Here is a 144,179-nt window from a genome sequence, read left to right as displayed (position 1 = left end):
AGGGCAAGGGGGCCTGCGTTTTTGGCTGTATTTTATTGTGGAGGAAGACACACCTGCCTGGACAAAAAATATCCTCATGAGTTGTTGCTAAGTGTACCACGTAATGTAGCCCACTTTGAAAGAGGACACAGCAAGAGGTTTTGGGCATATATGTCCTCATATGCCCTCCCCTGGGAGGTGCAGCATTGTTACAGGTTACCTGGTCTGCCACTTATGCAAAATGTTTGTGTTTGCGAATGATTTAATGTGTTGATGTGCAAATACACTAACACTCAACATGTGACACCTCTCTGGGGCATAACAACATAAATCTGCCATTTTGGGCTATGTTGCATTTCTCAAAATTTATCATGACACACAGGGCCATGCAAGGTGCCTATGCATGTCTCAGTAACTGTCATTTAAGGTATTGTGTTACCCTTGTGTATCCTTGTGTATCACAAGTACAATGAAATCCATGAGGAATATGGAGAGGAGTCTCTGGCTAGTATTGGTACAATGATACAGAGTAATGTACTGTTGATAAACTTTTTTGTGATCAGTGAGGTATTCAGATTATTTAATGATGTTGGCATATTTACTTAGCAGCAATTATAAGGGATCAGTGTGACAGTGTTTTGGGGTCAAATATGTCCCCCATCCCATTTATAGGTGGTAAGTACTTGTGTAATTTGCAACAATCTCACTGTGTGCCAATTAAGAAGACGTGGCTTGTTGATTCACTCTGACGTTCCATAGGGATACTACATACTGCTCATCACGCCATTGCAATGGATGTCATTGTTGTAGTTGCGCATATAAAGACAGCATATGCAATTAACTTTAGGTACCTATTCTTCAGGTTAAAGAAAGACTTTTTAAGTTTTTGTTTTACATTATGTATGAAGATATTTGAGATTTGACCGTACAAATCTGGTAATGGGTTTTTGTATTTTTTATTATTGACCATGTTTATATCATCACATTACATTATGTGAGAAATATACTTTTTAACAATCAACAAATAGTTCCAAATAACAATGTTTAGTGCGTTCAAATACATGGAAGTGGAAATATAACTTTACATTTACATGTGTTACATAAGAAAAATGTGGAGGAACAAATTGCCATTGGGAAATGTTAAAGATTTTTGATGAAAACAGGTGGACAAGATCACTGCACAAATATAGAGCACAATAGTGGGTTCTAAATAGGGTGCCATGGTGTCCTACACAGGACAGATCATAAAACTGGCAGGGTGCATTCACAAATGCTTATCGGGAAGTTCTGGTTCGGAAACTCCGGAACTGTACATCTTCCTCCTCTGATAAGTATTCTGCTTTCCCTGAAAGTTGTGGTGATGAAATGGGAGACAGATGAGTGAGGTTGCACTGATGCTACTGCCCAGGACCACAGTCTCCAGGCACCACTGCGGCATCACGCCACCAATGCGACGCACCAGGAGGCACTTTTAGACCGGTCAGGGCTCCTGCAACAGGGGAGGGGAGGGCGTGCCCGGGGGAAGCCTGGTCCAAGGGCAGGTCCGTCTGTGCCCGGACAAGCCTGGAGTAGGCTGGGCTGGACCTATCCTCTTGTTCTCTCTTTTTCTGACTTTGGACTCTTGTTGTTTCAGTGCTGTGATCCAGACTTGTGAAGTCGCCTGAAGGTAAACATATTAATTACCCCCAATTGCATATTTAAGGGAAATTTCATTATGTGGAAACGGAAACCTGTGGCCGTTTCAAAAACCACTGGCACTACCCTGGATGGTTTCCTTAAAAAGGCAGTAGGGGCAGTTAGCAAGGAAATTGAACTGGCGGAACGAAAACTTTCATTAGTTCCACTTCCTGATTCACTTGTTGATGTTAACTCTGACTCTCACACAGCTATGGCCGAAACAGACTTTGACTATAGGCCACAAGGTCCACTTTCGCCCACTGTCATAATTTTGAATCAGGGCGACCTATGTGCTACACATGTTGGAATTGAGCCTACTCTTCACCCTTCTACGGAGAAGATTGGTGATCAGCCCGTAACAGGGGGGAAGAGGAAACATACTGATTTGGCAAGAGTTGGCCACAAGTTAAAGGGCCACTCACCAAGAGTCAAAAGAACTAAACAAACCCACCTAACAGGCAATGCAGACCTCGCACAGGAGGAGGAAGAAGAGCTGTATATGAAGGCTTGGACACCTCTATTGAAAAGATCAGTAAAATAGTACAAGAAGCTTTGGTACCCATCTTATCTCCTTTAGTCTGTATAGAAGAGCGACTGCAGGACATAGGAAAGAATTTGGCAGCCAGCAAACAGACTGAAAGGGCCCCTAAACTTATTAATACAGATCAAAATGTAAATTATGTTTTTAGTAGAGTCCCTCTGGATAGGTTGGCCCCTTTAAGTGTATCATCTATTTCTAGTACTTTAATTAAGAGGGTCCCATAACAAACCCCCTGGTGTAGATAATGTGGGAGCCTGTGCCCCATGGGAATACCCATGGGAATAACTGAAATGTGGGACAAGGGGTTACCAATCGCCTAAGAACAGGTCTGTTGCATGGGGATAGTTCTCAAAGAGGAAATACAAATACTAATGGCCCAGTGCATGGTTCCCTAGGTGGGGGGGGTGCACAACACATACTAAATCTACCTCTAGACTGTACAACATATGCACTGATCCTGACAGGGACTCCCTATCTCTCCCCTAGTCACCAAGAAAGCTGAATAAGTCAGCTCATTGTTCTTTAAGAAAATGCAGTCCAAGATACATTGGTTTGAACATATCACCATGGCAAGGCAGGTGAGTTGGGTAGGTTTCACGGCTAAGTCTGTAGAAGGGGATTGTGTGGTGCTTAATTTTAATGTTGCCAGGTGTGTATATTTTGCCTTAAAGCACTTTAGAGACACCCCTGTCGAACTCATAATGGCTCGTCCACTGGGTTTCTTCTGTCCTCCCCATCAGAGGACTCTTTTGAGACAACACTCTTCACGGTTAGGCTTGAATATATATTCCTCTTCACAGCCCTCTCCTTTTATTCACTCAAACTGTTTTGATGCTCTCTAAGGACTTACTGATGTTGACTGACTGCTCACACAATCAGGACAGCCAGTCGAGAAGAGGAGAATGGGCTCACAACACATCCACCAAGAGAGAAATTTATATGAAGTGATTCTGTTAGCAAAGGGTTTGTAGATTCAACCAACACTATCACATATATATACATAGCATTATTAATATGAATCTAGATGCCCATGAAAACCCTTCCCTTCCACCTAATTCAATCATTGAGGGTAACCCTGTAGGGGAGGGGCCTGGCTTAGTAGCGCTTACCACTATGCCCGCTATTAATAGTGTACCAGTGGGTTTGATGAACCAGGGACATACCACCTTTCCCCTCAAAATCATTTCCTGGAATATTGCAGGTATTCGCCATAAACTGACCAATGAAGTATGGCTAGAGTACATCAGGTAGTTCGACATCATCTGTCTCCAAGAAACTTGGTATAAAGATGACATTGTGTTGGATGGTTACTGCTCTTTTACTGTCCCTGCAATTCCTTCTCCGGCAGGGAGGGCTAAAGGAGGGCTAGTGTTGTTGATATCGGTAAAGTATGGGTCTGTAAAAACCCTTGAATTAGGTTCCTCACCTTGGTATCAATTAAGTATGAATTCCAATTTGACGCAGGTTAAGATACTAGTGGTGAATAAAGACTGTTTAATAATAGTGGTGAATTGGTATTATAACATCTTTGATCAAAATTCCCGTCATGGTATTAAAGCCCTATAGGCTGAAATTTCTAAAATCTCTGGGAAGTGGAAGCCTTTATGTACCTTATGGGTGGGAGATTTTAATTGCGCTACCTGCGGGTTTAGTGCCCAACGAGCCTGTGGGCTGCTGGATACAGAGGGTCAGCCCCAGCTGCACTACCCCGTTACATCGCAGGGCGAGGCCTTAAATTCCATAATTATTGAGAATGACCTAGACCTTATTAATAACTTGGTTTCTAGCTCCTCAACCCCATGGCATATGTTGGTGGTGGCAGGGAAAGTTTTATCGATTTTATGCTTATTTCAAGGTAGTTTTTGTCGCTTGTCAGTGAATTTGAGGTGGAACCCAATAATGCTAGTGATCGGACAGATGCGTCAGGTTGACCTAATAGAGAACATGGCGGCGGTCGGCTGACCCGCTGCAGCGCTCTGTGATCAAGCTCCCGATGCACTCTGCCTAGACGTCTGAGATATGAGAAAACGCGTTTAAAATGTTTCCCATAATCCGGCGTGACAGATTTCTTGGCTAAGCTAAGCTTCGGCTGTTTTAGATAGAAAAGACTTGTGTAAGACTCGTGTAAGAATACGGAGTGTTTGTTCCGATCCCTTAACGATCTTCTATCGTACCTGGTCTCCAGCACGGCTCGGCGTAGGCGGGCTGCTTTCCCTCTCTATGACCGGAGGTAGCGAGCTCAGCGGTGGAGGTAGCGGCGGTGCAGCGGGTGCTACTCGCCCTAATCAAATCGTAATACCGGCTGATTTAAGGTTAAGATTGTGGTCCGTGGCCGCCCTGGAGCTGCGTCGGGGGAGGAAGGCGCGCTGTCTGGCTCTCACTGCATGTAGTATTTCCACTAAGACCCAGGCTCAGAAGCTCGTGTATAATTCTCGAGGAGCGGTGGAGGGTGAAGGAGGTGTTGAGTGCCCTGAGGGCACGAAGAACGCGGAAAGCGGTGAGGAGGGGATCTTGGAGGAGTTAGCTAAGAAGTGTCCACAGTTACACCAGCAGTCATCCAAAAGTAGAACCTCACGCAGAAGAGGCAAGGTGTCCATAAAGGCACAGTGGAAGAAGCCTGTTCCTACCCCACAGGTAAATCTGGCCGATTTGGTACACAGCGGACCCACACCCCCTGAAGGTAAGAAAGCCTCATCCTATTTGTCTGCGGAAGTAAAATCGAAGTGTACAAGATCAAACGGGGTCAGGGGTAAAGCTAAACATAAAAGGGACTCAAGCGTGGCACCTGATTTGAGTTCTAAGATAACCCCGTCCCTGCGCTCATACTTTAAAGTTGTACCACAGGTGCCCCGTTTGACAGAGGCTCAGGGCATGTCTTCCCCCTTGACAGAAATGCTCACTGGCGCTAATGATTTGCCCGTCTCGGGTGCCCTAGATGTCCTGGAAGTCCCAGCCGCAGATTCTGTCCCTGCCTCTTGTGGCCCCTCCAGTGGATACTCTGGTCCTATGCTCACTTCTGAGTGTGTTTTGTCTGAGGTGGATTCGGTTCAGCCTGGTTTACTGAATCTACTTGGGGGCGATTTAGTGACCAGTGGTTCGGTCAGGGCTTTGGAGCCTGAGCTTCCGGGGGAGGGAATTCATGTTAATGCAAGAGAAGGAGGGGGGGCAGGGGATTCTGTTACTCTTGATCTGGTAACCCCAGTGGATCCAGATACGGGGGGCATAATCTCTGCGGCTTCTATACTGGCAATGTTTTCAACCCTATCCCGGGACATTAAAAAAGGGTTTGAAGAGTCTTCTGCTAATCAAGCGGACATTCGGAGCTATTGCGAGTCTTTAGATAAAAAGATTGGTGGGTTAACCTCTAGGACGGGGGAGCTAGAAGAGACGGTCGCTGTGATGTCTATCCATATGGACAAAGCCAAGGAGGACATTGTTAAACTGCGAAAGGAGGATCAGGCCCTACTTGATAGGATGGAGTTGCTGGAAAACAATGCCAGAAGATCCAATATACGTATACTTAATGTACCAGAAGGTTCCGAAGGTTCTGACGTTAAAAATGTTGTGGTGCAATTGCTAAAGGAGTCGTTATGTCTCGATAAATCTCTAGAGGAATTGACCATCGATATTCAGAGGGTCCATAGAGATCCGTTCAGGAGAAATCAACAAAGATCTAAACCTCGCAAAATCTTGGTTACTTTCCATACCTATGCCCTCAAAGAGCAGATCCTCAACTTAGCCCTGAAACAAAAATCCCTCCTTGGAAAGGGATTTACTTTCCTCATTAGATCTGACCTTTCTAGGGTTACGTTAGAGAAGCAGTGGGAGTTTGGTAGGCGGCTTGAGGCATTTAGAAAATTAGGGGCAACGGCCCAGCTGGTGTTCCCTGCTGCCCTGAAGGTGATGTTCAACAATAAGATGTTTAACATCAGGTCAGTGCAAGCCGCTGACGAGCTCCTTTTGGAATTGGGCAATAAGGCAGCTGGCTGATATGTACCCTTTGTAAATTTTCAGACCAAAAAAAAAAAAAATGGGCTCCTGAGTGTTAAAATATATTAGTAGATTTGCACCCCCACAGTCCTTTGTCATTGAGAATTGGGGTTCTAAGAGGACCGTATAGGCATTGTACCTTTGCTCTTATGGGCAAAAATGTGGTTGTCTGATACATTAACGTTCTCTAGGGATGTGATTAAAGACTGTACTAAACTAGATAGTGCCCCATCGATCCCTTGGCTTCAATTTGTGAGAGATACATTTCGTGAGATAGGCTTGGGGCACCTCTACGAGAATCTTGATAGTATCCTCACAAATGAGAAAGCCATTATCAAAGGGGCATATTATTCTTGCTCAAATATGCGCCACACACAATCAGAGGCAACTGGTTTCTTATGCTTGCTCCCTGCCCAACAGCAATTTTATCTAACCTTTACCACCAATGTACAGATACGATTTCTTTTAACTAGATTTCGTCTATGCACTCTGCACTTTTTAGTAGCATGCCCGAGACAATCAGGGTGGGCCGACAAACTTATGCCCTGCCCGTGTGACAATTTGGCAGCTCAGAGCACCTTGCACTTTATTTTATTTTGCCCCCTTTATAAAGAGCCAAGGGGAAAGTTTTTAGCTCCGCTTTTAAGAGAGATTCGGCCTTGCACATACATTGATGGTTTTAATCTGCTGTATTCATTGGCCACTCCTACTATTTGCATTGCGGTCCCTAATTATATAAAAGTTGCAATGGCCATTAGAAAGCGCTATGAGCTATAGAAGTTGATTAGGAATGTTGTAATTTTTAATGCACAAGTTTTTACACATTTGGAATTTTATGATCAGTGATATATCTTGCCGTGCTAGGTCATTTGTATTATGGATTATATGTTTTTACCTGCCAGATTCTTATGAACTCCTCTTTTATTGATTTTAACTACACTAGTATTTTAAAAATATGCTATGAAATCTTAGAATTGTGATGTTTTGTTTGTTAAACTTGATATGGTCTTTGAAAATGAATAAAGTTGATTTGATGATGAGTGATGTTACTTGCCCCTGAAACACAAACATCAGAGGCAGAAGATGTAATTCCCATGCTCCCAATTACATTTGTGGATGCCAGAAGGCAGTATGGTAGTTCATGGCAAGGGTTTGCTGGTTGGACAACAAAGCAGCAATATTATTACTGATGCCATGAAAGAATCCATCTTGGCCTCCAAATAATGACCTAAGGTCTCCAGTCCTCTTTCCAAGGACTGGATGGATGCATTGATGGTACCCAGCTGCACTGATGTCAGATGTTGAAGGCTTGTGTTGTTTTTCCTTCTGCATCATGACACCTGTGATGGCACTTAGTGAATCATCAACCCCATGGAGACAATAAATAGGTGTCTATGATTGCCTTTGTCAGCCCCTTATTGGGGCTAAGACACATACGGACTCCTTCAAGAGTGCCCACTATAGTCTCAATCCCCAACCTTACTATATCAGATATTCGCTACTGGACTCCTACCAATCACTGTTGAATTTTAACTTGGGGGTCCTTAGTGTACTCAGTTGTTATATGATAGGTTGATGTTCCATGTCCAGTCTGGGCTGGGTTGGTTCATCTGGATACCGAACTTCATCTTCCCTTGCCCAAAACTAGAGGATATGCTTCGAAGTGTGCTGGAGCTGTTGGAAGGTGTCTTCATCCACGGGGACAGGATAACGCCATCAACAGGTTCTACATCACCGACAGGTTGATCTCCAAGAGATGTTGTTTGTCCGTGTGGAAAGAAATAGGGATATGTTATAAAGATTCTGTGGTTGGATATGAGTTTGAGTGATTTCTCTTACATTAGGACAGTATTTTTCTTTACTTTCAAGTCAACAGGGATAGGCAGAACATATGTTTCTACAAGTGAATATGCGCATGTGGAACTATTGTTAATTTTCACATAGCAATACATGTTCATTGATTGCACAAACTCATTGTTCACTAAGGGACCTATTTCTGCTATTTTCACACAACGCATCACAGCCAGGCAGCTTGCTGTGTTGCCCTGCGCTGCCTGAATGAGAGAGAGGGCAGGAATGGGCCACATTTAACATTGTAAGGTGCATCTCTGCTCTGTGCCTGCCCTGATGGAAAATGTGCTGCACAGCACCACCACAGGAACAATTGCACCATGTAGCAAGGGTGTCTGCATTTGCTCTAGGCATCAGTTTATGCCCCAGCGCTAGCCCAGAGATATGGGTCGCCATATATTGTTATACATAACATAACATGTGTATTTGTAAAGCGCAGGTTCACCCGGAGGTATTTTGGTGCTGGATAACAGATGTTTATTGTTACCCAACTCAATGGTACTCATTGCAAGATGGCGGATGAAGAGGAGCTCGAGGAATGAGCTCCGCTGGTGAGGGATCGAAATTTACTACATTATCCCTGTTAGCCTTCGCCACCTCAAGACAATTCTATAAGGCAATTCAACAAAGGAACTAAGGAACTTCACGAACACAAAAGGAAGGGTCATTTTCGGCAGAGACAACGACTTCGTAGGGTCACTTACCCGCGGCCGTGCTGGTCAAGTTTTCGGTGGTCTAGTGGGTAGACGAGGCTCAAGAACGAGGTCGATGCCATTGTAGAGATATTCAACCTCGGCACTACCCAGTATTTTCTGCATTGAAGAAAGCGGACCGTGGGTCCCCTGGAGTCCACCCCAGCAGGGATGTGGTCATCGTAGGTGGTGATCTACCCTCAACCCAGGATCAAACACATCGCTGGAGGAGGTGTGCAGGTCCTCTGGTGTGCACCGCTGCAGAGACGTGGTCATCGGAGGTGGCGATCGGCCCTCAGTCCAAGCTCAGCCACATCGCTGGAGGAGGTGTGCAGGTCCCGGGAGTGATCCGCTGCAGGGGCTGTGTCAGTGGCGAGTAGAGACCCTCCTTCCCTACCTCCTTCGTGAACTACCGGGAGTCAGAGTGCACGGCTGGATGCGCCCGTCGCTCGGAGGAGGAGTGCAAATCCCTGGGAAGTCACCTCTGCAAGGGATCTGTTTGTGGTGGGGGCTACTCTCACTCTCTATTTCCCTCGTGCACGAACACTAGGTGCAACAGAGCTTGCGGCTGGATGAGGCCTTCGCTTGGTGGAGGAGTGCAGTTCCCCGGGTGAACATCGCCGCTGCAGGGGCACTTGGCTCAGGGAGCGCTCACGAGCTCTCAGGAGACAGAGTTCATGGTAGGAAGAACCCATTGTTTGGAGCAGTCGCTGGGTTCATAGACCCTTATTCCAGTCTGTCGGTGGTATTTACTATTAGTAATCAGCAAGATAGTGAACACAGGAGAGGATCGCTGGTCTTCAGGAGGCTACCCCGATTGGCAGGTGAGGAGCTAGACCTTCGGATCTGACATTGCTATTGGTCATTAAGGTAGCCCCTTTCTACAGTCATATTTATTATTTCTCTTACACAATTGATCCCTTTTGTTGGCCCGACGGGCAGGGTAAGGTCCCTATTTTAGGTTTGCTCGAAAAACATCACCAGTACCCTACCCCAAAATGGCCGGCTTCACAACTTAATTAGAGATAGGACTACTCATTCATCACCAAATCAGGGAAAAGACATAGGACTATAATTCAAGGCTCATTAAAAAAAAACCTACATCTAAAACATGTTCAGGGAAAGTGACAGAGGACTACGTCCCTGAGAAGCCGGGTTCAGTGAAAGAGTTATAGGACTACTCCCTTGATCGGAGCTATCATGGCAGCCATCTTAGAGTGGTATACAGGAATACAGTTGAGCTCAAAGTAGTGCTCCACACAGAGCTTTAGGCACCTCTGGAAGATTGAAACCTCGTCACTGTACTCTCAATAACCAAGAAAGCAAACAAGCTAAGATACCCCTATTTTTATCCGCCTGCTACTAGGGTGACATAACAATAGAGGATTATTAATAATAATAAGATACAAAATTATTATTCATAATCATGACATGATGCCATCTGAAACCTAAAGGAAGGAATTCCCATTCAATCTCGTACCCCCCTAATCTTTCTAAAAATGCTTCCAAAGCTTTTAAGCATAACCTACTTAGAAGAAACCCTGAAACCTTAATCTTAGACCCCTCCTTCAACACAAAATAAGAACGATTATTAACGACCTTATATTTTTTACTTCTAAAATGTCTAAATGGCGCAATACCCTAAATAACCTGCAGAAAGTACAGGAATTGAGAAACATTCCTTATGGTACTAAGATGCTAATAAACCCTCTCGAAATCTAAGAGCAACTCTAAGTATAACATGCTACAAAAATGGCACAATTCTCGTTCAGGCTGCCAACAAAGATCTGGAACGATTCAATGAATATTTCTTAACCTTAAAAGAACACGTCCTAAACAGCCCTCATTCTAGAATCCGACCAAATAACAACTCGCAAGCCATCTCCCCACACAGGAATCAATCTGCTTTGATAGTAAACATCATCGCTAATGAGCCCCAACAGTCGAATCAATCTGATTTGATAGAAAAAACATCGCTAATCAGCCCCAACAGTTGAAACAGGATTCTAGTAGCTCCATAACTATAAGTAACAGCCCACATCTGTCCAATTCAACATCATCCCCAATGAACCACAGAGCCTCTCGCTCCGAATTAAGCCCCAACACTGATCCCAACCCTATACTGGAAACAGTCATTAGATTGGAGTCAACAGTCTTAGACCAGGACAGCTGGAGATGTATTAATAGGACCGACACTAAGAAACGCGAAAGAGCAACAATATACAAGGAAATGGGCACAGTAAAGCTGAACAGTATCCCCAATCCTCCAGAGTCAATTTATGCTAGCATACCATACAACTTCCTATCACTCCTCAACCTAGAACGGACTCTGAGAATTTCAGTGACCCCACCCTAATATGGAGCTCGATAATCTCAGCTTGCAATCCATCAAGAGATATAAAGCCATGCAACTCGCTATCAGAGACATGAAGAACCTTCTACGCTTATCAGAAAAATGTCTATCTAAATTGGAGCTCATACAGAAATCCACTCACGAAACCCAGGAGAAACTAAAATCTATCCCAATGGTAGCGACAAACAGATTACCCGTCCGTGCAATCAACTTAGTTATCCGACAGACAACGAGTTACAAACACTTTTGTAATCCTATGAACCAGCCCCTATTCCTCCTACTAAGTCAGATGAACACAGTATTCAGTCAGTCCCAACTAACGCATACAGAATTGCAAAGACTAGCAATAGATTACTGAATTTTAACAACCTAAAAAATGTGATAATAATTCCCTAAAAGATAGACTCCTCAATGATCGAACCACAGAAACACATTAGGTGTATTCTACTCAACTGTCGGTCAGCAAAGAGACACGCTGCAGACATAGCCAACCTCATATTAAGCCATGAAATCGATATAACTATACTAACAGAATAATGGCTATCTGACTCTTCTTCCCCATGCCTAGATATATTAGTTCCCCCAAACTATTGCATTATGAGACTAGACAGGCCAATCAAAAAGGGAGGAGGCATCGCCTGTATACATAGATCTGATATTGCCATTACAAAAATACAATCTGACCCCCTTGAGTCTTGTGAGTATCTCGGTATGTCCTTAAGATCCTATGATAATCAAATTTGCAAATGTCATACATTCTACCAACCCCCAGGCAAAACACCAGGTTCATAGACCAGCTGATAGAAATCATCACAGCAAACTCTACCACTCATTCCAATTATATTTTCTTAGGAGACTTCAATCTTCATTGGGAGGATCATTCTGACAACCAGATCAATTTACTCAAAGCCTTCCTTGAAGATCAATCGCTGTTCCAAGAATGTCATTTACCAACCCACTCCAAAGGCTCTACCTTAGACTGGATCATAGCTAAAGAAAAAGCTATAGATAAAATTGAAATCACCCCTTGTGATTGGCCTGATCATTACATCATTACCTTCCAAATACCCTTCACAAAATCAAAAGCTTCCTCACAATTAAAAAAACCAGAAAATGGATTTGTGACACTGGAGGGCTCAATATGGATAGTGTCGCAGTGTGCTGTGAGATAGAATTGCAACCTCCTAAATATATGGTTGACGTCAGTGACCTCACGGAGTATTACAATAATACAATGTCGAGTAATATAGAATGCATAGCCCCGCTAAAATTCAAACGGATCCCTGACAAAGATAAAAATCTTTGGTTTAACGGTGCCCTCAATGAAGAAAGACGGTCACAGAGCGGAAATGGCGACACCCTTCCTCACCCCATTTAATACAACTGAGACTGGCCAGGAAAGCCTACAATAAAAGCATTCTAAACTCAAAAAAAGACTTCTTCAGGAAAGAATGGGACAATGCAAAAAACAGACTGAGAAATCCTAGTGGTAGCTGTGGAGAGCAGCCTTCAGGCTAAGTCTTTAAAGGAATGTAAAGCAGCTTGTTTTACCTTATAATCTCTTGAATTACCAAATGAAAGGACACCACACAGGTATATATATAAAATATATATGTATTTATTTCTAACACACTCTACTAATCTCTTTATGAGATTAGAAGTCAAGGACATATGCAAAAATCAACAGTTCACAACAAGTTAAGCACAAATATGGCTGGGGCCCGGGGGGCGTACCAGACCATATACTAAAAAAGAGACTTAGGAAGATTGACTTGCAATGGGACAAGACCTAGGGCCTGTAGAAGCGCTGGGGCTTCACTAATCCACCCAAGGCAGGTAAGTAAAGGACCCACGGGCGACGCATGCAGTGTAAGAACACAGCCGCGGATCCCAATAGACTTCAATGGAGCAAGTCGCGGTTGGAATTTTAAAGTTTTAGGATACTTCGGGAGAGTCCACAAGCAAGTCACTTACAGGGTAAGTAGTTCTAGAGCCAAAACCCACAGGAGCAACGTAATGCTGGAGTTACCTCACCCAGGGAAGCCGGGTGCATAGGTGTCTTTTGGTGTTGGGTTGCGGCGTCTTTTTCAATGGGAGCCAAAGAAGACTTGCTGCTTGTGAAGAAGTGTCCGGTGGAATCCAAGGCTGGATTCAGAAGAAAGAATACGGGACCATGTTCAAAGTCACTTGACAGTGACCCGGGGCAAGGAAGCTGGATGCCCACAGTCGTTGGGTGATTTCAGGCGATCACGGGTGTCTTGACTCCTCAGCGACGAGGTCCTGGAGGCATCGATGACACCAGGAGCTGGATTCGGCTTGTCCGACAAAGTCTGCCGCTTACGGAGGTGTCAGCAACCGGATTGGAGACAAAAAGCCTTGGCAACAGCAAGTCTTGTGGAAAGTGGAAAAAGTCAGCGGTGCAGACCAGCAAGGTCTGAGGGACTCACCCAGCGAGGGTAAGTCAGGGCAGGCCTGGAGCAACCAGGGTAGCCCTTTGGTTCTGTAGAAAAGTCTTCTGGGGACCCAAAAGCCAACCAGCAAGGGATCGCGAAGACACCTCAGGAGGATTCACTCACCAGGAGCCCACGGTCACTTGGGATGAGGCAGGCCTCTGATCTTCAGAGGAAACCACACTTGGTCCAATGCACAAGTTCGTAGAACGTCGTGAAGGGGTTGCACTTGACAATAGTGCACGGTACCCGGGTATTGCTGTTCCTCATCACTCATGAGGTCCACTTGCCTCAGCGTCGCTGGGGACTCACAATGCCTGTAGAGAAGTCAGGAAATCTACTTCTGAGGCTGCAGGGACTTTGGACTCCGGCAGGAGCGGGAAAGTTTGCGACTGTTGATGCAAAGTTTTGGTGCCTGCCAAGCCGGGGAGTCACTCCTTGACTCCAAGGGAGATTCTTCAGTCTTCCAAAGGTAGTGGAACATTGAAGGTCCAGGATTCTTCTTCAGAGTGTTGTCCAGGGATATCTCTCTTGCAATGGCAAGGGTTCCCTAACTTATACTACAAGGAAGGGAGGGACTAGATCTATGACCACTCCTATGGGATGGTCAGGGGAGTGGGTGGCTACACCCACTTCCCTTTGTCCAGTTTCGTGCCAGAGCAGGGGCTGGTAGCCCCTGAACCGGTTTGAGCTGGCATATGCACAGAGGAGCCTACTGCTCCCCCAGTGCAGGACTTCAAAGCACTCTAGGAGTGCACCCACCAAGCCCCAATACACTAAATCCTGTCTGGAAGGTGGTTACACCTCCCTGTGACAGGATGCCTATTGTTGGGCCTCCTCCACTGTGAGATTCGGTCAGCAGCTGGAGGGCAGCCCAGTGTCTGTGCTGGTGGCATCCCTTTTGTGATGCCAGGGCTCTTCAGGATTCTACCGTGTTTCCATAGTGGGTACATGTCTATTCCTCTAGAAGGGTGGGATCATACTCCCACACCAGTTACTGGTGTGGAGGTATGATTCCAAAACGTTTGACACCAAACACAACATGTTTTGATGCAGCCATCCCAAAGTTAGCATTTACCGCTAGGTTCTAATGCACTTAAGAGTATATGGTTTAATCGCATCCACAAACAGCTACAGAGAATGGACTCTGAGAGCTGCAGAGGGGCCCTGCTCAGGCAGAGGCACCCTCTCACCCTGCTCTCAGGATTGATAGGGCCTGCCTTAGGGGTGACTGATAGGTTTATATGTGTGTGTAAGGTGAGATATAGGGAAACTATATCTCTGTGAGGAGTGCTAACACTACCTCACCCAGACTGCAGTAGCAGGCCTGTGGTGTCAGATTTAGTTTGCGTCCCAGGGGTGGCATAATACATGCTTCAGCCCCTGGTAGGCCTGTGAAGTACCTATGCCCTTGGTACCTAAGGTACCATATACTAGGGGCTCATAAGGTACCACAGTATCCAATCACTAGTGCATCTAATATGCACTCCAAGTTGCTTAGTGAGAACAGAGAGGCTGGGACCCTGATTAGCAGGGACCCAGCCAGACTTTAGCCAGAAACCAGTGTAAACATCAGAAAAAAAGTGGGGGCAACATAAGTGCAGATCCTACTCTCCTACACAACCCCCCCCCCCCCTTCAAAACGCAGGGACACTAAACTAACCTTGACCAGTTGAGTCTTCGTGTTCTAAGTGGAAATACCTTGAGAGTCCATCTGCATTGGCATGTTGGGTCCCAGGTCTATGTTCCACAGTATAGTCCATCCCCTGTAGGGAAATGGACCACCTTAAAAGTTTTGGGTTTTCACCTTTCATCTGTTTAAGCCACAGGAGGGGCCTGTGGTCAGTCTGAACTATGAAGTGAGTGCCAAACAAGTATGGCCTCAGCTTCTTCAGGGCCCACACCACAGCAAAGGCCTCCCTCTATATAGCTGACCAACCTTTCTCTCTAGGGGTCAGCCTTCTGCTTATAAAAGCTACTGGCTGGTCTTGACCTTCATCATTCAGTTGAGACAGTACAGCTCCCACACCCAGCACAGAAGCATCTGTTTGGACAATTAACTTTTTGGTGTAGTCTGGACTCTGTAAGATGGGGGCAGTGCACACGGCCTGCTTTAGGTCTTCAAATGCCTTCTGACAGCTAGCTGTCCACTGAACCTTTTTTGGCATTTTCTTTGACTTAAGATCATTTAAGGGGGTCACTATAGATCCATGTCCCTTAACAAACCTCCTATAGTACCCAGTCAGGCCTAAGAAGGCTCTCACCTGTGTCTGGGTGGTTGGAGCAACCCATTCCATGATGGTTTGGATTTTACTCTGTAAAGGCTGAACCTGGCCTCCACCTATAAGGTGGCCCAGGTACACAACCTGACTCTGCCCTATCTGGCACTTAGTGGCCTTGATAGTGAGGCCTGTTTTTTGCAGGGCCTCCAAAACATTTCTGAGGTGGACCAGGTGATCCTGCCAGGAGGAACTAAAGACAGCAATATCATCAAGATAAGCTGAGCAATAGGTTTCGATCCCTGTCAGAACTTTGTTCACCAACCACTGAAAAGTGGCAGGTGCATTCTTCAAGCCAAAGGGCATCACCACAAAGTTGTAGTGCCCACCAGGGGTTGAAAATGCTGTTTTGGCTTTGGCATCTTCAGCTAACCTGATCTGCCAGTAGCCAGCTGTTAGGTCAAATGTACTCAGATACTTGGCTGAGGCCAAAGTATCAATCAGTTCATCTGCCCTGGGAATTGGATAGGCATCAGTCCTGGTGACTGTATTGAGGCCTCTGTAGTCTACACAAAATCTAATTTCTTTCTTACCACCCTGGGTATGAGGTTTGGGTACCAGGACTACTGGACTAGTCCAAGGGCTATCTGAAGGCTCAATCACACCTAGCTCCAACATTTTCTGGACTTCAGTCCTGATACAGTCCCTGACATGGTCAGGTTGCCTGTATATTTTACTCTTGACAGACAGACTGTCTCCAGTGTCCACCTCATGGGTGCACCAGGAAGTCTGACTAGGGGTCAGGCTAAACATATGTCTAAACTGTTGCAAAACTTGTCTGTACTCAGTTTGCTGATGAGCAGTGAGGCGTCTTGCCAAAGCAACACCATCTACTGACCCATCATCAGGGTTCTGTGAGAGCAGGTCAGGGAGAGGGTCACTCTCCTCCTCCTTTTCCTTATCAGTTGCCATGAGCAAGCCCATGTCAGCCCTGTCAACATATGGTTTCAATCTGTTGACATGGAGCACCCTAAGGGGGCTCCTGGGAGTTCCAAGATTCACCAGATAGGCGACTTCTCCCTTTTGCACAACAATGGTATGGGGGCCACTCCACTTGTCTTGGAGAGCTGCTGGGGCCACAGGCTCCAACACCCACACTTTCTGTCCTGGCTGGTACACAGTCAGCACAGCCGTTTGGTCATGCCAAGTGTTTTGTAGTTCTTGGCTGGCCTCCAGGTTTTTAGTTGCCTTCTTCATGTATTCGGCCATCCTGGAGCGGAGACCAAGTACATAGTCCATCACATCCTGTTTGGGAGGTTTGAGAGGTAACTCCCAGCCCTCCTTCACCAAACATAATGGACCTCTTACAGGATGCCCAAATAGAAGTTCAAATGGGCTGTAACCAACCCCCTCCTGTGGAACCTCTCTGTATGCAAACAGAAGGTAGGGAAGTAAAAGGTCCCATTTTCGCCTAAGCTTTTCTGGGGGACCTTTAATCATTCCCTTTAGGGTTTTGTTGAAGCGTTCAACTAACCCATTGCATTGTGGGTTGATAGGGAGTAGTGAATTTAAAAGTTACACCACACTCCTTCCACATTGCTTTTAGATACCCTGACATGAAGTTGGTATCTCTGTCAGATATGACCTACTTTGGCAAACCCACTCTGGAGAAAACTCCAGTGAGGGCTCTTGCCACCACAGGGGCTGTGGTGGTGGTCCTCAGGGGAATTGCTTCTGGGTACCTGGTGGCATGATCCACTACCACCAGGATAAACCTGTGCCCAGGTGCTGTTGGAGGTTCAAGGGGACCAACAATGTCAATCCCTATCCTTTCAAAGGGTACCCCCACTACTGGTAGTGGTATCAGGGGGGCCTTTGTTGTGCCACCTGACTTGCCACTGGCTTGGCAAGTGACACAGGAGCGACAAAACTTATTGGTGTCCTCTGACATATGTGGCCAATGAAAATGTGGAAAAAGCCTGTCCCAGGTCTTGTTTTGGCTCAAGTGACCTGCTAAAGGGATGTCATGTGCTAGGGTCAAGAGGAACCCCCTAAACGTCTGAGGTATTACCAACCTCCTGGTGGCTCCAGGGGTTGGATCTCTAGCTTCAGAATATAGGAGTCCCTCATCCCAATAAACTTTATGGGACCCACTAGCACTCCCAGCAGCCTCAGCAGCAGCCTGCTGTCTGAGGGGTTCAAGAGAAAGGCAGCACTGTTGCTCCGTACTCAGATCTTCCCTAGAAGGGCCACCTGCACCAAATAACTCAACCTGATTAAGCTCAAGTCCCTCTGGGGCAGTTCCTTCTTCAGGATCTGCTTCTCCTCCCTCAAGAGGTGAATCTGTGATCTGAAAAAGAGGGGAAGGCACTGCCTTAACCCTACTGCTCCTCTTCTTGGGTAGCACCTGGTCCGTAGTTTCAGGATCCAGAGCTGGTTCAGTTTGATGCATTTTGGCCTGTGACCTGGTCACAGCAAATACCTCTGCAGGTATGCCCAACATCTCAGCATGAGTCCATAACTCAACTTCAGACCAGGCTGAAGTCTCTAGATCATTGCCCAATAGGCATTCGACAGGGAGGTCTGCACTGACTACTACTTTCTTGAGGCCAGTTACCCCTCCCCAGGAGAAATTCACAACTGCCAGACTATGGTTGGTCCTGACATTGCTTGCATTGGTAACCTGGTACATTTCACCCAGGATGATCTGTCCAGGGTCCACAAGATCCTCTGCCACCATGGTGACACTAGCACCTGTGTCCCTGAATGCCAAAGCCTGTTTGCCATTTATTACAGGCTGCTGTTTGTATTTGCCCAGATTACTGGGGCTCAATAGGAAGGACATATCAATGTCTCCATCACAAATCAGCAATGCCTGAGTGGGTACTCTGACTAGGCCAGAGCCCACTTCAGAACCCAGGTCAACCCTACTACACCCTTATTCTGATTACCACCTCCACCAGTAGCTGTACTAGGGGGAACAGTTGCCTTAGGGGCAGGAGTGGTGGTGGTTTGGTCTTTGGACTTGATACAATCAGAAGTCCAGTGCCCTTTCTGTTTATAGAATTTGCACCAGGGCTTCTTTTGGCCTTTCCCTTTGTTAGACTATGAATCCCCACCAGATGCATATTTTTGGGGCCCTTGTAAAGACTTCTGGTCTTTTGACTTATCCCCACCTTTCTCAGAGCCCTTAGAATCCTGATTCTTAGTGTCACCCCCTTGGTTCTGGGTTTTCTGCCTCACCCTGGTTCTGACCCATTTGTCTGCCTTCTTTCCCAATTCTTGGGGAGAGGTCAGATCAGAGTCCACCAGGTACTGATGCAACAACTGGTTCTGGCAATTATTAAGGATCTGTTCTCTCATCATCAGATTATACAATCCCTTAAAATCAGTAACTCTACTTCCAGCCAGCCAACCCTCCAGAGCCTTGGTTGCACAAGCTACAAAGTCAGTCCAGTCCTGAGACTGTGCTTTCTGGGTGTCTCTGAACTTCAAACTGTACTGCTCAGTGGTTAAGCCAAACCCATCTATCAGTGCACTCTTCGGGACTTCATAGTCATCAGCATCCTCTTCTGTAACAGTGAGGAGCTTGTCTCTGCCTTTGTCTGAAAAAGAGAGCCACAAGATTGCTGCCCACTGCTTCTGGGGGACCTGTTGTACTCTACAAGCCCTCTCCATAGCAGTTCTCCATTTGTGGATACCATCCCCCCTCTGGTAGGGTGGAGCAACCTTGGACAGGTTCCTATGGTCTGGAATATATTCTCTAACTCTAGGGACACTGTTGCTGCCACCAGGCGGTTCTAACCCCTCTCTTCTAGAAGCTCTCTGGAGCTCAAAGGCTTCTCTGTCTAATGCCAACTGCTTGGCCTTGAGGGTAAATCTTGCTTCCTCATACTGCAGCAGTTTGTACATTCTGTCAGAGGAGGTCTCCCTTCTAGGAAGGTATGAGTTCCTCTGCTGGACAGATTCCCTGCCAGAGTGATAGGAGTGGTCAGAGTCCCTAGAAAGGGACCTAGGCTTCTCCTCCACTCTGTCAGTTCTCTCAGGGAGAATTCCTCTGTCCTTTTCAGACCCTTGTGGGTCTGGCCCTTCAACCACAGAGTCCAGGTCATCTTGATTTTCATCATCTGACCCAGGGACTATAGCAGACCCACCCCCTGATTCAGACCCCTTAGCTCCTAGAGCTAATCTAAGATCATCTGCTGTCAGCAGATCTAGTAGGTGAAGTGTGGAGGGACTCAGTTCTATCCTCAGGTGCCTTGCAGCACACATGGCTTTCAGGTCAAAGAAAGTCATGTACTTATACTGAGGTTGGGTGGGCCCACTGGCTCCAGCCCTTAAGGACATTCTAGTGTTGTGCAGTGTTGTACTACCTACACTAGTTTGTGGCCTACTGATCCTAGCTTGAGCTGTAGAACGGGTGTGCTATCCCTTCACACACAGCTCTAAGCTCAGTAGAACTTATTGATTCTAAGCTTGACTTTATATGTACCTTGAGTACCTATAGTGGTTTTCAGTTAGTAATTCAAATAGAGATTTTCTGGTAAAACAATGGCAAGCTGTAATCCCACACGCTGCCCACCAATGTGATATGTTGGCCTGGTATATGCTGGTCACTAGTTAAAGTGGCCACCTTGCACCACTACAATTCGACTCTTATGGTAGATAGGTTTAAGACAACCTTTTAAAGAAAGCTATCCTAGTGGTAGCTGTGGAGAGCAGCCTTCAGGCTAAGTCTTTAGAGGAATGTAAAACAGCTTGTTTTACCTTATAATCTCTTGAATTACCAAATGAAAGGACACCACACAGGTATATATATAAAATATATATGTATTTATTTCTAACACACTCTACTAATCTCTTTATGAGATTAGAAATCAAAGACAGATGCAAAAATCAACAGTTCACAACATGTTAAGCATAAATATGGCTGGGGCCCTAGGGGCTTACCAGACCATATACTAAAAAAGAGACTTAGGAAGATAGATTTGCGAGGGGACAAGGCCTAGGGCCTGTAGAAGCGCTGGGGCTTCACTAATCCACCTAAGGCAGGTAAGTAAAGGACCCACGGGAGACGCATGTAGTGTGAGAAAACAGCCGCGGATCCCAATAGACTTCAATGGAGCAAGTCGCGGTTGGAATTTTAAAGTTTTAGGATACTTCGGGAGAGTCTACAAGCAAGTCACTTACAGGGTAAGTAGTTCTAGAGCCAAAACCCACAGGAGCACCGTAATTCTGGAGTTACCTCACCCAGGGAAGCCGGGTGCATAGGTGTCTTTTGGTGTCGGGTTGCGGCGTCTTTTTCAATGGGAGCCAAAGAAGACTTGCTGCTTGTGAAGACAGGAGAAGTGTCCGGTGGAATCCAAGGCTGGATTCAGAAGAAAGAAGACCTCAAAGCAGAAGGGACAGTGTTCAAAGTCACTTGACAGTGACCCGGGGCAAGGAAGCTGGATGCCCACAGTCGTCGGGTGATTTCAGGCAATCACGGGTGTCTTGACTCTTCAGCTACGAGGTCCAGGAGGTATCGATGATGACCAGGAGCTGGATTCGGTGTGTCCCACAAAGTCTGCAGCTTACTGAGGTGTTGGCAACCGGATTGGAGCCAACAAGCCTTGGCAATAGCAAGTCTCATGGAAAGTGGAAAAAGTCAACCAGCAAGATCTGAGGGACTCACACAGCGAGGGTAAGTCAGGGCAGGCCTGGAGCAACCAGGGGAGTCCTTTGGTTCTGTAGAAAAGTCTTCTGGAGACCCACAAGCCAACCGGCAAGGGATCGCAAAGATGCCTCTGGAGGATTCACTTACCAGGAGCCCACGGTCACTCAGGATGAGGTAGGCCTCTGATCTTTGGAGGAAATCCTGCTGAAAGCTTGGACCACACGTGGTCCAATGCACAAGTTCATAGAACGTCGTGAAGGGGTTGCACTTGACAATAGTGCATGGTACCCGGGTATTGCTGTTCCTCATCACTCGTGGGGTCCACTTGCCTCAGCATCGCGGGGGACTCACGAGGGCCGTAGAGAAGTCAGGAAATCTACTTCCAGGGCTGCAGGGACTTCGGACTCCGGCGAAAGTTGGAAAGTTTGCGACCGTTGATGCAAAGTTTTGGTGGCTGCCAAGCAGGGGAGTCACTCCTTGACTCCAAAGGAGATTCTTCAGTCTTCCAAAGGTAGTGGAACGTCGAAGGTTCAAGATTCTTCTTCAGAGCGTCGTCCAGGGATGTCTCTCTTGCAATGGCAAGGGTTCCCTAACTTATACTGCAAGGAAGGGAGGGACTAGCTCTGTGACGACTCCTATGGGAGGGTCAGGGGAGTGGGTGGCTACACCCACTTCCCTTTGTACAGTTTCGCACCAGAGCAGGGGCTGGTAGCCCCTGAACTGGTTTGAGCTGGCATATGCACAGAGGAGCCTACTGCTCCCCCACTGCAGGACTTCAAAGCACTCTAGGAGTGCATCCACCCAGCCCCAATACACTAAATCCTGTCTGGAAGGTGGTTACACCTCCCTGTGACAGGATGCCTATTGTTCGGCCTCCTCCATTGTGAGTTTCGGTCAGCAGCTGGAGGGCAGCCCTGTGTCTGTGCTGGTGGCATCCATTTTGTGATGCCAGGGCTCCTTAGGATTCTACCGTGTTTCCACAGTGGGTACATGTCTATCCCTCTAGAAGGGTGGGATCATACTTCCACACCAGTTACTGGTGTGGGGGTATGATTCCAAAGCGTTTGACACCAAACACGACATGTTTTGATGCAGCCATCCCAAAGTTAGCATTTACCGCTAGGTTATAATGCACTTAAGAGTATATGGGTTAACCGCATCCACAAACAGCTACAGAGAATGGACTCTGAGCGATGCAGAGGGGCCCTGCTCAGGCAGAGGCACCCCCTCACACAGAAACCAAGCACCCTGCCCTCAGGATTGATAGGGCCTGCCTTAGGGGTGACTGATAGGTTTATATGTGTGTGTAAGGTGAGATATAGGGAACCTATATCTCTGTGAGGAGTGCTAACACTACCTCACCCATGCTGCAGTAGCAGGCCTGTGGTGTCAGATTTAGTCTGCTTCCCAGGGGTGGCATAATACATGCTTCAGCCCCTGGAAGGCCTATGAAGTACCTATGCCCTTGGTACCTAAGGTACCATATACAAGGGGCTCATAAGGTACCACAGTATCCAATCACTAGTGCATCTAATATACACTCCAAGTTGTTTTGAGAGAACAGAGAGGCTGGGGCCCTGATTAGCCAGGACCCAGCCAGACTTTAGCCAGAAACCATTGTAAACATCAGAAAAAAAGTGGGGGCAGCATAAGTGCAGATCCTACTCTCCTACAGGGACCTAGACATTGCAAAGATCATCTCGACCATTAAACCAAACAATCACTACAATGATCCTTTACCTGCAAAGTGCTGGTCTACAATAAACCACCTGCTCATCCCCTCATGGACAAAGATCATTAACACTTCGCTGGCACAAGGCTCAATACTGGACTGCCTAAAAACAGGGCAAGTCACCCCAATCTTAAAAAAAACAACAGAGAACCCTTCTGACCCTATCAATTTCAGACCAGTAATAAACATTCCTATGCTAGCCAAAGTCCTAGAAAAATGCGTACAACAATTGAGCGAACATATCTCTGAATTCAATCTGTTGAAGGACTTCCAATCAGGATTTAGACCAAACCATAGTACTGAAACAGCGATTCTGCACATCGTGGATGACACTCTACTTGCCCTCGACTGCAATGAAACCTGTCTCCTAATCCTGCTCAAACTCTCTTCGGCATTCGACACAGTAAACCATGCCAAAATACTAGATCACATGAAAAATAGAATGGGATTAGAGGGTACAGTCCTAAAATGGTTTAGATCATTCTTAGAGAACAAAACGCTAAAATTCACAGTCAACCAAATATTATCAGCTTCTTCCAGAAATGCGATCGGAGTTCCTCAGGGCTCAACACTATCCCCGGCACTATTCAATCTGTATGTAGAGCCACTCACAGAAACCTTACAACGAGCAAACATCTCTTTCCACATGTAAGCAGATGACACACAGCTGTACATCAAGATTACATCGACAGAAGAGATAGGTATCATGAACCAAGCACTAAAGAGAACCATCCATTGGCTAACCAGTAATCACTTGAAGCTTAACCCTCTTAAAACCGAATTCCTGCTGGTTTTCCCCCAGAAAAGTGCTACAAACATCTTAGAGTGGACCAATCTGATCATGGCACTAAACTTTACTCCCAGGATTGTTGACTATACCAAATCCCTGGGAATTAAACTAGACAAAAACCTGAACATGCTATCTCATATCAACACAATGGCAAAAATGCCAGGTTCCACTTAAGCTACCTCAGAAAACTGAAACCTTTCTTAAATAAGTCAGACCTTAAAACAGCAGTCCAGGCACTAGTAATTTCAAGGATCGAGTACGGTTGCACCAGTCTAGCTGGTCTCCCCAAGATTTCAACAGCCCCACTGAAAGCCTGTCTCAATGCGGCCACAAGACTTATAACTGGCTCCAGGAAATTCGACCACATCACCCCTCATCTGAAAGCGCTTAATTGGCTGCCTTACAAAGCCAGAATACAACTAAAAATGGCATTTATCACTCACAAAGCAATACACTACAAAACACCAGTGTACCTAGCCCAGAAAATCACACTTTCAGGAGGATGCTATGTCTCCCAGAGTCATGGAGATCTATTACTGAGACCGGCCTGATTCCGTAAGAAAAGAACTTATGACCGAGCTTTCTATGGTGCAGCGCCTAGAATTTGGAATGCTCTCCCCCGAACATTAGAAGAATTTTGCCAATCTCTGTATTAAAAAATGAAGCCAAATCTTTCTACATGAGTAAATATCTCCCATAATCGCAGCAGACTCGCCATCATCACTGATCCACCATGATCATACGCATGCTACATCTAATCGAACATTAACCTCTTTGAGGTATTGTATATATATATATTAAGCGTTAATGTTTTTCTCAAAACCATTGTACAACTACTGATGACTTGGCAACAAAACTGTTTATTGATATGCAAATGTAAAGCACTCTGATACCCTACTCAGGGTCAGGTTTGCGCTATATAAAACACCAAATAAATAAATAAATAAAGATTTTATTGACCTCAGATGGATGAAAGGCTGAGTGGATCCACCAGGATTTGAACCTGTGACCCTGAGATTGATCACAGTCTTCTGCAATGGATGCATTAGTCCACTGAGCCACCAGACCCAACTTCACTCAACCCCACTCTCTTTCAGACTCAGGGACTCTATATCATCTCTTAAACAGATGACATCTAGAGCATCCTAAACCTCTCAGGAGACACCAACACCACCAAAAGTTAAGAAAATATATTAATGGCCAACATGACTAACTCAATGTGAGATAACTAGTGAATATTCAACCTGACAAGGCAGACGTGATGATATTCTGCAACATTTACTCACCCTGGTATTCCACGTGGTTGCCCATATAACTAGACTCCCTCACCCTCCATCCACCCCAGAAACTAATATAAGACATCAAATCACCTCTGTCAACGCCACCTGCTTGCGCATATTTTGCATGTTCAGAAATGTCTTCATAGGGCTCCCTCCTGACACTTGTAAGACCGTCACCTAGGTCCTCATTTCATGGAGAATAGACTACAGCAATGTCCTCTACTACAGCATATCTGCACACCTGCTATGCAAGATACACAAGATGCAAAATATCCAAAACACGGACGCAAGACTAGCACTCAATCACACCTTCCCTCTGAAAAATACATTCAGAAACACTGCCAGTTCGAGATGCTCACCCACGCCTACAAGGCACTACACTACCAGCATCCCAACTAGCTCATCCACAATCTACACTTTGACCAACCAATCATGAACCTCCACTCTGCATCACTTGTGCTCACCAACACCCCCATATCCATAGAAGCAAGACAGGAGGTAGGATGTTCTCTTACATAGAAGACTACACCTGGAACAAACATCCCCGGGATAGCTGTGTCACTTATGGATTTGTGTAAGAAACTGTAGACCTTCAACTGATTCTACTTGTAGAGCACGCACTCTTGGGCGACAAGTTAACTCTCTACAGAGCCACATTACATTACACTTTTGACTGCCTAGCCCCAACACAAGCATACTTTCGTCATGGTTCAAAGGGGCCTGCATTGGCATTGGTCTGCAAAAATGTCTACTGCCTAAGGAAAGGAAGTTATCTGAAGGATAAGGTTACATGTGGAGCATGCCTGCCCTTTCACGCTATGCACGTCTTGCTGCCTTGCACTGCATTAAAGTTTAAAAAATATGGGCCCTTATTTTCACTCACCCTGTACTTCTTGCTGTTCCTCTACATCAGCACTGTCCTGACTAACCCTGGGCGTAGTTCGCGTAGTAGCGCTACGCATAGCAACGCGAAGTGCACTTCGCACTACGCGAGATACATGTAGCGCTACGTGGACTGCGTAGTACGCTGTTCGCGATGATTGCACAGTGCTGGATGCTTGTCCTCACTGTGCAATCATTGCAAACGATAACTTGCACAGTGCAAGCGGTCGTTTTCTGCTGCTCGAGTAGATTTTTACTCGAGCGGCAGCTTTCTCAACGTGGACTGGTAGTTGTTCATCGCGAGCGGTCACGAGCATACGCGACCACTCGCAATGAGAAACCTGACCTCCCTGTGTTGGGAATCTTGACGGAAGGTTTATTTTCCACACTTGGGATCGGCAACTTGATGTTGCTGATCGCAAACGAGGAAAAAGTCTTGCTGGGATGTCATTTTGCTCGCTCGCGGTCGCCAACTTGACGTTGAGGACCACGAGCGAGCAAAAAATGCCAACTACGCTACGCTACGCGGTTTTGCACTGTGCTACGTGCAATTTGCGTAGCGCAAAGTAGCACAAACTATGCAAACTACGCGAGCGTAGCGTAGTTGTCCACCCAGGGATAGTCCTGACCTTCCACTCCAGATACCAACTCTATTGGAATGAGGGGCACCATTTGCTCCTCCAATGGGTCCAACTCCTCCTATACATCAGGTCCTCTTCCTACCATGAAGGCTGCATTTAGGTTCCTGGCCAGTTTTTCTTTAGTCCTGCGTTTGTAGTTGTGCTACCTCTTCTTATACGCCAGTACTATCCTTTTTGTTTGCACAATGCAATTTATTTTGCACATTATGGATTTCCAGATTGCATTCATCTTTGCTAATGGCAATTTGGATGTGGTAAATAATAGGTGCTCATTCTTTGTCATCCCACTGATATGTATGCGGTTCTCCTTCTGATTAAAGTTTGATATTTGATATTTTGATATTTTGAGGGGTATTTCTAAAGCGCAACGTACGCTCCGGAGGGAGCATCTTGGCGCTGAGGATCCTGAAAGACCCAGACCATGAGAATTTATAAGGAAGCTTTGGAGTAATCATCCGAGAGATTAAAGATCCATGTCTTTAGGAGCTTTCTAAAGGGTTTTTCCTGGGTTTGTTGTCTGAGTGTTTTGGGCAGTTTGTTCCAGGCTTTGGCTGCAAGGAAACTGAGAGTCTTCTCACCCTTTGTTTTCAGATTGTATTTAGGGGGAAGGATGAGGTTGTCGTGGGTCGAACGAAGGTGACGGTTGGGCAAATAGTGGGGAAAGCGCTTGGTGAGATATTTAGGGCCTGTTTGGTTGTAGGCACGAAAGGCTATAATCAGGATTTTGAAAAGAATCCTCTTGTGAAGGGGGAGCCAGTGAAGTGAACGAAGCGCTGCAGAGATAGAGGATCGGCGGGGTAGGCCCAAGACAAGACGGGCAGCTGTATGCAGAACGCTCTGCAGTTTTTGGGTGGTGCTCTTTTTGACTCCTGCAAGCAGGCCGTTGCAGTAGTCCAGTCGTGAGATTATGAGTGCTACTGCTACTGTTTTTCTGGCATCGACGGGGAGGAAGTCGAAGAACTTTCTCAGGGATCTGATCGTTCCGAAGCATTTGCCTGCGACGGTTCTGGCATGCTGCTCAAAGGAGAGTTCGGAGTCAAAGATTACGCCGAGATTCCGGGCTGACGATACTGTCTGGGGGGGGGGGGGCAGCAGAATTATCCGGCCACCAAAGTGCTGGAGAGAAGGAGCTGTTGATACCAATCGGGAGGATCTCCGTTTTACTCGAGTTGCATTTCAAGTTTGAATTCCTCTTCCTTTTCCCCTGGGATTTTGGCAGGTCTTCAGGGTTAGGGCTGTTGCTCTCCTAGCTTCCTGAGGCTCGTTCAATGCTTCTATATGATGGGGGTAATGATTGTGTTCAATGCGTTACTCTCTTTGTGTTTCAAGCATTCCCACGACACAATGCACTCCTGCATGGGGCAATGCTGATTTGCGGCACGTGATGGAGTTTTACAACACACAAATCAGCTTTGGGTCATGTAGGTAGTAGTTGCATTTGGCACTTTGCTCCATTAACAACAAATTTGCACCACAATGTGTGAGGCATCTCGGGACCCTCCGCCTTGGTGCGTTATATCATAAATGTGATATGTCCATGGTACCAGAAAAAAGTGGCAACACAGTGAAAATCATTCAATGCAGTGTTGCATTAAGAGTGATAAATGTGCCTTCAATCCTCCTGAAAAAACTAGTAAGCAGTTATCAAACAGTGCTTGTGCAGTGAGGGTCAAGGTAACTACAGCCATGAGACAACAGTGTGGAGAGATCAGTGAAGGTTATCCTTATTCTCTTGTGTCCCTGGGAAACACCACATTATGGAATACAAAACCCCTGCAAAAAATCTAGGGAAATATCTATGGTAAATGGAAACATAGCAGCAGTTGCACAGCCATTGCTCTAGTTCTGAGCTTTCATCTCTACCACAAAGCAACAGTGAGGTTTCAATAGAAATTAGACCAATGGAAGTAAGGTAAAATCAGCAAAATCTTGTTCCTAGAAAAGTTTATATGCATAAGAAATTATGTGAAGCAATGTAGGTAGTCTTATGAAGGGACTAGTAGAAATAATTTTTTAATGAATCTAGATGATGTGTTTCTTATGACATTCTTCATTGGATGGGACGGGCATGCTTGCTGCTCTGTTTCTTTAGTCATACTCAGAGCTTGTATTTCATAACAACAATTTAAACCACAAGTAAAGGTTTCTCATTAATTTCAAACATTGTTTCATATGTAATATCATCATTTGCAGTCAGGGAACTGAATTCGGAATAACCAAAACTTATCTTTGCATTTCACGTTTTTTTATTTTTAAACTGGATCGCAAACCTTTTAATGGACTGATTGCTTATGCATAGCCTTCAATACTCTTGATCCATCTCGATCTAGTCCCAGTCATTGCTTTAAAACAAAACATAAATGCTCATGGACATAATGAAACTTGAGTGGGGGGGGCCTGCAAAGTACATGGAACCCTTCCAACCCAGTCAGGAGCTCTCAGGCCAGGGGCTGCTTCCTGTGCACAGTGCCAGAGGGGGCCCCTTGGAGCTTTGGCCCCCCTCACAATGGGGGCTGCAGAGGCTAATGTTACGCCGCTGAGAATGCTTTAATTAATTCCACACGCCCTTAGCAGAGAGATAAAAATATTCTAACATTCAGCAGCACTGCCTGTAATACGAAGCTGTATCAAAGGCTTGGAATAGAGAGGGTGGGCAGGATGTAATGAAGGGAATGAGCACAAGGATTAGATAGACTAAACATGATGAAGGCTACAATCTCTACATGCCTTGTCCTTACTACACTTATTATTAAATAAGCTATTGCCAAGTCATAAGTATTTGACACCATTCCCATAATAAGAAGACATATAGAGCACACAGTAGCGGTTGCCACTGTGTAGTCATAGTTAGGATGCAGTTAAGATAGGAAATACATTTTTTGTAATGTTTTAAAACTTTGGCACAGTTTACTGATTCTTCACAAAACATTCCTAAAAAATATTCCACCTCAGCTTCTTCATGGAAATATTGGGTTGATGCATCAAGCAGTGTTAAGAAAAGGAGTGGGTCCTAAAACGCAAATGTTCAATGAAATTTCTGTAGGGATTTTTGAGCAGCACTGCAGTCAAAACAGCTGAACGGAATTACAACAAATTTGGGAGAAAGCTAGATCTTTACCCCAAAAGTGTGTGTTTTGGTTTATATTTATTCAGTAGTTTTTGAGAAATTAAGGTAAACAATTTTTAGTTATCGGGACTCCAGTGGGTATGCATCAAATAGAGCAATCTGATGAGACAATGGGCCTTTTTTTCCCTTTGGCCATCTCACTCTTGTGGGTCATTTGAAATTGGTCCCCGTGTCCAGAATTTGTAAACAAAATACAGTAGGAGGCCAAAGTGTAATAGAATTTTTTAAAGTATTTGTTAATCCCGCTGAAGTCTCACAAATATATGCAGGGGCCACGCAGGCTTTTGTGAGACTTCTATGGGATTGTATAAAAACTAAAAGTCTAATACTTAATCGGATCTATTACTAGAGAGACCAGTGCTTAACTGCACCCTACTAATGGAGAAGCGAGTCCCCTCATCACACTCTTCTATGCACACCTGGCACTCTGGTGAGCGGTCTGATTGTAGAGGCCAGTCCCTCTCATTTCCTAATACATACACCCGTCACTGAGGTAAAAGGGCTAAACGGCGAGGCCACTCCCTCATCACACTCTACTATGCAAGCCTGTCCCCCTGGGAAGAGGTCTGAGCGAAGAGGCCTGACCCTTGCCACATCTTACTATGCACGCCCATCGCCATGGAAAGCAGACTGACCGGAAAGGCCCCTGTATTGTCACACCCTACTAAACATTCCTGTTGCCCAGGAATGTGGTCTGAACAGATAGTACATTCCCTTGCCACACCCTACCATGTATTTCTGTTGACCTGGGAAGATGTTTCTGTAGAGAGACTAGTCTGGTGAACTCCCTAGTACTTCATTGGGAAGTAGGGAGACTCTGAGCAAAGCTACTGTGCAAATTGTGTATTGAGGAAACTTAGATATAGAACTGGATTTGTTCCTTGATGTTATTAACAAAGATCCTGTATCCTTCTACTATGAAATGCATTCATTCTTGACAGCACTGACCTGGCATGTCAAAACAGATGTTGCTATTATGGTATATAGAGCCCATTCCATGGTCACGTAAAAATGTCAAAAAGTTGGGTTTGTTGATATATTTTCAGGGTTTCTATATCTTTGAACAAAAATTGATTTGACCACTGCCATTTCTACCTTTGATCTACAATGGGATATAAGGGATATACAAAGACATCGTGAGGGAAGGGATGCCATGGCACCAAGGTGTCTTTCATTTGAATTGAAAGTACATCTCTTGTGATGATGCTCAAATCATTGCCACCACAGTGAACAATCAGGTCTGGGTGCTCACAATTTGAAATGGTTTTAACCATTGGTAACAGTTGATGCCATTTAATACCTCTGTGCTAATTCAAGGTAATGTCCACTTGTGGAAATCCCAGATTCTTGTCAATTCCACAATATCTGGCATACTCTCCAGCCCAGAAGATAAAGCTGTGGCCCACAATCCATAAATGAACCATGATGTACTGTACTGGTGCCACTCACGAGAGGAGTAAGCAGCACAATGAGTAATGATCTGGAAGAGCATGCAGTTAGTAGTCAAATAATTGTGTGAGTGCGTTGGCTTCTAATTTTTTGATTGTACCGAGTTTAATCAGTAGGTTCGGTTGTCAGTAAGTGATATTTGTGCTGTAAATACTTATTCAACAAAAGAGAGTGTCAACTGTAGAGGTTCCTGCTATTACTTTGTATCCAATAAGAGAACACGTGTTAGCAATAGAACTAGCCTTTGGTTTGTGAACTTTTGACCTGGTTCTTTTTTGCATGTTGCTTTAGTTAGTTGCCTAAGAAACTATTCTGCAGCAGTAGGAGAGGTGGGAGGGTTGTATGCTACTTATTTGTAAGAAAGTGGAGAAAGTTCAGAATGTTTTTATCCAGAATATAACATTTTAGAAACAGAGCATGCTTTAGAGTGAAAAATCTAATATATCTAAAATATCTGAAATCTTTTTTTTAAACATCCCTTCTCTGTAAGAATTATTTATATTCTTATAGAGTTTGTATTTTGTTTTTGTTTTATATTTTGTATCTTGTTTTTGGGTTCCCCTACATTCCTGCTGGATACTCGTGAGAGTCCGCTGCAAGCTTCACTGAATGAAGTGTGACTTGCAGTCTTGAGAGACTTCTGTGAGACCCTTGCATGATCGGCCAGGTAGACAAAAAAATGAACTCTTAAAAGGGGGTGTTGTGGTGTCAGTAGGTTCTCCCCACACATAACAGGTAGTAAGGGTATTGTTGTTTTGATCCTGTTTAACAATACTTTTGAAATACTGCTTAGGTCATACATGTAGGAAAGTAGGATCTGCTTCTTTATTTTCCTCCGCTTTTTGCTTGATGTAATGCTGTTTATGACTGGTCTGACTGGGGTCCTGCTAACCAAGACCCCAGTCTCTCTGCTTTCTGCCCTAAATTGTCATGGTAAGTACATAGGTACATCCCAGATTGGATACTGGGGTACCCTTATCAGTCCCTAGTATATGGTACTAAGGTACCCAGGGCATAGGTACCACAGAGGTCCTCCATAGGCTAAAGCATGTATTATGCCACCAATGGGAAACCATTCAATCTATCTCTACAGGCCTCCCACTGCAGCGAGTAGAAGCTGGTGCAAGCACCACTTACGAAAGTTATAGGTTTCCCTATATCTAAGGTCACTGCACTTAAAACCTTTATGTCACCCCTACAACAGGCCTTTTCCATGCTGAAGGTAGGGTGCTTGGTTCTAATTTTGAGGGTGCCACTGCATGGGCAGGACACCCCTATAGCCTTCGGAGTCCATTTTACTGGTATGAAAGTGAGACACCTATATAACATATAGAGGGGCACCGTGTTATTACGCAATGACCATCTCAAAACTGGCTGTAACAAACCTTGTTGTGTTTGGTATCAAACATGTTGGAATCATACCCCCACACCATAAACGGTATGGGGGTAGGATTCCAAGCACTGTAAAGGCCCTCAGTTAGGCCCTCAGTGCTACTGGTACCAGTCTTCCAGACCCGGACAGCACAACATGGCTGCTGTCGACCAGAGACATGATTCTGCCCTCCTGCTGCTGAGCCAAGCTCGAGCAGGGAAAGGCAGAACAATAGGCATCCTGTCACATGGAGGTGTGACCACCTCCCAGACAGGATTTAGTGTATTGGGGTAGGGTGCTTTACTTAGGGTACTTAAGGGCTTACCTGTGGGTGGGTCCCTAGATTCGTCATGGGACAAGATACAATTCAGACACCACTTCTACTTCGACCATCTGGGCACTCTGGACTTCACTGGACTTCACTCTGGGCATCAAGGCTGAAACCGGGAAGACTTCTGCTGTTCCTGATCTCTTCGTCCTGCTCATCTGCTGCAACATCCATGTCTGTGCTCCACACAGGAAACCTTCCAAGGCCTGTGGGCATCCAAGAAACCTGAAGGAATCTTCCTTGAAGTGAGAAGTCACTTCCCTGCATCTGCAGGCACCGCAACTAAGCTGACCGGTCTGCTGATCCTGGGTTCCCATGAACTCCGAAAGGCTCAGCAACAGAGGTGGTAGTTCTTATTATCCCCTGAGGCCTCCCCTGTCCTCTTACCACGTTTGAGGCGAATATCCCTCGTCAAAGCCGCAGGAACCAAACCCCTCTGCAATGCGTCGACTTGCAGTTGCAAAGTTTTTTTGGCTTTCTTCCATCAAGATCTCCGGCTCCAAGTAGCCCCACCTCAAGCATCTCCAGTGACCAGAATCTCCGATACCACATTGCTTGCACGGTGGGCCTGCTTGTTTTGTAGCCGCTCGAGGTCCTATTTTGACTCCAGTGCCTCTGGCTTGTGGGTCCTGTCGAGGGTCATCTTTTGAATTCTCTGGGCTCCCCAGATTGCTCGGGGTCTGCTCTGACTCCTCTGCTTGTGGTGAGTCACATGGACCTTGCTGGTCCTGACAGTGCATCTTCTTGTTGGTTACGGTTGCCAAGGCTTGTGGGTGCTCCCGCCGGACACCAACCCTCAACTCTCGACATCTGACATGGAACAGCTCGTGTATGGCTCTGGGTCTTCCACAGCTTCGTCTGGTCCACACAGCTGCAGTTTCAAGGTCACCATCAGCTCTCCTCCAACACCTGACAAAGGTGGGCATTCATCTTGGGTGCCTCCTGCTCACTCCTGAGTGGCATACACTCTCTTCCCTCTGCTTGCATGTTCTTCACATCTTGAATCCACCTTTGGGTTCAACCGGACACTTTTGCCTTCTCCAGCAGCAGCATCTTCCTGAAGTTCTCTGTTGGGTTCGACTGCTGCTTCCGACTCCACTTCACACCTATGCACCCGGCTTCCCTGGTGTAGGTATCCTGGTTCATATGGTATCCACGGGTGCAGTGGCTCTCCAACCTTCTGTCTTCCACGGGGTTTCTTCAGGGTCCACTGGGAAGCGTCCTTCTTCTTTAAAATTTCAACAACGACTTACCCATTGACTTGCATTGATTCCATGGTCGTGTTCCCACTCTGCACACAGCCTCCATGTGGTTTCTGGTTACTTACCTTGGTTGGCTCCTTGGGTCCCCAACACTTCTAAATCTTCTGGGTATAGTCTCGACTTGAGTTGTGGTTCGCATACCACTATTTTAGTGTATGGTTTGGTCTCCCCCTGGTGACCACTGTGTATTCTGTGCTCCTCACCTGTTTCTATCGTAAAGTATTGTGTGCATTGTGTATATCTCTGGCTAGCAGATATTTGTATGTGTTAGTGAGTGTCTTATAAAAATACATATTGTTATAAATACACTGTGTGGTTCATTTTCACTTAATCTATACCTATAAGATTATGTTCTGGTAAAAACAAACTGCTTTACACTCCTTCTGGACTAAGCCTGAAGGTTGCTCTCCACTACTACCACTTAGAGAGTGTTCTAAGGTTGTCTAAGGCCACTAAAATCACCATAAGGGTTGTCTGGATCAGTGCAAGTTGTCCACATAAGTGTACATCATATACTGAGCCAGCCTCTCAAAATACATTAAAGGGTATTTTGGTATATGGACTCAATGTACTGTAGGTCACTGGTAATTGATGTGTCTAGAGTACTACACAGAGACAGTAAGGCTAACCAATAGCTGACATTCCTATTACAATGTAAAAACAAAAACGCTGCAATCTGATTGGCTATAAGGTTTGAAGCTTAAGATAATTACATATGTTACATACAAATTGCTAGCTGACATTCTCTGGTCCTGTGAAGGTGTAAGAGAGTCTGTTCTGCTTCTGCTCCTCAGAGGTGATTACTTTTCAGTGTGCCACCACAGAAGATCTTTTACGGGTAAAAAAGCTACAGTGGTATGAAGTTCTATAGTGTGTGAATGAGGAAATTATCATTATTTGGCGCTAGCATTATAGACGTTATACGTAACTCTGTAAAGTATATCAGTTGTTTCAGTAGAACAGAGTGATTTACTTTATAATTTAATAATAGTGTTATTTGTGGTATGATAATTTATATTACAGTTTGCTGAGATAGATGGTGTCCAATATGGCTTGATCCTTTTACAGGGTAATCTGTAGTGTGCTGCTGAATTGTTCCCTGCAGTGAGGTTTTCAGAGAGAGGCCAGGTCCTCACCAGATTCTACTATGCTGAGCCTTCACGCTGAACTGTAGTTTCTGCAGAAAGGCCAGTCCCTCAATAAACCCTATTATACACAGCTTTCACCTTATTGAAGGATGCTTACAGAGGTACCAGTCTCTCACTACACCCTTCTATCAACAGCCTTCTCACTGTATAGAGGTGTTAGCAGAAAGGCCAGTCCCTCATCATACTCTACTGCACACAGACGTCATACTGTACAGAAGACTTCATGAAGATACCATTCCCTCACCAACAGTGCCATACACTGTTTTCACTATGGACAGAGGCCTCTTCCACAGAGCCAATGCTTCACTAAAGTTTACTTTGCAAATCTTTCACAATGTACAGAGGTCTCAGTAAAGAGGCTTCTTCCTCAATAAATCCTACTATTCATAACCTTCACTTTGTTCAAATGTCTTTTCAGAGGGGTCAGTCCCTCAACAAACCATTAAATGCACAGCCTTCTGTCAGTACAGAGTCTTAGCAGAGAGGCCCATTCCTCTACAAACCCTATTACGCACAGCTTTCTGTTGAAAGGTGTTTGCAGGGGGGCCAGTCTCTCTGGCTGAAATGAATAATTAGTGAGACATCTAAAACCAAGTCTCATCAACCACCTTAAACTTAGTTGCCAAAGTCCATCATTCATGTGTCGTTTGCTCTCTCACCCTAAATGCTTAAGGTATGCCCAGACGTGAACCCCAGGCTCACTGTGCCACTGGATTCAGCCAGCCTGTCTGATGAGGGGCAATACCCCAAGCCGGATATGCCTAGATGTGGGTCCCGGGCTCACTGTGCCATTGGATTCAGATAGCCTGGCTGATATGGGGTGATACCCCGAGCTGGATATGCCCAGACGTGGGTCTCAGATTCACTGTGCCACTGGATTCAGCTAGCCTGGTTGATGAGGGGTGATACCTCAAAACCGGTCCCAGGATGCGTGATTCTAGTCCAGAGAGGACCTGTTTGGCATTTCGGGCTGGACTGTTCACATGAGGAGCAGGGTCAAGACTGATTTGCATATGGCTGGATGTAAACTGGGGTTGCATAGTGAGAAAAAGAATGATGGATTTAACCCAGATCTCTTGACTGGGGGTGAATGTTTGATTTGTTCCGCATTTCCTCCATCATTTGTGTGCCTTTTGCTTTCTCACCATAAGTGTGCCGGGTATGTCCAGATGAGGGTCTCGGGCTCTCTGTGCTACTGGATTCAAGCTAGCCTGGCTGATGAGAGGTGATACTCCGAAACCAGTCCCAAAATGCTTGTTTCTGGTCCAGGGAGGCCCTGGCTTAGCAGTTTGGGCTGGACTGTTCCCATGAGGAGCAGGGTCAAGACTGATTTGCACATGGCTGGGTCTAAACTGGGGTGGCATGGTGTGCAAAAGAATTATGGATTTAAACCTGATCTCTTTACTGGTGTGAATGTTTGATTTGTTCTGCATTCTGTCCTTCATTTGTGTGTCTTTTGCTTTCTTGAACAAAACATTGAGGCAGGCAAATTTGCTGTCTCTGGCTGAAATGAATGTTTAGTGAGACATTCAAAACCAAGTGCAAAAAAAGAGAGTTATTTTACTTGGCTCTTTTGCAACTTTTTAAAAATGGAATTGTTAGGTCAACATGAATGCTATGAATATTTTTTTAATGCAGTTAAAGACCAAATGTAATGTTGAGTGGTCCCTACATATCTGATCATGCTGAATGATGACATTCATCAAGAGGAAACTATAGCAGCTGTGGTTGCAAAAGACTGTTCACAAGGCAATTTGAGTTCAGGCACTCATAATAAAAATCAACTTGGGCAGCCTATTATTGAAAATGAGGCAGCTATGGCTTTGAATGAGGTGGAAAATGCTATGATTCAAGTGAGCAATTGGATTTTTGACTTAAAAGATATGTAACTCAACTTAATGAATAACAGCCACTCATTTTTGTACAAATAATTGAATCAGTTGAGCATGAAATACTACATAAAATGTCTGAATGTGCATGTACCACATCCAAGTCTACACTTTTGTATATTAGTAGTCACGCAGACACTGGCAAAAGTATTGTGATAAAAGTGCTTACTGCATATGTTCACAAAATACAAATTGTAAGCTTTCTTGTGTTGTGATAGCACCCACTGGACTCACTGTACACAACATAAAAGGTATTACTATGCATCACCTTCTCTTGTTGCCAGTGGAGCATGACAGCAAACTGGAGTAACTCAAATTATCTGGTGATGCTTGCCATGAGGTCTCAAGGGTTATAAAGAAATTGAAGGTTCTAATTATGGATGAGGTTAGCATGGTGTCAAATGTAATGCTAGCTTTCATTCAACTGAGAATATCGGTGAGTCCCTGAACTGCCTATGATGTTCTTTTTGGTGGTAAATACATTAACTGGCACAAGCATCAAAATAAGATTTAGCGATTCCTAAGGAGCGATTTTTAAGGAATCGCTATCTAGAAATCGCTATCTGCAATGCATGAACCCCCTTGCGAATATTTACAGAATTGGTCAAATTTGTAATTATCGATTTGACAATGAAGACGTGCAATAACCGATAAAGCCCTTATGCAATTTTGCTTTTAGGGAAATTGCGAATTGCGAAATCGCAAATAGCGCATCGCATTGGAAGCATGCTGCTGACATTACAACCAGGAAGTCATCCAGACCATGCTTCATTCAGTGCCCAGAAAAAGTGAGAGGAGGAAGCAGAGTGCTGGAGCTGAGCAGAATAATCTTCCAACTTGGGTTGCAGGAACTTTCAGTGCACCAAAATGGATCAAGCTACATCAGGGGAGAGTGCAACGCCCAGGAAGCTCAAATTGAAATTTACTGGAAGGGAACTAGAGACCCTCATAGAGGAGGTGGCCAAGATCCATGACAAGCTCTTTGGTAATCTCTCTCTCAAAGTGCCAGAGGCTGAAAAAACATAAAATATGGCTCCGGATCAAGAGCAAGGTCAATGCTGTGAGGGTCACACACCGCAGTATAGATGACCTCAAGAAGCGATGGCACGACCTGCGTAGCCATGCCATGGAGCGAATAGCAGACAGGCTGAAGGAGGCCAGGAGTACTCAAGGGGGCCCATCAACAGTTCCTGACAATTCAGCCCTGGAGGACCTAGTTGAATCCACAATCCAGCCGGAAGCAGTGGTGGGAGTGACCCAGCTGGACACATCTGGAGATGCCAGTACCTCCCAAGGTAAGATGCATCCAACTATGCATCCAACTATACACATCAAAGTACTGTCCAATTGTGCACATCCCCTCAGTCCAACCCCAGTGTACAGATCAAACTCCAGTCCATGTTTTCCCTCAAAAGCCAAATGCATTATGGGAGTTGTAGGCATGTCAGGTAAGTGGGTAGTCAAACACAACAATGGCAAGTAAAACACGTCAACACTGCATGGCAGTCAGTGATTGGTGTCAGTGATTTAATGAGAGCCAAGTATGCTTAATGTCACACAACAGTAGCCTTAACACAAATTAACATTGCACTGTTTCACATCACAGGTGCAGCAGAAGGAGACACTGACGACAGTGAATGTCTACACATCACGGAGACTCCTGCAGAGGCTGACGTGGAGACACCTGTTGCCCCAGCAAGCACAACCCCCGCACCCACTAAACGCAGGGCCCCAGTTCCATCACTGCAGCCCATGGAATCTGAGCTGGCTCCTGAACCCGCTCCTGTGACTAGCCAGCCTCGTGTGAGCCCCACAACTACACCCCAGGCACAGATTCAACAAAGACGGAGGCGCAGCTCAATGGCCCGCATTGCTGCACAGAATGACCAGGCTTCAAATGTGTGGGGTGACGTGGAGTCCCAGAGGTTGAGGGTGCAGCACGTGCAAACAAGACAAATGGGGTCAATCCAGCTGCAGATCACAAAATTGGCCAGGAACATCACAGTCATGACTGATTGTGTGTGCGAACTAACTACAGCGATGGTGGAGGGAAACAGGTAGACCAACACAAGCATGCAGGAGCTGACCAGGGAGATGCAGGAGGGCCACGACACACAGAGGAGAAGGCATCAGCAGTTCATGATGCACATGACTGGCTATACAAGGTCAAATAATAATCTTTGTAACACCACTGCACTGCTGTCACATCGGTCTGTGACCATGCAAATTGAAATGGGCCATTGTTGTGGGGATGTGGCCAGGGCCCTTAGCCAAGTAGCCACTGCCGTGGAACAGGTTCAGGCTGCTACTGTTGGTGACAGAAATATAACGGGGAAGGAGGGGAGTGAGGAGGCATCCAGGATTAGCAGCCTGTCGGTGCCAGTGACCACTGCCAGGGGGCGCAGTAGCCGCAGCACAACACCTTCCGGTGCACACATGGGGGATGTTGCAGATGCAGGCGAGAGTCGTTTGGGGGTGCGTGGCAGGAAGCGCTAGACTGATTTGCCCTTTTTCATTTGCCCATGGTGACGTAAACATGGACAAAACCATGATATTGATTGAGTCCCAGGTCCTGGAAAAGTTTAATTTGCTATTTTTTGCATGCAATCACTGTACACTTAGCACCTTCTATGTGTGGCTACACAATACTACATGGGCTCATGGTAGTAAATACTTTTCTGTTCAAAATGTAAGTGTCATGTCCAATGTTCCCTCTAATTTTTTTCCTCTGTGTGCGGCAGTAGAAGGTCTATGTGCGCTGCAACTGAGGCTATGTGCGCCAGTAACCAAACGCACATGTGGGTGCAGCGCCAAATATCACTCCAAACTTTTGCTTAAAAAAGTTAAAAGACGGTGCCTTTCCTCATGTACACATCCACGTGATCGGTGTTAAGGCAGGTTTGAACCCGTCCCACATAGCAATTTGAAACCTTGGAAGCTATGTTGCTGCATTTCTTTTCTTAATAGAGCTGGGCTGCGGGTGATTGTGTGCATTTGTTCAAGTTTTCATGTTAATTACAGCTCATGATGGGCGCTGCGATTAACATGAAAACTTTAACAAATGAAATGCTCTCTTTGATCAGGAAAAATAAAATTATAATAACGTTATTATAATTTTACTTTTTGCAGTTTCAGGGCTGGGTTAGGGTTGGGCCGCATCAGACTTTCGACTAACGCATTTTAATGCTAGTGTCCGTATCACCACATTAAAATGCATTAGTCACGTATTCTAGCGCCCTTCTGACAATACTGCAATTGAGGCACACTGCCAATGAGGCAGCACCAGCACACTAAAATTGTGTAACATATATGAGCGTGCAACTGCGCCTTCAAATTAAAAATGCTATGCGTCAGAGATAGAATATTCATGAACAGCTCTGAGCAGAGAGGCCAGAATTTAACAGATCAATTAACTTTGCCCCAACCAGCCTTCCTGTGAGTCTACTGTGGGGGTACCACCCATTACATGGGTGATCCATGAAGCGAGTCTTGCCTGCTGTTTTCCCACAATCACACCACCCTTTCGGTGACCAGATGCACACACATGCTTCGAAGATTGGACACAATGGCGGGTGGTAGCCTTCTTTTTCCTTCCTGCATCCCCCAGCAGAGAAGTCACATTACCTGAGCCTCTTGCGCAGGATGTTATAGTTTTACAGCCTGCTGGGCCCGTTCCCTCCTATGCCCCCCAATCAGCCTGGCCAGAGATTGTTGACAAACAGTCAACTTCTCAGCGCCTGCCGTGCCCTCTGAACATGTGTGCTTTCTTGAACCAGAGGCACAGTATTGGTCTTGTCACTTGATCCCGGGACCTGATTGTCGTCAGAGGGGCACACAAGTGTTTAAATGCGACCAGAAGAGGTAGGAGGCATTTAAAAAAAGAAAAGTTTATAATCCATATTTTCAGACATTCTGTTTGTATAATCTGGGTTAAAAGCAATAATCGCTTATATACTTCAAAACAATTTGTTTTGGAAATAATCTGCTTTGCCACACTTTTCGAATCATCGTCGTTTAACTAGTCTCACCATCAATGAACCTTGCTTTACCTCTCAAAAAGACAAAAAAATCCTTGAAAAATGGACTTCGGGAGATTCAGGTCGTTACCCAACCCTTACCTCAGCTACCACCTTCTCCACAAGGATGGGGCGCCACAGTCTTACTGCTTTGTCACACGGTAGCTGCTGCTGAGGGCACATCATTTCAGGGATCAAGATTTAGGTTTTCAGGGAAAGGGAATGGGATTGGTAATTCCAAGTGTACATGATTCAGGAACCCAAGATTGAAAAGTAGAGCTTTCATTAGAAAACTCTGCATGCTGCATAGAGAAGGGAATTAAACACCTTTCAGCAATAGAATGAAAATGCAGCTCTGCCGGGGTTTTCTACCCTCACTGCCAAACACACAATGTCCATCAGATTTCCTTCCTTTTCCGACTCCAATCACAACATTTTTTTTGGAGTGACTGTGTCCAATCATGTTGATTCAACTCATGCACTCTAGCTCAGCCATTCTAGTAGCAAGACAATCATTAACCCTCAAAGTAGTCTGCTTACTTCCTAAAAGCACCACACATGCAGTGGTCGAAGGGGGGGATCGGCAGGGCACGGGCCCCATCTTCTTTCATTTGATAGATTCCATTCCCCTGCTTTTTTTATTTTAAACATGCGTCCCAGGATGGCAGAAATATCCAAGGCCCACAGATAAGGCTCAGCGTTCGTGGCAGTTCGAGGCGGGCGGCTAGAGAAGCAAATGGACTCTGTCTCTTCCTTCTTGCCCAGAGAAGACAAGGACAGGGTTTACTTCCGCTCTGCCACTGGCAAAAGCACTCACTGATTTCTGAATTATTAATGCAAAAGCGTTAAGGTAACCATGTTGTTCCTGCTTACATTTCACATGCTTTACTTAAACTTGCATTCCCTATGAGTGTTTGTTTTTTCCATGATTTTGTAACTTTTTTTTTAGACAGCATATTACTCTCATCTATTGCGTAATTTGAATTTTGTCGCATTCAGGAGTTTATAGCGGGGCACAATTGGGTTGTAGCTGAAGGCAGTGCAAGTTTCTCTCAATAGGGCAGTATGGGGTTCAGTGGAGGAGAGGATGTGGCACTATGGTCAGAGCTGCCGAATTTGGAGCTAGGGAACCAGGGTCAGCCTTCATGATCAGTCCACTAGACCACTCTCCTGAGGGAGCACATTCCTTTGCGAGACCTTAGAAGCGCTGGTGTCTTAGCACCAGCATGTGAACCCTAACGGTGGCAATTGTGGGTTAACCTTGAAGGCCTGTCAACCACAATCCATACTGAAGTTCACCTCCAGCCTTGCGGGCAGGCCTATGAAGCAGCACACCCTAGCACGACAGTCACTGAGGTCACAGGCCCCTTGAACAAGGTGGCTCTAGGGTGGTGCTATTGCACCGGGCGCTGACTTCGGGTGGGGTGATATGCTTGCAAGTATATTATGTTTCGGCAATGCAGGATTTGCAAGCACACCAAACTAAGTTCACAAACTTCACAATCTCTGCTTCATGCACAAGCACTTTTAACATGTGCTGCCTGATTTGGGGCCACTGGAATTATGCAGCAATGAAGGACAAAATTATGCCGCAGTGTTGACTAAATTGTGCAGCAAAAAAAAGGCTGCAGCGTAATGCAGGATAATGTCTGATACTTTATTATTCTTACATTTTTACAGATGCCAACAGTCTCTGGAAATTTTTTGCCGTATTAGTACTAGTGTAACATACACATCCAGCAGTGACAAAGGTGATCAGTCAACCTTTGCAAAGGGCCATCCACTTCGCAGAAACACTAATCACATTTTTTAGTAACATTTGATCCGTTTTAGCTGCAAACAATTTTTTAGCTAAAATTGTGAAATTATGCAGCAGATGATGCATTATGCGGTAAATATTGCAGAACCAGAATTATATAAAAACATTTGAAAACTAGGATATTTTGCCATTCATGCTTGAACTGCTCTTGTTGATAAAGAGAGGAGAAGTGCTGATGACAGAAGCTGCATGGCTCGGAGACAAATGGTTTGTGCTTCCATTTTTAGGTTGAGCCTGAGTCAGCGTGCATGCACTGCTCTGCGAGACTTCTTGTTGTGGAGTACGAAAGAGAAGCCCCGCCCACTCTCTGGCGATATCTGTCATTGGCTTGTGTCATTGTCTTTCCTAAATGCTGCCTTCTGATTCTTTAGTAGGCTTGTTAGTCCCTCCTTGGTACTGCCTTGTCTTCAATTGTACCCTCCCATGGTGACTGGCCCCTTTACTTGTGTTCTTAGGTTTGTGAGCACTCTTTTTTTTAAGGAGTTTCTCATTGAGCAGGCATGACGTGCGCTGCTTCAGCTGGTTATAACTTTCTTTCTGGTGCGTGAGGTACATAGGGGGTTGTTGCCTATTGAAGACCCCTACAGCCCTCCCACCCGGTATGTGGAGTAGAAGATTCTGAGAAGCGCTTGATTTTGTGAATACCAGTGGCTTGTGGCAGGGGTGGGCATCCTTTAAATACTCACCCTCTGGTTTGGCGAATAAAACGGCTTTATTCCTCAGGGTCTGTTGCGGAGGGGGGAGAAGGGAAGCAGGCGGAGACTTTTCGTTTTGAGAGATGTCCCTGTCACTACATTCATTCTGTAGTCCTGCAGCGTACCCTCCACATGAGCCTCATTTAAAGGGTCCAGCTGCCACCATAATCTCTTTATTACAGAAAGAGACTATGTTCCTGCGTGTGACTCTCTAAATAAGCCTTTCACTCTGATGAATTCAAACAACGTGGTGAATGCGGACGGCGATAGTGCCTCGATGTCAGCAGCCCTTCATTAAACCTAATTGAGAGGCATCAAGACTCTTAGTATTCAATTTGATGGACCCAGACAACGATTTAGTCGAGCTGTTTATTCTGCCTCCCTTGCCTATTTTTTCACTAACTTGGATAGCAAACAAATTGTAGGAAGGAGAGGTTTTCCATCAAAGAATTACTTTGCCAGCAAGCAACGTCATCGGGTTTAGAAGTAAAAAGACATACTGTGCTGGAAAATGCTTTATTACACCCAGTACTTTGTACCCAGCACACTTACTAAATTATAAAATACAATGAGTTTCTGAACAAAAGGAAAAAAACAGTTATATTTAATTAATACTTTCTGCTGAAATATGTAGATTTATTTTCATTGAAGACATTTTCAAAATTCTCCATTTTACAATTGCAGCTATGTTATTTGCAGTTGTATAGATCATGTTTGCCACTTGTATGGCCCACTTTCGGTACAGTTTACAGATTCTCTGTCACATGGGTTTAAGGCATAATTTGCATATCTTTACTTGAAAATCATCAGAAAAGCACTTAATTAGGAGCACTTGCCCGCTTATGTGACCATTGCCTACATTTCCAGTTGCTCTACATTTCCAATTTTTCACATCTTGTGCAGTGAGCATTGCAGAAAGCAGTTGGGTGACTTTAGCCTTTCTATTGTATCTAACTGGTGGGTTGCAAACTTTAGGCGCCAGGAGGCCTAATCATAAATCCCAGCTTTCCCTACTAACAAAATGGTTATTTGGCTGGCTTTTTGTTTCCTTATCTATCAACCTTTTGAGTGCCATGAAGCAATTCTCTTTCATTGTGTGCTATAATGAAAAAATGTGTGCATGTGCACTGATACAATGCAGCAATCCCTGAAAATCTCTAGTTTCCCTATTCCAGATGCGAATAATTCATCCGGTCTCTGTATTATTTTCTTAGCATTCTTGTGCATCGGACTGGATGACCGCGTTTGTAGGCTTGCTGCAGCCCTACCAAGTATCACGCTTCAGGCGTTAGACTAACACATTCCAGTGTGGTGGTCAGCATCACCGCACTGAATTGCGAAGTCACGCATTTATAGCGCCTCCTGAAACTGTCATGTTGGAGCGCTATAATTAGCACAGAGGAAAGCAGGGCGCGGTTTCGCTGCTCTGGCAGCCACTGAGTCATGTAACTGACAGAGACTCTGATTGCTGCTGATTGGGGGCTAGTTTACCTGCCCTCCGCTCCATTAGGTATTCACGTGGCATGATGGTGTCACAGAGACTAGAACAAGTTGTCCCACTATGGCCCAATGCCAAGACTGGGCTCACTAATATAAGGCGGGACACCCGTGGCGCAAGGTGAGCGTGCAGCAGTAATCAGATAGGTCCCTCCCCCATCCTCCCCGCAATCATGCACAGCTATTGTCCACCGGCCGGTAATAATCTGGTTTGTGGTCTGTAGCTGTTATCAGGCTTCCCATAGCTGCCAGGATCTGTTTGGGCTCTGTGTATGGGCTGGACAACGTGGCAACACAGTGAAATATAAACAACAGCACTAGCCTGCCGAAACCGAAACCAGCACATGGATCATCATTCCAGGCAGCTCTGACCTTATCTTGTTTTCCTGCACCACAGGTCAGGAGAAGGTCAATTGCTATTTCTGATTTCAGGTGGTGGGTCTGCAGTTTTCTCTGTTCCCTGAACGCCCACTGCCAACGAAGGAACTGTGGCCTGGCGCCTTTACATCCTGTGCAGACCCTTCCTCCCCCTCACAAACAATGCTCACTGTAAGGAGGGGCGCATTGTAGGCTGCAGGTTTGTTCCAGGGCACAAGCCAGGCCAGACTGTGCCTGCAGTGTCACGAGTCCTGCACACCGCCCCAACACCATCAGCCCCCCAGGTGCCTGTGGCCACCAGACATCGGTACCAGCTTCCCGCTTGCCGGCCCTGATGTGTTCATTAACTTTCATATAGCGTGACTCACCCAGAAGCCGCATTTCTTCTCTTAATAATGCGCAGCTGCGGGTGGTTGTGAGCCTTTGTTCACGTTTTCATGTTAATGCCAGCGCCCTTCATGAGCTGCAATTATCATGAACACTTTAAAAAAGGCACACAATCACCCCGCAGCCCCGCTCTATAAAGAGAAGAAATGCAACACAGCGTGTGCTTTTAGGTGTTTCTCAAAGCACACTCTGAGTTTGGTGCTGCATTTCTTTTGCTTTCTAGAGCGGGGCTGCGGACAGATTGTGTGCTTTTGTTTGAAGCATTCATGTTAATTGCAGCTCATGACGGGCTCTGCAATTAACAAGAATGCTTAAACAAAAGCACCCCACAGTCGCACTCTAGAAAACAAAAGAGATTTAGCAAGTGCTCCTTACTCAGTTCCTCTACAAGTTCGAAATGCCTGTTTTTCGCGCTGCAGCAGTGGCACGAATGCTCTTGGGCATGCGTGTGCATGCCACACACACAGCACTGCGCGCTCGGGGGCTCGGGGGTTCTGACGTGCGTGGGCGCACAGGCACGCACCTTCGAGGGAACACTGGTCATGTCTCTTTATTACATACCTCAGACATAATGTTGTGTGATGTCTGCCCGTCTCCTTTGCCCTTCTGCTGAGCTTGCCCCATGCACTTGTCATTGTTGTGCCGGTGGCTGGTTGTCCACCTCAGACTCACTGTCGGACACTTCAATGGGTATGCCTCTCCTGGTTGCAATATTGGGCAACATGGCACGTGCAGCCACAATCCTGCAGCAGGTCTCTGGCCGATACTGCAACGCTCCGCCAGTTTTGTGTAGGACACGAAAGCGACTTTTGAGCATTCCAAATGTGCGTTCAATTACATTCCATGTGCTGATGTGTGCTGCATTGTACCTCTGCTCATGTGGTGTGGCTGGGTTGAGGTATTGTGTCAATATGTAGTTCCGCACGGCGTATGCGCTATCACCTACAGGGGAGTGAGCAAAAGGTTAGCGACAGTTATGCATTGCCATTTTGTCATTTTGTGTTGGGAATAAGTATATGTGTTTACCTAGCAGATATCCTTCGCCAAATTCGATCCTGAGCAGACGGATGTGAATGCCACTGTGTCTAAATATATGGGAGTCATGTGTGCTTCCAGGGTATTGCGTCACAATGTCTGTTATGATATGGTTTGCTTTGCACACTACTTGCACATTGATGGAATGATAGGATTTCCTTTTCCTGAAAATGTATTCATTATCTGCTGGGGGACAAATGGGAACATGTGTAAATCTATGCAACCGATCACATGAGGGAACTGGGCTACCTGCTAGAAGTCTAGTTTTGTCTTCTTCAATTCCTGTTGGGATGTGGTGAAGGTGATGTGGGTGTGGATCCTTGTCATCATGGCGTCGAGGAAGGATTTGAAGAAACGTGAAAGGGAGCTTTGTGATACCACTCCAGCTACAGCTACTACCCCCTGGAAACTGCCTGAGGCAAGTAGGTGCAGGCAAAATAGGACCTGGACTTGAGTGGGGATGGCATGGGTCCTACGTTTCTGGTGCTGCATTAGGGGTTCCAATTCTGCTATTAGGTGCAGGATCATTGCACCGTTCAGCCTGTACTTGTCGTAGATTTCATCTTCTGTTTGTCCCAAGAATGTGATGCGCACTCAGAAAATCCGCCCCTGTATTCTCCTTCTGCGCTGGGCTGCTGCATGGATCCTCATCCTCCTCACCATCAAGTAGAGTACTGCCATTGTGAAAAGGTTCATGGGCCTCCTGGGTCAGTTTAAATAGTTTTCTGAGTGGTTGCACCTGTGTGATTTTTGTTACTCCGGTTTACCACCTGATTGTGATTCCCCTTATTCTGCACTTGCAAAGTTGCGATTTTCGTGAGAATCGCTATTTGCGAGTTTACATGCATTGGTTTGCGATTCTTTCTTCGCAATTCGCTATTTGCTATCGCTGTTATGGAACTTGCAGCTTAGGATTTATTATTTTGGATTTCGCAATATGTGTGATTCCTTATTTTTGCAAATTTGTATGTTTTTAATTAAATCTTCAATGAAATTAATTACGGAAAAGCATTTTCCTAAAAATGGCAACGTCGGTCACTTTCCTAAGAGTCAGTGGGAGAAGGTTCAAGGCGTAGACACCATGGAACCGGAAGGAACGGCCACCAGAACTCGGGCGGCATATCCTGGGGACGGATGCCAAGCTCAGCGTGAAGGACCTCAGGGTTCTTGGCGGCACATAGTGTGTGACTTTCCTTCTGAGATATTCCGCACTTTACAATTTATAGTCTGACATGCACAGTTGTTCTGGGGTTCTTAGAAATAAAAATAAAAAATTCCATAGAAATTAATAATGATGTGAATTTCAGTGTTGAGTATGTTTGGGTTCTTATATGCAGTATGATAATCTACTCAGAACAAGTGAACTTTTGAGAACAAAGAAAATCTTTAAAAGTAATACTAATGTATAAATATAATGCCTATTGGTAAATAAGTTATGCATAATCTTTTTAAATGTGCATGATTTTTGATAACATTTCTCAGTAGAACATATATTTGTCATGAATCAAGATAATCACAACCAATCTGATTATTAAATTATTCAGAAGGCCCATTAGCTAGTGACGAGTAACAGCATACATACAATGCTCTGAATAGAGCTGCTACTTAGACAAAATTATTTAGTTTATTCAAGCTTTAGTATATATGTGAGCCCCTACTATACATAGTCATCAATCTTTACAGTTATGTTCACAGAGATCTAATCCCTTAGCATGCATAACCACATTTTCTGGGAGCTTTTCTTTAAAATACTGTGTTTCTGATGTTAGGCATTCTTTGGATATAAATTAGTATGTCACCATAAATAAATCACATTACAAACCAAACTCAGTTTTATAAACAATGTTTTACCTGTAGACAGATATTTATACAGAGGCCAATGGCACACTATACACAAACCCTAGTATGTGTTACAGTATTAGCTATATAAAGCCTCTACACTATGCAGAGGTGTTTATAATGAGCTTACTGAGCATCTTCGCAGTCAAGCTCCATTTGGGGGGTTATCCCTCCACTTTACATACACTGCAGTCTATTCAGGGAGAATCATGGGGTGACTAGTCTGTTAACATAGACAAGACCCACTGTGAAAGTAAGTTGTTACAATGTACAACATTTGCATTTTATTGAGCGCTATAAAAATGATATGACTTACAGTCACTGTACTGGATTTTTTGTTCTAGGTAATGTAGAAATTTGAATAGATGTTAACATTAGACTGAGCCTATGTCTTCTGATATAATCTTTTTATAATTGCCGTATTCTACTTCATCTGTAAGACATTGATTGTGACGCCTTTATATTAGCTTGTATAAATATAAAATATTTTGTCTAATAGGTTGTATGGCATACTTTAAATGGTACCTTGTAAGACAGATTTACCGCATCCTTGAACTGCCAAGTTTCCTAGAGACACTTTCAATCAATCAATCATACCACTTGTATAGCGCGCTACTCACCCGGAAGGGTCTCAAGGCGCTTGGGGGGAGGGGGCCGCTACTGCTCGAACAGCCAGGTCTTGAGTTGTCTCCTGAAGGCGAGGTGGTCCTGGGTCAGCCGAAGGTGGATGGGGAGGGAGTTCCAAGTCTTGGCCGCCAGGTAGGAGAAGGATCTGCCTCCGGCGGTGGCTCTTCGGAAGCGTAGTACGGCGGCGAGGGCGAGGCTAGCGGATCGTAGCTGGCGGGTGGGCGTGTGGAAGGTCAGGCGGTCGTTGAGGTACTTGGGGCCCAGGTTGTGGAGAGACTTGTGTGCGTGGGTGAGGAGCCTGAACGTGATCCTCTTGTTGACGGGGAGCCAGTGCAGGTTCCTCAGGTGGCCGGAGATGTGGCTGCGTCGAGGGGTGTCCAGGATGAGTCGGGCGGAGGCGTTCTGGATGCGTTGGAGTCTTTTCTGTAGCTTGGCTGTGGTTCCGGCGTAGAGGGTGTTTCCGTAGTCCAGCCGGCTGGTGACGAGGGCCTGGGTGACCGTCTTCCTGGTTTTGATCGGGATCCATCTGAAGATCTTGCGGAGCATGCGGAGGGTGTGAAAGCAGGAAGAGGAGACGGCGTTGACTTGTCTGGTCATCGAGAGGGAGGAGTCCAGGATGAAGCCCAGGTTGCGTGCGTGGTCTGTCGGCTTGGGGGCGGTGCCCAGGGCTGGGGGCCACCAGGAGTCGTCCCAGGTGGAGGGTGATGGTCCTAGGATGAGGACTTCCGTCTTGTCTGAGTTCAGTTTCAGGCGGCTGTTCTTCATCCACTCGGCGACGTCTTTCATCCCTTCGTGGAGGCTGGTTCTGGCGGTGTCGGGGTCTCTGGTGAGGGAGAGGATCAGCTGGGTGTCGTCGGCGTAGGAGATGATGTTGAGGTTGTGTTGGCGTGCGATGGCTGCGAGAGGTTTCATGTAGACGTTGAAGAGGGTGGGGCTGAGTGATGATCCTTGCGGGACGCCGCAGATGACTTCGGTGGCCTCGGAACGAAACGGGGGGATGCGGACTCTCTGTGTTCTTCCAGCGAGGAACGAGATGATCCACTTCAAGGCCTTCTCTGGGATGCCGGTGTTGCTGAGGCGTTGGACTAGGGTGCGGTGGCAGACAGTGTCGAACGCGGCGGAGAGGTCCAGAAGGATGAGTGCCGCTGTTTCCCCGTTGTCGAGAAGGGCTCGGATGTCGTCGGTGGCTGCGATGAGGGCGGTCTCGGTGCTGTGGTTGGCTCTGAAACCGGACTGCGTGGGGTCGAGGGATCCATTTGTCTCGAGGAAGGCGGCAAGCTGTCTGTTGGCGATATTCTCGATGACTTTGGCAGGAAAAGGGAGGAGCGAGATGGGGCAGAAGTTTTTGAGGTCGGTGGGGACCGCTGTTGGTTTCTTCAGTAGGGCGCTGAGCTCGGCATGCTTCCAGCTCTCCGGGAAGGTGGCGGTGTCGAAGGAGGTGTTGATGATGTCTCGGAGTTGGGGTGCGATGGTGGAGTTGGCTTTGTTGAAGACGTGGTGGGGGCAGGGGTCAGTCGGAGATCCCGAGTGGATGGTGTTCATCGTGCGGGCTGTGTCTTCGGTGGTCACTGCGGTCCAGGTGCGGGGGGTGGCGGTGGGGTGCGTTGGTTCGACGGTTGGGTGCGGGGATGGTGCGCCAAAGCTGTTGTGGATGTCGGCGATCTTGCGGTGGAAGAACGAGGCGAGGGAGTCGCAGAGATCTTGTGATGGGGTGATGTCGTTGTTGCTGGTGCTGGGGTTGGAGAACTCCTTGACGATGCTGAAGAGTTCCTTGCTGTCGCGGGCGTTGTTGTCCAGTCGATCCTTCAGTGATTTCTTCTTGGTGGCGCGGATGAGTTGGTGGTGCTTGCGGGTGGCGTGTTTGAGGGCGGTCATGTTATCAGTGGTCTGGTCGAGGAGCCAGGCTTTCTCGAGGTTGCGGCAGGTTTTCTTGGAGTCCTTGAGTTCGTCGGTGAACCAGGGGGCCTTCTTGCTTCTGGGTTTGCTGGGAGGGTTCTTCAGTGGTGCGAGGTCGTTGGTGCAGGCGGTCAGCCACTGCGTGAAGTTGAGGGCTGCTTCGTTGGGGTCCGGTGTGCTTGCAGGTGGGTTCTGGCTGAGGGAGGTGGTGAGTTGGTCGGCGGTGATCTTGCTCCAGCTTCTGTGAGGAACCTGCTGCGGGTGGTGGTGGGTAGTGGTTTTTCTGAAGCTGAAGTGGACGCAGCTGTGGTCTGTCCAGTGAAGTCCGGTGGAGTGGCTGAAGGCGATGTGCTTGCTGGATGAGAAGACGGGATCCAGCGTGTGTCCAGCGTAGTGGGTGGGGGTGTTGACCAGTTGCTTGAGTCCGAGGTTGGCGAGGTTGTCCAGCAGGGTGACGGTGTTGCGGTCCTTGTTGTTCTCCAGGTGGAAGTTGAGGTCCCCCAGGAGGATGTAGTCGGCGGAGGGGAGGGCGTGTGGGCTGATGAAGTCCGTGATGTCCTCGCTGAATTGTGCATGTGGTCCCGGGGGTCTGTAGATGAGGGTGCCTCTGAGGGTCGTCTTTGGGTCGGTGTGAATCTGGAAGTGGAGGTGTTTGGCGGCGGTGTAGGTGTCGTCAGCGTCGGTCGTGATGCGGATGGTGTTCTTGTGGATGATGGCGATGCCTCCCCCAGTCTGGTTGACGCGGTCCCTCCTGATGATCTTGTATCCATCCGGGATGGCGATGGCGATGTCGGGGGCTGAGGAGGCGTTCATCCATGTTTCCGTGAGGAAGGCGACGTCTGGTGATGTTGTGTCGAGCAGGTTCCAGAGTTCGACGGCATGTCTGTGGACGGAGCGGGTGTTGAGCAGGAGGCACTTGAGGTCGCTGCTGGGGTTAGGCTTGGCGGGCGCAGTGCCTGGTCGGAGGCAGGTGAACTTGCAGGTTGTGCAGGAGAAGGGTCCGTGGAAGCGTTTTGGGGCGTCCCGGCAGCAGGCGGGGTTCCGGACAGCATTGAGTGCGTTGAGGGCGGCGGCGTCGTAGGTCTGTCGGGTCGTCTTGCATCGGTGGGGGCCACGGGTCCTGGTGCTGGGCGCGGTCCAGGCACGGACGGGCGCAGACGGGCTTGCCTTTGGCGTACAATCGGCGCGTCCACGCGGTCGCCATTTAAGGCTAAGTGGGAGGGAGGGAGGATCAGCTGGGAGGCGGGAGCGGGGAGGGCACAGAAGGAAAAAGGGGGCGTGGCTGCTAGCACGGCGGCGGGAAGCGGGGAGCGGGGCGGGCAGGCACAGGGGTCAATAGTAAACAAACACAGCACTGGGGGACACAATGCCTATGCCAATAACTCAATTGGGGAAGAGAGAAAAGCAGCACAAATGGGAACCAAGAAAAGGGTAACAGTGCAAAATTGGAAACAACACAAAATCAAAACGGCACAAATGGGGAGAAAGCAGAGGTTAGAAGCACACGCAGATACGGCAGAGGGTTGGGATCAGCGAGGCAGAGGGTCGGGGTCAGCGAGGCGGGCTCTGCGGGCAGCAGCGCGGAGAGGAGCACACGCAGCAGCTGGTGGCCGTGCGGCGCGGGGGTGCCCTGGGACAGGTCACTTTGACCACGCTTTCAGGTTTTACTTTCTTGGAAAATTGCTGCTGCACAGGTATATATTTAGAACATTATTATTACACTGAATCTGTTACTCTTACAATGCACTGTAAACATTTCTAATAAAAAAATTATGTTTTTACTCATATTAATTTCAACTTTCTATAACAGAAAAGAACAAGAATGGAGAACATTAAGATGAAGAAATGAAATACATGTTAATAATATATTGAATTTAAATCTAGTAATAATAGGTTGACAATGCAAAGTAATTCAATTGTGTTTTCATTGAAAAGTATCATATTATATAATACATGGGGCTGAGCAACGGAGGTGAGGGTAAGTAGAATAATTGAAGCATCTGTATAAAGAAATGCAAATTAATGTAGCATTTCTTTCTGCTTCTCTATTTCTTACCTTACAATGATAAGCATAGAGAACATGTTTATTTTTGAACTCCTTATAGTTGGCAAATGTTAGCATTTTTCTGCATGTTTCTAAACATTCAAACAAGTGCAACTTTTTTTCTTTTTTAAAACCCGACTTGTATTCAACTGTCTCTAATATCTGTTTGCAACAAATACCTAACAGGTTTTCGATGTGTTAAAATTTGCCTTATAGGTTATATTTTTATTATTCATATTTGCAAACATGCTCACACTTTTATATAAAAGAGCTATTTACCAAGAATTTAAGTGGTTTGTGGGAAAGGTGATGGTGTGGCCATGCATTATATGGGATAAAGTACCCATTGGTGTACATGATAAGAATATTTCAAGTCAACTTGGAGTTCCATAACCTTATAAAGGAACTCGGCCTTCGGTCCCATTCCTCTATATGGTTTTGGATCTCCTTGGTGACTTGTAATATCCTCATAATGTATAGGAGGGGATACTTTATCCCCTATATTATCACACCTAACAGCAACACTTTAAGGTTGAGACATATAGTGTACTATGCAGTACAGATGATATTTCCCTATCCTTCATCCTGTTGCTTACTGTAGCCTGAGCAGGAGAGAAAGGTGAATTCTACTCAGGTCCTGGGTCTCCCTAGTTCAGGTAAACATATGAGAGCATTTTACCTGAACCAAGGTAGAAGCAGGAGCTGACTTTAGCCTCACTTCACAGCCATTGCTGTGTATGTTCAACAATTAACAGCCGTGGCCCTGTGTAGCTGTAATTGTTGAGTATTCACAGGAACAGCTAAGAAACAAAGGCTCTGAAGCCACAGGAAGTTTCTAACCAATTGGTCTCTAGGAAGCCTTTGTTTAAATTGTATATGACATTCCACCCATATATAGAAAAATGTTCTACTAGCGTTATTGGCTACTGTAGCAGGCAAAATTGGCCATTATAGGTCTACTTCTTTGTTATAGACTGTCACCTTTGCCTTGGGCTTTAACACTGGAGCAGGATTTTAATAGCTGATATATATATATATATTCAATGAAAAAAACAAAGGTTACGGGGAAGTTATAGTCAAGCTCAGATTTCACATGCATAAAACCAAAGTAATGCAGCACTTATAGTTACCTGAGTTAATTATAACTTACAACTCCGCTATGCACTCCTTATGACCTCACATATTACTTCATTCATGACATGGTCAATTACATGACTCATGACATCTCAAATGACATCATCCAATGAGTGTAAGTATTTTGTAAATGTTTCTGAGACTTAAATATAGATACTAAGCTACTGCATACGTTAAATTGCTATTCTTTTTGTACTAATAATGAGTGATACTTTTTCTAACATATGTGATCTAAGTGGCTGCATAAGTGTATCAATGTGTGGGTGGGTGTCTGAGTGGCTGTATGACAGAGTGAGTGGATATATGGATCTGCCACTGGGTGTGTGAGAGGCTGTATAGGTCTGTCACTGGGTTTGTGAGTGGCTGTATGGGTCTGTAAATAGGGTTGTGAGTGGTTTTCTGGGCATGGGAGTATTGGTGTATGAGTGGTTGTATGGGTGTGTGAATAGGTGTCTGAGTAGAGGTTGTGTGAGGGATTGTTTGGCTGTGTGAGTGGGGATGTGAATGGTTGTATGTGTGTCTGACTGGGTTTGTGAGTGGTTGTGCGGGTATGTGAGTGGTTGTAGGGGTCTATGTGTGGTTGTGTGAGTGGTTGTATGTGTATGTTAGTGGGTGTGTGAGTGGTTTTATGGATCTGTGAGTGAGTGTGTAAGTAGTTGTGTGGGTGTGAGTGGGTATATGAATGGTTGTATGTTTGTGATGTAACGTGTGAGGTCATAATCAGTGCATTGCAGGGCATAAGTTATAGCTAGTTCAGTTAACTATAACTTCTAAATTTCATTGGTTTTGTCTGAGTGAAATCTGAGCCCAGCTATAATGTCCCTGTAACCTTTGTTTATTTCAGTGAATTTCTAAGGATTTTAAAATTCTATTTCATAACTATAATGTCCCTGTAATCTTTGTTTTTTTAGTTATTTTTTAATGTTATTTCCTAATTGTAACCTGTAACCTTTGAGAGTGGTATATGAGTGGATGTATCGGTCAGTTAGTGGGTGTGAGAGTGGCTGTATGGGTCTGTGAGTAGGTGTGTGAGTGGTCTCTAGGCCTGGGCAGTAAATTCCGTTCCGCTCGTGGAATTTGTGTAATTTTGCGTTCCACGGAGAACGCGAAATTGCCCAAAATTCAGCTTTCTGCCTTTTTCTTGGAATTTTTTGCTTGTTCGCGTTCTCAAAATGCATGTTCGCAAGATATTTCTCCTTGAGCACGCAAACAGCGATCGCGAACAGGAAAAAAGCATCCCGTCCAAGCAATTCCGCGTGTTTGCGGAAATTCTGCGTGTTTGCGGAGATTTTTTACAGTTTCGCGGTGGTTTGCGTAGTCGCGCTACACAAACCTCCGCGAAACTGTAAAAAATCCGCCCACCGCTAGTGGTTTTGTGGTTGTGTGAGTGGGTGTGTGGGTGTGTGAGGGGCTGTATGTGAGTGGGCATGTGAGTGGCTGTATCGATCCGTGAGTGGGTGTGTGAGTTGCTGTATGGGTAAGTGACTGGGTATGTGAGGGACTGTGAGTGACTCTATGGGTCTGTGAGTAGGTATGTGAGTTTCTGTATGGGTGTATGAGTGGATGTGGGAGTGTTTTTGAGGGTGTGTGAGTCGAATTGTGAGTAGGTGTGTAAGTGGCTGTATGGGTCTGTGCATGGGTGCCTGAGTAGCTGTGTGGGTGTGTGAAGTGGTTTCTGATTGGCTGTATGGGTATGTGAGTGAATGTGTGAGTGATTGTATGTATCTATAAGTGGGTATGTGAGTGGCTGTATGGGTGTGTGAGTGAGTGTATGAGTAGTTTTGTAGGAATGTGAGTAGGTGTGTAAGTTGCGGTACGAGTCTATGGTTATGTGAGTGTGTGAGTTGTAGTATGGGTGTGTGAGCGGGTATGATTGTTTTTGTGGGTATGTTAGTTGGTATGCAAATGGCTGTATGGGTATGTGAGTAGCTGGGTGGGTCTGTGATTTGAGAGTGGCTGAATGAATGTGTGAGTGTGTGTCTGTGTGGATGTGTCAGTAGCTGTGTGAGTGACTGGGCCAGGACGGAACCTCACCCACCACTTCATCCATCAAATGTCTACCCAAGTGGAGTACTTTTCTACTGGATAATTAGTAAGTGCTACCTCATTGGATAAATGTCTAGTGCATATTCTACACTACAACTGCACAATGGACTCTGAGAAAATGTCTCCAGTGACCTTGTGTGTGTTTTTGAAACATGATTGTTCCTCTGCATCTTCCTCCAGAAATCTGTGATAACATGAATCCGTCTGTAGAGAAGACAACACGACTACAAAGAGGTAAATCTACAGCAAACAAAGGTTCTTTCTCTTAACTATATGAAGTAAGTGCTTCTTTTTTTGGTGGAGATGTCCTCATATTCTTCAGCATGTAGAATATGTCACTAAAATTGGTAGGAAACGCACTGGTGGGCCTTTTGGCAAGCTGTCCATTATCCTGGCAAAAGGCGAAAAGACCTTTGCATACTAACAAGATGGATGGGCGGGACAAAATGGGTGATGCCTCCAACTGATTTTGTACTTTTGCATACTCGTAGTATTTTAAAGGGAGAACCATGGACTCTGTTCTTACCAAGAGAAGCCAAGAAAGATACCACTCATCATAATAACTACAGATTCCACTCCAATATATAAATAATGCATTCACCTTCACCATGGATTTCAGATCAGAGAAGGGGGTGGGCCACACAACTCGCATTCCTGGGCCACTTTTGGCCCCAGGGACCCTATCCCTTGGGTTCTTGCCACTAGATTCCGGGTGCCCTGGAGCCCACTCAGGGCACCAAGTGTGTAGTGTTGGGGAATGGGGGAGCCTCAATTCCCCCACAGTCCCTGCCACCTCCCCACCTCCATTGGGGGATGGCATGGCTCCTGCACACAGGAAGCAGCAAAAAATGCTGCCCCCGTTATGTGGGGGCAATTTTTTCATCTGTTTTCTTGCCCTCTTGACAGCGGGCATGAAAGCAGATGAAAAGTCCGCTGCCAGCACCCAGAGCATTTTTCCTGCTCCCGCCCACTGGAAACAGACTTACTGTTTGCTCTCGCTTGACAGGAGCTCTCAAAGCTCCCGCCAAGTGACAGCAAACTACTATGTCCCAAGGGTGGGCACCTCAGGACATAGAAAGCCGGCCCTGGTGGTGGTGGTCCCAGGGCCATCACTGAATTCAGGAGAGGGGCAGCGTGACTCCCCTCTGTTTTTCTTTCAGGGCCTGTCCCAACGAGGTGGTGGTCCACAGGCCCAAAAACATCTTTGGAGGGGGGATGCATGGCCTCCCTCACCTTTGAAATGTTACCCAAGCCACGATGTGGTAGTGGTCCCCAGGGCCATAAATGGGCAAGGAAGGAGGCCATGCAGCCACCTCCACTGCTGATAAATTTATTGACCTTGCTTCCAGGGAGGTGGCTGTCCCCAGGGCCATAAACGGCCTGACATGGGGGGCCAAGTGGCCCCCCTCCTCAATTATATTATATTGGCCTGCCTCAGAGGAGATGGCGCCCCCAGGGCTGTTATCAGCCATAGGGAGGGGGTCCAGTACACTCACCTCCCCAAAATACATGTTAATATATGCCCCAGGACCTGGCCCATGTGGTAGACCAAGGTTGGTTGTTTTTCCAATTTTTCCACTAATTCACAAATCCACACCAAAATCATGGCAAAGTTGACAAAAAATGCTTTATGGGACCCCACCAACAGGCCAGGGAGTCCGAGTTCCAAAATGGCTGCCAACACTACCTGGTTGAAGTGTTGTCAGCCATTCAGATCTCAACATGAAATCTGTTGCATTTGCAGATGGTCCACTGTTCAAGATATAGAAATTTCTTTTTCTTTTAATATCGCAAAAACTACTGAACGTATTTACACTAAATCGCAAAAAGGGCTGTTCCTGAACAATGAGCTACCTGGTGTAATTTTGTTTTTTACAATATATATATATTACCTACTGGCGGTCACCAGTAGGTAGTTATAGTTAGGACCTAGTTTCCATAGGAAAAGCGTTTTTTGATTTGCCATTATCTTTGGCGCCGTCTGACGAATCTTCGTGAAATTTTCAAAACAAATGGTTCGCTCAGGTGGCCGAGAAAAAAGGGGGGCCCAAAATGCGTTTTCTCCATGTTCATTTCCATAGGAAACTTTAGAGAAAGCTACAGCCCGAACTGCTGATTGGAATTACACCAAATTTGGCAAAAAGGTAGGTCTTGGTTCAGAAAGCGTTCTTTTTTTAAATGGTGTAAATCCGTTCAGTAGTTCCTGTGAAATTCAAAAATAAAAAAATATCGATATCTGGTGACCAAGGAGGATTCGCGAACCCTCCACACCACGAGCTTCATTCTGATTGGCTGCCAACACTCCAAACTAAGAAGTGTTGGCAGCCATCTTATGACTTGGTAAAACCGAGTCACAAGAAAAAAGGGAAAAAAACTGTAAAAATAAAACAAAATGGGGCAGGGTAGAAACATCCTGACCCCTGCATTTTTTTTTGCAGGATTCACGCACCCAGCGCAAATCCCGCAGAAAAACAAACAAAAAAATTAAGCGCGGTCTCCCGCACTTCATTTTAATAAGCCTCCGGGTGGGCCAGGTCCCGGGGGCAATATATAAAATATACGCAGGTTTTGCGCGGGCCCCACAGCCCGAGGACCGCCACCTCCCCATGGCTTTATTATCTATGGGTGGGGGCATTGCTAGCCCCCCCAAGCCCAGGGGACCACCACCTCCCTGGGGCTTTGTTCAATTATGGGGAGCCTCACGGGCCCCCCTAGCCCCAGGGACCACCACCTCCCTGGGGCATTCTTTAAATATGGGTGGGGGCCTCACAGGCCCCCTCAAACCAAAGGGACTATGCTCTGCTATTACAAATATTACCTGTGGGGGGCTCAAGCCCCCCCACACTGCCCCAGGGACCACCATCTCCCTGGGGCACTAATTATTTAAATGTGGGGGTCCGTTGCAGACCCACGTCCCCGAGGACCAGCACCTCCCAAGAGCTATGTTCAGATTGGAAGGAGGGCCCATCTCCTGGAGCCCAAGATGGCCCTGGGGACCGCCACCTCCCAGGGCGTGCTCCAGCAATGTCCCGGGGTGCCCAGCCCAGAGGACATTGCAGTTTGCAATTACAGGGCAGGAGCAAGGCTCCTGCCCTGTCATTGCAAACACTGTTTTGATTCGTGCAAGCGAGAGCAGGAAACCTGCTCCCACTTCCACGAAGTTAAGCAGATTGCTTTTGGACAAGGGGAGCTGCATGTTAGCAGCTCCCCTTTTCCAAAAGCAATGGCAGCTCCCGAAGGAGGCGGGGAGCCGGCTGGGAGTGCGGGGCATTGGGGCTCACCCTGAGGTTCCCAACATTGAAGCCAGCCCCCGTGGGATGAGGTCCCTGGGGCCAATAGTGGCCCAGGGAAGGGGGCCACGCGGCCCCATTCCGTATAAGTATTAAAAAATTTAAAAAACGAGGCCATGCCCCAGGAGATTACTAAAATTACTAAGAGAAGGGATGCCACACAGCTCCCTTCTGAAAAATAAATAAAAGATAAGTGGGCATCTTGCCAGAGGCCCAACCCCCTCCGTGACCACACTCTGCAAACGCACCTCCTGGCGCATTCTGGGTTGGGGGATTAAGTCCCCTAGAATCTTAAGGATTCTTAGGGGCCAACTAGCCCACCGGGTGCCTCCAGTTAGCCCCACAAGTGGGATTGCGGAGAGGCAGTCCGAGGCCACGCCCCTTTTTACACCACTCTGCAAACGCGCCTCTTGGCACACTGTTGGTGGGGCGATGAGGTCCTCTTGTGTCCTGAGGACCTCAGGACTGAAGTGGACTTCATCTTCCGAGCAGCAATGCACCAGGAGGCGCGTTTGCAGAGTGATATAAAAAGGGGGCATGACCTCAGACCACTCTCAGCAATCCAGCTGTATGGGGCTTACTGGAGGTACCTGGTTGGCTAGTTGGCCCTCAGGGATCCTCAGTAGGCAAGGGGACTTTATCCCCCAACCAAGAAAGCACCAGGAGTTGCTTTTGCAGAGTGGTGGACAAAGGGGATGGGGCCTATGTACACCTGTCAGCAATCCCACTATCTGGGGCATACTGGAGGTATCAGGTAGGCTAGTTGGCCCCTAAGGACCCCCAGCAGCAAAGTGGACTTTAATCCCAATCCAAGAGCGTGCCAGGGAGCGCGTTTGCAGAGTGGTGGGGAAAGGGGGCGTGGCCTGCTATGAGAACTTAGCAATCCTGCTGTGTAAGACTTACTGGCGGTAATAGGAGGGGTAGTTGCCCCCCAAGGTCTTCCTTGGGGACAACTACCCCTCCTGTTACTTCCACTAAGTCCCACACAGTGAGATTGCTAAGAGGTCTTCGGAGGCCATGCTCACCTTTCTCCACCACTCTGCAAACGCGCCTCTTGGTACAGTACTGGTTGGGGGATGAAGTCCACTTTACTCCTGAGGGACTTTTGGGGCCAAGAAGCCCTCCTTGCATCTCCTGTAAGACTTATGCAGCGGAATTTCTGAGTGCTGGTCGGATGCCCAGCCCCCTTTCTCCACCTCTCTGCAAATGCGGCTACTAGATTAAAGAAGAATTTGCAATGTAATAGGTTTCACATTTGCGAGAGTTAGATCTATTGGCATTGTAAATGTAAAAGTGTTTTACTAATGTTTCTTGGAGTGAAGTTGATGTAGGTTATGTGTAGTGGAATTATGTGGCATGATGTGCAGTGAAATTATGTGGATGGACTTTGACTTTGACGTGGCTAGAAGGTATGTGGTATTTAGTGTATAGGAATTATGTAGAGTGGAATTATGTGTTATGGAGAGTGAAATTATGTGGAAAGACTTTGACTTTGATGTGGATAGAAGGTATGTGGTATTTAGTGTATAGAAATTATGTAGATTGGAATTATGTGTTTTGGAGAGTTATTATGTGGTATGGTAGTCTGTGTTGTGGAGTGGTAACCTCAGGTTTAGTCTTCCTCATTTCCATAAAAGCTCAACTATGAACTCAATGAGGCAAAAAAAAGAAGGAACCACTGAGGAGCACTTCTGGACCTAGTCTGAGGTATGAGCCGGGCCAGTGGAATTATGCGACTGTTTGGCTGCACTGACTTTTGCACAGTTATAAGTTTTCTGCATTTGCCACATAATCCATCATCTGCTGCATAATCTGCAGATTTGAACGAAAAAAACCTTGTTTTTAGCTCAGACTGCTGAAACGCTACCAAAATGCAGCGACAAGTGTTACAGCGTGGTGGAAGGCCCTTTGCAAACCTAGAATGGTCACTTGTTCCTTATTGCTAAATGTGGGTATTAAATTGGTACTAATGGTGTGCAAACCACTCTTGCTTTTTCTGCGCCTCTCTTGCCTGTTTCCGCATTTCTGTTGCTTCTTTCTGCACCTTTCTTTTTTTCTGCACTTTGTTTGCCTCTTTCTGCTCATCTCTTCCACTTTCTGCACCTCTCTTGCCTCTTTCTGTACCTCTGTTGCCTCTTTCTGCACCTCACTTGCATCTTCCTGCACCCCTCCTGCCTCTTCCTGCACCCTTCTTCCCTCTTTCTGCACCTCTCTTGCCTCTTTCTACACCCCTGTTCCCTTCCCTCTTTCTGCACCTCTCTTTCTACACTTCTCTTGCCTCTTTTTCCACCTCTGTTGCTTCTTTCTGTACTTCTCTTACTTCTTTCTGTACCCCTCTTGCTTCTTTCTGTACCCCTCTTGCCTCTTTATGCACCTCCCTTGCCTCATTCTGTACCTCACTTACCCTTTTCTGTAGTTCTCTTGCCTATTCCTGTACCTCTTTTGATTCGTTCTGTACTTCACTTGCCTCTTTCTGTACCCCTCTTGCTTCTTTCTACACCTCTGTTCCAAATTTCTATATCCCTCTTGCCTCTTTCTGCACCTCTCTTTCTTCTTTCTGTACCTCTCTTGCCTCAGTATGCCCACCTGTTCCCTCTTTCTGCACCCCTTTTGCCTGTTTCTGCAACTCTCTTGCCTCCTTCTGCACCTCACTTTCCTCCTTCTGCACCTCTGTTGGTTCTTTTGCACTGCTCTTGCTTCTTTCTGCACCTCTTTTGCAAATGTCTGCACCCCTCTTGCCTCTTTCTGTACCCACTTACCTCTTTCTGCACTTCTCTTGCCTCTGTCTGCACCCCTGTTCCCTCTTTCTGTACCCCTTTTGCCTGTTTCTGCAACTCTTGTTCCTCTTTCTGCACTTCTCTTGCCTCCTTCTGCACTTCTGCTGCTTCTTTCTGCACTTCTCGCCTCTTTCTGCACCCCTGTTGCTTCATTCTGCACTTCTCGTGCTTCTTTCTGCACCTGTCTTGCTTCTTTATGCACATCTGTTGTCTCTTTCTGCACTCGTCTTCCCTCTTTCTGTACCTCTCTGGCCTCTTTCTGCACCTCACTTGCCTCTTTCTGCAATTCTCCTGCTTCTTTCTACACCTCTGTTTCTTCTATCAGCAATTCTCTTGTCTCCTTCTGCACTTCTGTTGCTTGTTTCTGTACCTCTCTGCACCCCTCTTCCCTCTTTGTACCCTTCATGCCTCTTTCAGCACCTCTGTTGCTTCTTTCTGCACTTCTCTCCCTTCTTTCTGTACCCCTCCTACCTCTTTCTGTACCCCTCTTGCCTATTTTTCTGTACCCCTCCTACCTCTTTCTGTACCCCTCCTACCTCTTTCTGCACCCCCTGGCCTCTTTTTGCACCTTTGTTGGTTCTTTCTGCACTGCTATTGGTTCTTTTTGCATCTCTTTTGCAAATTTCTGCATCCCTTTTCCTGCACCCCTGTTCCCTCTTTCTTTCTGCACCTTTTTTGCCTGCTTCTGCACCTCTCTTGCCTCTTTCTGTACCTATCTTGCCTGCATCTGCACCTCTATTTCCTCTTTCTGTACCTCTGCTGCTTCTTTCTGCACTTCTCTTGCCTCTTTCTGTACCCCTCTTGCCTCTTTCAACACCTCTATTGCTTCTTTCTGCACTTTCCTTGCTTTTTTCTGCACCCCTCTTGCCTCTTTCTGTACCCCTTTTGCCTCTTTGAGCACCTCCCCTGACTCATTCTGTACTTCTCTTGCCTTTTTCTACAGTTCTCTTACCTCTTTCTCCACCCCTTTTGCTTCGTTCTGCCTCTTTCTGTACCCCTCTTGCCTCTTTCTGCACCTCTGTTGGTTCTTTCTGCACTGCTCTTGCTTCTTTCTGCACCTCTGTATCCCTCTTGCCTCTTTCTGCATCCCTCTTCCCTCTTTCTGTACCTCTCTTGCCATAGTCTGCCCACCTGTTCCCTCTTTCTACACCCCATTTGCCTGTTTCTGCAACTCTCTTGCATCTTTATGCAGTTCTGTTGTCTCCTTCTGCACCCCTGTTGCTTCTTTTTGCACCTCTCTTGCATATTTCTGTATCACTCTTGCCTCTTTCTGCACCCCTCTTGCCTCCTTCTGCACCTCTGTTGGTTCTTTCTGCACTGCTCTTTCTTCTTTCTGCACCTCTTTTGCCTGTTTCTGCACTTCTCTTGCCTCTTTCTGCACCTCTCTTGCCTCATTCTGCCCACCTGTTTCCTCTCTCTGCACCCCTTTTGCCTGCTTCTGCATCTCTTTGCCTCTTTCTGCTGTTCTCTTGCATCCTTCTGTACTTCAATTGCTTTCTGCAACTCTCTGGCTTCTTTCTGCAGTTTTCTTGCCTCCTACTGCACATTTGCTGCCTCTTTTTATACTTCTCTTGCCTGTTTCTATACCTCTCTTGCCTCTCTCTGCACCTCTCTTGCCTCTTTCTGCACCTAACGTCCCTCTTTCTGCACCTCTTTCTGTACATCTGTTGCTTCCTTCAGCACTTCTCTTGACTCTTTCTGCACCCTTTGTGCCTCTTTCAGCACCCCTGTTGCTTCTTTCTGTAGTTCTCTTCCTTCTTTCTGTACCCCTCTTGCCTCTTTGTGCACCTCTCTTACCCCTTTCTGCACCCCTCTTGCCTTTTTTTTGCACTTTTGTTGGTTTTGTCTGCATTGCTCTTTGTTCGTTCTGTACCTCTTTTGCAAATTCCTGCATCCCTCTTGCCTATTTCCAAACCCATCTTCCTTCTTTGTCCACCTCTCTTTCTTCTTTCTGCACTTCTGTTGATTCTTTCTATACTGCTCTTGCTTCTTTCTGCACCTTTCTTGCAAACTACTGTATCCGGCTAGCCTCTTTCTGCACTTCTTTTGCCTCTTTCTGGTCCTCTGTTGCTTCTTTCTGCACTTCCCTTGCCTTTTTCTGCACCCCTCTTTTCTCTTTCTGCACTTCTCTTGTTTCTTTCTGTACCTCTATTGCGTCCATCTACATCTCTCTTGCCTGTTTGTGCAACTCTCTTACCTCTTTATGAAGTTTTCTTGTCTCCTTCTGCACCTCTGTTGCTTTTTTCTGCGCTTTACTTGCCTCTTTCTATATGCCTCTTGCCTCCTTCTGCACCTTTGTTGGTTCGTGCTGTGCTGCTCTTGCTTCTTTCTGCACCTCTCTTGCAAATTTATGTACCCCTCTTGCCTCTGTCTGCAACCCTGTTCCCTCTTTTTGCACCTCTTTTGTCTGCAACTCTCTTGCTTCTTACTGAACTTCTCTCGCCTATTTCTGTAATCAAATGGGAAGTGCAAGCTGTCAAGGTATATGTCTTCTTGTATATGTATTCTTACATGTGTTATGCAATGAAGTAATATGTGATGTCATCAGGAGTGCATTGCGGGTGCGCGAGATATAATTAGCTCTACTAACTATAACAGCTAAATTTCTCTGGATTTATACGTGTGAAATGTCCAACTAACTATAACGTCCCTGAAACCTGTGGTTTTTTCAGTGAATTTCTAAGGTTTTTTAAAATGCTAATCCCTAATTATAACGTCCCTGAAACCTGTGTTTTTTTCAGTGAATATATATATAGGAAACCCAGGAAAGTAGTTTGTTTCGACAGTAAACGTTTGCCAAGAACTTTTACCACGTTTTCATTTTCATCCAGGACCCGTGAAGGATACAATGGAGCCGAGGGGAGATACTCACCTGGGATTCCCGCTGTGTCCCCCTGGTTCTCTCTACTACAAGAATCTCCTGTGAAAAAACCATAGGTTTTGCAGACGTTATAGTTAGGAATTAGCATTTAAAAAACCTTAGAAATTCACTGAAACAACCATAGGTTTCAGGGACGTTATAGTTAGTTGGACATTTGACTATAAAACCAGAGAAATTTGCCTGTTATAGTTAGTTGAGCTAACTATACTTGCACGCCTGCAATGCACTGCTGATGACGTCACATATTACATCACTCATGACATGGTCAGTGACATCACTCATGACATCACTGATGACATCTCAAATTACATCACTGATGACATCACTGACGACATCATCCACGTGATAGTCTGACACACCTCTTCACACTGTAATATAACCTTTGATAGACACACTCTAAAATACAGACTACCGTTTTGAAAAGCATAGATACACCAATACCAGATACTAGATATCCATCCACTGATTTCTATCTATATACAGTCCTGTACCGGTAGTCTACCAAGCTCGATCAACACTCAAATCCTATCCACCACATTTAAATGATGCGCATTTCGTATCCGACGGGTTTGTGGCACCATGTCCCGCATAACAACATGTACATATGAGGTCGCGCCAGCTGCTACTTTGGTATGCAACGGGTACACACTACCAAGATGCGCGTTACGTCATGTACGTATAGGGTCGCGCCCGCTGCGTGTTGCGTATGTGATGTGTGCACGCTGCCACGCCCTGTGTTACGTCATAGATGTGCAATGTCGTGCCCCATACGCCATTCCCTTATTTTTGTTTGTCTCAAAACTATATCTAAAAAACTTTAAAGGGTTTATGAGAGCAAACGATAATTAAAAATATTTTAAACAGTTATATATTTCTAATAAACGTATATTATAATAAATATATTTTCTCAATATCACTTTTGGTGCGGTCTCATTGCGCACTGGCTGCACGATTGCCATGTAACCATAAAAAAAAAACATTTAATAAGTTCATACCATTTCCCATTGTAACAGTTCGAAAACGCCACCCATTTTAGTCAATATCTGTAGAGCATTTCATGAGACACACCTCTTCTGTTTAGAGAGCTTTGTTAAAAACTTTTTGCAATATACACATATATTACACTACACACAACATGCAACCATCATTTTCATCAATATTCATGATCTGTAAAGTAGCCTTCCACCTATGATACCCATACACCTAAAAGTTACATTACCAAAAGTTTCTCCAATACCACAGGTAACATGGTTCAATACGCTGTCCACAACACAACGTAATATAGTACGTTCCAGAGACAGTATCATACATAGATAATGAACACATGGACACAGATAGATAGTGGAAGTGGATACGGGCACGTACGCTTGACTCCTTTTTATTACCATGGTGACATATCCAGTGACGTCTGCGCTGGATGTGTGTGCGTTAAGTCTAAACCAGCCTTCAGACAATGGTTGCTGCTAACATCAACTACAACAGTAATCATTGGATCACACACAGAGATTCAATATTAAAAGAATCAATAATATATGCTGCAGTAAGGTAGGGACAGTAGATGTGAAATAATACAGAAATAATTCCATCGTAAAAGAACAACAACTTGTCGTATACTGACACACAATCAATAGATCTGAAATAACACACAAAAAGATTATATCATAAATGCTCCATCAGTTCTAGTGCACTCACATAACCACATCAAAAGCATTCAGCATGTGCACAGCCACGATAATGCATGCTGTAAACAGGCCGTACTAGGAGCAATGTCTGTTGCCATCAACACTGCATCATCTGCAATACTGACTCAATCTGAATTATGAACACTTCTGTCTGCAGTGTAGGCCATAGAGACAGGTCACAAAGGACCCACAGATACGTAAAGTGACTTCACCTACCCAGTTTGTCGTCAGCGAAGCAACAAAAAAGAGTCTGCAAAGCCTGCAATGATACATATGCATGGTGCAGACAGTACACACTGGAGCAATGTCTTTTCCTACAGGACTACCTCATCTACAATAGCGACTCAATCTCAATTGTGAACACTGCTGTCTGCAGTGTAGGCCAGAGTGAGCGGTCATAAGGGCCCACAGCCACATGGCATTCACTTGAGCTCTACAGTTTGCAATACACAAACTAAAAAAACGTGTGCAGAGCAATTATGCGTATGAGTGCTGCAGACAGAGCACACTGGAACAATGTCTTTTCCTACAGAACTACCTAATCTACAATAGCAACTCCATCTGAATTCTGAACACTGCTGTCTGCAGTGTAGGCCAGAGAGAGCAGTCAGCAAGAGCCCACAGCCACCTGGCATTCACTTGAGCTCTACAGTTTGCAATACACGAAGAAAAATAAGTGTGCAGATCCTGCAATGATGCATATCAGTGGTGCAGACAGGAAAAGACATTGCTCCAGTGCGCTCTGTCTGCACCACTGATATGCATCATTGCAGGCTCCGCACATGTTTTTTTTGCTTCGTGTATTGCAAACTGTAAAGGTCAAGTCAATGCCACATGGCTGTGGGCCCTTGCTGAACGCTCTCTCTGGACTATACTGCAGACTTCAGTGTCCACATTTGACATTGAGTCGGTGTTGTAGAAAACAGAATAAACACGCACTGCATCATCTATAATACCGACTCAATGTCAAATGTGAACACTGAAGTCTGCAGTATAGGCCAGAGAGAGGGTTCAGCAAGGGCCCACAGTCATGTAGCATTGAATTGAGCTCTGCAGTTTGCAATACACAAAGCAAAGAAAATGTGTGCGGAACCTGCAATGATGCGTATGAGTGGTGCAGAGAGAGCACACTACAGCAATCTCTTCTCTTACAGGACTGCATCATCTACAATAGCAACTCAATCTGAATTGTGAACACTACTGTCTGCATTGTTAATTAAAAGCAGTACTCACACACACAACCATCAATACTTTTTCTCACTCCCTCTTTACAAAATAAAACAACATAAATTACAGAGAACTCTACAATGAATAAATTAAAACAATTCGAATTTGGATGTCATCTCTCCACAATCTACACTATTCATTGTTCCTTTGGACTTCCAAGATAAATTTGGTCATTTCACTAGACCTATAACTGATATAAAAAAACTTCTTGAAGCAAGTATACTAAAACAATATTGTGTATGTTTCAATAGACGTTCTAATTACTTAAATACTGGATTCTGTAATTAAACAATCACCACACAATCTAAATTGTGAATCCTGCGAACTGCAGTCTACATCAAATTCAGTGGTCATTCACAACTCACAGACCCATATCGTTGGATTCGGAAGCACGGAGTTGGTTGCACCTGATCAGAGGGGGTACACACAAATCATCACAGACTTTAACTTATGACATCCTCAATCATAGAATCAAGACCCCATTTCACTGTTTGCACCTGCTTTACCACAGTATACTCCAACGACTACTGTCAAGCAAGCCCAATAATCATGTGCAGCAGTTAGCTATGGAATCACTGACTGTGATGCAACTCAACACACAAACTTCTGAAAAAAGCAAGCAGCAGGTAGTATCAGACATCATCCATTGTTGGAGTCAACACACCGTTCTACTTTTGGAACCTAGAGTTGGTTGCAGCTGATAGAAGGGAATGCCTCCATCTCCACTCTCAGATAAAGTTGTAACATCATCCATTGTAGGATCAACACACCATTCCACTGTTGGGACCTAGAGTTGCTTGCACCTCATTGGTAGGGGTACACAGAAATGATCATAAACTGTAACTTCTAACATCCTCAATCATATAATTAACACCCCATTTCACTGTTTGGACTTGCTCTAACGCGGTGTATTCCAGCAATACCAGTCAACTAAGCCCAATAACCATGTGCAGCACTTAACTACAGAAGCACAGAATCTGATGCACCTCAACAGACGGAGTTGTGTTAAAAACCAGCAACAGGTAATATCGGACATCGTCCATTGTGTGATCAAGACACCATTCCACTGTTGGTACCTAGAGTTGGTTGCGCCTCATCAGAAGCTAGACACAAAAATCATCACACAGTTTAACTTCTGACATCCTCAATCATAGAATTAAGACCTTGTTTCACTGTTTGAACATGCTGTACCGCTATGTACTCCAGCAACTGCAATAAACCATGCCTAATAATCATGTGCAGCAGTTAACTACAGAAGCACAGAGTCTAATCCACCTCAACGGAAGGAGTTCTGTAAAAATTAAGCAGAATGTAATATCGGACATCTTCCATTGTGGAATCAAGACAACGTTCCACTGTTGCAACCTAGAGTTGGTTCCACCTGGTCAAAGGGAGTACCTTCATCTCCACTCTCAGATGCAGTTCTAACATGATCCGTTATGGCATCAAGACACCGTTCCACTGTTGGGACCCAGAGTTGGTTGCAGCTGGTCAAAGGGAGTACCTCCATCTCCACTTGCAGATGCAGTTCTAACATCGTCCATTCTGGGATCAAGACACCGTTCCACTGTTCAGACCTAGAGTTGGTTGCACATGATCGGAGGGGGTACCTTCATTTCCACTCTCAGATGCAGTTCTAACATCGTCCATTGAGATATCAAGACACCGTTCCACTGTTCGGACCTGCTGTACCGCGGTGTACTCCACCGACTGCAGTCAGCCAACCCCTATAATCATGTGCAGCAGTTAGCTACGGAAGCACAGAGTCTGATGCACCTCAACGGAGTGAGTTCCCTGAAAACTCAGTAGCAGGTAATATCGGACATCGTCCATTCTGGGATCAAGACACCATTCCACTGTTGGGACCCAGAGTTGATTGCACCTGATCGGAGGGGGAACACCGAAATCATCACAGACTTTAACTTCTGACATTCCTCAGCCATAGAATCATTGTTCGGACCTGCTGTACCGCGGTGTACTCCACCAACTGCAGTCAACAAAGCCCAATAATCCTGTACAGCAGTTAGCTACGGAAGCACAGAGTGTGATGCACCTCTGAAAACTCTGCAGCATGTAATATCGGACATCATCCATTATGGGATCAAGACACCGTTCCACTTTTGGGACCCAGAGTTGGTTGCAGCTGGTTGAATGTAGTACCTTCATCTCCACTCTCAGATACAGTTCTAACATCATCCACTATGGTATCAAAACTAGGGGTGGGCGGAATTTGCGAAATTCACTTTAGAAAATTATCGCGAAAATGTTAAAAATGTCCGCAAACACGCGGAAATATCGCGAAGATGCGGAAGTTTTTTCCCGCCCGTTCGCGGTATTTTCTGCACGGTCGCGGCTCGCCGACTTACCCATGCGGTAGCTCGCGGGCGCGGCCATCTTGTTTTCACTTGTCTCGCGGTGCATGATCGCGAGAAGAAAGACGTGATCGCGCGACGAATGACGTTACTGCGGGCGCGAACTGTCGCGAGACAGCACAAATGGCTACCAACAATCCAACATCTCGTGGAGAACGCGACCGGATCGGGAAAACCTGTCGGCGAATGCGGGGATTCAGGTAAGGCGATCGCGCGCACGCGAGAATGTATTATTTTACAGCACGAGCAAGCAAAACATTTCCGGTAAAATGCGGATTGCGGAAATTTTGACATTTTCGCGCTCTCCGCGGAACGCGAAAATCTCAAATTATCGCAATTTCCGCGAGCGGAACGGATTTTTAGCCCAGGCCTAATCAAAACACCGTTCCACTGTCGGTACCTGTCGGACTACAGTGTTACTATTATACAGAGCACTCCAAGCTCCTGGGGCCTCAGGCTGGGCTCTGTGTGCCTGTGTCACGGTAGCCAGTGTTAATCTCGGGAGCCTTCCAAGCATGCAGACCTCGGCCCAGGACCTTCCGCCGGCACGTGGTTGGCCCTCTTTCACATACAGCGGTGTCGAAAGGTGAACTGTGGGGCATATATGCGTCACAGCAGCCCTGACTGTTTCTGAGTACCAGCAGGCTGAGAGCATCATCCACGCACCCACCTTTGCTCACAGCGTCAGCCTTGTGGCAGTGTAAGCTGCGCAGACCTGGCAGACACGTTCGCCAATCCGGATGAGAACCACACCCAAAGAAACGTGCCTTTTATTCATACCTCTACTCTAGTCTTGCGTATGGCGAACCAGCCCACTTCCCTAAACATTTTGGGGGGAGGAGGCACGTACGCACTACCATTCCGTAATCTTCCCTACTGACTGTACTATCATCGTTGCGTCCACTGTCTACTTCACTCAATAGACCATCAGTGTATGTTGACATGTACATGTCTGTGCTCTGCATACTCAAGTCTGTCCGGCACATCCCCTCAAGACATGCATTGTATACTTTTATAATCGAGAATTACTTGCCACCTTCGCACATACTTTGCTCCCATCTCTCCCCTCATTCTGCATTGTGTGGCAGAGGTGCTATGCCATGTTTGGTTTGTGTACATGGCTAGCCACGGTTCCCACAGTACGTAGTGTCGTTATGTCTGCTAGGTGTACATGTTGTTTGTCATGTTGTATGTGATTATATGTAGTAGCGCGTTTATTCACGAGCAGTGGTTTCTCCCATTTACATATCGCTGTTTTAAAGAGCATATAGAAGTTTTTCTCACAGGTGAAAAGTGCGACCACAATGGCAGTCATTTATTACTATCCAAGAATGTCCAACTACACGGTGTTTCTAAGCTTACAGCCCCCAATCTTGCGTCCTTTCTTAAAAGGACGCCAACTCCCACAATCAGACAAACATTCACACAGCTTTCTAATGGCAGTTATCTGCTTCTCAATAACATGCACTCTTACGGAATGTGAGCTGCCATACCGTATGTCCTTATTGTTTCAAACCGAGTAACTTCCTGTGGCAATGTCTATTCCCATCCACACAAACTAACTCCCAAACTTCAACTTGGCCTTCAATCCCAACTTTTAAAACAGATTTCATTAAACAAACCAAACTGAAAGCGCTTTTGTTCACAACAGAAGTGTCCCTCACTTCTGCAAAAGAAATTTATCGACTGCAGATACCACGAGCTTCAAGTAAAACACTCCCTTTTAAATATGAACCTCCCATTACACTTTGTGAATTGTTACACAATTTTCAACACATGTCACGCTCAAGGTCTGGCACACTTTTTTAACACGGTCTCCTACAGCCTTCTAACACGCTTTCAAACTGTTCTTCTTTTAATACCAGACTACATTCAGACATTCTTTCGATCATCTCTGGAATAACAGGAACAGTGCCCATAATTCTCACCCTCTTTGCGGCCCTCCTACTACTAATTCTAGTTCTAGAAATGGCTACAGAACACGCCTCTACGCCAAGCTACATGAATATTGTATTGTAAAAAACCGGAAAAACTTTTCGGCTGCCTGCCTCTATCTATTATCGGAGCTAGCTACAACGTAACATTTATCTTCACTTATGCAATATGTGTACAACCATCGTTTGAATGCAAAACTTGCCCATTCGACTGGCGAATGGATGTATGCCTTGCCAACATCTCAACAATCGCTCCAGATATCCAGCAGGTAATGGAGGATCCTGAAAACCATGAACGTGATTGTTCTGGCAGCGGAGCAATGGCGAATACAATGCAAAAAGGAATCGCAGCGCAATGGGATTTCTGCGCAGCCGCAAAAGATCTCCTGTAACGTGCGACCTTTCACAACATCGCAGATTGCCTGCCCATTCAAATTACCGCTCCAACATTCGAGGAACATTACTGTCCCTTCGAGGATATGCATTGGATCGCTTCGCTTTTCTCACATGATGGCAACAATAGCCTCTTAGAACATTACGCATCTCAAGCAGCTGAACAACTTCTGGACTGGAATCTCCAAGACTTGTAAGAAACTTACATTATTCTTGAATGGATTCTTTTCCTTTTTTTTTTTCTTTTTCCTTTAAATTTTTTATAATACAGTTCAATCCTACTACTTTGATATAATAACTTTCTAAGTATACTCAGACATTTGAACTCTATCCTCATTATTCCCCCTTATTATTCCAGTCAAACAAGGAATCGGTGATGTATGGCCTATGCAAATACGCTATTTACTTCCAAAATTAACCTAAACCCGACACCCATTTAGAAACCACGTCTATTCTTTGAGCACACACCTCTCTACCTGCCTGTTATTCACAAAGCCCTTTCACACAATTTTACTCAAAGCCAGCCTATGCTCAGAACCTCACGATAAAAATGTAAGAAGACGACTTTGTTTAGGAACTGGTTGGCACAGTGTGGTAATCGTAAATGTTGGACCTGACACCATTGACGTGGGTCTCCCTTCCATTTTTTGCTGTTGCCTCATGTGTTTTTGCTGGTTATAGATGCTTTGGGCACTGTGTCACTGCTGTTCAGTGCCACAGTGCAAGTGCTTCCTATGGTAAATTGATGTATGGATTAGTGACTCTATGATTGGCTTGATTGGTTTACTTGTCAGACCCTAGTACAGTGCACTGCGTGTGCCCAGGGCTTGTAACCAATGCTGCTGGTGGGCTTGCAGCACTGATTGTGCCACCCACCGGAGCAGCTTGTAAAGTGTGTCTCAGGTCTGCCATTGCAGAGCCTGTGTGCAGTCTGGTACTGCCATGCTGACTGGGCAAGTGCACCCGCTTGCCAGTCCCTAAACCTTCCCTTTTATACATATTAGTCACCCCTATGGTAGGCCCAAGGGCAGGGTGCATTGTAGGTAAAAGATAGGACATGCCCTGGTGTGTGTGGCATGTCCTAATAGTAAATTACAGCCATTTTTGTTTTTCACTATTGCAAGGTTACCTGTTATCCATAGGCCAGAATGGGCTGTTTGGTTATTACATTTTATAATCCTAACTGACTCAGGGAACATGGTAGAAATTCGAGTTTAGTATGCCTGAACTCAGAATGGTAAAATACATCTTACAGTGAAGTTGGTTTTAACATTCTGTGTTTGAAAATGCAACTTTTAGAAAGTAGGCATTTTCTTGTCTAACCATCCAAACCTGCCTCTGCTAGGTTGTGTATTCCTTGTCTGGAGTTTGAGTAACAGGGCTGGGGGATTCCAGGAGACAGGGTGGGTCAGCCCAGTGGTGAATAGAGAGATCTGCATCTAGATGGGAGGGATGAGTTGCACCTGGGACCTGAATAGGGCTGGGCCTTCCCTCCACAATGCTGGCTCCACCTCCTGTGGTGTGTCTGCACTGTGAAAGGAAAGAAGGAGACATGTCAATAAAGTGCTCCAGGTCTGACCAGAACTGGTTTGGACTAGGCAAAGGCCTCTCTGCCTTCATAGAACAAAGGGAAAAGGAGTATAAATATTGGGAGCCAGACCCAAGAACTTTAGATCACTTCTGGGAATCAAGATGAACCTTTGCTGAGGAGAAGAACCAGGAAGCTGAAGGAGGAGACTACCCCTGTGCTGTGTGTTTGGGGGTTGGCTTGCAGTGGTTGCTTCATTGCCAAAGAGAGGAGAAAAGGACTGAGTGTGCTTTCTATCAACTTAAAGAAGAATCCCCAAGGGCTTGAACTAGAGCTTGCCTCCTGCCTGAAGTCTCAGGGATAAAAGACTTCACCAACCAGCTCCCCCTGAATTCCCTTGCTGGGAACTGAAGTGCCTGCTGTTGTGCTGGGCCTTCTGAGAGACTGCGTGTCGCTGGGAGCTGGAAGCGTGACGCAACAACGAGAAGCTTGTTGCCGCCGCAACCGCTGTCATCGCATCGCCAAAGAAGCGAGCCGCCGTTGCCATCATCGTATCGCCGATCCGCGGCGCATCGCCGGAGAAGCAGGACGCTGCCACAGAGGTCATTGTCAAATCACCGGAGAAGTGCGTCGCAGGGCCTGTCGTGGCTCCAAAGATCATCGAGTCGCCACACGTCTGTCGTGTGTGTTGCATCACACCAACGTTGTCGCATCGCAACCAAGACGCCAGCGTGTCGCATCGCACCGGAGAACAGTAAGAAACCGACGCATCAACTCCCCACACAGTAAGGAAGCGAGCATCAACTCCCCTGTGCAGCAGTAAGGAACCGACGCATCCACTCCCCTGTGTGTAAGGAACCGACGCATCACCTTCCCTGCAACCCTTTTGTTTTCTTTGCGCTATGCATCTAACGTACATTGAGAGTAAAGTGTCGCATTTACAACTTGAGAGAACTGAGCTATTTTATAACATTTAAGAGACAATGTTTGAGTACAGTATTGTGGATTTTTGTCGTCTGATCTTGCGTTAAGTCTACATAAAAAATACCTATTTTTTTATAATACAACCTGTGTGGTGTCCATTTGTAGTGTTGTCACTGTATTACCGTATCTGTTCACAAATGCTTTACACACTGCCTCTGAGATAAGCCTGCCTGCTCGTGCCAAGCTGCCAAGGGGGTTATTTTAGGAGTGTAGCCCCCTACCCTGACTAGACGGAAGGGTCCCTATTTGTCACAGGTACCTACCTATGCCAACTAGAGACCCCCAAATCTAACAGGAAACTACCTTTATTTTCATTATACAATGTATTTATTCATGTCTAATAGCTATTCTCTAGGTCACATAGAACTATAACATATAATGTGTAATTCAATGATGCAGGAGCTTCGATTTGACTACAGCAGAAGCAATTGGAGTTTGTCTAAGCTCGATGCCTTAGCTCTCTACACAAGAATATTTTTTTGAAACAGCTGAAGACAATAATGTACGGTTTGACTACAAAGGTACCAGATGTGCTTCTCAGAAGCGAAATGTTTCATTCATCCTCGAAGTTCCAATGTGGGTAGAACTAGTACCAATTCTGACATGCACCACATTGAATCTACTCTACAACAGATTGCTAACTATTCTACAGTTGTTAATTTTCTGTTGCAAAAAGCACTGCCAAGGTACATAAAAAGTTTGATGGCTACATTTTGCAATTTCTTTTTTATTTATTTCTTTTCACATGCAACTGTAACATGTAATATACAATTCACCAATGCCGGAGTTTACGTTTGAATACAGCAGAAGTGGTTCAACTTTGCATCAGCTGGATACCCTAGCTCTTGCACCAGTGGGTCCAATTATGGCACTGAAATACAGACACTTTCTATATAATTTTCAAACTCTATCCCTTTATTACACACAACCACTTTCTTAGACACAACTCATTTTACCATTTTCCTTCCCTGGCATTGCAACATTCTGCATTATATTCTTCACGATCATTCCATTATTCCTGCTTCCTAAAACACTACATTCGACTCTTCAGACCTATAGGGATGAGTAGTTTGTTTCACACTTCCTGTATAGAATAAATGCACACTAACACTACTTACACAGGTATGCTGCAGCGGCCAGTGTCGTTCAGCGCCCACAGCACATCACTTCACAGCAATAAACTCATGACTTACACTCACAGTTTCATTCCCGAGTCTTCATACCGATACCACTAAGTACTTTGCTTCCCACTCACGCTATACTCTAAGGGGCAGATTTATGTTTGACTGGCGCCTCATTTACGCCGCCGTTGCGTCACTTTTGTGATGCAGCAGCGGCGCAAATCCTGCGCCATGGTGCGGGGTATTTACAACGTGACGCATCTGGGAGATGCGTCACGTTGTAAAGCCCTGCGCCACATGTAGGCGTTCCAGGGCAGGTGGGGGCGTTCCGGCGCAGGAATGCCTCCTAAAAGTGGCTGAGTGAAATCTGCAAGATTTCACTTAGTCACTTTTTAGCCCATGCTGCGTCAAAACCCTGCGCCTGCTTGAAGCAGGCGTAAGGATTGACGCAGCATTGTGCATATAGGGCCCCCCAGAGCATTGCTGGAGCTGCGTCACGCTTGCGACGCAACTCCAGCAATGCGCCACTTTTACGGCACAGATGCGTGACGCATCTGTGCTGTTTTTGCCCCATGGTGCGCCGCATTATAAATGCGGCCCATCCATGGTGGCGGAGCTGGGGCGCAAAATAACTGGCGCATCCCTGCTGATATGCAGGGATGCGTCAGTTATTATAAATATGCCCCTAAACGCATACTAACACCACCTGCACAGATATGCTAAAGTGCCCACTATGCTACAGCGCCCAGAGCACATCACTTTACAGCACCCAGCTCACAGTTTAGATGCACGGCTTCATCCCAGACTGTACTGGCACCTCACCTCAGCACCATCTCACAGTGGGCAAAACAGCATTTTCACACCAGTAGGGATAAATAATTCGCTTCACACTTCCTCTATAGCACACCCTACCCACCCTACAAACCTCACAGCGCTACCATCCTCTTTCCCACTTTTTTCTCTCTTTTTTCCCCTTACTCGCTTCAACGGAATCACAAAATTGCAGCCAATACTTCCTAGTTGCAACCGCTGACACAGCTCGCAGCCAATCACCAGCAAGTTTGTGCTCGTAAAGCCTCAGCCAATCAGATGGCAGAATTCCCAAATATCGATATCTGTAAATTTTGATATTTCTCAAAAACTACTGAACGGATTTACACCAAATAAACAAAAGCGTGCTTTCTAGACCAAGACCCTTCTCCCTTCCACATTTGGGGTAATTCCGTTCACCCGTTCGACCTGTAGCCTTTTCTAAAGTTTCCTATGGAAATTAACATTGAAAAAACACGTTTTGGTACCTCCTTTTTTCTCGGCCCCCTTCATGAATCACCCCCAATCTCAACAAAGAATTAGTTTTGAACATTTCGCAAAGATTCGTCAATCGGCACCAAAGTAATTGGGAATAGAATGTTGCCATTTTCCTATAATAACTAGGTCCTAACTATAACTACCTAATGGTGACTGCCAGTAGGTAATATATATATTTATATATATATATATATATATATTCACTGAAAAAACCATAGGTTTCAGGGGTGTTATAGTTAGCTGGACATTTCCATCATACAAAACCCTAGAAATTCCCCTGTTATAGTTAGTTCAGCTAACTGTAACTCGCGCCCCCGCAATGCACTGCTGATGACGTCACGTATTATATCACTCATGACATGGTCAGTGACATCACTGATGACATCACTGATGACATCTCAAATGACATCACTGATGACATCACTGATGACATCATCCAGTGACTCTGTGTTTCTGTAAATTATAAATATGTTTTATATATTTTTAGTGAAAGGCCTGTGGAAGAATGAGTGGCTGTACAAGTGTGTGAATGGATGATTTTCTAGGTGTGTAACTGACTCTATAAGTGAGTCATTAAATGTATCTTACTGCAGACTAGTGACTAAACTGTGTTAATGTCTGTATGTTTCTGTCTGTTGGTGTATAAGTGGCTGCATGGTTTTGTGAATAGCTATATGAGTGTCTATATGGGTTATCGATTGGTTGTCTGAGTATCTGTATGGGTGCCTGAGTGTTTGTGTGGGTAGGCTGTGTGTGACTCTGTGCATAGATGTGTGAGTGGGTGATTCTATGGGTGCATGGTTTTAAGAGTGCATCTGTGATGAACTGTATGGTTGAGTGAGTGTATGTATGGGTGTGTTAGGGATTGAATGTATATCTCAGTGGTACATTTGTGACTAACTACATATGTGAAAGGCAGTATATATGTGTGTAAGAGTATATAAGTGGGTATATGTGAGAGTGTCTGATTATGAGAGTGGCTGTATGGATGAGTGTGTGCTTGTATCAATGATTGTATAAGAGCGTAAGAATGTGGTACTATTTTTATGAGTAAGTGAACTTGAGTGTGTATAACTGCATAGGTGAGTAAATGGGCGTGTGATTAATTATTTGCATGACTGACTAGGTGTGACAGTACCTCTATGGATGATTGGTGGTGTGTGAGTGTCTATGTAGGTGTATAAATGCATATGATAGTCTTGTACGGAGTGACTGTAAGTATGAGGGACTGTACATGTGAATGAGTGGAGATGTATGTAGACCTAAGAGTTAATAAGTGGGTATGTAGTTATTGGTATTGGAGTATCTATGGTTTTGAGAATGGACGTCTGAAATTTTGAGTTTGTGTATCAACGCTTAAATTAGGGTGTGAGAAGATGCAGTAATTTATCACATGGATAATGTCATCAGTGATGTCATGAGTGATGTCACTGACCATGTCATGAGTGATGTAATATGTGACATCATCAGCAGTGCATTGCGGGGGCGCGAGTTATAGTTAGCTGAACTAACTATAACAGGGGAATTTCTAGGGTTTTGTACGAGGGAAATGTCCAGCTAACTATAACACCCCTGAAACCTATGGTTTTTCCAGTGAATTTCTAAGGTTTTTTGAATTCCAATTCCTAACTATAACGCCCCTGAAACCTTTGGTTTTTTCAGTGAATTTCAAAGGTTTTTTAAATGCCAATTCCTAACTATAACACCCCTGAAACCTAAGGTTTTTTCAGTGAATTTCAAAGGTTTTTTAAATGCTAATTCCTATCTATAACTTATCTCTAAAGATATCATGAAAAGTATTCTTTTTTAAAAGTAGGGTGCACATTAGTTTTGTGGAAAAGCATCTTTGTGATTGGTTAAGAAAAAGCAGTTTCAACGTGGAGTACATATCATAGGACAAAATTTGCTCAGCTCAACCACACCTGCTACTTGCATTTGGAAGGCACTGTTCGAACTTAAAACAATCGTCAAATTTTAACCTGCACGTGTCATTAAATGTTCAAGAAAATGTTTCAAAAAAATATCGTAAAGTTTTTAAAAAATGGATGAACTTTTAACCTGCACGTATTGTAGAATGTTCTAGAAAGTGTGTTGATAGAATACGTTGCACTTCTGACTTCTAGGAGTTGTTCAATATTAAAAATACGGTTCATATGGAAAATTAAAAAGAAACCAATAGAGAAGTTTTGATACCTAAAAGAATCAAGGAACTATTCTAATGTATTCTTTACATGTATTTATGTGTGCAGCAACAAAATTATAAACACAACAGCACTGGGAAAAGGAAGAAGCAGAGAGTGAGGGGAGGGGGGGAGATGGCACACATGCACAATTAAGTACAACACACATATAGACTAACAATGGCCAAAATGAAACACACCAACAAGGAGCACAAGTCACACAACCCGCCGACATCACACCACTGAACGAGCATAGAAGTGAAAACCACGCTGCATTCATACAGGATGTGTACAAAGGTCAGTCGTTGGTGTTGTGGGATGTCGGCAACCGTGGTCATCATGGATGAGATGCCCAGCACGTGGCACATGGGTGAGTTCACTGTCTGTTACATTGCCAAACAGCTGCTCCTCCCTCACACGAGCCCCCACACTTATGTACGGTGCGCTGTTGTATCTCGTGCACTTGTACGGCACACCATTGTAATGCCTATTTGCGCATGTCCTGCTGCATTCCAACTACACCATCACAGTGCCGTTTGGAGGTGGTGCATGCCACTTTACAACATCGACTGCTGCGGCCCTTGTGGCAGGCCACACCAGAACACAGAGACACACTTACCGCACTTTCTGTACATGGACATGTCCGAGACACCCCGTTCCCCTTGCCGAATAGGCACACCCCTGCGCTGACCTGTGTACCCCGGACCAACACACGCCGGTTGTCCATGCAGGAGGATGCGTGCGTAGCTACATGTCCAGGCTCACTGCCAAAGCTGAGGTGACAGCACACTGTGATATTGCAGGGCTCGTGCCTATCATGCTAACACAATGACCACAGGGACACACTTGCTCAGATGCGGGTTTGGGGGGCATTGGCGGTCCTGAAGTTGTTGCAAAGAGTCTTGTGGCCCTCATGGGTATCCCTGTATCATGCTCATTAACTCTATGGCACCTGTGGGTGTTCTGGTGTGCCTCTTGGCTGTGTTCCCTTTCATGGTGCAGGTAGTTGTCCTGCTTAACACCAGCAGAAAGCAAGTGTAAAATCCCTGGTGCTAACGTGTCTTATCGCCGGAATTTGTTTCGCATTGCAATTGGTGTGAAAGTTGTGATGTGATTTTTTTCGTGTGCAGAACAATTACGAACTGAGCAGTGTACCTCGTCAAGATCCAGCACCTGACGCACTATTCCCAATCAATATAAATACAATGAGATTTCTTAATAGATTTTGTGTGTACACTGTAAGTGCAGCCAATACCTCGGTGCAATTCAATACAGGATTTTAGTATTTAGAATAAATCGGAAAGGTGCACCTCGTGTCTTTTTGCACGGGAACGGCTACTCTCCATTTCATTATCAGCACTTTAACGGAAGTAAAGTTGAGATAAATCTAACACACTATTCAGAAGTTGGTGCAAACTGCAGATATCACCAGTATTCCAGCGATAAGTGCCCCAAAATTTAACACCATGGTGGACTCCATCAAATAACAGTAATAAAACAAGAAAGAGTCACACAGCAGTTAAGAGAACAACCAAAAACGTTATTAATTTTTTTTCAAACTTTATTTTTTATAATAATAAATATATAAACGATAAACTATTTTCAAACTTTATTTTTTTATTAACATATATATGAACAATAAACTAATAAACAAAATGTAACAACAATAATACAAAACAACAAGGCGGAACACTCCTGTGGCAATCATGGATGTCGACGACAGACCTGGAAAATCAGAAAGATTGTTAAAAAAAAAACAACATGGTATTCTCAACAAAATACCACAAGAAACAAATCACAGATATATAAAATGCATACAGCTAACAACATTTTATAAGTTTAACTTACAAAAACTGTAAATATTGCTGCTTTAAAATATTTACCGAATCTGAGGAATTTTTTTTTGCAGAAGGCACCACGCCCACAACGTTTTTCTTCAGTGGTGAGGAAATGTTTTACTTTTCCCAAGGGGCAAACAAAGACCAATGCCACCTTCATCACTTGCAAGATTTGCCAAAGAGTTCTGTTACGAGGGGATCCTAACAAAAAATACTCATGCGGCACAGCAAGTATGATGATACACCTAAGGACCCTTCATCCAAACAATCTTGCACGAGAAGAGTGCAAACAGATGAGAAACACTCCTGTTCTGTATCTGTAAAAAAGAATCACAAATAAATGTATATTAATAACTTTCAAATGTATACTATTCCATTACTGTACAAACACATTTTATATAAAAACTGACTAAGAAACTATAGCCCTGAACCCCAAGTGTGACGATCGTTAAAACACTACATGCATAGTGCATACTACTTTGAAGCAGTTCATGCCTTAAAGCCTACCTCACTAAAAGACTACATGCTAACTGACTAAATGATTACAGTTCTATAAGGAGACACACTGGGTGAGTGACAGGGTGTTTGCTAGAAGAGTATGAATACTAACTAGGGAATTGAAGATGTGAAACACAACTGTGTAGGTGATTAGAGGACTGCATCCATACTGCATAGGCATTTAAAGCAGTCCATGTGCTAAGGCCTGGCTCACTGCATCACTACTTGGGTACTGACTGAATCATTAGAGTACAGCAAGGAGAGTGCCTAGCTGAATTTATAAGTGCTAGGCTTTTTGCACAGGGAATGGATTAGTACTTGGTACTGAATGGGTCACTAGAGGAGTGCAAAGGCAGTGACAAGTGCTGGACTGTATGGATACTGACTAGGAAATTGAAAGTGTGAAAGACAAGTGTCTAGGTGGTTAGAAGACTGCATGCATAGTGCATAGGGGTTTGAAGCAGTCCATGTGCTAAGGCCTGGCTCAGTGTATGAATACTTGGGCTCTGACTGAATGATTAGAGTACTGCAATGAGAGTATCTTGCTGAATTTATAAGTGTTTGGGTTTTAGCACAGTGAATGGATTAGTACATGGTGCTGAATGGATCACTAGAGGACTGCAAAGGGAGTGACAGGGTATTTCCTGGAAGTGTATGGATACTGACTAGGGAATTGAAGGTGTGAAAGGCAATTGTGTACGTGGTTAGAGGACTGCATGCATAATGGATAAGGGTTTGAAGCAGTCCATATACTAAGGCCTGGGTCACTGGATGAGTACTTGGGTACTGACTTAATGATTAAAGTACTGCAAGGAGAGTGCCTGGGTGAATTTATTAGGGTTTGGCAAAGTGAATGGATTAGTAAATGATGCTGAATGGGTCACTAGAGGAGTGCAACGGCAGTGACAGAGTGTTTGCTGGAAGTGAACGGATACTGACTGGGGAATGAAGGTGTGAAAGACTAGTGTGTAGATGGATAGAGGACTGCATGCATAGTGGAAAGGAGTTTGAAGTAGTCCATGTGCTAAGACCTGGCTCAGTGCATGAATACGTAGGCAGTGACTGAATCATTAGAGTACTGGAAAGATAGTGTCTTGGTGAATTTATAAGTGTTTGGGTTTTAGCAAAGTGAATGGATTAGTACATGCTGTTGAATGGGTCTCTAGAGGACTGCAAAGGAAGTGACAGGACATTTCCTGGAAGAGTATGGATACTGACTAGGGAATTGAAGGTGTAAAAGACAAGTGTATAGTTAGAACACTACATGCATACTGCATAGACATTTGAAGCAATCTATTTGGTACTTAGAAACTGACTAAATAATCAGAATACTTCTAGGACAGTGCTTAGGTAAAACTTTTAAATTTTCAGTTCTGCCACACTGAACAGAATAGTACATGGTACTGCACCTTAGTGTCAAACCCTGACTCATGTTATCAATGCATAAGCAAAGACTAGCTTCTAATGCTACTAAAACTTGACAACATGAGAGGTTTTAAATTAGTTATCTGTCAGCAAATACAAGATGTTACCAAATGCTTCTCTCACAGTGGTTCCCAAATGCACACAGACTCACAGTGTGATTCTAGACAACAACCACTATACCTAGGAGTTTACCAAAAACCATTCACTACTGTGGAAGTGGTAAGGGAACTGCACACAATCTTCATATTTCAGGACTGCACTTTAGTGTCAATGCCTGACTCATTTAATCAAAGCATAAGCAAAGACTGGCTTCTAATGCTACTAAAACTTGACAACATAACCGGATTTAAAACAGTTATCTGTCAGTAAATACACAATGTTACCAAATGCTTCTCTCACAGTGGTTCCCAAATGCACACAGACTCACAGTGTGATTCTAGACAATCAACACTATCCTAGGAGTTTACCAAAACTCATTCACTAGTCTAGAAGAGTTAATGGTACTGAACACAATCTACATATTTAAGTACAGCACATCAGTGTCAAAGCATGACTCATTTAATCAACGCATAAGCAAAGACTGTATTCTAATGCTACTAAAACTTCACAACACAACAGGTTTTAAAACAGTTATCTGTCAGCAAATACATGATGTTACCAAATGCTTGTCTCACACTGATCCCAAATACACAATAACTCACAGTGTGGTTCTAGACAAGCACCACTATCCCTAGGAGTTTACCAAAACTCATTCACTACAGTGCAAGTGGTAAGGGAACTCCACACAATCTACATATTTCACGACTGCAATTTACTGTCAATGCCTGACTCATTTAATGAAAGCATAAGCCATAACTGTCTTCTAATGCTACTAAAACTTGACAACATGACCGGTTTTAAAACAGTTATCTGTCAGCAAATACACAATGTTACCAAATGCTTCTCTCAGAATCCTTACCCAAATGCACACAGACTCACAGTGTGATTTTAGACAAGCAACACAATCCTAGGAGTTTACCAAAACTCATTCACTAGTCTGGAAGAGTTAATGGTGCTGCACACAATCTACATATTTAATTACAGCACATCAGTGTCAAAGCATGACTCATTTAATCAACGCATAAGCAAAGACTGGATTCTAATGCTACTAAAACTTCACAACATGACAGGTTTTAAAACAGTTATCTGTCAGCAAATACATGATGTCACCAAATGCTTCTCTCACACTGATCCCAAATACACACTAACTCACAGTGTGATTCTAGACAAGCACCACTATCCCTAGGAGTTTACCAAAACTCATTCACTACAGTGCAAGTGGTAAGGGAACTGCACACAATCTACATATTTCAGGACTTGACTTTTCTGTCAAAGCCTGACTCATTTAATCAAATCATAAGCCATGCTAATGCTACTAAAACTTCACAACATGACAAGTTAAAACAGTTATCTGTCAGCAAATACACGATGTTACCAAAAGCTTCTCTCACAGTGGTTCCCAAATGCACACAGACTCACTGTGTGATTCTAGACAAACAACACTATCCCTTGCACTATACCAAAACACATTTCTTCATCTAGAAGTAGTACTACATTTTACTATAGAAACATAACATAACTCATTTCACAAATTCATAAACAATGACTGGTTTCTAATTCTACCAAAATATAAAAATAGCACAGTTATCTGTCTACAAACACATGAAAAACACAAATGCTTATCACAGAATGGTTTCTACATGCACACACATTGTAGAGAAAAAAAGTACTCCCTACAATTTAGCAGGAGAAATACATTATTCTGATTAAAATCAAAATAGTCTACATACATCCCCTCACAATTAAATAACTCATCTTTCAAGTTCTTTTGTAGATTAAGAAGTATATCAATCACTCACCATATTTTCTTTTACAGAATATCTGCACTGTGCACCTCTCAGCAAAAACAAAGAATGGAAAAGATTCCCTTTCATTTTCCACACATATACATGTAAACATCAAATCACAATCCTTCACACATAAACTCAAAAGCATATACACATTTCTATTGGTTAAACATTTCAACCCTTTCCAACTGAAATACATTTCAACCCTTCCCCCAATCTGCCTTCTGCTTGTTAACATAGTAAAAGGTCATGGAACACTGCACTGAGCTCACAGGTCACAAGTTCAGCACACAATGTTCCTACACAAGACAGGAAGTGTGCTTGACTTTTCAACATATCAGCTTATCATATATAATGTTCCTTACAATCTGTTTTTGTTAACCAATAAGAATCATACCTTTAAAAAACAGAAATATACACCCTACCTTTCAGTGTAGAAAGTAGTCATACAACCAATGATTTCTTGTCTTTTTTCAAAAAACATTGCCTTGGATCCGCACACCCAACGCGTGAGAATCCGGGCACCCAACGCGTTAGGATGCACGCACCGTGTGCGTATTACGCCTTTTTTGTTTTTAAAAAAGGGGGCCCCAGGGGGTCCTTCTGGGACCCCCTGAGCACCTCTAGAGGGTCAGAGTATTTCCACTCTGCCCCCTTTATATGTTTTACACACTTATTCCCCTTGCTTCTTCAGCCTCGCTTCTACCAAGGCAGAAAATGGCCGCCAACAGTTCCTGGTTTCGAATGTAGAGAGACACTCGACAGCCAATTAGCATTCAGCGCGCGATCGAGAGGGTGCACGCTCTGTTCAGGGAGGGTGCGCTTATGGTGCGGGTACGGTCCGCCGATCCTCCGCGGCCATAGATATCACTAACTTTTTTACCCTAATTTTCTCAGGAACTACTGAACGGATTCACACCATATATGCAAAAGGCATGAGTCCGAACTGAGGACTACCTCTTTGCCAAATTTGGTGTCATTCCGTTCAGCGGTTCGGGCTGTAGCTGCGGCAACAGATCCTATGGGAAATTGCATGGGGAAAACGCGTTTTGGGACCCCCCTTTTTTCTCGGCCCCGCTTGACGGATCACCGCAAAACTTTAAGGGTAGGAGCGGAGTGGAGCTGGCCAAAAGTTGGGAAAATTTTGCGAGGATTCATCAACCGGCGCCAACGTTATTCCAATTAGAATGTTGCGGATTTCCTATGGAAAATAGGTCCTAACTATAACTATCTACTGGAGACCGCCAGTAGATAATATATATATATTTATATATATATATATATATATATGTATATTACCTACTGGCGGTGGCCAGTAGGTAGTTATAGTTACAACCTAGTTTCCATAGGAAAAGCATTTTATGATTTGCTAATGACTTTGGTGTCGTTTGAAAAGTCTTCACAAAATTCTCCACAAAAAAGTCTATCTAGGTCAGCTCCTATCCTGAAAGTTGGGGGGTGATTCATCAAGTGGGGGCTGAGAAAAAAGTAGGGTCCCAAAACACGTTTTCCCCATGTTAATTTCCATAGGAAATTTTGCGATGAGCTACAGCCCGAACTGCTGAACAGAATTACCCCAAATTTGGCAAAAAGGTAGTGCTTGGATCAGAAAGCGACCTTTTTTTTAAATGGTGTAAATCCATTCAGTAGTTGCTCAGTAACTAGAAAAATAAAAGTTTCTATATCTGGAAGGAGCCTACGTCCTGTGCACAAGCTTCACTGTGATTGGCTGTCAACACTCCAAATGAGGAAGTGTTGGCAACCATCTTGTGACTCGGTAGAAGCGAGTCACCAGAAAACAGAAACAAAGGTATAAAACAAGAGAAGGGGGCAGGGTAGAAACACCCAGACCCCCTAGGCCTGCTCAGGGGGTCCCAGAAGGACCCTCAGGGCAAAACAAAGCATTTAAAAAATATCAGCAGAATTTGCGCTGGGGTAGCGGGTTCCCGCGTTTTATTTTAATAAGACCCCGGGATGGGCTAGGTCACGGGGGCCTTTTAAAACAAATAATAGAGGGGGCTCGCAGGGGCAGCGGGTGCTCGCTGGGGTCCCCGCAGACCCGGGGCTTCACTCATGTTGGGAGGGGGGTTGTGTGGCTCCCCTCCTGAAGCCCTCCATGTGCTTATAACTTTGGCGTCGTTTGACAAATCTTTACTGAATTTTCCAGAAAGTTTCTCTTTTTTGATCAGCTCGTTTCTTGAATGCTTAGGGGTATATTGCGGATCTACAAGGTTGGTTGTTGATTGAAAGCAAGTTTATTGTGAGATATCTGCACTCACGACCGGAGCCATCCAGCTGCGAAGACAGATTACAGGGTGATTGGTCAAGGGGGGCTGAGAAAAAAATGGGGTCCGAAAAAGTCTTTCCTCAATGCATTTTCCATAGGAAACTTTAGACAAGGCTACAGGTCAAACTGCTGAACGGAATTACGCCAAATTTGGTAGGGAGAAAGGTCTTGGTCCACAAAGCGCACTTTTGTTGAAATGGTGTAAATCAGTTCAGTAGTTTTTGAAATATTAAAGGAAAAATAGATATATATAGCTGGACAGTGCCTAACTCCTGAGCACAAGCTTTCCTCTGATTGGCTGCTAACACTTCAAACCAGGAAGTGTTAGCAGCCATCTTGTGCCTCGCATCGAGTGAAAATATAAAAGAAAGGTCCTAGGGGCAATTTAATATACCGGAGCTCTGTCCGTGCGAGATACCCGTTTCACGCTGCGTCTCCCTACATCAGCAGGTAATGCACCCTTTTCCCCCATCAACAGCATACCTCCAACAACATTCTTGAGCACGCAAGTCTCCCTCTATGAACCACTTGTCGGCACACAACTCTTCAGGTGTGAGTTCTCGGGCCCGCAGTTGTATCTGTGAATCCAAGGCTTGAAATATACCGCAGATCTCTCTACAAGATATGCTCTTCACGCTCCCTCTCCCCACATCACTGTTCCGCAGCTATTCCTTTGCAAGCCGATGGCCCGCACCTTACCCTATACCAGTCAGCCCGCAGCTGTTCCTCAGCAAGCCAGCCCGCAGCTCTCCCTCTGCGAACCAACAGGCCGCAGCTCTTCGTCTACGAGCCAGCCCGCCGGCTCGCAAGTCTCTGACAACAGATGCAATGGAGCCAACGATCATGCAGGTCGGACACCCAACACTGCTCCGATACCCCCCACCACCTGCCCCTTGTCCACCATCCTCCCTCACCCCACCCCCTACAATTGGGTAATGTTCTAAAATGTTTAATATGAAGATGCTTGTGAGGTTGGACAAATAAGAATCTTACTCATGTATGGATTTACATATAAATAAAATTATTAAAACAAAACAACAACAAATAAAACTATGTACAGCCATGTCATGTCATCGCTGGACCATTTGTGAATCACAGCCTGCAAGCCAAAAAGAAAGATAAGATGGTGCGTCATGCGTCCAGCAAAGGAGAAAGAGAAAGAGTGAGGGAGAAAGAGAGAAACAAAGAAAGAGAAGAAGACAAAGAAAAAGAGAGATAGAAAGAGGGAACAAGTGAGATACAAGGAAGAGAGGAAGAGAGAAACAGTGTGAGAGAGAGAAAGAGAGAGAGAGAAAGTGTGAGGGAGAGGAAGAAAGAGAGAGAAAGAGTGAGAGAGAGGAGAGAAAGAGTGAGAGAGAGGAAGACAGAGAAAGAGTGAGAGAGAGAGGAAGACAGAGAAAGAGAGAAAGAGTGAGAGAGAGAAAGAGAGAAAGAGTAAGATATAAGGAAAAGAGAAAGAGAGAAACAGTGTGAGAGAGAGGACGAGAGGGAGAAAGAATGAGAGAGAAAGAGTGAGAGAGGAGAAGAGAGAGAAAGAAAGAATGAGAGAGAGGAAGAGACAGAGAAAGAGAGAAAGTGTGAGAGAAAGGAAGAGATGGAGAGGGAGTGTTGACACTGGAGAAAATCTTCGCAGCTCACCTTTGTGGCACCGGTGTGTCTCCAACCACATGCCGGGACATAGTACACCCTCAAGTTTAGTTATCTGAAAGAAAGTATAGAATTAGTAATTGCAGAGTACATACAACTGCATACGCCTAATTCTCTATTTCGGCAATGCGCACTCAGGCTGCTGCAGCCCATCCACTCCCACTGCTCGGAGGTGTCTGTGCACTCTTGTGCACCCAGGCTGCTGTACACTATCCACTCCCATCGGCCAGAGGTGACTGCCCGCTGCTGCGGAAAGAAGCCTCTCTGCTCACCTTCTGCCACTGGCGTTTGTGTAAGAGGGCGCACCAAGTGTCGAAGCAACTTTCTGAGGCGTTGTCAGGATGGCCACGCATCATCGCAGGTTGTACATGCGTTCAGTTGTGGTGGTGTTGGGGGGACGTCGATACATGAATCACAGCCTGTCAGATAAAAAGCAAGATGTGATTGTGCATCATGCGTCCATCAAGGGAGAGAGAAAGAGCGAGAGAGAGAGAGAGAGAGAGAGAGAGAGAGAGAGAGAAAGAAATAGTGAGAGGAAGACAGAGAGAACAAGAAAGAAAAAGTGAGAGGAAGACAGAGAGAAAGAGAGAAACAGTGGGAGTGAGAGGAAGAGAGAGAAAAAGAAAGAAAGAGTGAGAGGAAGACAGAAAGAATGAGAGAGATGCAGAGAGAGAGAGAAACAGTGAGAAAGAGGAAGAGAGAGAGAAAGAGCGAGAGAGAGGAAGAGAGAGAGAAAGAGCAAAAGAAAGGAAGAGAGAGAGAGAGAAAGAGTGAGAGTGAGGAAGAGAGAGAGAGAAAGAGTGAGAGAGAGGAAGACAGAGAAAGAAAGAAAGAAAGAGTGAGATACAAGGAAGAGAGAAAGAAAGAAACAGTGTAATAGAGGAAGAGAGAGAGAAACGGTGCTAGACAGAGGAAGAGAAAGAGAGAAAGAGTGAGAGAGGAAGAGAGAGAAAGAAAGAATGACAGAAAGTGGAAGAGACATAGAAAGAAGGAAGAGGATGAGAGCGAGAAAGGAAGAGATAGAGAGTGAGAGAAAGAGTGTGAATGACAGAAAGGACGAAATGGAGAGGGAGAGTGAGTGTTGACTCTGTGGCGAAAATCCTCACAGCTCACCTTTCTGCCACCGACATGTGTCAAAGAGGGTCCACCATGTGCCGAACAAACCTCCTCACCCATTGTGTACATGTGGCGCAGCGTAGCTCACAATTAAGTTTGAGTGTTGATTGCAGGATGGCCACGCATCATCGCAGGCCTGCCAGACTAAAAGCATGATAAGATTGTGCGTAATGCGTCCATCAAAGGAGAGAGAAACAGAGATAGAGAGAGAAAGAAAGAGTGAGAGGAAGACAGAGAGAAAAAGAAAGAAAGAGTTAGAGGAATACAGAGAGAAAGAGAAACAGTGAGAGTGATAGGAAGAGAGAGAGAAAAATAAAGAAAGAGTGAGAGGAAGACAGAGAGAAAGGGAGAAAGTGTAAGAGAGACGAAGAGAGAGAGAAACAGTGAGAGAGAGAAAGAGAGAGAGAGAGAAAGAGTGTGAGAAAGAGGAAGAGAGAGAGAAAGAGAGAAACAGTGTGAGAGGAAGAGAGAGAGAAAGAGTGTGAAGAAGAGAAAGGAAGAGATGAAGAAGGACAGTGAGTGCCCATACTGTGGACAAAACCCTCACAGCTCACCTTTATGCAACCACGTGCCGAGACCTAGTGGAGCCCTCAAGCTCCCACATCTGAAACATAGTACAGAATTAGTAAAGACAGAGTATATACGACAGCGTACGTCTAAATCGCTGTGCTGCGCAGCGCACCCAGGCTGCTGCACCCCATCCACTCCCGCCGCCCAGACGTATTTACCCACCGCTGTGCACCCAGGCCTCACTGCTCACCTTTTCGTGGACAGGGCACACTCCACGTCATGCAGCCACGCTCTGCAAGCCTACAAGTCTTGCATTAGGAGCTGAGTCTTGATTTTTCAATGGTAGAGGACATACTAGTGCACCTATCATCATTACAGGTTGCACACCCGCTCAGTCCTTGCGGTGCCACTAACTTAGTGACCAGTGAGGCAACGCATGTGGCGGTAGGCCCCCCTGTTCGATGGCTCAGGCCTACATGAGGTGTCCGGACCACCGGGACGGGCCATCACAGTGCATGCCATGGGAGTAACTCTAAAATGGTGTAGAGCACGTGCGCCCGGTCTTATTTATTGGTAGGGTCATGTGTCCTTTGATGCCTGTGCTGGATGGGTGTGGTGTGGGTCTATACCAGACGTGAGGGTGTGGCTGTGGCATTATGAAAACTAGACCTGTGACCAGCAGATCGCTACAATGAAAATCTGGGCATGTAGTGTTGTTGTCCTTTCCTGTAAGCGTAAGTAGAGTGGGCTGGCCTGGCATATGCTAGTCCTGCATGAGGCTGTGAAGAATGACTCCGGAGCTATGGGCGTGGCTCCATCGTGAGCTGTATGAGGAATCAACTGATGCCATGCGGGTGTTCTTGTTGTAGTGCTGCCGTCACCCGGGTTGCAAGTGTCAATGTGTCACTCTGTGAGCAAAGTCCCACAACATGGCCAACACGGAAGGTACAGGGAACCACTGACCCTACATTCATCTATAGTTCCACAAAAGAAAGATGGTGGACATGACACATCTGTGTGGATGTGAATGTTTATTGCATATTCAGTGGAGTATTGCAGCTGTAGCAATACATAGCCATGCAAAGTCCAAATTTCAGTTTTTGGGACATTGAGGGCAGCCAATTAGAGACAAGCTTGTTGTCAGAGTTAGGCTGGGCCAACATATGTACTTATACAATCACTCCACCAATCCCCACACACTTATACATTCACTATACACTCTCCTTGCAGTACTCATCCAGTCTCTACGTACGTACTTGTACAATGACCGAGACAAAGTTAAAAAAACAATGTTTTCTCCCACTGGTAAGTTGGTTGCATACGCTGTCCAGAGCACAATGTAATGTGGTAGGGCCCAGGGGCAGCATGTTGCATAACTAATGAACACACGGACACAGATAGATAGTGGAACTGGGTACGGGCACGTGCGTTCTATTCCTTTTTATTACCTGGGTCACATGTCCAGTGACGTCTGTGCTGGATGCGTGTGGGGTGAGTGTAAGCCAGCCCTCCAGGAATGGTTGGTGCTAGCAACAAGTACAACAGTAATCATGGGATCAGACACAGATATTCAATCATAAACGGTCAATGATTTGTGATGCATTAACGTAGGGGCACCGGATGTAAAATAATACACAAAAGATTCTATCGTAAAGGGTCCATGACTTGTGGTACACTGAGGTAGGGGCACCAGATGTGAAAATATACACAAAATATTGTATCATAAAGGGTCCATGAGTTGTACTGCACTGAGATAGGGGCATTAGAAACATTCAGTGTGTGCACAGCCAGCAATGATGCGTGGTCTGGGCGGGCCGCACTGGAAGTAATGTCTCTTGCCTACTGGACTGCGTCATCTGCAATTGCGAATCAATGTGAATTGTGAGCCCTGCAGTCCGCAATGCAGATGGAAGGCAGTATCAAAATATCAAATGGGGAATGGATCACTTGACCTGAGTAACCAGGGTTTGCGATATTCGTACAGTGTACCGATAAAAACCCTCATTCACGTTCACAGGTTGGAAAAGCGGTATATCTTGATTCTCCGCTCTGTTGTTGGTAACGTGACAGCATCATCATAGGGTTAGTTTTATGCTTCCTCCACCAGGAGGTTGAACAACTGGTTATTTCAGTAGTGATCAAGAGATAGGTGGTTGTGTTGGAGTGAAGTGAAGTGAAGCGTTATTAAAATCTCGTACAGCCAGAACATACTTTTAATCACACCGGATTCGAGATAATTAAAAAGTTTTGGCGTGCACAGGAAGACTAATTATGGTCTAGTGCATTATAGGGTGTCCATAAAAAGGTTAACATGTTTCAGCCCTTCTAATTGCCCCTGGGGGTCAAGTGGGCTTTCTTCAGGACTTAAAAAGTGAAACGGAGGCTGTCTGCTGTTGAGGTCTCCTGTGAAAGGGGTAAGTTGACCCACTTGGCAATTGTTCAATTAGAACCTGTATTAGTTAAAATGAAAAAGATATAAAAGGGGAGGGAGAAAGAAGGGAAAACATTTATTGTTTCATTCTTGGTGTGCTGTCTCTCGTTGGGAAGAAATATGCATGCAATAATCTAAAGAATGCAACAAATAGAAAATGACAAATCATTTAGGCATTCATATTCACTATGATATGGCAAACTTTACCCTCAATTTGCAAGTTTAAGAATAGAGCCCGAAGGTTCATGTTTGATCCATTTTGTCATATGGAGGTGAGTATTCAGAGGTATAGCAGTAAAGGTACAGTTATAGTATGGCAAGCTGTGGGAATTCATCATTGAGAAAATAAAGGGAAAAACCAGATCGTTACGGTGTTTGATTAATCTAAACAGCGATGTAGTATGTACGTCCTAGAAACCTGTGCTCGTTAGGTGGCCCTAATTGTATTCAAGGTGTGACCCCTAAATCTATGCGTGACCAAATATGCATGGTGCTCGATTAATTTTGCTTTGCGGTAACAGATTACAACGAGTGCAGTGCCGGCATTGAGTTTTACTTTGGAATAAGTAGTAATGGAATAATTGTTCTTTGGTCGAAATGTGTCATGCAAAATAATATAAAAAATTAATTAATGGCAGGATAAGGTCCCAACACTGTAGACCTGGGGTTGTACTCTTATTAAGATAGCATTGATAGTTGTTGGTCCACTTTGGAGACTGGAGGGCCTGCTATTATTAGGCCGTAAAGTGTGGTCACATGTCGGCACCACGGTTACGGACGTATCTTAATATTGGTAGCATTAGTAAAGGTGTTGTATCGTACGATGATGACGTGTCGCTAGGAAAAATAATGCTAAGTGAATTTGATTATCAATGTTCATGATTTAGTCATTAACGTCATCGTTATTATGTGTGCATAACAGGCGTGCAGTTAGACGCTACTTACTATCACCGTTTCATGACCGATGTTGGTTTGGGAGAGGTATAGGGCCCGATTCACAGAACTAACTTAAGACAAAATCCTAAACTTACTACCATTTCCGTATTCAAAGAAGGCACTTACTCATTTTGGTATTCACAGAAGACACTTACTCACTTCGGTATTCACAGAAGTTAGGAGTCCTAACTTTATGACTCCTAAATGCCTTCTGTGAATACCGAAAGCCTTAAAATTAGGATTTTTCTCAGTTTAGTAGTAGTATAGTTAGGACTCCTAACTTTAGGACTCCCAAATGCCTTCTGTGAATACCGAAAGTCTTAAAATAAGGATTTTTCTCAATTTAGTAGTAGTAAAGTTAGGACTCCTAACTTTAGGACTCCTAAATGCCTTCTGTGAATACCGAAAGCCTTAAAATTAGGATTTTTCTCAGTTTAGTAGTAGTAAAGTTAGGAGTCCTAACTTCTGTGAATATCAAAATGAGTAAGTGCCTTCTGTGAATACCAAAATGAGTAAGTGCCTTCTGTGAATACCAAAATGGTAGTAAGTTTAGGATTTTGTCTTAAATTAGTTCCGTGAATCGGGCCCATAGTGTTTAGTACGGTGAAAGGGTTTAATAATCGTGGCGCGTAATAAATAAAGAAGTACATGCGGTATGTTAATAGCAGCATGCATGGTATATTCAGGCTGCGTAAGGATCCATGCATGTAATAATTGTACCTTGAATCCCTGATTGCGGGCTTCATCGGGCAGTGACAGAGCCGTGTCTGCTCTTGAAAGACAAGGAAATAGACTTGTAAATAAATTGCAAAGTGATACGTTACAGTTTAGGCGTCCTCGTGTTCTCCTCTTGTACCTCAGTGGTAGTTCAGCACGACTTGTGCTGGCTCTTCCTCCAGTGACCCGGTTGTGTTTGGGTGCAAGCTAGTGGAGTTAAGTAGAGGTGTGTGGAGAGCAAAAGAGAACTATGTGTGAAATCGTGTTTTGTTCATCACTGGGCGAGGCAGAGAAATGTCTATAAATTTCATGGGAGTGTCAATTATCACATGTAATGAAATGGCAAATTGTACATTTTAAAAAAAGGGGGTAGATTGTACATTATTAAAAAATATATGCCTCATAAATGTAGGTGAAATGGATCTCAGTTACTTAAGGATCAGTTGGAGATTTAATGTCTGATACTCAGCCACGGAATATTATCATTCAGTCCTTGTACATTTGTTTTGAGACGGTGAACCCATCTCTGCTCTTTTTCAAAGAGTACCTGTTCTGCGTTGTGATTTTTTGTTGCCAGGGTCTCTAGAATCACCCATTGTAAGTCATTGACTGAGTGTCCCATTTCTAGGAAGTGACTGCTCATTTTTGTAGTATTCTTTTTGCACTTCACATTGCTCTTATGTTCGCATATTCTCTGCTTCACTTTGCGACAAGTCATTCCTATGTAACGTAATGTGCAAGGACAGGTAATCATGTAGATTACATGTGTCGTATTGCAATTGGTGTGGAGTCTGATTGTCTATTTCAAGTTTGGCAATAGTTGTATGATTTTTGTGGCAGTTGTTGGCAGTTTGTGACAAACAGAGCAGGAATCACATGGATAATGCCCGGTCACAGGTGGGTTATTCCATAGTCTCGAGGGTGGTTCATTTCGTGTTTGTGGTGGTGGTCTCGTGTGTACCAGCATGTCTTTTAGATTTCTCGTTCTCCTATTAGCAAACCTGGGTTTCAGCCAGTTTAGGGATCCAGAGGTCAAGATTCACCAATTTTTATTTACAATCTTTTTGATGTTGTTTGAGGCTCTACTATAAGTGACCACGTCTTATTTATGGTTCTTTCCTTGTGGTTTCCAGGAGGCGGTCTCTTTGTTTCTCGCCCTTTTCTGGCATTTGTTGATGGTACTTGCAGGGTAGTCGCGGTTCTTCAATGTTTCGCAAAGGTCCTTCGTTTGGCTTTTGTAGTCTTGAATGTTACTGCAATTTCGTCTTACACGCAGAAACTGACTATAGGGAAGGTTTTCTCTCAGTGGTCGTGGGTGGAAGCTTTTGTATGAAAGCAGGCTCTTCTAAGCAGTTGCTTTGAAAAATGTTTTGGTCTGTACTTCGTCATTTTCTTTGAAGATGGTAATGTCCAGGAAATCCAGTTCTTTGCAGTTTGCTGTGTAGTTGAATCTCAGCCATTCGTCCCTGGTGTTTAACCATTGATGGAAGTTGGTTAGGCTTTTTCTGTCGCCTTCCCAGATTAAGATGATATCATCTATGTAGCGTTTCCAAAAAACAATCCTATGCCACTGCCATTGAGGTATGAGATGAGAACACGAGGACGCCTAAACTGTAATGTATCACTTTACAATTCATTTACGAGTCTATTTCCTTGTCTATCAAGAGCAGACACGGCTCTCACACTGCCCGATGAAGCCTGCAATCAGGGATTCAAGGTACGATTATTACATGCACGGATCCTTACGCAGCCTGAATATACCATGCACGCTGCTATTAACATACCGCATATACTTCTTTATTTATTATGCGCCACGATTACTAAACCATTTCACCGTACTAAACGGTATACCTCTCCCAAACCGACGGCGGTCATGAAACGGTGATAGTAAGTAGCGTCTAACTGCACGCCTGTTATGCACACATAATAATGATGACGTTAATAACTAAATCATGAACATTGATAATCAAATTCAGTTAGCATTATTTTTCCTAGTGACACGTCATCACCGTACGACACAACACCTTTACTAATGCTACCAATATTAAGATACGTCCGTAACCGTGGTGCCGACATATGACCACACTTTACAGCCTAATAATAGCGAGCCCTCCAGTCTCTAAAGTGGACCAACAACTATCAATGCTATCTTAATAATAGTACAACCCCAGGTCTACAGTGTTGGGACCTTATCCTGCCATTAATAAATTTTTTATATTATTTTCCATGACACATTTCGACCAAAGAACAATTATTCCATTACTACTTATTCCAAAGTAAAACTCAATGCCGGCACTGCACTCGTTGTAATCTGTTACCGCTCTATTGTTAAACTTGCAAAATGAGGGTAAAGTTTGCCATATCATAGTGAATACGAATGCCTAAAAGATTTGCCATTTACTAGTTGTTGCATTCTTTAGTTTTTTGCATTCATATTTCTTCCTAACGAGAGACAGCACACCAAGAATGAAACAGTAAGTGTTTTCCCTTCTTTCTCCCTCCCCTTTTATATCTTTTTCATTTGAACTAATACAGGTTCTAATTGAACAATTGCCAAGTGGGTCAACTTACCCCTTTCACAGGAGACCTCAACCACAGACGGCCTCTCTTTAACTTTTTAGGTCCTGAAGAAAGCCCACTTGGCCCCCAGAGGCAACTAGAAGGGCTGAAACATGTCGACCTTTTTATGGACACCCTATAGTGCACTAGACAATAACTAATCTTCCTGTGCATGCCAAGACTTTTTAATTATCTTGAATCCAGTTTGATTAAAAGTACGTTCTGGCCGTACTAGATTTTAATAACACTTCACTTCACTCCAACACAACCACCTATCTCTTGATCACTACTGAAATAACCAGTGGTTCAACCTCCTGGTGGAGGAAGCATAAAACTAACCATATGATGATGCTGTCACGTTACCAACAACAGAGCGGGGAATCAAGATATACTGCTTTTCCAACCTGTGAACGTGAATTAGGGTTTTTATCAGTACACTGTACGAATATCGCAAACCCTGGTTACTCAGGTCAAGTGTTCCATTCCCTATTTGATATTTTGATATTCAAGTAAAGAAACTGAGTGGATCACAAATCCTTCTTTCTCCCTCCTTGTTGATTATAATTGATGAAGGCAGTAGTCAGCACAGACATCGAGGAATGCTTTTTCTCACTTCTTCTTGACAAAATCCGAGGACATAGAGTACAATTCTGTCTGCAATTAATAAATCATGTCTCAATGTAAATTGTGAGCTCTGCTGACCGCAGTGTAGGTAACAAAAGTTGAAATATGTATGGAATACATTGTCGAAATGTGTAGGTTTCGGGGACGTTATAGTTAGTTGCCTACTTGTCTCTGAAATTAATGAAGTAAGACTGAATTCGAACTGTGAGCTATGCTGGCCGCAGTGTAGACTGCCATTCAGTGTTCCTTTGGACTTGCAAGATGAATTTGGTGATTGTACTAAAGCTATAATTAATATCAAAAAAGTTATTGAAGCAAGGATACTAAAAGGATATTATTTAGGTTTCGAAGATGTTGTAGTTAGTTGCCTACTGGACTCTGTAATTAATGAATAAAGACTCAATTTTAATTGTGAGCTCAGCTGACCGCAGTGTAGGCCAGAGGCAGCAAGGGCCCACAGCCACGTGGCGTTCAGTTGAGCTGCACAGTTATTGGTAATTCAGCGTGTGTGCAGTCAGCGATGATAAGTGGTGCACTGAGTTAGTGGCACCTGAAGCAACTAGCATGTGTGGAGCCTTCGATGATGCGTGGTCCGGGCGGGCCGCACTGGTAGCAATGTCTTTTGTCTAATGAATTCTGCCTTAATAAGGCTACGTGGCTATGACTTGTGGTGCAGTGAGTTAGTGGCACCTGAAGCTCTCAGCATTGGCGCACCCTGCGATGATGCGTGTTCTGGGCGGGTCGCACTGGTAGCAATGTCTTTTGTCTAATGAATTCTGCCTTAATAAGGCTACATGGCGATGACTTGTGGTGCAGTGAGTTAGTGGCACCTGAAGTAACCAACGTGTGCGCACCTTGCGATGATGCGTGGTTCGGGCAGGCTGTACTGGTAGCAATGTCTTTTGTCTAATGAATTCTGCCTCAGTAAGGCCACGTGGCAGTGACTTGTGGTGCACTGAGTTAGTGGCACCTCTAGCACTCAGCGTGTACGCAGCTTGCGATGATGCGTGGTCCGGGCGAGCCGCACTGGTAACAATGTCTTTTGTCTAATGAATTCTGCCTCAGTAAGGCCACGTGGCGATGACTTGTGGTGCACTGAGTAAGTGATACCGCCAGCGCTCAGCGTGTACGCAGCCTGCGATGATGCGTGGTCCGGGCGGGTCGCACTGGGAGCAATGAGTTTTGCCTACTGGACTGCATCATCTGCAATCGTGACTCCATCTGAATTGTGAGTCCTGCTGTCCACCGTGCAGATCGAAGGCAGTAGTGTGTACAGACGTAACTCTGCGGTGCTGTGCTGCTGTGTTCGCAGGGGGCTTGTGTTGAGGAGGCCCGCGGTCATGGTGGCAGCCATGTGGCAGGGTGAGGGCTGCCGCTCTGGCAGATGCGTTGACCTTCACACAAGTGAACCACGCCCAGAGCCCTGGCTATGTATTCACACTTCTACACCGGAGTGGCGTACGTTGGACCAGCCCACTGCGCTTCCACTTACAGGGAATTACAACACAGGTAAATGACCGAGGTCTTCCCCTCTGTCCAAGGTCACATAGTTGCGTCCACTGTCCACAACACTACAAGCACCAGCAGTATATATACACAGGGAGAGGTTTGTGCTCTGCATAGTGAGGTCTGTCTAGCACATCACCGCTACTCTTGGGATTGTGTGCATTATTATTGGTGGGTGACTTGTGTCCTCCACACATGTTTTGTTGCCACATCTCGCAACATTCAGCTATTGTGTGGCTGAGGAGCCATGCCGTTTTTGGAAGGTTCGCTGTCCTGTTGTACACTGCCTTGGTGGTAGTATGGGGGGTGGTCCGGTGGAGGTCTTGTGGGTGGTGACAGTGGGTTTTGTGGCCTTCTTGGGTTTTGGAGGTACATGATCATTAGCTCTATGACATGACTTGGTCTTCAGATGTGATTTTGGGCTGGACTCCCTTTCAGACTGTAGGTAGTCGTCCTACTTTACACCAGAAAAAGGCACATGTTATATTCCTACTGCTAAAGCAGCGTATCGCCTGTTTTATAATTATTATCAGCGTTAGTTGTTGCTGTCATTTGTGGCGATTTTTTTTGCAGAAGCTATTGCTGGAAAACTGGCGATATCGGCTGTTTTCACCAGGTTGAGAATGGAATGATAATTTAAAATCACTGAAAAAAACATTGATTTAATGAATATTATAATTAGAAATTAGCATTTAAAATACCTTTGAAATTCACAAAAAAAACCATAGGTTTCAGGGATGTTATAGTTACAAATTATCGTTTGAAATTCACTGAAAAAACCATAGGTTTCAGGGACGTTATAGTTACAAATTTGCATTTTAAAAAACCTTAGAAATTCACTGAAAAAAAACATAGGTTTCAGGGACGTTATAGTTAGTTGCACATTTCACTTGTACAAAACCATAGAAATGTGGCCGTTATAGTTAGTTGAGCTAACTATAACTCACGCCCCCGCAATGCACTGCTGATGACGTCACATATTACATCATTCATGACATGGTCAGTGACATCACTGATGACATCATCTACGTGAAAATCTGATGCACCTCCTCATACCTTAATAAAACCTTTGATATACCCACTGTAAAATACAGACTACCATTTTTGAAACAAGAGAGACACCAATACCAGTTACTACATACGCACGCCCTGATCCCTAGGTCTACACAAATCCACTCATTCACCCATACAGTCTCTCATACATGCAGTGACTCATCAATACAGCACTATTATAGGCAATCATACACCTATACAACACTCACAAACCGCCACTCATCCAGAGTTACTCACACATCTAGTCAGTCATGCAAAGAATCAATCACACTTCTATTTACTCAGCTATAGTTATACACACACAACCTCACTTATTCATAGTTATACTAACATATACTTACATTCTTATACAATCACTAATACAAGTACACACTCATCCATACAGCACTCTCACAATCACTGACTCTCATGTATAGTCATTTATATAGTCCAACTCTCTCATGCACTGCATTTTGCATATGTAGTTACTTGGGCATGTAGCACTGAGATATCCATTCACTCACCAACACACCCATACACACACTCACCCACCCATACAGCTGTTTCCACATACAGTCTTGAACCCATACACCCAGTGAATAAAGAACTCACACATCTATGCACAAAGTCACACTCCTCCCACCCTCCCACACACAAACTCAGGCACCCCTACAAATACTCAGGCAACCAATAAATAACCCATATAGACACTCATGTAGCTACTCACCAACCAATGCAGCAGCTTACACAGCAATAGACAGACTGATACAGACATGCACACAGTTTAGTCACTAAACCATGAATTCAGTAAGACACATTTAATCACTCACTTATACAGTCAGTCACACACCTACTAAATCCTCCATCCACACACTTATACAACCACTCATTCTTCAATATACCTTGGCCAATATCTTTATATAACATATTTAAACTTTACAGAAACACACAGTCACTGGATGATGTCATCAGTGATGTCATTTAAGAAGTCATCAGTGATGTCACTGACCATGTCATGAATGATGTAATATGTGACATCGTCAGCAGCGCATTGTGGGGGCGTGAGTTATAGTTAGCTCCACTAACTATAACGGCCAAATTTCTATGGTTTTGTACAAGTGAAATGTGCAACATACTATAACATCCCTGAAACCTATGGTTTTTTCAGTGAATATATATATTTGAAAAATTCGCGAGGATTCGTCGACCGGCGCCAAAGTTATTCAAAATAGAATGTTGCGGATTTCCTATGGAAACGTGGTCCTAACTATAACTACCTACTGGCAACCGCCAGTAGGTAATATATATATATATATATATATATGCAGATATATATATATATATTATTCACTGAAAAAACATCAGTGAATATATCTGTATATAGATATATTCACTGAAAAAAACATAGGTTTCAGGGAAGTTATAGTTAGAAATTAGCATTTAAAAAATCTTTGAAATTCACTGAAAAACCATAGGTTTCAGGGACATTATAGTTAGAAATTAGCATTTAAAAATCCTTTGAAATACACTGAAAAAACCATAGGTTTCAGGGATGTTATAGATAGAAATTTGCATTTAAAAAACCTTAGAAATTCACTTAAAAAAATACAGGTTTCAGGAACATTATAGCTAGTTGGACAGTTCACTCGCACAAAACTAGAGAAATTCATCCATTATAGATAGTTGAGTTGACTATAACTCGCCCCAACCGCAATACACTTCTGATGATGTCATATACCACTCTGCAAACATGCCTCTTGGCGCACTGCTGGTGGGGCAATGAGGTCCTATTGTGTCCTGACGACCTCAGAACTGAAGTGGACTTCATCCCCCGAGCAGTAGTGCACCAGGTTTCACGTTTGCAGAGTATGTGTAAAAATGAGGCGTGGCCTCAGACCACTCTCAGCAATTTATTGGACATTGCCCCCGGGACCTGGCCCACCCTGGGGCTTAATGAAGGGAAGTGCACGAGCCCGCGCTTCATTTATTTTTTAGCCAGATTCACGCACCCAGTAGAATTTGGCCAATTATTTAAAAAAAAAAATGCTTTTTGAGGGCCCTGGGTGTCCCTGTATAACCCCCTGAGCAGGCCTAGGGGATCAGGGTGTTTCGATCCTGCCCCCTTTTGTTGTTTTTATCCTTTTTCACCCTTTTTCTTGTGTCTCTCTTTTATTTGAGTCACAAGATGGCTGCCAACACTTGGTTTGGAGTGTTGGCAGCCAATCGGAATGAAGCTCGTGCGTGGGAGGGTTCGCAAATCCTCTTCAGCCACCAGATATCGATATTTTTTATTTTTGAATTTCTCAGGAACTACTGGACAGATTTACACCATTTAAAGCAAAGAGTGCACTCTGGACCAAGAGCTACCTCTCTGACAAATTTGGTGTAATTCCGTTCAGGAGTTCGGGCTGTAGTGCGAAAAAAGTTCCTATGGAAATTAACATAAAGAAAATGTGTTTTGGGACCCCCTTTTTTCTCGGCCCTCCTTGACAAATCACCCCAAAACTTTTAAGGCAGAAGCTGACCAGAGCACCCCATTAGTTTTGAAAATTTCACGAAGATTCCTCAAACGGCGCCAAAGATATTGACAAATCAAAAAACGCTTTGCCTTTGGAAAATATGTCCTAACTATAACTACCTACTGGCGACCGTCAGTAGGTAATATATATACACTAAACGCATTTTCTCCATGTTAATTTCAATAGGAAATTTTGTGACGAGCTACAGCCCGAACTGCTGAACGGAATTACCCCAAATTTGGCAGAAAGGTAGAGCTTGGTTCAGAAAGCGACCTTTTTTTTAAATGGTGTAAATCCATTCAGTAGTTTTTGAGAAATTCAAAGAATAAGAGTCAAAAAATCAATTTCCCATAGGAAACTTTGTGCAAGGCTAGAGCTGAGACTACTGAACGGAATTACCCCAAATTTGGCAAAAAGGTAGTGCTTGGATCAGAAAGCAACGTTTTTTTAAATGGTGTAAATCCGTTCAGTAGTTGCTGAGAAATTAAAAAAATAAAAGTTTCGATATCTGGGCAGAGCCTAAGTCCTGTGCACAAGCTTCACTATGATTACCTGTCAACACTCCAAACCAGGAAGTGTTGCCAGCCATCGTGTGACTCGGTAGAAGCGAGTCACCAGAAAACAGAGAAACAAAGGTATAAAACAAGAGAAGGAGGCAGAGTAGAAACACCCTGTCCCCCTAGGCCTGCTCAGGAGTTCCCAGAAGGACCCTCAGGGCCAAAGAAAAAAAAATATCGGGAGAATTCGCGCTGGGGTCGCGGGTTCCCGTGTTTTATTTTAATGAGACCCCGGGGTAGGCTAGGTCCCGGGGGCATTTCTTAAAAAAGAATAGTGGGGGCTCGGTGGGGCTGCGGGGGCCTGCTGGGGTCCACGCAGACCCGGGGCTTCACTCATGTTGGGAGGGGTTTGCGCGGCCCCCTCCTATAGCCATCCATGTGCATATAACTTTGGCAGTGTTTGACAAATCTTTACTACATATTCCAGAAAGTTTCTCTTTTTTGATCAGCTCGTATCTTGAAAGTTTAGGGGTCAGAAAAAGTGTTTTTTCAATGCATTTTCCATAGGAAACTTTAGACAAGGCTACAGGTCAAACTGTTGAATGTAATAATGCCAAATATGGCAGGGAGAAAGGTCGTGGTCCAGAAAGTGTGCTTTTGTTGAAATGGTGTAAATCCGTCCAGTAGTTTTTGAGATATTAAAGAAAAAAATATATATATATATCTGGACGGTGCCTAACTCACGAGCACGAGCTTGCCTCTGATTGGCTGCTAACACTTCAAACCAGGAAGTGTTAGCAGCCATCTTGTGCAAATATAAAAGAAAGGTCCTGGGGGCAATTTAATATACCAGAGCTCTGTCTGTGCGAAATACCCGTTTCACGCTGCGTCTCCCTACATCACCCTTTTCCACCATCAATAGCATACCTCGAACAATATTCTCCCTCTGCGAACCACTTGTCGGCTCACAGCTCTTCGGGTGCAAGTTCTCGGGCCCACAGTTGTATCTGTGAAGCCAAGACTGGAAATATACCGCAGGTCTCTCTCTGCGAGATACGCTCTTCATGCTCCCTCTCCCCACATCACTGTTCTGCAGCTATCCCTTTGCAAGCTGACGGCCCACACCTTTCCCTATACCAGTTGGCCCGCAGCTGTTCCTCAGCGAGCCGGCCCACAGCTCTCTCTCTGCAAACCAATGGTCCGCAGCTCTCCCTCTATGAGCCAGTTAGTCGGCTCGCAGCTCTTCATCTACGAGCCAGCCCGCCGGCTCGCAAGTCTCTGATGACAGATGCAATGGAGCCAACGATCATGCAGGTCGGACACCCAACACTGCTCCGACACACCCTGCCACCTGCCCCTTGTCCACCATCCTCCCTCACCCCCCCTCCAATTGGGTAATGTTCTAAAAAAATTAATATGAAGATGCTTGTGAGGTTGGACAAATAAGAATTTTAGTCATGTATGGATTTACATATAAAAAATTATTAAAACAAAACAACAACAGATAAAACTATGTACATCCATGTCGTGTTATCGCTGGACCATTTGTGAATCACAGCCTGCAAGACAAAAAGAAAGATAAGATGGTGCGTCATGCGTCCAGCAAAGAAGAAAGAGAAAGAGAGAAAGAGTGAGGGAGAAAGAGAGAAACAAAGAAAGAGTGAGAGAAAGGAAGACAAAGAAAGAGAGAAAGAGTGAGATACAAGGAAGACAGAAAGAGAGAAACAGTGTGAGAGAGAGGAAGAGAGAGAGAGGAAGAGTGAGAGAGAAGAAGACAGAGAAAGAGTGAGAGAGAGAGGAAGACCGAGAAAGAGAAAGAGTGAGAGAGAGAAAGAGAGAAAGAGTAAGATACAAGGAAAAGAGAGAGAGAGAAACAGTGTGAGAGAGAGGAAGAGAGGGAGAGACAGAGTGAGAGAGAGAAATAGAGAGAAAGAAAGAATGAGAGAGAGGAAGAGACAGAGAAAGAGAGAAAGTGTGAGAGAGAAAAAGGAAGAGATGGAGAGGGAGTGTTGACACTGGAGAAAATCTTCGCAGCTCACCTTTGTGCTTCCGGTATGTCTCCAACCACGTGCCGGGACATGATGCACCCTTAAGTTTAGTCATCTGAAAGATAGTATAGAATTAGTAATTGCAGAGTACATACAACTGCAGACGCCTATTTCTCTGTTTTGGCAATGCGCACTCAGGCTGCTGCAGCCCATCCACTCCCACTGCTCAGAGGTGTCTCTGCGCTCTTGTGCGCCCAGGCTGCTGCACACTATCCACTCCCACCGCCCAGAGGTGACTGCCCGCTGCTGCGGAAAGAAGCCTCTCTGCTCACCTTCCGCCACCGGCATGTGTGTAAGAGGGTACACCACATGCCGAAGCAACTTTCTCAGGCGTTGTCAGGATGGCCACGCATCATCGCAAGTTCTACACGTGTTCTGTGGTGGTGGGGGGACATTGATTAGTGAATCACAGCCTATTAGACAAAAAGCAAGATAGGATTGCGTGTCATGTGTACATCAAAGGAGAGAGAAAGAGAGAGAGAAAGAGAAAGAAAGAGTTAGAGGAAGATAGAGAGAAAAAGAAAGAAGGAGTGAGAGGAAGACAGAGAGAAAGAGAAAAACAGTGGTAGTGACAGGAAGAGAGAGAAAAAGAAAGAAAGAGTGAGAGGAGGACAAAGAGAAAGAGAGAAAGATTGAGAGAGATGAAGAGAGAGAGAAACAGTGAGAGAGAGGAAGAGAGAGAGAGAAAGAGTGTGAGAATGTTGAGACGCATGCAAAGTCCATGCCTTCAGCCTCACATTCTAGAATAAGATGGGAGGAACGTGGAGAAGGAACATAAAGAGCATGGGAGCTCCCAGAAAGGTAAGAAACACATCACAACAGAGAAACAGTAAGAGAGGGAGAAAGAGAGAAACAGTGCGAGTAGAAGAGAGAGAGAAAGAGTGTAAAGGAGAGAAAGGAAGAGATGAAGAGGGACAGTGAGTGCCCATACTGTTGACAAAACCCTCACCTTTACACCACTGCTGTGTCTCCAACCACGTGCCGTGACCTAGTGGAGCCCTCAAGCTCCCACATCTGAAACATAGTACAGAATTAGTAATGGGAGAGTATATATGATTGTGTACGCCTAAATCGCTGTGCCACCTTTGTGTATCCACTCCCTCTGCCCAGACGTATTTGCCCACCGCTGCACACCCAGGCCTCACTGCTCACCTTTTCGCGAACAGGGCATCCTCCACATCATGCAGTCCCACTCCGCAGGCCAAAAGGTCTCACATTTGGTGCTGTGTCTTGATTTTGCCATTGTAGAGGACATACTAGTGCACCTATCATTGCAGGTTGCACACCCGCTCAGTCCTTATGGTGGCACTAACTCAGTGATCAGTGAGGCCACGCACGTGGAGGTAGGCCTCCCTGTTCAGTGGCTCAGGCCTACATGAGGTGTCCAGACCACCGGGACGGGTCATTACAGTGCATGCGGTGGGACCAACTCTAAAATGGCCTAGAGCATGTGTGCCGGTCTTTTTTATTGGTAGGGTCACGTGTCCTGTGATGCCTGTGCTGAATGGGTGTGGTGTATACCAACCATGAGTGAGTGGCTGTGGCATACTGACAACTAGACCTGTGACCAGCAGATCACTACAATGGAAATAGGGGCCATGTAGTGATGTTGTCCTTCCCTGTAAGCGTAAGCAGAGTGCGCTGACCTGGCGTATGCCAGTCCTGCGTGAGGCTGTGAAGAATGACTCCGGAGCTATGGGTGTGGCTCCATCGTGAGCTGTATGAGGAATCAACTGATGCGGCACTGTTGCCAGATTGGGCTAGATCATGCACAATTGGGCTATATTTTTCCCGGTTGTGCGGTAATTTTGGTTTGTGCTAGTTGCCAGATTATAAGTATATATTCAGCGCTCCAGCAAACGAGTATTTTAAAGCGCTTTATTAGACAAATATTTACTTGGCAGCTTGCTGCAACATCAATTTCAATGCATTCACCGCCTGCTTGACAATGTCCCTGCCCCTCCTTCCTTAAAGTAGCAATATTGGGCTACTTTTTGGTTGTCTTGGGCTAGAGAATGCTTAATTGATGTCATCAGTGATGTCACTGACCATGTCATGAGTGATGTAATATGTGACGTCATCAGCAGTGCATTGCGGGGGTGCGAGTTATGGTTAGCTCTACTAACTATAACGGCCAAATTTCTATGGTTTTGTATGAGTGAAATGTGCAACTAACTATAACGTCCCTGAAACCTATGTTTTTTTTCAGTGAATTTCAAAGGTTTTTTTAAATGCTAATTTGTAACTATAACGTCCCTGAAACCTATGGTTTTTTCAGTGAATATATATATATATTACCTACTGGCGATCGCCAGTAGGTAGTTATAGTTAGGACCTATTATCCATAGGAAATTCGCAACATTCTATTTGGAATAACTTTGGCACCGGTTGACGAACCTTCGGAAAATTTTACAAACTGGTGGGGCCCTCTGGTCCGCTCCCATCCTGAAAGTCTCGGGGTGATTGGTCAAGCGGGGGCAGAGAAAAAAGGGGGGTCCCAAAACGTGTTTTCCCCATGTAATTTTCCATAGGAACCGTTAATCGCAGCTACAGCCCAAACTGCTGAACGGAATTACACCAAATTTGGCAAAAAGGTAGCCCTTGGTTCACACTCATGCCTTTTAAATGGTGTAAATCCGTTCAGTAGTTCCTGAGAAAATCAAAAGTAAAATCATAGATATATCTATGGGCGCTGTGGATCCGCGCACCCTGCCATGCACGAGCTGGATGTTAATTGGCTGTCAATACTCCAAACCAGGAAGTGTTGGCAGCCATCTTGTGCCTCGGTAGAACCGAGGCACAAGAAAGCACAAAAACAAACGTGCAGAACGCAAAAAGGGGGCAGGTTAGACACACTCTGACCCCCCTAGACCTTCTCAGGGGGTCCCACAAGGACCCTCAGGGCCCAACAAAAATTGTTTTTTTTAATTAATCGGCAAAATACACGCAGGGTGCACGGATCTTGCCGATAAAAAAAAACAACGAAGCGCGGTCTCCCGTGCTTCAATGCTAATTGGCCCCCGGGGAGGCCAAGTCCAGGGGGCATTTGGAAAATAAAGTGTGGGGGGCCAACACTGCCCCAGGGATCGCCACCCCCCGGGCAAAAGTATGAATTATTGCGGAGGGCACATGGCCCCCCTGCAGCCCCAGGGACCGCCACCCCCGGGACTTTAAAGTTTAATGATGGGGGGCCAACGGTGCTCAACTTTATTGAAATTGCAGGGGGGCACACAGCCCCCCCGCAGCTCCAGGGACCGCCACACCCCAGGGCTTTTTTAAATAAATAAATACCCTGTGTGAGGGGGTTCAAGCCCCCCATATGCCCCGGGGACCGCCACCTCCCCAGGGCACTAGAGATTGAAATTAGGGGAGCATGTTAGCAGCTCCCCATGTGGAAAAGCAATGTCGGCTCTCGCAGGATGCGGGGAGCCGGCTGGGACTGTGGGGGGATTGGGACCCCCCCACGGTACCCAAAGGAGAGGGCCAGCCCCAGGGGATGGGGTCCCCGGGTTTACAAGTGGCCCGGGAGAGGGGCCACACGTCCCCCCTCCCCGAAAGTGAAATAAAAAAATAAAAAAATAGAAAGGCTGGCCCCAGGGGATGGGGTTCCCAGGGCCATAAGTGGCCCGGGAGGGGGGCCACGCTGCCCCCTCCCCAACAGTTTTTTGAAAAAAAAGGAAAAGGCCATGACCCGGGAGATGGGGTCCCCGGGGAGGATTAAGGCCTCGGGAGGGGGGCCACGCGGCCCCCTTCCACATTTTTTTAAATAAAAAAAAAACATTAGGGGGCAGGCCCTGGGGGATGCAGTCCCGAGGGCCAAAAAAATAGAAAAAGAAGGGGGGCTACACAGCCCCTTCTTAAAAAAATAAAAAAAAAATTAAGACCGTCACCGTGCCGGAGGCCACGCCCCCTCCTTTCATCACTCTGCAAACGCGCCAAAATGTCACATATTATATCATTCATGACATGGTCAGTGACATCACTGATGACATCACTGATGACATCTCAAATGACATCACTGATGACATCACTGATGACATCATCCACGTGACAATCTGATACATTTCATCATACACTAGTATAACCTTTCAACACTCATTATAAAATATGGAGTACCATATTTGAAACCATTGACACACCAATACAAGTTTCTTAAAACCCACTCAGTGATTCCTACATCTACAAACACATCTAAACTCTTACCTACAGATTCACTCATACATGCTAACAAAGATCAATAAAACACTATTAAATATACTTATACACCTACATCGACATTACACACCAGCACACATCCTATTCACTTATGCAGTCATCCTACTCACTTATGCAAACAATTGATCATACTTACATTTACTAAGCTACACACTTATACAAACACCACTTTATTTATTCATATAGTTAGTAACTCATACTTATTGTGTTATAAAATCACTATTGCAAGTATACAGTTTTCGATACAGTCACTCATACAATCACTGAGTCTTGTGTATACTTTTTTATATACAACAACTCCCTTTTATATTTCTACTTTGTTGGACATGTATTATTGAGAAATATATTTACTCATCACCACACCCATAAAGAGATTCACTCACCCAAACAACTGTTTCCACATGCAGTGTTAACCTCATATACCTTCTAAATAAACTATTTACACATCTTTGGACAGTCACACACCTCCCACCCAACCACACACACATTCACTATCCCATACAAATACTCACTTAACTAATTAGTAACTAATATAGACTTTCACATAGCTAGTAACCAACTTATGTAGTAGTTTACACAGCCAGAGATAGAGTGAAACAGATATTCATGCAGTTTAATCACTATCCCATATATTTAGTGAGACACTTTAAATTAGTCACTTAGACGTTCAATCACAGTGCTACTAAATCCTCCATCCAGACACTTATACATCCACTCACTTCAATGCAGATGGGTATATATATAATACTTATTTAAATATCGAACCAAACCACATTCACTGGATGATGTCATCAGTGATGTCATCAGTGTTGTCACTGACCATGTCATGAATGATGTAATATGTGACATCATCAGCAGTGGATTGCGGGCGTGCGAATTATAGTTAGTACAACTAACTATAACGGAGGAATTTCAATGGTTTTGTACGAGTGAAATGTCCAGCTAACTATAACACCCCTAAAACCTATAGTTCTTTCAGTGAATATATACATATATTATATATCAACCAGCAGGCTTCTTATTTCTTCAAGCACGAACCACACGAATCCAGATTCATGAAAGTATTTTTATTTAACGGGCAAAAAGAAGCGTTTCGAGCTATCCAGCTCTTGGTCACATGACCACAGTTCAAAGTTCAAGGTTTATATACATTAGAGTGAAAATAAAGAAAAGACTCTGGATTTACATCCTCATCCAGCTTAATCATGAGTATTCCTATACATTTAATTCTGTACAAGTAATACTAATTAAAACAATCGTTGGACTTACAGTTGCATCACAGAGAATATTCATGAATCACACTCCGTGCATACACAGTCAATAGCGTGTTTCGCAAGTAAGAGATCTTCAACAGCTATGCCTGCATTTAGTACAAATTTGTAATATACTTATAGCATGTTTATCCAGCAGAAGACCTTCAACAAATGCGCCTGGGTATAGTACCCATTGGTAATATACTATATCATTTTTCAGTCCCCTATTGAGGTCCTATGCTTCGTATTCAAACTTATAATATGGCATAAATAAAGTACCAAGTGCTTGTTATTTGACAAAGTAAGTGCTCTCGGCAGGTATAGTACCTATAGTGTGAACGAAAAATGCAAATATAAAGTAAAATACACAAAATGTATTAGTATATCATACGACCAACTTCAGCATGTCTATCATAGAGTTGCCCAGGTTTATGTCTATCAAGGGAGAGCGCGGTTGTATAAACAAACACCTAACACTCCGTGCTCGTAGCGTTTAGTGGTAGTTGGTGACCCACACACTCCATCTGGTCCAATCTATATGAAGGCAAAATGAGACACAGAAGTTTAGTTATATCTGCTCTAAAGACTTACTAAATGAAATCAAGTATCATAATTATATTGTTCACTTACAAGTTTTCGACCCCTAATAAACAAAAATCACATTCATAGGAAATATTTGGAGATCAATTGATTCAATTGGGTCAAAGCCCAGCTTAAAAGCAGACATCTACTGCAGACAAACATGCTTTGAAAATTGTGAATGAATACAACGAAGTAGGTATGCACAAAGTAAAACTACAAAAAATCAAGATGGGAATAGGTGATACAAAGAAATAAGTAAGTCCAAATTAAAAACCTATTTAGAACACAAGTCCCTTAAATGCACAGTGGGAGGTTACTGGTAATAAAGTTTAGAGATGCACATGCATCTCTTCAGCATTGTTCATCCCGAACGGAACGACACTGCCAGCTTGCAAAATTAATCTTGATTCTGATCTACGTAAGGCTAAGACCCTATTACCACCCCTCGTGTCTTTTGGGATGGTGTCTAGTGTGAAATACTTTGCCTTGGTCCAGTCACTCTCATGATTTGGAAAGAAATGTCTAGCCGTGCTGTAACTGAAGTCTTTATTGGAAATAGCTCGCCAGTGTTCTAGTATCCTCTTCTTTACCGGGAAGGTAGTTGAGCCTATGTACCACTTACCACAAGGGCATGTGATAACATAGATTACAAACTCTGTGCTGCACTGTATGTTTCTCTGAATACACCATTTTCTGTTGGTTCTGTATAATGTTACCTCCCTCACATTCTCACTGTGACCACATGCTTTACATTTCCCACATCTGTGGAATCCTCCCCTCTTGTCTAGCCAAGTGAGTTGCTGGTCTTCCATGTGACTCCTCACTATTTTGTCTTTGATGGATTGGCCTTTCCTGTATGCTATGGCTGGATGTGGGCCTAGTTTTTTTGGGAGTGATTTGTCCTGTAAAAGGATGTCCCATCTTTTTCTGACTATCTGGCTAAATTGTTTTGATTGGGAGTTGTATGTTGTAATGAGTCTAATGGTGGAATCAGATGTCGTTCGGTTGCCCATATGTACTTTATGCAAGGCCTCCTTTCTCTCTATTTCATCCGCTCTCTGTTCGCCCATTTTGAGCAAATTGGGTGGATAACCTCTAGCTCGAAAACCTTTTATCATTTCAATACTATTTTTCTTGTATGCTCCTTCTGAGCTACAATTTCTCTTGGCTTGGAGGAACTCTCCAAAGGGGATGCTCCACCTAACTTTTGGTGGGTGGTAACTTGCAGCGTGTAACACTGAGTTTCCAGCTGTCTTTTTTCTGAATAAGTCAGTCTCAAGTTTATTTCCCTTTGCTGTTAATCTAACGTCTAGGAAATCTACGCTATCTTGACTATATTGCATGGTAAATTTTAAATTCACCGAATTCAAATTAAGTTCTTTAACAAAATCAAGTAGATCTCCCTCTGTGCCTTCCCAGACAAAAAAGACAGTGTCAATAAATCTGAGCCAGATATTGACTTTGTTGGTGCAATGTTCTAGGGATTCACTCCAGAGCACCTGCTTCTCCCACCAGCCCACCAAGAGATTGGCGTAGCTCAGAGTGAAGCAGGTGCCCATCGAAATTCCCTGTATTTGTTTGTACAGAACTCCATTAAATGTAAATACGTTTTCAATAAGACAAATTTCAATCATTTGTAGTAACATCCTAGTGTGGGCCAATAGGTATATGCTACTAGTTTTAAAAAAATGCTCACACACTTTCAATCCGTCATTGAACCTGATGCTTGTCTATAGACTTTCAACGTCTAGACATACGATCCAGTAGTGTTTGTCCCAGTGTATGTTCTCAATTTTCTGGAGGAAGTCTTTAATGTCTCTAATGTATGACATTAAGTCTCTCACATAGTCTGCTAAAAAATAATCTACATACATGGACACACTCTACAGCAGACTATTTTTTGTTGATACTCTCGGCCTCCCTGGTGGCTGTAAAGGGTCTTTAGGTACTTTAGGGAGGAGGTAGAAAGTTGGTATGGTTGGTGTCTCATTTTTAGGGAATTTGTGTTCGTCCCAATTTAGTAGGTTTTCATCTGTCCACCCATTAAGGCGGTCAAAGAAACTAACCTGCAGATTTGCAAGGTCTGATTTATCTACCCTAGTGTAACACGTTGTATTGTTTAACTGTCTCATAGCTTCTTGAATGTAGTTTTTCTTCTCCCATAAGACGATGTTCCCGCCTTTGTCAGTCGGCTTAATAATAGTGTTGACATCGTTTTGGAGACTCTTTATTGCCTCCCTTTGGGCTCTAGTTAGATTGGGTCTACTGGTTGGTTTACCTACTGGTGGTCGCCAGTAGGTAATTATAGTTATGAACAAGTTTCCGTAGGAAGAATGTTTTTTGTTTTGCCAATAACTTTGGTGTCATTTGATGAATCTTCGCAAAAATTTCAAAAAGAATATGATGCTCACTTCAGCTGCTATCTTGAAGGTTTCATGGTGATTCGTCAAGCGGGGACTGAGAAAAAATGTGGTCCTAAAACTCATTTTCCCCATGCAAGTCCCCATAGGGACTTTAGACACAACTACAGCCAGAACCGCTGAACGGAAATACTCAGATTTGGCAGAAATATACATATTGTTCCGGAGAAGTGCCTTGTCTGATAGTGCAAATTCATTCAGCAGTTTTAGAAATATTAACCAAAATCCAACTTTGTATATATAGGGATGTTGATCCTCTGAGGAACCGATAGTCGCAATGCTCAAATCTGATTGGCTGTCAACTCTTTAAACAGGAAGCATTGGCAGCCATCTTGAGACTTGGTTTGAGTCGAGTCTGCAAAAAACATAAAAAAATGAGAATGGGGCAAGGTAGGAATGTCTGCAGCAAAAAGCATTATTTTTTGGGGTAGGAGTCACACTAGATCCGCAGCTCCTGCTGAAAAAAAACCCAAAAAAGGGAGGACTCCAGAACTTCTTCACTAATAGAACCTACTCACTAATAGGACCCATTCACAGATTCACCCATACAGTTTTGCATTCACTCACAGTCCGACTCTGAGACCCATGCACTCACTCACAGACTCACTCGTACACAATTGCACTCACTCACAGACCCACTATGACACTCACACCTCCAGTTAGATACGCAGAGTCACTCACACAGTTGCAAATCCTGTGTTGCTGTGTATTGAATGTGACCTTTTGGTTTGTGGATTTGTGATGGATTCATACATTTGAATATGAAATTTAAAAAAGCGATTTATGAAGAAAAATGTACTAGTGTTTGGGAAAAAGTGTGGCTCTTAGAAGAGCTTTTGTGTTTATTGTGTGTAGATGATAACTACACATAAATCAGTATGCAGTCTTTCAAATTCTTAAGGAACACCCTGTTGCCTTTTTTTGCAAAAGACACTCCATCACCTCCATATATATTATTCAAGTCAAAGCGTAAATTGTTGTTGTGTAAGAAGCCCATGTTGTGGTTTCTGTGGAATGCAGAAACAGTTTTCTTGACATGTTTCCTGGCTTTGTCTATCTCTAGACAGAATTAATTTGACCACTTCCATTTCTGCCTTTGACAAATGTTGGAGAACACCAAGGCAATGTGAGGGAAAAGTGTCATTAATTACCAAAAGTATCTTTCATTAGATTTACCAGTCCTACCCTAGTCAGTGTGCTTAAGTCATTGCCACCACTGTGCACAATCATGAGGTTTGGATGCTGGCAATCCACAATGCTTTCAACCAAAGGCAGCAATTGATGCTACTTTCACCCTCAATGGTCAACCCAAGTAATGTCCACAGTAGGCAGATCCAAGTCCTTGTCAATACCACTATTTAAAGCACACTCTCTGGCCTAAAACACACAGCTATGACCCACAATCCAAACGCAATGAGTTTGAAGGCAAGGATGAGCAGCACACAGGAGAAGGCTTGCACTGAATGAGACAGTTTTTAAATGATAGGCTGTTGAAATGGCGTGCTGCATCTAAATTTAAAAAGAACATACTTCACTGGATGGTGTATATATGCAGGTAGCTAAAATTAGTTTTTTTTTGTTATTTAGCAGAAAGTAAGTAAATCTATGATTGGCTATAGAATTATTTTTAAACGTTATGCTGTTTTGGATATTCTTACATTTCCAAACAGTTAACCACACCTGCTAAGTTTGAAATTGAAGCTAGGATGCTGCTCACAGAAATTATGAACTTTTGACCTACTGATATAATAGAGTGTTCCGAAGGGAGTTACTATGGAAACTGAGCTAAAACAGTGTGGGAGGAAAGGTTCTAATTTGACTGTACTTTCAGAGTTAAAAGCAAAGGGGTTTAGACATTACTTAGTATGAAAAACGAATTTCCTAAATCTCTACTATCTTATAATATGAAATGTAGATGCAAAGTCATAGTAGCATGAAGTAAAATGCTTTAGTGACTCCCATATAGATTTGTGAATCCTTTGCAAAGGTACAAGGGGGCGCGCTGAGCATCATGACAGATTCGCAAATCTGCCTACAAACACTACCAGACTGAGCTTCTTAACAATGGACTAAGAAAGGGTAAAAAAAACTGCCCATTAAGAAGTGGAATAAGAAGAAAAAAAAGAAACAATGGTTATGATTTGCTAACTACATCAGTATCACTGAAGGCACAATGTAAAGGTTGTCATTATTGGTTCTTTGTACTTAGAACAGTATATCATTCTAGTACTTTAGACTTCAGATTTTGCCTTATAACACATTTCAAGTAACATTGCCTAAACATTTGGAAAATACCAAACAGATTTCACAAGTACATTAATAACGGTGTATATTTAAAAAGCATACAGATACATTCACTGACTTATGAGTGAAAGTTAAATGAAAGGAAGTGCGAAGCTTAGTTACATATTCAGTAATATAACCAAAATGGCACTGATATACTCAATTATATATGAAGTGAAGTACTGACGCAAGTAGTCACCAGGGGTGGCTACTCCCAAAATAAAGTGGTGAACCGGGGGGGGGGGGGAATAATGTTTAAAGAACACTTACCTGCTGCTCCGGCTGCTGGCCGCCTCAGTGTTCCTCTCTTCCCAGAAGACATTCAAGGGCCAGCACCGGCTCCCAGAATCCCCACTTAATCCAGATGCTGCTCTCATACTTTGAGAGTAGTGCTAGGATTGGTCTTAGCAGCCTGGTTAAGGAATCACTAAGGGACTGAGAGAATGTGCCATTTCTCCACCTGGATGTACAAAACAGCTGATTTGGAGAAATCTAAGTGCACGTGTCGGTTTGGCCATCCTAAGACGGCTGGCCAAACCAACATGCGCACTTGCAGTGTTGTGGTCTGTCCATAGACGACAGCCCGGCCCGCAAAGCCCTAGACTCGGCAGCATTGTATGTCAGCGAAAAATAAAATGATAATACCACTGTTTTATTATTGTTTTATTTTTCATCTGCAGTGGGGCAATTTAGTTGGATTTAGGTGACTGAAAAGTTTATTAGTGGTAGATAGTGTTAAAGTGAATGTTTATGTCCCCTAAATATGGTTTACTTGACTTACCCACAATTGGCATATTTAATTTATTTCTAAGCCCATAGTTCACTCCTTTAGCTGTGCCTACGGTTTGTAAATTAAATGATACTAGATGCATTGCAGGTTTAATTGTGCAACCTAGAGAAGTAACCCTTCAAATAAGTGTTAGGCGTGCTTCTCCAGAACCCGTGCCTGCAGTTTATACTGCTATGTTGAATTGACATTTATAACACATTCTAAGTTCTTAAGCTTTCCTTTTATTATAAATAAATCACCCTTAAGGTAAGCTGTAGGTATCCGAAGGCGCAAGACGATATGTGTTTTTGAAAAGGTAAAACATGTAGCTTGAACTTTCAGTGAGTTAGAAACACACTTACAGACCAATATGCTCAGTTATACATCCACCCAGCTATATATGCACCCACTGATATATGTATTTATAAAACTATACAGTCACTCACATACCCAGTCAGACAGTGACAGGGGCACTTTCACATTCAGTGACATGCCCACAGAGCAATTATGTATCCAACAGTAACAGAGCCAGTTTCAGACACAGTTACATACCCCAACACTCACTAATAGCCAGCAAAGAGACCATACAGCCACTTAGATATACAGACCCATGGAGATACTTACAGAGCCAGTTAAATGCTGACATAGCTACTTACACATCCAATGACACACTCATACAGGGACTAATACACTTATTTAGCTATGTACTCAAGTGCTGAGAGTCCTAGCCACCCATCCAGACAAGTAGCCCTTTGAACATGCTTCTGGACTGCTACTGCAGAGTCTGTGAGTACAGTTGGCAGGCAGGCTGGTTTGGCATTTAAAACTCCTTGCAAGCCCTAAACTACCATTCTCCTACATTTTCCTAAGGTAGGCCATAGGTAGCAGGTAGGGCAGGGTGATATGTGTGTAAAAGGTGTGACATTTACTGTGAGTTACATGCACACTTACAGACCAATATGCCCAGTTACACATGCGGTCTCTCACCCATACTGTGCATTGCATTGCTATTTTAAAAATGTAGAGCCAGTCACACACCCAGTTGGTCAGTGGCAGAGGCACTTATACTTTCACTCACACACCCACACAGCACTTACATATTTAGCTGTAACTGACCCAGTTGTACTCTGAGTTACATAACCTAACACTCACTATCACAGCCAGTAAGAAATCCATATAGTCACTTACAAGCACCATCATCAAATACTTTATTTGGCTCAACTGAGCCATAAAAGTCAAAGGAAATAAACAAAAAGCTCATCAAGTATGAAACTTCTTAAATTTGAGAGAGACATTTTCTAAATCACTAAAAACTAATATTAAAACACATCTGTGTGATGAGAGAATCATTCAGTAATGATATATTTTATCTTTATGGCACGTAAAATGTAACTTAAGACAGCATGTATCACGGTTTCATTTCCCAAGCAGTGCAAATAAGCAAAGACTGTGGCATGAGATCTGATTTTTAGTGCTCATAGAATAGGCCAAAGGAACCACGCTTTTTGTGCAGTATAAAATGTGCAAAAAAAAAAAAGTGCAAAGTGTTTTGTTCTGCTGGAAATTCACAGTGACAGCATGGGAGAGTCAAAAACCTTGTGACTTATACTGGGAAAGCTAGCAGAAAGTGTATAGTTTGAACACAGAACCGTGTCAAAAGGAAACTGTGCCTCTCATTTACAATGACCTGTTAATAAAGTGCGGGTGTGCCGGAAAAATCCTAAGGTTGTTTTCTAACCCAGCCCCAATAAACTCTGCCTGGGATCTTTGTACTTTTTGATTAAAGAGTACTTTGTTTGAGTTAGGGGAATAGTCGACAAACTGTCAGGATTAGGATAAAATGTTGGGCCACCAAGTCTTTCGAAATTTGCTTTAATATACTTGAGCCATGGAATATCCAAGCAGTTGTCCAATTCCAGACCATCTTGTAAGATTGTTCTTCATAAACTGTCTTCTGGGTTTTCCCAGAGTCTGTGCCATAGCAAATGTGATTGTTGCTTGATATAATCTTCTATATAATCAAGCCCAACCTCTTCTTGGCAAAAGGCCATTGGGGTAGAATGTGGAACTACCAGGAGTCTTCTTATAAACGTATTCTCCACAATTTGTGAGGATTTGCCAATAGTTTACCCCCATAAGCCTGCACCAAAGGTGGGGACAGACACACATTTACTATTAAAAAATACAAAGCATTTCTCCAGGTGGTTTGTGTGCCACAGTCTTTTGGAGAATCTAAGAACAGCATCTACTGCTCTTTGGAATTGCATGACTCTTAAGTCCAAGAGGAATTTTCAATTAAAATCAATGTCAATCGGAATTCCGAAATACGTGAAATGCAGAGTTTTAATAATTTCTTCCCCACGGAGTAAAAGAGTTTTAGTCTTGGCTAGTTTGGGACCGCATTTATTAGAAAGGACTTGGTTCGATTTGTTTTTAGTCCTAGACTACTCATAACACTATTAAAAGTATCTAATAAAATCTGGAGACCTTCCACAGTTTGTGCAATAAGAACGGCATCAACTGCATAAGGCAGCACAGAAAATTCTCTCTCATTGATCTTTGGCAAGTCCTTCCCAGCCGTTATCAGGGGGTCACCCAGAGAATTTTTATAAATTAGAAAGAGAAAAGGTGCCAGGACACAGCCCTGTCTATCCATGGTAATTGATGGGAAGTCTTCAGATAAATCTCAGTTCCTACTATACCTTACTCTGGCTTTAGTATGTTCATGTAACCTACTGAGCAGGGAGATTATTGCACCGTCATTGCCTAATTGGAGCATTATAGACCACAGCTTTGGGTGGTCTACCATGTCAAAGGTACATGTTTGGTCCATGAATGCAAGGCGGAGACATCCTTTTTTGGCCTTAGTATACTTTTTGACAATCATGGAAAGATTTAATGATTGTTCAGCAGTGCCTAGCCCTGGACAGAAGCCAAACTGTAGTTCTGACAGCCCACGTGAATCTGTGGCCCAGCTTTCCAATATGGCCAGTAGTACCTTTCTTAGGATGTTAACTATACTACCTAGAAGGGAAATCGGGCGATAGCAGTGAGGCTGACTCTTATTTCCTTTTCTGAAGATAAGTACAATGACAGTCTCCTACCAGGACTTAACCAGGGGGCCTGTATTTGCGATTTTATAACACTTGCAAATAAGGGTCCCCAGAATTTTGGGAGAGATTAAAAACAGCCTGAGGAGATTCTGTCGGGGCCCGGTGCTTTCCCAGAGGGGCTTCTCTTGATGGCTAAGATTACATCCAGTACTTTCATGGAATTGCTTCATTCCAGTGTGGTTGTTGTATTGCAGGTAACTATTGTGTTAGGGCTTGTATTTAGGGTCGGCTCTTTCGGGACGAAGACTTTGGAGAAATGGATTACCCAGTCTTTACTTGGGATAACACAGTCCATTGTTTTGAGGGTCTCGCCCAGGGGGTTCAGGGAGTTTACAATCTGCCAAAAAGCTTGGGAGTCTTTCGTCTAACTTGCCACCCTGAGATCCTCCCAAGCCTTTTCCTTTATCTCTTTCTTTCTTTTTTGAATTACTTCTTTATAGATTTTCCTAGCCTGGATAACTCCTGTCTGGTCTCATGTCATTTGGTGTGATGTCAATTCGAAAGAGAGCTTAACCACCTTGGATTGTAACTGGATTTTGCCGCACACTTGGTTAACCTGTCTGTCATATAGTTATTCAGTCTGGTGATGCAGTTATTACTTCTGTTGGGTTGGTTTCTTTTTGAAGGATCTTATCTATTTCTGCTTGATTGTCATAAAGAGACCTCAACGGAATGCTTCCTTATCTTTTTTCTCCCATTTAATAGATAGTCCTTTATTCCTGCTATATACTCTATCTGGGAATATTAAGCTCCAATATGAGTGGGTTGTGGTCACTTATACACAAGGTCACAACTTTACAAGTCATAAGCACTGATGTCAGCCCCTTCGAGATTAAAACATGATCTATTGTGGAGCTCTTGCTAGGGCCCATGTATGTCGGGAGCATTGGCGCACTCTGCATGTAACATTCTGATGCAAAAATGTAAGTTTTACAAGGGTCACTCTGTATAGTGAGTCACTGTAAGGATTGTGTTTAAAGTGTGTGACAGGCTGATTAAATTCATCACTGACAACACATATTGGAGATACTCCTAAGGTATACATTTTGGTGTGGTGTGGCTGAGGGAGTTTAATAAAGCTTGGACTATGTTTGGTCTTTTAAAATTGACTATCACACAATCACCTTGCAAAGATTTGGGTAACAGCACATAAGACACTTCTTGTTGTGATAATATCATTTGAAAGCTCACAAGACCATCTGAAGTGTTATCGCATCCACTGTGCCACTTTATTCATTAAGGAGACATGTGATTCGGGCTGTGGGTGCTTAATTTTGTGAATGTTTTCCAGGACAATAATATAAGGAGTGCACTCCGGCAGGATATGGGGGTGGATATTATTTGACTCACTTCAATGTCCCTCAGTTAAGGGCCTTATCTCACCTCCATACGTACTTTGCCAAGAAGCAAGAAGTCCTCTTGGCTTTGGTTGGTTGGACCTCGGAGGTTTACAGCTTTTATTGCTACCAGGATTCATGAAGGCAGTATTAGTATCGGGAGGTCCCACTGTTTGATGTGGACTTGCATGGTTTCCCATGGTAGTGTTGGTACAAATGGGAGAAGGCCCTACTTGGGGGCACAACATAACCCCTTACATCTCTCTTGATGTTGCTCCTTGGTAGACATTGGTGTGGGGGTGGGAACCAACAGTGGGTTTGGTGACAGTGCTGCTGTCCTTATTTGGCCCTTCTTGCCCCAGCTTCCTGAGCATCAGCTCTATGACAGTGAGATGATCCAGGATGGGTTTCAGCCTAACATCCAAGACAGCGGTGACTGTCTTGTATAGATGGTCCAGTGTGGGGCCTGACTTCTCCTTTCCCCTCCCCAAGGAGTCCTTCTTTTAGGGAGACTGACTAATTGTGACCCTTGGGTGCTAGGATTTGGATGCAGCTTCTTGTCTCTCTTTTTCCAGCTACACCTTGTGTTATTGAAGTAACTACTGTAATTTCAGGCTCCAGGGGGGTCTTCTGTGAGTGGCGTCGGGGGTAGCAGGGATTTCTACGATGGGCTGCCTTGGCTCGCATTCCCCCCTACCATCGATTTAATTGAAGCCTTTGGTCTTATATCTGTGTTTGAGGGGTTAAACGGGCACCCTTCTGGAGAATTCAATTGCTAGATTTCTGAGAGGATAGGGAGAGGCACCATTCTGCCAGCATGATTTCTTTACTTATAATGTCTACTGCACGTGTCAAATATGCATCCATGGTAGTGGTTGCTGTTGTGGAGATCATGGAGGCAGTTGTGGCTGTGTGGGTGTGTGTCTGTGTTTTGCGTTTCCCCATTCTCACCAAAATTAGACACCCCTGCTTTTATCCAGTGTGCATGTTGCCTGGAGTTACAAAATAAACACATTTAGAGACCCATAGAATTACTAACAGAGCCACTCATATACTGATATAGTTAGTTAGACATCCAGCATCACACACACAGATGGACTGATACACTCACTCAGATATCTAGTCAAGTACTGACACAACCAAATCAGTAGCCCTTTAAACATGTCTAGGGAATGCTACTGCAGAGCCTGTGTGTGGAGTTTTAATGCCAGGTCAACTTAACATTTAAAACCTCTTGCCAGGCCTTTAACTCCTCTTCTACTACATATAAGTCACCCCTGAGTTAGGTCGTAGGTAGGCCATAGGACAAGGTGCTATGTCCTTAAAAGGTAAGCAATGTACTTTTAAGTTTTAGTGAGGTACATGCACACTCACACACCCATATGCCTAATAATACATCCAACATGCCACCTACAGTGTGACTCACATACCTAATTTCAAAACCTTAGAGCTCCTCATACACTCAGTCATACAGCAACAAAGGTACTTGCAGATTCCCTGACTCACTCACACAGTACTTATGCATCCAGCAGTAACAGATTCAGTTGCACACACAGTTATGTACCCCAACACTTACTAGCACAGCCAGTAAGCAATCCATGTAGTCACTTATATACACATATACAGACCCATAGAAATGCTAAGAGAGCCAGACATATGCAGACATAGTTACTTACACATGCAGTGACATACTCATACATGGACTCATACACTTATGTAGATGTGTACTCAAGTACTGAGAGTCAAACTTAGTCATCCAGACAAGTAGCCCTTTAAGCATGCCTCTGGCCTCCTATTGCAGAGCTTGTGTGTACATTTTTATTGCCAGGACAACTTGGGATTTAAAACTCCTTCCAAGTCTTAAGCTCCCATTCTACTACTTATAGGCCACCCATAAAGTGGGTCATAAGTAGCACATTGTGCAGAGTGCTATGTGCTTAAAAGGTAAGACATACTTCAAAGTTTCAGTGAGTTAAATGCGCCCTACATCTAGTTATACATCCAGTCTCCCACCTATACTGTGACTCACATACCTAAGTACAAAAGCACAGAGCCACTAACACACCTAGTCTGACACTGACACTGGCACTTGCAAATTCATTCACACCCACACAGCACTTATGTATCTCAGTAACAGAGCCAGTTGTACACACAGTTTTATACTCCAGCACTCACTAACACAGTCAGTAAGCAATCCATACAGCCACTTACATACACATATACAGACCCATATAGATACTAACAGAGCCAGCCATATGCTGACACAGGTATTTACACACTCATAGAGGGACTGAAAAACGTAGTTAGATATGTTCTGAAGACCTGACACTACCAACTCACCCATCCAGAAAAGTAGCCCTTTAAACATCCCTCCGGCCTGCTTCTGCATAGTCTGTGTGAGCAGTTTTACTGCCAGGCAGACTCGACATATATAATTTCTTCCAAATCTTAAACCGCCCTTCTACTACACATATGTCACCCCTAAGGTAAACCATAGGTAGCCCAAAGAGAAGAGTGGTATGTGCTTAGACAGTAATTCAGGTAGTGTGAAAGGGAGTAGAGATGCTATGTTTAATACTTGTGGAATATAATGAAATACTGTTATAATTAATTATGTAGCTATTTAGTTGCTGGAGGTATGTAATATAAAATGTATACTGTATTTTGTTTTCAGATAGCTACTTGTGTTCAAATAGAATACTTTACAATGGCAAGAAAGGAACAGAGGGTGAAAAAACAAGAGAAACAGTACTACCTGCAAAAAACTAACTACAAAAAAGGAAATAATGGACAGAACATAGTGGGGATAAAACACTGCTGGTTAAGAGAACCAAGGATTTTCTTAAAACATTATTTAGAAAAATGAAATATGTGGAGCATCATGTCAATAAAATGAGAGCTTTACCAACAACTCAGAAACGAAAAGGAGTGAGTGATGTTCAAACTGGAAGATTTTCTAAAAAAAAATAGCTCATCTGACAACAAGACAAAAACAATTCCCAAAAAATAAGAAGCATTTTTAGAAATAGGGTGCTACAAAATTTGGTAAGAAATATAAAGCAGTATAAGAGAAAAACTGCGGTTTTGAAGCAAAAAGAACATATAGAAAGTATAGTAGATAACGTATTTGCTTTTAAGTGTAAAGTATTTATTTTAATACTAAACACAATGAGAACACTGGATAAGACAGTGTTGTCTATGAAGACAAAAAGCCAGAAAAAAAAGACTTGTTAATAAAGCTAATGTTTGTAAACTCTTCAGAGGGGAATGGAAGCATACATCTATTACTGAGCCTTTATTTAATGAAGAAAGTTACTTCTAAGAGAACACATTATTGCATGCAGTTGAAACAACTGGGCAAATCTATGAGGTAAAGATGATACACCCATTGCAAAAGATGAGATGATTAGAAGAAATGTAGAGGAGGAGCTAGCTATAGGGGTAAAAGGAAGGAGTAGACATTCTCTTGTGTATAAATGGGACTGCTGTAGTATTTGTAGAGTTCACCAGGAGTTAATTGATATATTAAGAGACATTCTAAGAAAATTTCCAAATAAGATCATCAAACAGAAAATTGCAGTCTTGCAAGGTTTAGAATAGATCCATGCGAAGTGAGAAAATTGACAAATTTACAAGAAGACTCATTGGCATATCTAGCCAAGAAAGTGTGCAGAAGCTCTTTTCACCATTTTAGACTGTTGGCTGTTCATCATTGAAAAGAAACTATACAAAATTTTGTTAGAAGACTTTACTATGATAAAACTCCTGCATTGTGTTTAAGGCAATTAATCAAAGCATTTTTTGTATCGTACCGTGTCAGAGGTTGAAAATATTTGTGCTGATATTCAATTCTGCTTCTGTGGTCCAGAAGTAGAGACTGGTGAAAATGAACGTTCAGGTGTAGAGGAGCAGAACACAGATATTAGTACTGATAAGTTTGCACAAGAAATAGCAAAGTTTAATGCAGTTTCTATAGCGACACCAAACTTGGTATATGTTGTCAATGCACTCACTACAAAAGTAAAAGTTGAAAAGTAGATTTGTACTAAAAAACTGAGCTAGAAAGCAGAGGTAAATGGCTAGAATTTGCTGTGTATTTATTTGTGGAGGAATGGTTCCGTTCATCAACACGGCAGATTATATGAAAATAGAATGTATTACGTTACAATCACGTTGCATGTGATTTTACATCACATGCCATCACAACGCATTTTTAGAAACGACATTTACAACACATTCCATTACATCTCATTATACCATTACAACGCACACCATTACAACGCATACCATTACATTGCATTTAGGGTAAGTATTGGATAGGGTAGGGGTAAAAATTACTATTCCCACTCCAGTAAGTGGAACAGTAGGGTAAGTGTTGGATAGTGTAGGGGTAAAAATTACTATTCCCACTCCAGTGAGCGTAACAGTAAGGTAAGTGTTGGATAGTGTAGGGGTAAAAATTACTATTCCCACTCCAGTGAGTGCAACAGTAGGGTAAGTGTTGGATAGTGTAAGGGTAAAAACTATGCGTTGTAATGGTATGCGTTGTAATGGTATGCGGTGTAGTAAATTGCATTGTAATGACATGCATTTTAGTGACATGCGATGTAATGGCTGCGTTGTAATGGCATGCGATGTAAAGGATGTTGCGTTGTAATTACTGTGTTGTGAAGGTAGTTTGATGTAATGACCATGTTGTAAAGGTTGTTTCTCATGAAAATATTGCTTTGACAAATTGGAGGACAACAGAATGCAAGCGAGAGAAATACATAATAGGTTAGAATTGTTTGAAATTTCAGATTAACTTTGACATCTAAATATTTATGAAACAATAATGGTACAATCTATACATCCAATTCAAGTAATAGTTCATATGGAACCAAAGACTACCACCCACTGAGCTACAGAAAGGCCTTAAAGGAAGAGCTGTGTACTTATCTTTAGATTTTAAACATAAAAATGAAACTGTAGCATAGAGAGAAATATAGATGAGCTGGTTATTATTCTATTGAATGGTGTGCTCACAAGAACAATGGTGAAGAAAGCTACTTTTCACCTAAAATAGAATAATGTGTGCAACAAAGATGTAGGTGTTCTCACACATAGAAGGTGTATGGAGGAAAAAATTTTACCTTCAAGAGGACAGATGATATTCCCAGGACTCTAGATTTCGTCAAAGTATTCCATACGTATTCCATATGCTATTTGAAAGTGATTCATCTGTACTATTGTATGCTGTTAACCACATTCATAAGACAGGATTTAATCTACAAAGTATGTCCACAAGAGGCTTTGTTGACCGAATTCATGTAAAGGATGAGAAGTTGGAATCCAATTTGATACATTTTGTGGCATGTCAGTGTGGCATGAATTAATATTGGTATCGTCATCATGATGAACTAAAATGTATGTTATGAAATTTTGGTGCACCAACTTGGTTTGTGACCCTCAGTTGTGCAGAGTATGTATAGGGCGACTCACATGACTGTTTGAGAGAACAAACTGTAATATTAAGTACCTAAATCTGAAGACACCAGGAGAACTTGGCTCTTTGGATCCTACAAATGTTTGTGGGTATTTTAGCCTCCAATTTCAAGCCATGCATCCTTTCACCTGCAACAAAAAATATCCACCTTTTGGATAAGTTACAGATTTCTATTTGCTTAAAGAGTACCATACAAGAGGTAGTCTCATATTCATATGTTGTTGTGGATCAAAGATGCACTAAAATGTGCAACAGACACACATGAGCCTGCACTTTGTTTCATAGAACAGTATGTCAGATGTACCATCCCAAAAGACAGTGAACATTTTTTTTTAAACAGCAAGTTCAGTGTTTTCAAACAAATAGATGTGGAAAGTACTGTCAGCATAAGTAGAGAGAAAAAGGAACATTTTCCACTAAATGTCAGTTTGGATTTCCAAGGCCTGTTATTTCCAAAGGAAGAGAAAGCAGTTTTTTGTCTGCAGTCAGACATACAATTACATGAAAGTCACCCACAAAGCCGTACAGCCTGAGGAGAACAGAAGCTTCAAAATATATCAATGACTACAGTTCAGTTATTCTGAAAATGTGGAATGACAATATAGATATTTAGTTAGTGGCACACAACTCCATAGCTGTTGCTCATTATGTAACTTCATACACAACGAAATCTGAAAAGACAGAGATGAAAGAGATGTGGGAAGAGATATCAGCTGAAAAGTATTTAGCCAAGAAACTCTACAGCTTCAGTTTGAATGTGCTTTCAAATAGGGAAATTACATCCTATGAATGCTGTGATTGGTTAAGATCAGCTAGTTTATACTTTAAGAAAAGAGGAATTGTTTGGGTGAGTCTAGGTATAGCATGTATTTGACATTGAGTGTTGAAGTCTTTTCATGAAATTCAGTACCTTGCAACATTTGACCCATTTGACCCAGAAAGTACAGATATTGTCAAAACAAACATGCTGGACACCTACTATCCAAAAAGTAGTCAAAATGTTGAAAATGTATGTCTTGTTGAAATACTCCAAAACTACAGATATAGAAACAACATAGCAGAAAATGTAGATAAAGGTACATTTGTAGTAGTTGGTTGTGATGGTTGATTGGTACGACACACAAAAGGCAGTCTAATTATTCATAGAAAACTGATTTGTCAATCGACTGAAAAAAAGATAGTTCTTCTATTTAGCACTTTTACAACTTTTCAAACCTTGGCGTTCTGAATCGGAATTACTCCAAGACGTTGACTGCTACGAAGATTATTAAAACGCGGTAAAATACAGCATTCAGTGTTTAGTGTTCCCAAACTATGTAAGAATGTTAAATGATGAGATTGAACAAGAAAACACAATTCCTGATGAGATAGCTAAGAAGAGTTCACAAAGCAGTCAAAGCTCAGGACCACTGAGTCAAGATCCTCTTGGAAAACCAGTTATTGAAAATGAAGCTGCTATAGCCATGAATGACGTGGAAACAGGTAAAACAGGAAAGTGATGATTTGGCACAGTTAGTTGGACAACTGAGTGATGAGCGAAAAGAAATATATATCGAAGTAAAAGAGAGAATAGAGCATTGATTCCTTCATGAGAAGAAACAGTGTACATGCATATCATTTAAGCCAATACCATTATATGTCAGTGGTCAAGCTGGCACCAGAAAAATCTTTTTAATTGAAGTTCTTGCTGTTTTCCTTCAGAGGACTACAGACTCTAACTTTTCATGTTTAGTAACCACACCCACTGGATTAGCCACACACAACATTAAAGGAATTACTTAACATCAACTTCTTATGCTGCCTGTCGAACATGACAACAAAAGTTACCCGGTGAAGCTTGTCATAAAGTCTCAACAGTACTGAAGAAATTGAAACTTTTAATTATTGATGGGGTGAGCATGGTGTCTCACTTAGTGCTTGCCTTTGTACACTCAGAATGCAACAGATACTAAACACAGATGATGATTAACTGTTTGGAGGACAGCTCTTATATGTGTTTGGTGATCTACTACAACTTACCCCCATGAAAGAACAACCTATGTTCAAGATACTTCTCCATGGTGAAACTCAAAATTCATTGGGAAGTATTGGAAACATAAACATTTGGTAAACTTCCAATAAAAAGAACTACTTAGGAAATATTCTCTAGGATATTAGAGTAGGAGTTCTCACAAAAGAGGGAAAATGTCAGATAGAATGTCAAGTTATTAATAAACTGTTTCCTACAATCAAGATAGCAGCAGAGCTAATATTTAGTTTTATTCAAGAAGAAAAATGGATTGCCTGCCTAATGCCTACACTTTGAGAGAGCTCCTGTTGTCACGTAGAATTACTAAAGAAATGTTGTACCTTATAGCAATAGCCCAAATGGAACACCAGGGTTTGACAGTGCTCCAAAAAAAAAACTACAATCAAAACTGGATTCATTAGGAAAAGTCTGTATCCAGAACTGCGGGATTAGAGAAATGTTAAAGTGTTTGCAAGAATTGTAGAGTAATTTTGCAAAGAAATTTAAAAGCGGAAGAAGGGTTAGTAAATAGTACTATGGGTAAACTGATTGATATAATTAATTTTCTAAATAGGAATGAGGTTGAATATTTAGCAATAACATTTGGTCAGATTGATGGCATAAAGCAGATTGTAAGGTGCATTGTACGGTTTTTGCTTGTAAAAGGCTTGTATGTTCAGTGGCAGCAGTTTCCAGTTTCTCTAGCATACGCTGTGACTAGCTATAAATCTCAAGGTTTAAGTATAGAAGCAGCTTTAATTAGTATTGGTATAACTGTAATTAAAGAAGGTATGGCATATGTAGCATTATCTTGAGTTAGAACATTGTCCGTTTTTATTTGGTTGGTTATGATGACAGCAAAGTAAGTGCTGATCCAAGTTGTGTTAATGAGCACAATCGGTTAAGAAGTGTATATGCTTTTCATTTAGGACAGCATACCATTTATGATAAACGGATAATCTGTCCAAAACTAAAAGTTTACAAAGGATTGTACTGATGTTGCTGAAAAGAAGGAAAACAAGGATGTTTTTAAGAAGAAACAAGTTGACAACAACGAAGGAGATATTCTAGGCTACCAGTTGTCAAACCCTTTACGTGTGAACTGCAAATGTTGTTCTCAATGTACTACATCTTGTAAATGCAATTGAACCAAAACCACAGAAGAGATTTTGTTCTGCACTGCGTGGTTAGCTGCAATGTTTACATAGTGATAGGAGAGTTATACATTGTGCTTCAGGCATTCGAGATCTAGTAGATATATGTAGTGGATCAGTACAATTTACTCAAAAGCAACCCTCATCAAGATGCACAAGAGTTTATAATGGTCATCCTTGGAGCTTTAGAAGAAGAAATAGGTATTGATGACTTATTTGGCCTGGGTTATTCATGGAACCATGAGTGTGAAGATTGCTCTTTAACGTCAAGAACACAAATAGATTCTTAGGGGCAGATTTATAACGGACTTGTGCCACTTTTACGCCGCCGTTGGGTCACTTTTGTGACGCAGCGGCGGCGTAAACCCTGCGCCATGTTGCGCCCCATTTACAACGTGACGCATCTAGGGAGATGCGTCACGTTGTAAAGCTTGCGCCACATGTGGGCGTACCTGCACAGGGGGGGCGTTCCGGCGCAGGAACGCCTCCGAAAAGTGGCTGAATGAAATCTACAAGATTTCACTCAGTCACTTTTCCGGCCATGCTGCGTCAAAACCCTGCGCCTGCTTGAAGCAGGCGTAAGGATTGACGCAGCATTGTAACAATAGGGTACCGCCGAGCCTTGCTGGAGCTGCGTCGCGCTTGCGACGCAACTCCAGCAATGCGCCAACCTTCCGCCATCAGATGCGTCACGCATCTGTTTATCCTTGCACCACGATGCGCTGCATCGGAAATGCGGCGCCTCTATTGTGGCGCAAGGGTAAACTTTCGTGACACATCTTCCCTGGCGCATCCATGCTGATTTGCAGGGATGCGCCAGGGAACATAAATCTGCCCCTTAGTGATTATTTTATTTACACTAACAGATTGCAAAACTGTGGGGAACAAATACAAGGGAATAGCACCACCAGAACATCACTTTTAACGACGTTCTGGTGGCACAATGCCCTTCTCCATATTTACAAAGCAGCATTAAGCCCCTTTACTTGTATCACGTAGCATGAAAGGAGAATGTAATAGGTGTTGCTGTGGGCATTCCACCACAATACCCATTGCTTTTTGATGCTGCCCCAGATTTACAAGGAGGTGTAAATTTGAGGCAGCACCAAAAAATAATGAAATGCAAGAGTAGATTTCTCCTCCTCCTCGTTTTTGCTTTTATTTGTGTGTTGCATTCTGCAGCACACATAGAAAGAGCAAAATACCATTAATTTGGCAGTGCCATGCTCCGACATTTCCAAAACGCACGTATGCATCATATTTACAACAACACACCGTGTCCCTGTGTTTTCCCTAGCGCTACTGCTAAAATTAGCTGCCTAGCGCCAATGCAGGCAACCTTGCACAATAGTACAAGGGTGCCTACATTGCGGTGAATGATTGTTTATGTGCAGGAAGGTGTCCTTTCCTGCACATAAACAATCCATAATGGTAATTTGTTACTTCTATGTGTGCTGCATTCTGCAGCACACATAGAAGTAGCTGATACAAAGAATGAAGACTCCAGAAAGGTTAGAGTATCGTCCTTTATTCCTGACTCCTCTCTCCACCAGCTCACATCTCTGTCACCAACATTCTAATGACCCCTTCAGGGACTTGGAACAAACCATTTACGGTAGGGGTGATTCTGGGTTATACCATTTATAGATCTACTGGTTATTGACATGGCATGGCTTGGAAAACATATCGTAACACATCTTCCCCCTTAATATAAATGAACAAGGTTAAACAACATGTAATTTAAGCTACAATTCTCTACTTAATAAAGTCTTTGTGCCACCCTGGGGTTCTGCATGTTCTTCGTGTGACAGGTGACCCATCGGTGTCAAGGTTTTGTGGCAACGTTGCTTGGTCATAGGATTGGCTGTGTGAGCTTTGCAGTTTCACTAACCTGTCCATGCTCCACACTTGGTCATTCTCTAATATGGCTGTGTTGTTCCTTACAACTTTGATGCGCATCGGTCTTGAAAACTTGGTTTCACCATCGCCCCTCCTTGGCATCTTAACACATACCCAGTCCCCCACTTTCCACTGCGGAGTTTTGGTCCCATGTTTGGTGTCATACTGGGCCTTGTACTTACTTTGATGTGCATCAATTTTGTCCCTGAAAGCGTGCTTGTCCATTGTGATGTGGGACCCCCCTCCTAACCAATACGGGAAGACTTTTGTACCCGATTTCCTACCTCTCAGCGCTGAAAAAGGAGAAACTCCTGTGACAGAATTAGGAGTGGTGTGATAGGCCCACAACATTTCCTGTAAGGCCTGTTCAGTGGGTATTCTGTTTACCACCGCCAACTGTATGCAACCTTTAACCATGCAGTTCATTCTTTCCACTAATCCATTTGCCCTAGGACAGTATAGTGCTGTTCTCAAGTGTGCTATGTTAAGTTTACTTAAGAACTCTGTCATGGCATGGGACGTAAATTGGACCCCATTATCCGTTACCATGGAGGATGGTGTGCCCTCCTGTGCAAACGTGTCCTTTAGAAATTGAATTACAGATATGGTTGTTATCTGATGGACCATTTTGACCACAGTCCAGTGGGAGTGGAAGTCAACTAGAACTAGAGCAAACTGTTTCCCCACCCCCTTGAAGTTGAGGGGACCAATGATGTCTAATGCAACCTTCTCCCGTGGTTTATCTGGTACAGCTATAGGGGATAAGGGTGACTTCCTGGTCATTCTAGACTTGTCGCTGTTTGAACATGTGACACAATTTTTAACTTTCGCTTCTACTAACGAGTCCATCTTGGGGAACCAATATCTTTCTCGTAGCCTTGCCTTTGTCAAGCTCCTGCCCAAGTGACCCTCATGTACAAGGTCAATTATCTTGCTCCTCATAGACTCTGGTGGAACTATTTTGTCGTTTCTGAACAAGATACCCTGATCCACATTAAGCTCAAAACGTATCTCCCAGAACGCTTTTAATTCTGCACTAACCTGATCAGAAGAATCGGGCCACCCCTGTACCGTGTGTTCAATGATCTGTGCCATGTTGTCATCTGAGTTCATGCAATCTAACTATTCCTGTGTGGTGATGGTGTCTAAGCTGAGCTGGAAGACTGGGTATTCAGGAGTTTCAAATTGTTCCTCTTTGTCAATGGGGCTCCTAGACAAGAAATCCGCTGCCGAATTTTGGATCCCCGGGACATATCTGATCGTGAAACAGAAACCCTCTAAACCCAGCAACCACTTAGCTATGCGGGGAGTGTTACATGAGTTATTCTTCGGGTTAAACATGAAAATTAGAGGCTTATGATCAGTACGTAAACAAAATTGAATGCCCCACAGAAAAAATTTGAAATGTTTCACCCCCCAAAAACACGCTAATGCTTCTCTTTCCACCACCGTATAGTTCTCTTCTGCTTTGGTAAGTGACCTTGAAGCAAACGCGACAATTCTTTCTTTGCCCTCAATAACTTGTGAGAGCGTTGCTCCTAGCCCTTTCCCACTAGCATCCGTAGTAAGAAAGGTTCTGCGGTTGTGTTCAAAGTTGCACAAAAATGGAGCAGATAGTATGCCTTCTTTCACTCTCTGAAACGATGTTTCATGTTCCTCTGCCCATTTGAATTGTGTGTTATTCTTAGTGAGGTCCCTCAGGTTGGCAGTTAGACCCGTAAAGTGGTCTACATATTTTGCCATGTATTCGGCCAACCCTAAAAATGATTTAAGTTCGTCTTTGTTTGTAGGTGCAGGCGCATCTCTTACTGCTTCCACTAAGCAATGTTTAGGTTTGAAACCATCTTTTGAAATACAATGTCCTAAGTATTCCACGGATTCCACCCCAAATTGACATTTCTCTCTTTTCAGGGTAAGTCCTGCATATCTAAATCTAGACAGGACCTGTCTTAAAACGTTGTCATGTTCTTCCACACTAGCACCATAAACCAGGACATCGTCTTGGAAACAAAGTGTTTTCGGTACCCCTTTTAAAATATGTTGCATAATTCTCTGAAAGACCCCTGCCGCAGAGGCCAATCCGAACGGCATGCGACAGAACATAAAGGTGCCCATGGGTGTGGTGAAGGCGGTGAGCCTTTTAGAGTATGGATGTAACTCCACTTGGTGGTATGCCATGGAGAGATCTAGAACACTGAAACATTTAGCCTCGCCCATGGTGCTTAACATCTCGTGGATGCGGGGTAAGGGATGTCTTTCCACTAATATGTTATTGTTAAGATCTCGTAGATCAATGCACATGCGAATGTCCTGACTGTGACCCTTCTTAGCAATAACAATTGGGGCGACCCATTCAGAACAATCCACAGGTTGAATGATGTTAAGTCTCTCCAAGTTTTCTAGCTGTTTCCTCAGTGGTTCCCACATAAGATGCAGAATAGGTCTTGTCTTGTGGATCACCGGTTTAGCATTTTGTTTCAGCTGAATTTTGTGCTGAAAGTCTCTAAGCAACCCTAAGTTCTCTGAAAAGACTTCTGGAAACTCACTTGCAACGTTTCCGCTCTGACCCGAAGGACTTATTACCTACACTTGTTCTGGGTTATTCGGGTCCAATTTAATCCCTAGCTCTCTTTGATGTTGCCATCCCAGTAGATTTGACCCATTCTCTACAACGTAGACCTTTCCTACTGTTCGACGGCCTTTGAAAGAAATAAGCGATATAAACATTCCCTTCATAGGTATAGGGTCTCTATTATAGCCGCTAGGAGCTATATCCGCCTTATCCAGCTTGTCCTGCCCTTTTTCCAAAATAGCTTGAAAATCCGTGAAGTTCACTAGGGTGAAAGGCGAGCACGAATCAGTGAACATTTTGACACTATTTCCATCGAAAGATACCTCGCATACAGGGTAACTCTGCTGCTCTTCAATAGCAACCTTATTAACTTGTAACACAATTTTCTTTACTTGTGTTGGCGTTGCAAGGACTTGGTTACCCCCCGTCTCCCTTGCAAGATGCCCTTTCTTGTTGCATTTCCTGCACCATGCATGCCTGGCTTGACAGTTGAGATCATTCGCTAAATGATTGTTGCTACCACAACGATAGCATTTGATTTTTCCATTCTCAGAGTTCGTAGTTTGGCCACGCCAATTTTCATTCTTCTTCGACGGTTCATTTTTGATTTTGTACACATCAGATTCCTCGTCTAAATTGGCTATCTCTGATATTCTCTCACTAGACTCCGTTGAATGTATTTCCTTTATACAGATTGCCGTGTGTTCAATTGACTTCGCAATTTTAATTGCTTCCAGGAGATCCGGTTGCTTCTCCAATAACTTCCTTTGTATCTCCATGCTGTTTGTACAGCGTACCAATTGATCTCTGATTAGTGAGTCATTGAGATCATTGAAAGCACAAAGTTTGCTCAAACCTCTGAGAACTGCAATGTAAGTGGTCACATTCTCTTGCTTGCCCTGTGCCCGACTGAAAAATTTGTGTCTTTCCAAGACTATATTAATTTTGGCCCCAAAGTGATTCCGCAACTTAGTCAACGTTGTGTCATAAGCATCTTCATCCTCTTCTTCTCCCTCAGGCTCCGGTAGTGACTCAAAAATCTTCCTTCCACTCGAACCCAAGTTATGTAGTAATATGTGCTGCTTTCTGAAAGCACTGAACTTTTCCCCTCCAATTGCCACTAGATAAGATTCAAATACTTTCTCCCAATCTTCCCATGGAATGGTTGGTTCCCCCATTTCATTCAAGAATGGCGTTGGTTGTAACATGCTCGCAGCTGCCATTGTGGAAGAGCTAGGAAAGTACTATGTTTAAATTTGTGATGTACAACTAAACGATGATAAGGTTTACATGAGCTACGAATGAGCATAAGCAATGTGTAACCAGCACACAGATGTAACCGATATTAACACACACATGAAACTATTCTGTAAGAACAAGGAGCCAACGATTCAATTCATGAGAAATTATGGTGCATCAACTTCACCTAGTGGTAAATGCTGCGTTGTACAGTATAAGGTTTACATGAGCTAAGATAAGCTTAAGTAATGCGTAACCAGCACCCCACTGTAACCATTAATAAGTAGCTGTATATGTCATAAAACAAAGGACCACCATTAAATTCACGAGCGACCTAGCAGTAAAATGTGATTTGGAACGCCCCCCGATACATAGGCATAAATACTTCTTTAGTCAAAGGTGCAGTGTCATTTACATCAGTCAATTCGCTAATGCCGGCATAGTGAAGACGTGGAAGTACAATGGGTACTATGAGGGTGTCTAAATGAAACTACTGATGTCCATACACACTTTTGACCGCTTGTATGGTGTGCGTGTCACCGAAGAATTAGCTTTACACGCCAAGAATTGCGTACGTTCGCTAAACCATAAAGATGCAATTGAGGTGATATTGGTGAAAATAGTGAGGTGCAAGAGGCGTAACTGCTCTCCTTACATTTTATAATGGTGTGCGTGTCACCGAAAGATTACCCCGACACGCATTGGAGTGCGTATCTCCGCAATGTAACAACCTTGAATTAACTGAACCTTGAAGTCTATTGTGGTGTGCGTGTCACTGAAGGATTATCAGACACGCCATGGAGTGCGTGCCTCCGAAAATATGAAGATACCTTACCGGCGTTAGGACCCAGGGCAGCAATGCAGAGACTCACAGGCAAGCGTCGGTGGCATTCACAAGGAAAGCTTATTGTGGTAACCTGGAAACGCCGCTTGTGCGGAGAAAGTGTCTCACAGTTGGTAATGCGCAGGAGATCCGCTCTGTAATTCCAGAACCAGGAGTGTCTCTGACACGAACTTGAGCGAAGGTGGAAGCGTCGTAGGCTTCAGGCTAACCGCAGCAGCTGGTGTACTGGAAGCACTGAAGCGAAACCCAGCAACAAGCGGAATCCGGAGGCGTCGAGTGTTCTGGCAACTGACGCGCAAATACACGCTGAGGTGAAGTTTCCTCGGAAGCACTCGTGACAGGAAATCGTCAGATGGGACTGACACCAAGTTCACGACCCACAGCGCTGGTTACAGGAAAAGTTGAGGTGAATCTCCTCGATAGCGCGCTGACTTCAGAGACGTCATCTCTATCGGCTGCTGGAAGATTGCCCCAGACCGGAGCCAGGTCACCACCTTCTGTCAGACGTCCTTTACACGGACACCGCCTCATGCCAACTGCTGCATCACAATGTCTGCGCTGACTCTTGCTGTGCACCTAAAGATGGTCAATCAGGGCAGCAGGTGGTGGTGCCGCCAATCTCACCACCATCGCAGGCATAGCATGGCACAGACACCGGCACAGTTCAAGTCCAACCGATGAGAGGAGATACCTCCTAGACCACAACAAATTCCTTCCAGGCGAAAAGCTGGTGGAGCGGCATACAGAAGGGGAGGAGCAGGCTAAATCTGTCCCCTTACACAGATCGTCGCCAGTGATACAAAGAATGAAGACTCCAGAAAGGTTAGAGTATCGTCCTTTATTCCTGACTCCTCTCTCCACCAGCTCACATCTCTGACACCAACATTCTAATGTCCCCTTCAGGGACTTGGAACACACCATTTACGGTAGGGGTGATTCTGGGTTATACCATTTATAGATCTACTGGTTATTGACATGGCATGGCTTGGAAAACATATCGTAACACATCGTCATTATGTAATGATTGTTTACGTGCAGGAAGGTATACTCCAACAGTCAAAACCATTTTGCAAACAATACAATATGTCCCCATTTTTCCCAGTTTTCTTGGAATTGTTGCTGGATCTCAGCTGGAAGGGTGTCTCTGGTAGCAGTTGGTGTAGCTGATGGTGTTGATGTCGATGGGTCAGATGCATGATGCTGACTCTCCACCCTTATCAACTGCTTTGGATGCATTGTTTTTAAGTGCTTCAGCATACTTGTGGTCCCACAGGAATACTTTTTAGATGATCCTCTGGAGAGGTTATTGTCACACAGGTTGCACTTGACATGTTTCACTATTACCGTTTTCTCTCCAGAGGGGTTTGTAAAAAGGTCCCCGGCAATAGACTGCCTTTTAACAGGTAATTTCTCCTCAGAAGAACTGACATCTCTCTCCTCTGGCTGTTGTTCTTCATTTCCTCCTGATGAAAAAATACAAAATAAAGTACATTTTTAGCAAAACTGGAGCTGTACCAAAGATATCCTCCAATGTCAGTAATGAATACTGGGTGGGGACATCCTTTCTAAAAAGATTAAAAATGTTTCATTCAATGAAATCCCTTTATTCCATAGTCCCATGGGATTTGCGAATGCAGACGTAATCGTATTTTCGGGAAATGTAATAAAACAGTCTTGTAACATAAATCTACTTTTTTAAATCTATGTTTTTATGTCATGTTAGTAAAGCACTTACCTAAAACAATAATTTTATTAGGTGTATATATTATTGTAAATGTTTCTAAAAATCACTCCAATTTCCAAAATATCCACTGTACCGGAATGTATGTATTGAGACTTTTCATGAATGGATTCGTGAATATAAAAAAGCAATTGAAAAAAAAATCTTCGGGGACATCACTTCCATGTGCACTCTCTTTCATGAGAGGGTCTTATACCCTTAGATATTATGGTTAGTGCTCTAAGCAACTAAAATGAGGATATATTTTCTGAGTTCTCAAATAGCAACAAAGAACTTTTAAATAATTTGGTATCTTTATGTTTTTTTAATCCAGTTGATCATTTGATTATATGTTACACATGAGGGAGAGGATGTGGGGTTACCGCCAGACCTACAGACTTTGCAACTAGGGAACCAGATTCGAGTTTCAACGTCAGCTCCGCATCCTGTGATTCTCGCCAAATCACTTAATCCTCCCATGCCTAAAACCAAAATGAATTTGTGCCTGTTTAATGCAACTGATGCTCACATAAAACACTCCTACACCTTCAGGTTAAGTCTGTGCTATATAAAACTGCAAAAACAAATAAAATAAGTGTGTCGCTCACTTCTGTCATTGGGCTATTCTTGAGCTACATTTGGGTAATATATGTGCTCTTTTTTCACTGGTGGCCTGCTTGGGAGACTCATTTTTTCATAAAGCTACCTAATTTACTCCAGCTTCATCAGTAGAAAATGCTTTCAGTTTTCTACTTCGATTCCATCAAGTTAGCATTCAGATGTGCCACACTTTTGCCATGAATTCAGAATGTTAGCACTTTGATAGCACTCTAGTTGTTCATCAGAAGAAGATATTTGAGAACTCACTGAAAATGTGTCCTAATGTTTCTTTCTACATCACTAACCATAATTTCTATGACAAACTGAACCTCCTTATTTTGTTCCTTTCTAAATTAAATGTTTTACGTTTTATCAGTATGATTTAATCAACATGGCTTCAGGTGTGCCATACTTTTGTCATAAGTAACGCTGTTAGCGCTCTAGTTGTTTTTAGAAAACTCTGGGAGACTGCAGTTGATCACAAGGGAATCAACAGGCAGGCTGCTCCTGTTGGAGGTACATGATTTACTGAGAATGACAGACTTCATTTTCATACGGATGAGAAAGATAGTGTGAATTCACAGAAAATATGCTCTTATTTTAGTTCCGGAGTACATTCCATAACCTCTATGGGAAAATTATGAGAAAACAGTTTGTCTCAAACATGATTCATGAAATCCCAGCAGAAGGCTTTTCCACAGGGTAAAATCACCTTAGAACACACCACAATTCCTAAAATTAGTATGGTACCATCAGCAAATGATTTATATTGTAACTAAAATCGGCTATCACCCTTTATAGGTTCTCCCTTTTGTGACCCTCAATACCTGCCATTCCCTGCAATGCATTTCAGTGTTGTGTATCATGTTTATTGATCCCAAGATGGCTGCCAACACTTCCTGATTGAAGTGTTGGCAGCCAATCAGATACCACCATGAGATCTGTGTTTAGGCTCCACTCAGATATACAACTTTGGTTTTCCTTTAATATCTTCAAAACTACTAAATAGATTTGCACCAAATAGCAAAAGGCATAATCTCTGGAACAAAATCTACCTTTCTGCCAAATTTGGTGTAATTCTGTCCAGCGGTTCGGACTGCAGGCGTGTCTAAAGACTCTATGTGAATAAACAATGGAAAAGCACTTTTATGACCTCCCCCTTTTCTTAGCCTCTGCTTAATGGATCACTCTGAAACATTCCATGCAGAACTAGAATCACCAAGGGACTGTTTTGGAAAATGTTGTGAAGATTCGTCAAAGATATAGGCAAGTCAAAAAACACTTTTCTTATCAAAACATGGTCCTAACTGTACATACTGGCAACTGCCAGTAGGCAATATATTTATATCTATATATATTGCCCTGCTGTTTGCCAAGTATATCCACCTATTGGGCAGGTTCACGGCAGCGGGAGCAAGGCCCGCATTATTAATAGCTCAATCATTTGCTGGAATCCTAATAAAGAAAAGCTGGAACTCCAGAGATAATCACACCAGTAATTGTATTATGCTGGTGATACTGCGCAAGAGCAAAATGTACATATTCTCCCTATGTCACAGACTCATATTCACAACAACTCATCCATACACTCATTCATTGGTGGTGCCCATTACACCAACACACTCGTCATTCAATAACTCTCTCTCGAATCCGTACATAGGAGAAAAAGCGCTGGACATGTGGGTACCTTATTACCTATCAGGATTAATTTATTTACCTTTTATACATTTTCTACATATACCCCTACAGAATCCTGACCTTAACATCAAGGCATTCCAACATTTGGTCGATAGACCAATTAGTTGGAATGGTTGATGGTGAATTAGAACCTGCTAAAACACAAGTAAAGCCTAGGAAACATTTGGTATTTTCAGTAATTAATTAAAGCACCACAAACTCATTTCTTATTAATTACATTTTGTTTATCTAATAATAATTCTCTGTGTTAGAATTTATTCACTACAGTTCATAATATAAATTCAGTTTTATTTTAAAAGAGAAATCAGACATTTAGTAAATAAGCATGAATTTAGAAAGCACAGTTAATTAATTACCAATTAGCAAGCGTCGGCAACTTTCTGAGTAAACCGAGAGTTATCCGCATTCTCTGGTACAATCTCCGGGATAGATTGTCCGACCCACAGCAAAGATCAAACCGTCAGACGAAATACCTTCCCGAAAATCAAAGAAACCCAAGGCAAACCATGGAAATCGTCACCAGCTCAATGCAAACCCAACGCCATGAAAGATCAACCCGATGTGCACCCCCGTTTGGCAGATGAAGGCTTTATATACCCTTTTTCCCTCTTACTTCATCTTAACATGCAACAAATTAGTGGTAGAGAAATGTTATGATTGGACAGTTCGAGGTTATCTGTAAATGTATTAAAAAGTTCCCAGGGTAAACTAGTTCTTCATGAAGACTTGGCATAGGAAGGCGTATATTTTATATTATTCATTTTGCTCCCAGGCGAAAGTTGCGAATGTAACATTTAGAGGAAGAGAAGACATTTCTCCACAGGTTCTGTATTGTCCCTTCCGCTGTTCTCACACAGTCGTCAGTTGGCAGGCAAACACGTTCCTATCCTTGACAAGGAACACGGTGTCACAGATCTGGGGTCATTTGGAGATCTCCATAGCCATCATATTCTGCGCAGAAACCATCGCGCTCACATGGTGGCGTTTTCAGTGGGGACTCCATCTTGGGTACTGCAGCCTAGTAGGCCCGAATGCCAACGTAAGCAAAAACAGATATAACAGTACTTAAAATATAGAAATAGAGATTCTAATGTTTAAACCCACACTAATCCCAATATATATTAGTATTTCCCTAGCTGTAGCAACATTGAAAGCGATAATACTCACCATTTTGTTGTCTTGGAAGCACAAACAATTCCAAAGCAACATAAATCATGCAATTTTCTATTTCACCACAATCTAAGGTTAGTTTGCGTACCATAATTAATTAATTAATTATTCTGCCATGCAATTAGCATTTTAGTCCCATGTATATCTCGTGTTTATCAAGGTTGATAATAGTGGTTGATAATAGTGATAAACTTTTATTGTTTAGTTAATTAAAACCGTGTTTATCAAGGTGTAAAAGTTGATTAGTAAAATTTCACTGCAAACCGGTTATTACGTTAATTTTAGAATGATTACGTAATTAATTTCATGCAAATTAGAGGTATACAAAATGTTGTTTTACCTGCTCCATCAATCCCCCTTTTGGTGATTTTAAACATCACCATGAATCACAAATTTTTCAAAATTTCTCTACGGAAATGGTTTTATTCAGCCCCACTTGCATTTGTTAGGTTACATCATAGTGTTCTCCATACTGTTCTCTTTTGTTTTCTTGTATACATTATCTTGCAACTCTTCTAATTCTATTTCTTCTCTCTCTTTCTCTTATCTCCTTCTCTTTCCATTTCTTGTTTTCTCTTTTTATCTTATTTTGTAATTTTCTTTTTTTTATGCACACACATCCTAATCTTAATATTAACACTAAAACAATCACAAAAGTCACAGGTATCAGTATTTTCCCCACAAAGGAGCTACCTAGTTTTGTTAATAAATTCTTAATAGTGGAAAAACCCTTACCAAGTCTCTCCCATACACCTTCAACCTCCAGTGGAACAATTTCTTCATACAAATCAGTTATATTCTTAATATATTTCTTTACATTCTGACTTTCGTCAGGAATATAAATACAACAATGTTGTACTTTCAGCATTCCACAGACTCCTCCTTCTTTGGCCAATATAATATCAAGGGCAAGACGATTTTGCATTATCATCACTCTCATGGCAACTTTTTCGGTATTTACCATTAAGAACCCTCCAGCTGTGCTTGTTGATAAACGATCCACAACTGTAGACAATTTTCTAATTTTATGTGCATTCAGAGATATTCCAACTGCTGGTTTCAGTGCTCCAAAGATATCACCTATAATTTCTGACCAACTTTCCCTCCTTCTACGTGTTAGTGGTCTACCTATTTCGTGCAATCCGTCATTTCTCTCCACATGAAATATTTTTGGAAAGACCAGGCCTAGATAACATGTCCCGTACCAGTGGTCCGGTAACCTATAATAAGCTCTGTTCCCACAGATGTAATATATTCCAGGAAAAACCGGATCTTTTCCTCCTTTAAATCTCCATCCTCCCATGATTTTATATATGTCATGGCATTCACTTGCACCTACAAAAT

Source organism: Triturus cristatus, chromosome 2_1 (assembly GCF_964204655.1).
Source record: "Triturus cristatus chromosome 2_1, aTriCri1.1, whole genome shotgun sequence".
In the NCBI taxonomy this organism is placed as follows: domain Eukaryota; kingdom Metazoa; phylum Chordata; class Amphibia; order Caudata; family Salamandridae; genus Triturus; species Triturus cristatus.
This window is presented reverse-complemented; position numbering follows the sequence as displayed.